The sequence below is a fragment of the Lepidothrix coronata genome, unplaced genomic scaffold (assembly GCF_001604755.1).
Source record: "Lepidothrix coronata isolate B3197 unplaced genomic scaffold, Lepidothrix_coronata-1.0 Scaffold57, whole genome shotgun sequence".
NCBI classification, from domain to species: domain Eukaryota; kingdom Metazoa; phylum Chordata; class Aves; order Passeriformes; family Pipridae; genus Lepidothrix; species Lepidothrix coronata.
The window spans coordinates 1,535,220-1,678,914 of record NW_016690237.1 but is presented as its reverse complement, the minus strand read 5'-3'; the positions used below and the strand labels follow the sequence as shown (position 1 = coordinate 1,678,914).

The 143,695-nt window shown below is 39.3% G+C and overlaps 6 protein-coding genes and 1 long non-coding RNA gene across 19 annotated transcripts in view; 3 read left to right on the top strand and 4 right to left on the bottom strand.

The window, feature by feature from the left end:
- Positions 1-8,241, bottom strand: part of LOC108498218 (DNA repair protein complementing XP-G cells-like) — a 14,676-nt gene extending 6,435 nt beyond the window's left edge. Inside the window, exons 1-11 of one of the 4 annotated variants that reach the window (XM_017816641.1) lie at positions 8,223-8,241; positions 7,615-7,715; positions 6,802-6,977; positions 6,176-6,291; positions 5,988-6,080; positions 5,175-5,235; positions 4,115-4,258; positions 3,056-3,263; positions 1,624-2,787; positions 1,083-1,312; positions 588-707 (exon numbers count right to left, since the gene is read on the bottom strand). In XM_017816641.1, the coding sequence (XP_017672130.1) occupies positions 588-707; positions 1,083-1,312; positions 1,624-2,787; positions 3,056-3,263; positions 4,115-4,258; positions 5,175-5,235; positions 5,988-6,080; positions 6,176-6,291; positions 6,802-6,977; positions 7,615-7,702 (2,400 nt within the window). In that variant the 5' untranslated portion in view covers positions 7,703-7,715; positions 8,223-8,241. Of the gene's footprint in view, positions 1-587; positions 708-1,082; positions 1,313-1,623; positions 2,788-3,055; positions 3,264-4,114; positions 4,259-5,174; positions 5,236-5,987; positions 6,081-6,175; positions 6,292-6,801; positions 6,978-7,614; positions 7,837-7,880; positions 7,987-8,222 lie in introns of those variants that run through there. The other 3 variants (XM_017816639.1, XM_017816640.1, XM_017816638.1) reach the window with 3 other exon arrangements.
- Positions 8,242-9,398: 1,157 nt separating this feature from the next.
- BIVM (basic, immunoglobulin-like variable motif containing) lies at positions 9,399-24,706 on the bottom strand. 4 transcript variants are annotated; one of them, XR_001875115.1, is made up of 12 exons: positions 24,632-24,706; positions 22,786-23,387; positions 21,218-21,344; positions 20,480-20,575; positions 20,284-20,388; positions 18,370-18,464; positions 16,954-17,086; positions 14,709-14,780; positions 13,764-13,847; positions 11,863-11,959; positions 11,259-11,416; positions 10,783-10,900 (listed from the first exon to the last, which is right to left on the bottom strand). XR_001875115.1 is itself a non-coding variant. In XM_017816642.1 (11 exons), exons 2-11 carry the CDS (start codon positions 23,273-23,275, stop codon positions 10,610-10,612), a joined length of 1,590 nt encoding a protein of 529 aa, XP_017672131.1. In that variant the 5' UTR covers positions 23,276-23,387; positions 24,632-24,706; the 3' UTR covers positions 9,399-10,609. The 4 variants fall into 4 exon arrangements, 3 of the variants coding, with proteins under 3 accessions (XP_017672131.1, XP_017672132.1, XP_017672134.1); XM_017816642.1 differs by lacking the exon at positions 11,259-11,416 and having other exon boundaries at positions 9,399-10,900; XM_017816645.1 differs by lacking the exon at positions 10,783-10,900 and having other exon boundaries at positions 10,907-11,416.
- A 316-nt stretch (positions 24,707-25,022) lies between these two features.
- KDELC1 (KDEL motif containing 1) lies at positions 25,023-39,438 on the top strand. Of its 2 annotated transcripts, XM_017816720.1 has the most exons (11): positions 25,023-25,208; positions 25,911-25,999; positions 31,102-31,307; positions 31,722-31,927; positions 32,655-32,732; positions 35,798-35,970; positions 36,887-37,124; positions 37,711-37,920; positions 38,276-38,365; positions 38,901-39,005; positions 39,225-39,438. In XM_017816720.1, exons 1-11 carry the CDS (start codon positions 25,161-25,163, stop codon positions 39,240-39,242), a joined length of 1,461 nt encoding a protein of 486 aa, XP_017672209.1. In that variant the 5' UTR covers positions 25,023-25,160; the 3' UTR covers positions 39,243-39,438. The 2 variants fall into 2 exon arrangements, with proteins under 2 accessions (XP_017672209.1, XP_017672210.1); XM_017816721.1 differs by lacking the exons at positions 25,023-25,208; positions 25,911-25,999 and adding an exon at positions 28,901-28,970 and having other exon boundaries at positions 31,136-31,307.
- Positions 39,439-40,485: 1,047 nt separating this feature from the next.
- On the bottom strand, positions 40,486-46,598 carry TEX30 (testis expressed 30). Its single transcript, XM_017816723.1, has 5 exons — positions 46,529-46,598; positions 45,188-45,418; positions 43,694-43,745; positions 42,031-42,248; positions 40,486-40,846 (listed from the first exon to the last, which is right to left on the bottom strand). Exons 1-5 carry the CDS (start codon positions 46,544-46,546, stop codon positions 40,673-40,675), a joined length of 693 nt encoding a protein of 230 aa, XP_017672212.1. The 5' UTR covers positions 46,547-46,598; the 3' UTR covers positions 40,486-40,672.
- Positions 46,599-61,491: 14,893 nt separating this feature from the next.
- LOC108498201 lies at positions 61,492-68,763 on the top strand. 2 transcript variants are annotated; one of them, XR_001875104.1, is made up of 4 exons: positions 61,492-61,605; positions 64,855-65,009; positions 65,769-65,946; positions 68,364-68,763. It is a non-coding gene; the product is annotated as an uncharacterized LOC108498201 (long non-coding RNA). The 2 variants fall into 2 exon arrangements; XR_001875105.1 differs by having other exon boundaries at positions 61,514-61,593.
- An 8,351-nt stretch (positions 68,764-77,114) lies between these two features.
- On the top strand, positions 77,115-85,215 carry METTL21C (methyltransferase like 21C). 3 transcript variants are annotated; one of them, XM_017816651.1, is made up of 5 exons: positions 77,115-77,190; positions 81,100-81,251; positions 82,541-82,683; positions 84,164-84,281; positions 84,799-85,215. In XM_017816651.1, exons 2-5 carry the CDS (start codon positions 81,110-81,112, stop codon positions 85,191-85,193), a joined length of 798 nt encoding a protein of 265 aa, XP_017672140.1. In that variant the 5' UTR covers positions 77,115-77,190; positions 81,100-81,109; the 3' UTR covers positions 85,194-85,215. The 3 variants fall into 3 exon arrangements, with proteins under 3 accessions (XP_017672140.1, XP_017672138.1, XP_017672139.1); XM_017816649.1 differs by lacking the exon at positions 77,115-77,190 and adding an exon at positions 77,255-77,425; XM_017816650.1 differs by lacking the exon at positions 77,115-77,190 and adding an exon at positions 77,404-77,425 and having other exon boundaries at positions 81,103-81,251.
- Positions 85,205-139,762, bottom strand: TPP2 (tripeptidyl peptidase 2). Of its 3 annotated transcripts, XM_017816646.1 has the most exons (31): positions 139,524-139,762; positions 133,112-133,240; positions 131,335-131,430; positions 130,809-130,913; positions 130,021-130,145; positions 129,145-129,308; positions 127,771-127,925; positions 126,689-126,765; positions 125,991-126,118; positions 123,995-124,094; positions 121,888-122,036; positions 121,645-121,760; positions 119,889-120,057; positions 117,826-117,983; positions 116,214-116,290; positions 115,249-115,355; positions 114,288-114,442; positions 113,093-113,209; positions 111,389-111,489; positions 109,299-109,395; positions 108,895-109,032; positions 106,836-107,080; positions 106,553-106,631; positions 104,610-104,648; positions 96,759-96,910; positions 96,564-96,660; positions 95,566-95,696; positions 94,110-94,250; positions 93,517-93,583; positions 87,078-87,197; positions 85,205-86,448 (listed from the first exon to the last, which is right to left on the bottom strand). In XM_017816646.1, the coding sequence occupies exons 1-31, from the start codon at positions 139,683-139,685 to the stop codon at positions 86,359-86,361; spliced, it is 3,786 nt and encodes a 1,261-aa protein (XP_017672135.1). In that variant the 5' UTR covers positions 139,686-139,762; the 3' UTR covers positions 85,205-86,358. The 3 variants fall into 3 exon arrangements, with proteins under 3 accessions (XP_017672135.1, XP_017672136.1, XP_017672137.1); XM_017816647.1 differs by lacking the exon at positions 104,610-104,648; XM_017816648.1 differs by lacking the exons at positions 93,517-93,583; positions 104,610-104,648 and having other exon boundaries at positions 94,043-94,250.
- Between the last annotated feature and the right edge of the window lie 3,933 nt (positions 139,763-143,695).

Genomic DNA, 143,695 nt, shown 5'->3' with positions numbered 1-143,695 from the left:
CCAAGCGCAGTTAAATCAAGGGGGAAATCACACTTATCTCAGGCAGATAGTTCCACATATGTCAAGCACTACTTGAGCACCCTATTAGCACAGAGTTTGAGAACCTGCTATCTTAATTACACAAGCATACTTAACTACTGTGTTTTCCACAGCAAGGAGAAAATTCCATGCATTACAGTTATGTGGGCTCCATGAAAGAAAGACGCAGGTTAAACGAAAAAAAAAAGAAAAATCATATTTTAAAAAAATTGGTCATCGCTTTCGCTAAGAAAATAGTTGAAAGCATCTGAGAAACATTCCTATCAAGCAGGAAACAGTGGGCAGATTAATCATTCTTTGGATAGTGTTTTGATATACATGTATTTTGATGCGTTTTTGCTTTTATGGAATACATTAGTTAACTTCAGTTAAATATCCAACACGGACTAGGTTTACAGACTTGTGCTATTTACACAATTCTGGATTATGTTCCCCACTCAGCTAGAGGAAGAAAGGAGACCTATAATTAACAAAAATTACTAACAGCTTTTGAGTAAATTACTGGGGTGGAGAAGTGAACCAAATCAAAATAACTGAGCAAATACTACCTGGCTTTCCAAGAACATCTGTCCTGTTACAGAAGCAGCAACACGCTCCTGCTGCTGTTTTTGAGACTGAAGCATATTCTGCTCAGTAGAAAGGTCCCTTTCTAATTCTTCTAGTTCTTCCTGAAAATATAAACCAAGACTTTCATTATTTCAACAATTCAGGTATACTTAGTTAAGTACAGCACTAAGTCTCTGGCTATAATTATTCTAGTAGTATACGATCCATTAATTCACACTCCGAAGTTGTTACAGCTTCTCTAATGCAGTACCAGGGATAGGTTGTCATCAGCGTGCTAAAACCTTAAAGTTTCCCTCTGATTTCAGGGAGATTATGATTAACTATCTTTAAACAAAAATCAGTTCCTGTACAATTAGACACATATATGAGAAAGCAATGAAACAATACAAAGCTGTCCAATAGTTTTCCTTAACAATTACTTGGAGACAAAGCACTCCATTAATAGCTCAAAACAAGTAACAAGGAGAATAAGTTACCAAACTGATGTCTTGCCACTCATCCACTGCATCTTTATTATCAGCTTCTCTTTCAACGTTCTGAGCATTTCCCAACTGCACTTCATCAGACTCCTTCAGCAGCTCCTGTGTGACATCAGGTCTGCCTGTCTCTACTTCTGAAAGCGCTGTTTCATCACCCAGTTTTTCATCATATTTAGTAGGAAACTCAGCCTCATTACTGATTTCAGTATCCACTTCAATAAAGCTTGCTATTAAGAGAAAACAGATAATTGAACATATGCAGATTTACATATAAGGATTGTGATCATTAATACACCAGTTAAATTCAGTGTACACAACAACATGCTTTCCTGACTTTTTGTATTTTATACTCAGGTTTCAATGATAAAATGTGACACCAAGGGGAAAAACATAGCTCAGATTTTCTTCCCACCTCCTGTATGTGTAGGGATAGGTGTATTTAAAGCATTTCGCACTGAGAGAAAAGGTTAACTTCAAATGACTACAAATATGCTAAGTTCCTATTTTTTATTTTTTTACACAATTAAAAAGCACATACCATCGGAATCACTGTCTTCAGACTGTGAAATCCCTTCTCTGTCCTCCTCAGGACCTCTTGCTTCTGGAAAAACTCTAATATGCTTCTGTACCTCAGATACATTCTCTTCTGTTTGTGAAATTACTTCATCTGTATTTTCAGAAATTTTCAAGTTTTTCTCATTTTTAGAAAGGTCTGTTGTTGCAGCATGAATCAAAGCCCCTGTACCAGTTTGTACAGAGGAACAACTTGGCTTCTGCACACACAAATTCAAATCCTTATCTTCCAAAGACTTTAAGTCCATTTTGGAACCATTTTCTTCTTTTTCTAAGTCTTCTTTGCCTTTCCTAGTATTTTCAATACAAGAATAATTTTCAGCTCTGGATATACTGATATCTTTGGGTGAAATATGATTTTTGGAACCATTTTCTTCTTTGTCTAAATCTTCTGTGTCTTTTCTAGTATTGTCAATAAATGAATAATTTTCCGCTCTGGGTATATTGGTATCCTTGGGTGCAATACAATTTTTTGAACCATTTTCTTCTTTGCTTACATCTTCTTTGTCTTTTTTAGTATTGTCAGTAGAAGAGTAATTTTCAGCTGTGGATATACCAGTGCCTTTGGGTGTAATATGATTTTCTTCCAGCTTCTGACTTTTCTGTTCAAATTCAGCACCATGCATAGTCACTTGGATGGACGAACAAATTGTAGCTGTAAGTATGTTTTTTCCCTCCTTAACTTCAGGAATCTGCTCTTCCTCATCTGAGCTACTAAGCAGAAAATCTTTCACTTCTGATCTTTCTGGCAGCACTCCATCGGTTCTAATATTAACAACTTCTTCCCTTTTATCCTCATCACTCAGAGCTTGCTGAATTGCCCGTAGTGTTCTTGGAGACACACTGCCTTCCTCTGTTACAAATTGGTCTACATTCAATTGTCCTGTATCCAGTTCTTCTTCTGAGCTGCTTTCTACCATAGCAGCCTGGATAGCAAGCAAAGTCCGAGGAGAGGGTGGTGCTGTCACCACATTATTATCTTTCTCTGTTTGCATCTTGTCAGATGCAACTGGCTTTGCATTAGCAGGAGAGTCGTTGATTTTATTCAATTTAGTCAATTCAAGCATTTTTGATGAGGGTCCTGCAGTAGTTTCCAAGTCTCTATTTATAGCTTCTTTTGCTTGAATACCTGAAAGTTTTTTGTTGATTGTTTTAGTAAAAACTGCTTTATAATAACATTCCATTTTACATAATGAACATCATTATATAAAGATTAATAAACCACTTTTCTACAGGTTTACAGATCACAGTTAATTATGTACAATAGTAATGCACATTTCATACAAAGTATTGGCTACACGCGCCCGTAAACAATATTCAGGGTTTTTTTAAAAAACTGCCAGCTGCAGAGTGTACACTCCAAACAAGAGGTTTTACAAAATTAAGACCTGACATACCCTTTATCAGAATATAGTGAGAAGTCTCTTCAGAGACCACCCTCCTTGATTCCACTTCTTTCACAAAACCACCTTCATTTTCATATTGTGTTTGGATTTCACCCGAGTGCTGTTGATTCATTTCTTTTTGCACATTCTCTATGCAACGATTGAGGTTGCTTTTTTTAAGCAAGCCCCTAAGCTGGTACTGGGAAAACTCATTGGAGTCCTCAAAACAAAACAAAACAAAATGAAACAAAACAAACAAGTCAATTGAAATAAAATGCCCCTTTTAAGCAAGTTCATTTCCCACACTCCGGAGAGTGTGGAAACTCTTTTAAGAGTTCCTTTAAACACGTAACATTTGTGTTTTACTGACTGCTGCACTCCCAAGCGACAGCAATACTATCCTGGTAACATGCAACAATTCTAAAAGGTACTAGTAGTTCTGACTGCTGGTTAAACATGAAATCTCAATTATGTGACCAACAAAACTTAGTTGGCTTGCAGAGGTCATTTCCATCTTAAAAAAGAAAGCAATTAAAACAGAATCCACACGTGGACCATTTTAAAATTATGATCCTTAGCTATCATTTGATCTGACATATACTGTACTTTCAAATCTAACTGCAGAAGCGGCACTATAGGATTCTCCATTTGTCTCTGAGCAGCTTCAGCAACACATCTGCCTAAGTTACAAAAGCCTTTTCCCAGCTGCCAGCTCCCCTAACAACCTCAGGGTTTGGAATCCTAGCTGTGTTCATTCTGCCTGGTTTATCCACACCACTACCTTGATTTTGCAATTGAAATCCTGGGCATAATGCTGATGAGGCATGAGACAGAGCATGCTTTTTCTCGTTCTTGCCAAACTGAATTAGCTCTGCTAATTTTAGTGGAAATCAAGAGATAAGGCTGTTAAGAGTCATTATCTCATTGGATTTTTTTCCCCCTCAATATAACATCTCTTATTAAGTAGTCCAGGGAGTAAAGCTTTCTAGATGTGATATGCTTACATAGTCCTCATCTGCATTAATGGCAATAGCTCCATTCTGTTGGCTTGAAAACTATTTTAAATATTACCTCTGGCATTGCTTCAAATAACGTTCTTCTTCGCTTTGTAAGTTCTTTAATATCAGTCAAGATCTCATGTTTTACTTCTGGAGGCAGCTTGTTGAAATCTTCTGATTCAATATCTACAGAATAAGGATTTTCACATAACTGTTCCTACAAAAATGGAAAATAACATAAAATATATATTTTATATTACAGCACAGCAAAAATAGTAAAATATTTAGAGTATCATTCCAAACAACAAGACCAAAAAAAAAAACCTTAAGAATTTTGTTGCTACTTCCTATATAGTAAAGAAAACAAGGGAAAGAAAAGGTAACTGCTACATAATAAAACAATGTAAAGTACATAATTATTGATGTACATTATACAGAAAAACTTGGTTTTATTCTTTTTACAAAAAGATATTTAGTATAAATCACAGAAGTAGGTTCTATAGCCTCAGCTAGTCTGATTTTATCTTTCTAAAGAGGTTCTCCTGAATGAGAACTACTTCAAAGATAAACAGTATTTTTAAGAGTTTTTTCTTTTTTTTTTCTATTGATGAAAGCAGAGATAATTTTATTACTCATTATGTCTTCTCCTTAGGTTATATATTTCTCTTCTCCTCTTCCTGTGAGCACAACAGAAGCAAATACAGAATTTATCTGTGAAACCTCAAGAAATTAAATGCTTCAGCATCAGTTCATATGTGGAGAAGCACGGGAATTTTGTTAAATGCTGTTTTTTATATGCATACACATGTGCATAAATGCATACATGTCACGTACATCATCAGAAAAACCAATTTTTTCTCAATATGTTCAGAGAAAGTACTAAAAAGAAAAAAAAGGATACCATAAAAAATTTCTCTTCCGTTGTATCCTAGTGGAGAAATTACATTTATATTTCCTCATTATCAGGAAGTCTTAGAGTACCAAAAATTAACTTGTTTGCTTGAGAAGCAATGCTATAGTAAGATTTATATCTCCAAACAATTGGGCTTTTTTAAGCTTTTTGTTTATCTTTTAAGCATAGCACATGAATGAGAAGACTGTTCACAGTAACAGGGCAATTAGGTTGCACTTACTTGCAACATCTTTTTTTGGCTCACTCTCATTTGCCATTCTTTTTCTTCCTCCTCCTCCGAGCTAAAAATCACAAAGAGAAAACAAAAGGTGTAGATATTTACCCAGGAAAATAAAGTTCCTATTTAAAGCAAAAGGACATTAGTCATCGCTTTGGTAGTAAGTACAAAAATACACACACACACATATATATACATATGCATACAAACACACATTATAAATACATACACAGGTCAAAAAGATCTGAGCAGAAAGCAAGAAGGCAGACTTATGTCAGCTAAAACTAGATTGAGACAACTGATGCTGCTTAAATCCTTATCTGATGGTCAGTGTTTAAAAGGACAGATATACATAGAGCAATCTAATGCATAGCTTCATGTTCTCAGTTTTGTTATTTGTCATATTTGACAGCACAAACAAAGCCTGCTTCTGCTGAACACGTCAGTGCTCTGAACAAGGGGACATAAAGCAGAGTCATATAGGCAGCAGTCACCCAAGTTTGAGCAATCAGTCCCATTTAGTTGTACAGATACGGTCACAGAGACTGAGGTAGACCTTTCATCCTTAAACATGAATCCAGTGTAGAAATTTAATCTGTGGGCTGAAAGCTTCTTCTGTTACTTTCGCATAAGTAACTAGAAGGGTTCTGTGTACAGTTATAAACAAACCCTCCAAAAAGAAACTGAAATAAAATATAAATTAAAAATATACTTCATATATTATAGAATCTCATAGATCAAAGGCCTTTCAGCAGCATCAAAAATGTGTTTAATGCTTTTATCCTAGTTTAAGCTATTTTTTTTAATTTTACCTACCTATTCTTCTCTTCATCTTCTAAAGCAGGCAATACATACATATCATCAATTTCTCCTCTTCGAACTTGTGTAATACTGGGCAAAACTTCATTGCTTAGGGAAAAGGAAAAAAAACCCACAGTGATTAACAGCTATGTAAGGAATTATCTGACATTTACAAATGAGGGAAAAATAATTTTTATTCTTGCCTTTTTCCCGCAAGAGCAGTTTTGATAACATGTCTCTTCAAAAGCGTTTTCAAGAGTTTCTCTGTAGTTTCCCTGGAATCACTGATGGCAACTTCCTTTCTTTGTCTTCGCTTAGCCTGTGAAAATAAGATTAACACCAACAAGATTTTGCCAGATGCTGAAGATGCACACCCAACGAATGACTGTTAAAATTCAGTGTGCTGAGCCTATGAGCTACTCCTAAATCATACTACACTACTGGGGTCACAGCCTTCAAATCTTCTAAATCTATATCTGTTTCCTCTGTGGGACTTGGGAACAGCTTTCAGCTTCTGGGTACAAATGCCACAAGAGTTCGTTCAGGTCCATTCTGGAGCACGATCCAGGCTTATGCCATCCTCTACTTCTCCACAACCTGGTTTCTATGGAAATCAAACCTGCCTCTATCAAAAGAGAGCTGCCGCATGCTCCAAGAGCTAACCCAGGTTGGGACTGCAGAGGACACCTGCACAGCAGTGGCTTCAAGCCCTCCATCCTCACAGATCAGAAGCATAGGCAGAACAGTAGGAAGAAAATTGAACATGGCTACTTAGTTTCAGCAGACGAAACCCTATTTTGCATTGCAATGACTCAGCAAAGGCACTTACCAAGGTTTGTCTCTTCAGAAGAGGCGCCTCTCCGTCAAAAACAAAGACAGGTCGAATTCGGAAAAACAGTAACTTGCAGAGCCGATGGAACAGAGTGAGGAGGTGAGCATTCCGTACGGAAACACCACCACGATCTCTGGCTCCCTTTATTGCTTGGTTCAACCAAATACTGATATCTTAAAGAACCGCTGAGAGGAAAAACTGTGCTCTCTTACACATATACTACATTAAGTTTCTATAAAGTGCACACATTTGACTGAGTGGCTTTTGCCCACTGCTTCAGGCTTGGCTTATGGAAACCAAAATTATCCAAATAGCTATGAACTTTGGAGAAGAATATTCTTGCCCTTATTGCCCTGCACAAAAAGTAGAGTGGAAGGAACTATGGAGCAAGTACCTCCCCAATTATTTTTACACATAAATGAAGGCTAATTTCCCTCCACATCTTTCCAGCATTTAACCAAGTATACAGGATAGGAAAGCTAATTCTTAAGTATTTAATTTTTTTTCATCTTACAGTCCTACAGAGAGCAGCACGTTTATTTATAAAGCACAAAATCCTAGAGTCCAACACTTTTGTAAGGAACCTATTCAGAAAAGCCTATTCTTCAAACGATAAAAACAGAAAGAGCTTACTATTCCACATATTATAAAGCATAAAATCCACCTACCAAAATGTTGTCAATTTAAAATTAATAACAACAATAATCATCATAATCACAACAAGAAAAGATGATCACTTATAAGTAAGGGAAATAGTTAAGATAATCTCCCTCACAGTTTTGGCTCCCCGGCTTTACTTTTAAAGGATACCCACAGCAAGTATTTTCCCTTCTAGCGTTTCTGGGCTTATGGTTCTCCCGGTGCATTCGAGCAGCTTCCAAAGTCCTTGAACTCCCATGGTCCCTTCTTACCTGTTTTGAGAGAAAATCTATGAGGCAAAAAGAAGGGATAACCCAAAGACGACACGGCCCACGTCTGCTTCATTAATGCGAACAGAAATAACGAGGCAGCCGCTCGGCCCGGGACCAGCTGGGGCAGGCGGGGGTCGTGGTGTTGGACCTGCGGAGGGAGCTCGCCTGCGGCGGGGCGGGGAGCGGAGCCTGGCGGGGGACCCGGAAGAGCCGGACAGGCCCAGCGGCCTCCCCAGCCAGCGAGCGCAGACACCGCCCCGGTACCGCCCCGGCACCGCCCCGGCACCGCCCCGGCGCTGCCCCACGGCCCGCCGGGAAGCGCCGTGCGCGGGGCGGAGCCGGCCCCCCTTCCCGGTGTGCGAGGAGCAGCTCACTCCCGCCCCTCACAGCGGGGCCGGGCGGCTCCCACCGGCCTTTCTCCGCCCGCCGGGAGCGCCAGCGTTCCTGAGAAGGGGGGACTCCCCGCCTGCCCGGAGGAGAGCCGAGTACCGAACACCAGAGACTCACAGAATCGATTAGGTTGGAAAAGACCTCCGAGATGATCGAGTCTAACCTATGAGCGAACACCACCGTGTCAACTAGACCATGGCACTACGTCCCGTCTTCCCTTAAACAGCGCCAGGGACGGTGACTCCACCGCCTCCCTGGGAAGTCTTCTAATAGCTAATCACCCTGTGAAGAAATTCTCCTTATGTCCAGCTTAAACCTTCCCTGTTGCAGCTCGAGACTATGTCCTCTTGTCTTGTCGCTGGTTGCCTGTGAAAAGAGACCGACGCCCATCCGGCTACAACCTCCTTTCACACAGTTGTAGAGTGATAAGGTCATCCCTGAGCCTCCTTTCCTCCAGGTTAAACAGCACCAGCTTCTTCAGCCGCTCTTTATACGGTTTGTGCTTCAGACCCTTCACCAGCTCCATTGCCCTTCTCTGGATGCAGAACGAAAAAAGTCTCATGCCGCTGAACAAAGTCTCACATCGCAGAATGAAAAAAAGTCCTCTATTTTTTTTCTTCCCGAACGAGATTTTCCGTGCCGCATGTGCTCTTCCCCACTCCGCTCCCACCGCAGCCACAGTGCCCCTCACTGGACACACCCACCCCTCGGTGAATCCCTAGGGAAAGCTTCCTGAAGCATAACCCCGAGAACGTGGACTTTCCTCCTGCCAATGCTGGACGAACCCCATATACGGAGTACTCCGGATGAAATGTGACAGTCTCCATGTCCAGAGCAAAATAACTCTAAAACCAGTTAAGCGTAGCAGCCGGCTACCATCAGAGGAGAGTCCCTGTTCCTCAGTGCAACTATTATTAAGCAAAACTTACGTTATATATACATATAACACTGCATATATGTCTTAAATCCCTTAAAGAACACAGTGCAAGTATTCTAGAGAAACCTAAGCCTTCAGCCCAAACTCAGCTTGCAAAAACAGCTCATCTGGAAAATAAATTTTCAAAACCTATGGGTTCTGTTCAGTCGTGAGGCTGTAGGCTTTGGGAAATTAAATATCAGAAGTTAAGTGACATTGGCTGCACAGAGCAGCCACTTTTTATAAGCAAAGAGATCCTACCTCCAGGATAACTTTGCTAAGCAGTATTTGCAACTCTGATCCATTGCTTACCTACTCTGCTGAAGACCTTTTCTAAATGTAGGGTCACCGTTCCCATGACAAATGAAAAGCAAACAAGATAGAAAACAAATTTTATTGAGTGAACAAAAGTCTAAAAGTCTCCCATTTTTGGTTAACAAAAGCAGCAACCTACAAAACCCCTGCATTCCATGACAAATCTTTTTATGTCAAAAAATTAATCCTTGAGCAGGTATGAACATTTGTACACAGAACATTGCAACTGTTGAGATGTGTTTGGGCAAACAACTAGATAAATTTCAAATCAGGGAAAACAAGAAAAGAAAAAATAGACTGCACGTGGACACCTGAAAAAGCTTGAATTGTTTGCTGGCTGAGAGGTATATCATCGGGGCTGTCAGCAGTTTTCAGCACTTGCACCCCCTTCATACAAAATAAAAAGAGCAGCAGAAAAAGGACAGAGATTTTAAGACTGAACAAGAAAAAGAAGTGCCAACAGAACATAGTGTTCAGCTAGCTCATTTGGCTAATGGTAAACGCAGCTTTTTAATACTGAATTTCACAAGCTCGTGTTAAGTGAGTCCGTGTTCTGAAGAGGCTCCAGGATAAGAATTCAGCCACTATACCCACAGAGCAAAAGCAACAGAGAAGTTCCATCCTCAAAAAGGCAATTCCTCACAGTCTAAAACAGGCAACTAGATAAGGGAAAAGAAAGTGAGACCTGCTTCTCAAGATATGATTATCTGACCGACAGAAGTCTAATGAGAACTAAATGGAGAATGTACATTCCCTTCGTAAATCCAAAAGGTTTTCTAACCCATGTGATTTTTTTTTCCTTTGCACTGGATATGGGCAGCCTTAATAAAATTAAGTGTTAAAAAGGAAGGCAATGATTACTTTTATCCTTACACCATTTGCAGAATAACCCTTTTTTATAAAGTCATACCACAGTTTTTCATGCTTTTGAACACTAAGTATTTTCAATGAAGTCTGTTTATTACATTGACTAATTTCAATCTGTTCTTTTGTTTTCACAAATCAGGACATAGTACAATTACTTCAAAAGAAATTATTGATTTTGCTGTCACATTTACTTTTGACTGCAAAAGTACAATAATCTGTGCTTATCTGTCACTTTACACATCAGATCTTGTCCACTGCAACCATATCATCAGATTTATTTAATAATTATGAGGCTGTATCTTATACCATAATTTCTATTCATATGTATTCTAGGATTAATAGAGTCCCTAATATGTTTTGATTAAAACTAACTTTGATATATCAACTCTATCATCTAAAGTTAATTTTAATCATTTTCATCATAATCATTATAACTCTGATACCCACTGTTCCTCCTCTCCCGAAGATTAGATTTCTTCCATGTAGATTCTTGATGAAAACTAGCACTGAAAGATCGACCCAGTCGTCCATGTTGTTTCTTAGAGATATTGTCTTCACTCTCAGATTTGGAAATTCCTTGTCCTTGTGTTTGGGATTGTTTATTCTGTCTAACATTTCCAAATGGAAAATTCCAAGGACCAAACCTTTGCCAGTTAAGTCTCTGAAAGGCAATGATGCAATGAAGATTTCCTCCAACCTAATCAAAGTAAAAAGGCTCTTTGTTAAATGCACATGGGTGCATTTCTAAAACACATTGATATTTGACATCAGCATCTTGGCAAGTAACACAATCATTTCAAAAAGAAAATACACAAAAAAAGGCAACAAGTACAAACCAGAAAAAAACCCAACAACAAACAAACAAAACCAAAAACCAACAAAAAAACCCCCCAACACAAAACCAGATACACAAACAAACAACTCGCATCAATCAGTTTTTAACTGTATCCCAGATTCAATTACTGCCTTCTTTCTCATCTTTTTAAGTTATCCATTTTATCTTTCATGGGCCAGTTTTGCTTATCTTCTGCTAGTCTTTTTTACTTTCTAGCTACCTTCTCAGAAATTATGTGTTCTGGTCCATTCTGATCTTGCTGACAGAGTCTTCCATAGGGTCTTCACGTTTGAAATTATCTCTTCAGTCTATTATTTCTCATAGACTTGCAATTGGCAAATCACAAATACATCTTCCACCCATGAGATACATCCCTATCTATAGGAAAGAAAGCCAAATGCATTGACACTGTCTGCACAAGGGATAGACATGCATTCTTTTATGCCTGATCCTACTCGATTTTGCCTCGTTTCCTACTTAGAGGAAGCTAGAAGGGTCATCCCCCAAAGGGTTTGTAATTTGACTGCAGAGTATTACTATACTTGCTGCAGCTACATTTTAAACCAGCACAGGTAAATATTGTGACCAAATACATTGTATACACACATATCCTGGTTCATCCTGGCATATGCCAAACTACTGCTGTTCTTGTCCTACAAATAAATATAAAAGATGCTGGTATGCAAGTACCCACGTCTTACTTTTTTCTTCAGCAACACTTCACAACAAACTTCTTTAGTGAAGTTATCTTACACTGCTGAAGTAGGAGTAAGTTTGCAAAAATCTACCATGAATTTCCTCCCATCTTAGTAAGTTTACCTTACCTTCTTTGTTTTTCGATGCTGCAATCCTCTCTCTAGGTGTCGAATATCTAGATATTCTGGATTTTGAGTGTTTAAATCAGTGACAATATCTGCCCACCTACAGAATAAAATTATTACTACTCAACTGACATTTAAGAAATCTCAGCAGGATTAAGACTCAGGTGTATGTGCATGCAAATACAGATCTGTAGCTTTAAATGGTCTTAGCAGTGATTTAAAGATAAATGAATGTGTAAAGATATAAAAGCCTCAATATCAGAGACATCAACATAGATATAAAAGCGTCACGTTTAATCAAAGCATTCACAGTGATTATTCCTGCTCTTGGAAAGCGCCTTCCAAAATGAGTGAGAGCACCATGAGTCATTAGTTACATTCCTTACGCTTACCAATTCATCAGTTTGTGACAAGAAGCAAAGTGTGGTTTAGGCAAGTAGAAACATTAGCTTTTCCTTTACTTAAACCCCTTTTACTCTTTTGTATTATTTTGTTTAAATCCTTGGTTTTTTCCACACATTAAATCTGCTCTTACCAGATAGCTCTTGTTGTAACTCACTCCTCCATTTTATTTAAATCTAAACTATCAGTTGAACGATTCTCCACTCACTCAGCTCTTCAAAGATTCGTAATTCCTTCTAGCACAACTGAAACAAATATCTACATATTCCAGACCTCTTTAAACCTACACATCACCTTTTCATTTCTACCAATGTCTAATTACCTGTTTAACGCCATCCTCCAAGTTCAGCAAATGCATTTATACCCCAACCTTTGCCTTCCTACCTTAAGCACAGAACTTTCTGCTAGCTCTCATTGGGAGTGTAGCAAAAGACAGAATGTCTCCACAATCAAAAGTAATATTACAAAGGTTTTTATTCTGGATTCAGAAACCTTTTCCTGTGCCATTTGTAGTTTATATACCACAGGACAAAGTTCTGTCATGGAAATCTATAACACGACATTTCTCAGCACAATAACCACATGCATAATGTGATTTTAATTTTGTTGCACTTAATCTCATTAGTCCAAAATGCCCAATTATTTGCAATTATTAACATAGTCACATCACTGAAAAAAACAAAAATAAAAGAAGTATTATCATTATAATTTGTTTTCACTGTTCTTCTCCTAATGTATCAAGAAAAATCACTCCATAATTAATGTGGGGGTAACAGAGATGCTATTTGCTAAAACTTGTATTTTGGCCATGGAACTAGTTTCTTGAAAAATACTACTATTTTGCACTGTTCCCCGATTTCAGAAATAATACTAAGCATAAGTTAAGCTGATAAACTGTACTGTCAATTTATCTTGACAAATATAACTAATCGATGAAATTTCTACAGAGCACCCTCTAGTTCTCCTAGTCTGTATGTCTAGTTTAGACACCAACTTTGTAGGAGCCAAACCTCATCATAAATGTACTGGTTTAATGCACAGATAAGCTAATAACACAACAGAGTACAGGCTGTAACTGCACCTGAGCTAGGAGACCTTGGTAGCAGCAGAATATCCTGTGCACAGCCCAGACACAGCCTGTGGATGTCCTCAGCTGCAGGGTAAACTCCTCCAAGGGACGTACAGCCTGTAACTGGCACCATCGCAGACAGGTGAGGTGTCTTTTCTTCCTGACTAACGTGAGATGTCACATTCAAACAAGTGAAATGGGCTTTGGCTTGCAGCAGCCCACAGGTGTCTTGACAGGTGATATAAACTGCAGAGCCAACCCTAACGTCAAAACACAAAGTTTCTCACTAAAGCACCACCTGTTTCTGTTTGATAGATATATCTATATGTATATTCATTCAAAAGAACTAAAAAGTCATTTGTTGACCCTGAGTGGAGAAGTACAAAGTGTTTTGAAAGAAAACATTGTTTTATATTCTTACCAAGTAACATACCTTTTGCAGTGTATTGTTGGATGCTTTCTGCTCGGCTCTCCAATTAAGATCCAATATTCTACTTCTTGCTGCAAGACACGACCTCTGTTCAACAGAAGATACAATCCTAGTAAGATTTATTGTGTATACTAAAAAGAAAAAGAGATATTCACATTCACATTCTGCTGTTCTTTTTAGGATTTTCTAATGTTTAAAATTGTTTCCTCAGCTCCTGCGCTACATATAGTTCGCAATTCCATACAGGGAACCTTTCGTTTCGCAAGGCCTGGAAGCAAGCCTTGTGAAAGCTACTGCATATTATTTGGGGAGAAGACAGATATTCATTAAAAATAGTGTTACTTGGATGAAAGGCAGTCTGGTATATGATCTAAATATAAATATAGAGGTAAAACAGAAATAAGAGCTGTGGAAAGCCACATGAATGTGGAACAAACATCCTCCTCCCTATTTGTGATTGTCTAACAGTCATGAAAGAGTCCTTTCCACCATTTTTAAACTATACCTCCACTGACAGTTGTTACTAACAGCTGTAGGGTAACCTCTAGAACACAACTGGTAACTTCAAATGCTTCCTCCTAAGCATCCAATACCACATATTAAAAATCCAAACCCTTCAACAGATCAATTTCAAGTTTGTGATCAACTTCCAAGAAACTCAAAGCCTGCAGTAACCTTATCAGGGAAAATTTGTGACAGGCACCAGGACAGACTGATGAGATACACAGGACAGTTCTGTGACTTCCTGTAGATAATTACCTCATGAAAAACTACTTCAGTTTCAATTGTGACAAAACCTGAGATTTTTCTGCCTAGGGTATTAGACAGCATATGGCCTTAATGCTTACAATAATCTGTTTACTTATAAAAAATTCCCTGTAAAAAACTAATGTATGCCATCATTGCACAGATGGGAAACCAAGACACAGGATAGATTAATAGACTTACCTAAAGTCACACTGGAAGTCTGTGGTTGAACTGGGAACCGAACCCAGGTCTCCCGAGTCCAAATCCAGCAACCTAAGATCATACAGGAAGTCTGTGGGTGACCTAAGAACTGTCTCTAAGCTCAGCCTAGCAGCCTATCTACTTAGCTCAGCCTAGCAACCTGTCTACCCACTGCTTTTGGAACTGAAAATATTTCTTAGCTTCATTTTTAAAGAAAAGCTTAAAACAGATAAACAAGAACTGCTCCAGAATCTATATAGTGCTCTGGAACTGAAACACTTTTTATTTTCCCAGTAAGATCAGAAAATACAAAGAAAACGGGATGCTCTTCTGGTCTGACCTCCAGCCTAAAGTAAGGCTATGAAAGCTCTTTGAACTTATTATTTCCCATTACATTGTTAGAAGATAACTCCTGTTAGGAAAAAAATGTAATACTGACTTAAAAATAACATCACTAGTGAATAAGCTTCCACACACTGGATCATATTACTTGGCAAACTGCATTTTTCATCTAGTAAACTTTTTTTTTTTTACTTTGTTTTTCTAGTGCAGATTCTTAGTAACTGATTGAGTAAGTAAGCCACTAATGTTTTGGTAAATTTAAGCAGACTGATGTATTGGATTTCTACTTGGGGCATATTTTCTACACACTTCTCACAAACATGGCACGTCAGTGAATGCAGTCGTAATAAAAAACTGTAGTCTTTTGTTCTTATACTAAAACCTTTCATTAACCTTATGGTGAGACTCACTGGGGACAAATTAGATTCATAAGATTATGCTTTATCACCTCAAAAGAATTACCATTTTGAACTCCAAAAGCAGAGCTATCATTCTCCATTCCTTGACATGACCCCACCTCTTAACAGCTAAAGTCAGACTGCTTAGCAAGCAAACAGCAAGACTGAGACTCACCTTATACTAGTGATCTATTCTTTTAATTGGTTAATATTCCCCTCTATTGGTATCTGCTAATTGTGTCAGGAATTGTCTTCCTATGCTCGATGATAATTCTAATAAATACTGACCAATGGTTGAACCTCGAGAAAGTCCAACAGAAACCTCCAGAACATACTGTGTTTGTAACTACTCTGAGAGAGGAAAAACAGTTTAATGTGATTCCGCGAATGAGGTAAAACAAACTACTCTCCACAGGAGAGTACATGGAGTACTCTACTACATAAAGCAGCAAGGTAGATGTCTTACAAAATATAAATAGTGTCAGCATTAATATTTTCAAACTTAAAATCTGTGGGTTTAATACAAGACTTCCCCTAAACTCAGTATGAGTATCAATGCTATTATCCTCTCTTAAAACCTAAATTTAATTGAAATCTCTATCAACCATTGCATTATATTATCCTGAGCAACACCGCCCTGAGAAATCTGAAATTATTCAGGTACCTGTAACTGTATTTTTATTCTAAAACAACTAGCATATTAAGCTTCTCCTGGTATTTTAGAAGTGCTCCAGCATTCCAAGCATTGCTTAAAAAAGCCAAACACACTGTGATAGTCCAAAGATCTCTTCTAGCTTCCCTTCCCCCACCCCCTGCCAATTCCCGGTAACAAATTATTCAGATATCTTTACTTTTCTATGCCTTACACTCCAGTAGTTGCAGTTTAACATCATTATTAGCCAACCCTGCAAAAAATGTATGCAACCACCATCCTACAATACCTACACATTCCCTGTTCTTGCTATATAAAAGTGTAAATTTTGTGTAAATTTTATCACATTGACCCCAGGATGGATTGATATCACTGTAGGCTTTTTGATTCTAGTTTATAAAGAAAAACTGCAACATACACACACTTCCGTTTTCCCCTCCAAAGTCTCTGGGAACAGACTGCCTCCATAATTAGCTGGCTTTTTATTGTTTTGCCTTAAAATAAAGCACCTGGCTTTTTTTCAGCCCATATGCTTTTATTTTTCAGACTAGTTACCTTCACTTGTCCTTCAAGTAAATAACTACCTTTTCTATATCTGGCTAAAATGTCCTTAAACAATTTCTAGGTACCACTCATAGTTTTCTGTTTTAAATTCTCTCAACCTAGTCTGTTTAGTTATGCTTAATTTTAAGTCAATCCTTTCAAATTACACTGTAGTGTTTTGCTAGCTCAGACATAAATGTCTTTTTGACATACAATGAAATGTTACTCAGGGAAGAAAAATGGTATCAACTTGCAGTAAATTTTCCTGCATGTTTCTTCACCTAAAATAAGCATAAACACAGTATCTTACCTATAGGCTTTACTAGCTTTTACTGGGGTTGCTTCAAATCCAATTGGGCAAAAATAATGGTTTTGGCAATGGTAGATGTAGGCCATTGATTCATCTTTCAGTCCACGTGTGAGCTTTGCAAGGGCTCCTGCAGCTACAAAGAAAGATCAGGTTACACGACAGGGTGTGTAACACCCTGTGCAACATATTCAGCAAAAAAAAAGACCTATTTGATAACAGAGAGTACTTATACTGCTTTTTTAAATGAGAGGACATGACCTGACAGGCATGCACAAAATACAGTTTTGATCTCAAACTTCTTGTTATTTTTGAGGAAATTAAGTACTATCTGCCACATAGTGTGTAATAAGAAAGTGTAATGTAAAGTATGCTTAGTTGCTTAGTACTTGGATAAAAATGGTATTAAAATTTATTGTTCTGGGGAAAAAAGAAAAAAAAAAGAACCAAAAGTATCTCTTAACTTTGGAAATACACACTGTAACACAATGCAGTCCTGCTGCCCCAAGTCACTGGTGGCACATATCAATGATACTACTGAAACCACTGAAAGCTTTCAAATGTTTTGGTATCCCTAGCTTCTTGGAGATTCCTAGTCTTAGAAACACATTTGGGCATACCCTGCTTTGTAATGTGACCACAACACTCAGTTTCAGGAAAAGACCAGAAGAGGCATTGAAACATGACAGAATTTTCAAATGGGATACCAAAAAAAAAAGTTATTTCTACTTTAATAATCTCCCCCAAAACTTTTCAGTGTGGTCTTATGCTTTTAAATAATGTTTTAATTAGAAGATAATTACCCAGACTATACCAAAAGCTAGTAAACTGGGTATGAAAGTAATTTTTTTTTTTTAGGTAGCACACTTAAAAGTAGACATAAAAATGCAGCTTCATAAGCTAATTGAGAATAAATACCTAACTTTTAGAGACAGATGTTAGCCAAAGTCATGACTTCATTAACTTAAAAACTGGGTTTTTCAAAAGTATAAAACATTTATTAAGAACTAATACTTTTGTGCTGGACATTCTGAATTTTTATACAATATAGATTTCTAAAAAGCTGAAACAAAAATGTGTTGTTCTCCCAGTGTATGACAACAAATAAAACTTCCCAAACACAGAACCAGAAATGCAGTGTTCTCCTGGATACTTTAAAATTTCAGTTCTGTGATAGCAGAATATATAGTGCAGAATGTATAGCACAGAATATATATTATCATAATAAAACTAAAAATGAAAATTTTAGCAAAATAGGAGAAAAAGTAAAAACAGAAAAATCAGGCTACTTGGAGCTTCTTGATATCTTATCTCAAACTGGAAGTACTACTTACAGACTTTGTCCTGTCACATGCTATACACTGCAGGATTTTTCAGTTTATATACTGTAAGATGAATGCTTTAGGATTAGCTACGTACCAGTTTCTCCAGCTGTCTTGTTCTTCCCATGAGGTTTATACAGAACATATGAGCATCCCTTGATATGGAAGTGATCATTTATTTGCCTAAACCATCTGAAACAATAAGCTTAAAGATTGTAGTAACTCAAGAGTGATTAAATGCAATTTTATTTTCTCCCGCTCTTCATGTCTTGACAGTTTAGGAAAAAAGGTTTTTGTGTGCTACTAAATACCTACCACACCAGTATATAGACAGTACCCAATACAAACAAAACTTAACATATCCTAGAGAGAGAAATAAATATGCAAAGACTTTTTCTTCACTGTGCTTTTCCAGACCTGACATAGATCTATAATAACCAAAGATCTGGATGTGAAATGTTGGTCCTATTGTATTCAGTCCAGACACCTTTAATTTTCAGTTGCTCAGCCTTTAGAAAGACACCAAATTCTGAAGTGCCAAACTTCAACCATGATTTGTAAGCTACACAAATGAAATCTAAGATACCAGAAGGAACCCTTCGAGAGAGAGACTGCACATCATTTTCGGTTTCTGTCACATAAGCTTCACAAAGCCTGAGTGCTACAGGAGTCCCATACTGCAACTCCTCCTAGGAGCAGTAGGTGAGGACAGGCCTGCAATTTTTCCATATTAGAAGATTCAAATTCACATGTCTGAAGATAACACCTCATTCATACAGCTATGTTGGGTGATGGGGTTGGCTCCCAGTCCTCCTGTTTCCCATTCTGCCAAGTACTTTAAAATTATTTGACCAGGCAGAAAAAAAAAAAAAAAAAAAAAAAAACTTCCCTGAAGTACACAGGATACTCACAGGGGAAATCAAGGAATTACAAGTTTAACTTTTGTCTGTATAGACTGTTGACTTAAAGAGACAGAGCATTTTATCAGCTTGGTCTGCAAGAGTCACTATAACCTGACATATTCCTGAAGAGATACAAATCCTGTATCTGTATCTGAGTCTCCTAAGGCAGATGAGAAAATTTTCATGACACTTTTCAATGATCTAGCCAGTATGCTGGCTGGAGAACAGACTGCTGACATATTTTCAAATTCAGCACCAACCTGCTGAGTCAAACACTATACATTGCCTTCAACACTATATAGTGCCAAAAAAAATTAACTAAATCAAATGCAACTCATGAAGTAAGCAAGAACACTGTAAATTTTTTTTTAATTTCACACCAAAGCCCTGTCAGATGTTCAACACTCAAGTATAATATGCTTCTTGGCTCTGTTTAATCCTAAAATTCCTTTAATATAAAACAAACAAAAAAAGGTATAAAGATTTTAGGTCTAACTTATAAATAACAGGAAACAGCAGAGCAGAAGTGATAAAAAATTTCAAAGCTGAAGTGTTCTGTGACTTCAGCCCCATGTTTCTATTTTGTGTTTTTTCCTCTTCCTCCTCCTGAATAGCTCCATTGCAGCAAAGCTGCAGCACTATCTCATTTTCAATTCTTAAATGATATTTTACATAAAACTACTAGTGTATCAATCGCCTTTTCAGGCTGTTTCAGTGATATTAGCAAGCATTTAACATGCCTTTTCAAAAACAGGAAAATGAGTATAAAGAAAAAACTTCCTAACCAGGAGACTGGACTCACTAGAGTATTATACAACCGCTAAACAAACTGAACGAAAAATCAAATAGAATTTCACATTCACCCGACCTGTGTAGCAACACCACACTATATAAAATGGCCAGTGCAAACCAGTCTTTGGAAAGTGTCTTTGGGCGCTGTCAGAGTACCCAGGTATGCTTCATTATTCTAAAGCTTAAGAGGACTAACTTGTGTTAGCCACTTTTTTTAAAATAAATGAACTGGTGTATTTTTAAAGGTTCTATCTCTTAGCTTTATGTTATTTTTGCATAAATTAACAATTTAGCTACATCAAAAGAACCAAACGTACCTCATTAGAGTTGTATTTCCAGTGAAGGGACCAAACCTAATCTCCTCAAATGGGGGCTGAAAGCCCAGTATATGCAAAGCTTCTTCTTGAGTGATGGGTGGCAAACTGAAAATGAAAAATAAGAAAAGAAGTAAATAAAGTAATCAGTAACATATTTTAGACACTCAAGAGGCAAAGCAGTCTATGTCTGACTTACCTTCCAGCTCCCAGTGTACTATATAAGAAATTCCAGCAAGACACTAACGATGAAATGCCACAAGAAGTCTTGTATTGAGGTCGGCTAACACAATACCTTAAACAAAAAAAACCCCAAACACATTAATAAGCATTCTTGATTTACTTATAGGACCACCCTGAACTACTTTTCTGTGTGCCACGTCACTGAAGTGTCATGTTATAGTGGATGTTTTTATGTCACCTGTATTAAAAAATACAAACAAAAAACCAAAATAACTGCATTCTTTGAAAAATAAATTGAGTAAATATGTTAACCAATTTCTTTCTCAGATGCTAGTACGCTATTTTATATTAGTCAGCCAAATTTCCAACAGCTCCACGGGAGTTCTGTACAAATGATCCCACAGGAAAAAACGGTAATGCACTAATAGTGTACAGTCTCTTCTAACATGTCAACTTGCAGTTAAATGCATCTCTACCAATTTACTAATGAATGTCATTCCAGATCGCAGATTCCCTAAGCTAAGCCTAATTTTCTATGTCACAGACAGACAGATTCATTAAACTAAGTGAATTTAGTGAACTATATTCATATGATAATAGGTTGTATAGACACTGTATGTATGCGTAGCATATCCCCATTTCTCCTAAAAAATTTATGAAGACGTTATTAAGAAGTTTTAAATCAGGTAACTAGCAACAGTGTTTAGTGATAAACTGTATGGGAATAATTCTAAACACAATTCAAAAATACTACCATCTCCGAAGGTCCAACACTTTTCTCTCCTTCACATCTTCAAGAGCTGAACGCTGAGGACACTCTCTGTATTGTTTGCTTTTTTTGTCCACAGACTTTTTCTTCATCCCTTGTTTCTTCATGTTGCCTACAAAACAGATTTCAGAAACAAATGAATGTCTAGTTTACCTTCCATAGCTTTCTTCTTAAATACTTCTACTAATAGCATACAGCTCAAATAGAGACACTGGTTGTGTTAGTAACTGCCAACTGGGACTTTAAGTGAAAGGAAAAAGCTCAAATATATAATCAAGATTCTCAACAGGTTTGTAAAGCTGCCATTAGCTCTGTAAACAACATGGTGTTTAGATCATGAACAGAATTAATGATGTCCTGCCCAACTGTTTAGAGAGATAAGTCAATCTGATTATTCTAATGCGTTAAATCAGCCATCCCAGAAATAGACTCTCACACCAACATGGACTTCCCATCTCCTAACATTAAATGCATGTGTAATATAATCAAATGCTTGTTTTTCACTGCCAGCCTTGTAACCAGCTTCTGATGAAAGCTTATATGCAAATTCAGTAAGAATAATATACACCAGAGGTCTCTTCCTTCTCGTAAGCCACGGAGACAGGGAAAAACAGAGAGTTGAGCCACATTGTACAGCAGAAATATTTTTGTCCCATTTTGAAGCCATCACATCCAGATAAAATATACCACATATATTAGAAATTATGACTGTCCTCTAAGACATTATAATTTACTTCTTACTTTTATTTAAGGACACTTCATGTATACATGAAAAGGCAATGGCAACTTGCCAAACATGTTTTTCAGTTTTGCTGAACAGGTTTCATACTAATGTAGAGAAAACAGCAGTATGGCTAGCTAGCCAAGCCATTAAGGAAAAAAAAATCCACAGCACACTCTAGATAAACAGAGGGATTGTAGGACAAAGAAAACCAACTGGGTATGCAAGTGTTTGGTTTGTAGTTGCAATCAGTGACTAGGCAGAGAAAGAACACAGGAGGTAGCAAAGGAGCCAGTTTTAAAGGATCCCTAACACTGTGTACATGTAGCAAATTGAAATAAATAAAATTCTGTTACAGAAACCTACTGTTTTCCTAGGCAACTGTCATGATTCCATTGTCATAAACAAACCACATCTTCAACTTCAAAATACATCTCTGAAGTATCTTGAAACATTTCTGCAAGTGACAAACCTGTACTTAACAGGCAAAAGTAATCATTGCACGATGCACTAGGTCCTACTAAAATTAAAAGAAAAAAAAAAAACACTCCAAAAACACAGTGGGGAAAAAAATACAAGAAACCACCCCAAAAAAATAAAAAAATACACAGTTAAGCAGAAGCCATCCTGTTTTAGAGCCACTTCCCCAGGCAACTACATCTGACTTTCACTCCTCCTATCTCACACTCTTCTTTTCCGATGAGCAGGTTCCTTGAAATGAAGTAGAGGCTCTTCTATAGCACTTCCTCAAGGGATACATGGCCAGCCCACTCCACAAACAAGCTGTAAACATAAAGCCTTTTCCTTTCACATCAAAACTCCACCACCTCACCTGCTTTGTTCTTCAGATTTGTGTTCACACCATTGAACTCCGATTTGTCTATTTCCCATGCCAGTGGAAGCTTTCCAAGACTGCCAGGCAGGCTTTCCAAGTCAGCATCTTCACTGTAGATTATCTCTGAAGCACCAGTTTGAACGCTGAGTAAGTTAGGTGTGTTATTTCCAACATTTAAGGCAGCACTGCCTGACAGGCAGGCACTAACTGAAGCACTTGGGCTTTTACAAATAGATGTTACTCTGTTTAAAAAAGCATAGTCTGAGCAGATGGTATAAAATTTCTCTCTTGTATGAGTCACAGGACATCCCCATGGATAATGCCCATCTCCCCTGGATACCAACGATGCAGTGGAGCTGTCTGACATGCAGTATGGCTTCACAGGATCATGAAGAGAAGCTTCTGGGGATTCTTTCCCAGCTCTGTTTTCAGTGTTTCCATTATTTCCAGAACCATTTTCCTTTTCATCTTCTGAAATGGTAGGCATTGAATGATACTAAAAGAGTATTGCGCAGCTAAGAATACTTTTTCTTTTTGTTTAACTACACCAGGGTTTTCATCATTGCCTCCATTGCCTCTGCAAGGTATTGACGAGGTACCTGAAAGAAAATGTGTGTCAATCAACATAAAATAGACACAAAGCTTATCTTTGAACTCATAGCCAATCAGACCTGAAATACCTTTCAAGATATACCACAACATACATGGTGTAGTTCCCCAAGCACCTCTAGAGCTCTACAAACGGCACTTTTTATTATTTGAGAGTTGCCAAAAGCATACACCATAGTGATACTATGATGAAGACATAACGAGTAATTACATTTATAAACGAGCATACAAATATGAAAAAAATAAATTAAAAAATTAAAAGCTTCCTACATTTACATAGTTGCGGTTGACTCTTCTATCCCTTACAGTAATAGTACACTGTTAATGCTGAGTGCAAAATAATTTATACAAATTAATATATCACAGAACAGCAACTTAAGATCACTTAATTCTGCCAAATCCTGCATACTTTTTCTGCAAGTGGAATGTAGGTGTACAGTTACCGTAACTATAACCTCCATTGATTGTAAATTGACAACACTTCCCTCAATCTGTTCCACTGCTTTCCTCCTATGGCTGTTAAGGATTCCCTTTATTTTTATGTGCCTCCTATCCCTCAAGACGTGAGAAAGAAAAGCAGGTGTTGTTTATGGTAGCTAAGAATTACCAAAAACAAATTTAGAAAAGCTGGCTGGCTTGCTCTAAACGATCACTTTTAAAGGCCAAGCCGACAGCGTGTGTGTTATCTGTCATCTCAGCAGCTTGCACGTCTACAGACACGCGCCGCAGATGGGAACCTGGCGCGAAGGAGGCAGAAATTCCGCTCCAGAGCCGCCTCCTGCGACACGGGCTTCGGGTCGCTGCCACGCACCCCAGCGGCGCACCGGGAGCGGCTCCGGCCGCCTGACCCCGGCAGGGCTCCGCTGGGCACTTCCCAGGGACACACTCCAGGGACACGTCCCAACCCCCGCCCGTGCCCAGCAGCGCCCGCCCTGAAGGCAGGCCCAAGACTCGCCCCTCGCCCGCCCGGGCCGCCCGCACAGCCCCGCCCGGGGCGGGGGGCACCGGCCCCGGGGAGGGGCGGGAGCGCTGGGGCGCTGCCAATCGGGGCCGCGGCTTCCCGCCCCGCCTCCCGCGCTGCAGCCCGCCGGCTCCGGAGCGCACAGCCGCAGGCTGGGGGAAGGGGGCCCGCGGGAGGGTGGATTCGCTCCCTTCCTGGGCGGCGGCGGGGGCGGCAGCAGGGCCGGCGGGCAAGGCGGCTGCGACCCCGCAGCCCGCTCCCGGCCCGTGTTACCTGCGCGGAGCGGGACCGGCCGTGCTCCCTCCCCGGCCGCGGCGGAGCGGGGACGCGGCGCGCCGGAAACAGACACGGCCGCGCGCTCACCTGCGCGCCCCCGCCGCCCCCCTCCTCCTCCGCGCCGCCGCCGCCGGCCCGCACCAACTCCCGCAACCGCGCGGGGTGGCGGGAGGAGCGGGGCTGCCCGGCGGCGGCGCCGCTCCCGCGGCGGGCCCTCACGGTGCCGCAGAGGCACCGGCCGCTCGCCGCCCGGCTGGGCCGTGACTGCGCCTCGGCGCTGTGAGAGGCGCCTCCTTGGCCGCCCCCCCCCCACCTATACGCCCTCATGGTCTCGCCCGCGGGGCAGGCGAGGGAGGGAGAGGAGGGGCAAGTCAGGGATGGCGGGAAGGGGGTCTGGCGTTGGTAGTAGGCACAAAGCGGGAAACACAAAGCCTGAGGGTGCTGGGCCTGTTCAGCCTCGGGAAGTGATGTCTGAGAGGGGATCTCATCAGTGTCTATAAGTATCTGAAGGGAGGGTGCCAGGAGGATGGATCCAGGCTTTTTTCGGTGGTGCCAAGCAATAGCTCAAGAGGCAGTGAGTGGGCAGAAACTGATGCACAGGAAGTTCTACCTTAATATGAAGAAGAACTTCTTTACTGTGCAAGTGACTGTGCACTGGAACAGATTGCTCAGAGAGGTTGTGGAGTCTCCCCTACTGGAGATACTCAAGAACCATCTGGATACAATCCTGTGCCATGTGCTCTGGGATGACCCTGCCTGAGCAGGGAGATTGGACCAGATAACCCACTGTCCTCCCTTCCAACCTGGCCCATTCTGTGATTCTGTGAAAAAGCAAAGTGGTGTTGGCTAATGAAACCCTGATGTAAACAGTTCATCGCCACTGCCACCCAGAGTGCTGCATGTGCTCAGCAAAGCCTCCCAGCTCTGGCCCCAACAGCCACTGGAACTGCTCCCTGGGCAGCTTGGGGTCACCCCATGCCCTCACTACATCCCTTTGGGATGTGGGTGCTCCAGGTACCTGCACCTGCTGGCACCTGCCTGCCCCAAATGGCCCAGGGGGTGTCTGGGACACCAGTCCCTGCTGCCCCAAGCTCTTACGTGAAAGTGGGATATTGTAAGTCAGGCTCAACACAAGTCTTGGCTCAGCTTTGGGGCCATGCTTCTAACTTGGCTACATCTTCCTGCTGAACATAGGAAAGGTGTAGGAGCATAATAGTGAGTGTTAGGTTCTCTCTGGGAACAGGGGACTGACATCTGGACCTTTTATTTGCACCAGGTTTCTCTTGGTTCCCCTGACAGTAGTAACAGTACATGTAACAAAAATGCTTCTGGAAAAGTGTATGAAGAAACAGAAGTCTATTTTAGGTAAGTGTCTAGAACTGCTGAAAATATTTTTCATCACATCCTTCACCCAGCATAATTTCAACATGAACAAACACAATGACACTGAAGATACAGCTGGAGCTGTTCTGGTACTGCCACTATTATTTAAAATTCGTTTATTTTTAAATATCTGAAATCATGATATTAATTGATTGATTTTATAACAAAGTAGTTACAAAATTTTAAATAAAAAAAGTTATATGGTGTACTGCTGAAGATTCACTGCCAGCGATCACAGCACAGTGCTCTCAGCCCACAGAGCCCCTACTCCCAGCAGTAGTTTATGTGAGAAGTGCTGCAGATAATGGGAAAAATAAGTGTCTTCTCGAATGCTAGAGTTATTTGATAGTTCTTAGTGGTTAGGCAGAGCAAAGTTGCAAAAGTCATCTAGAAAGAAGTTGTGGGTACAGCCAAGTTTGCCATCCCCTGTGTTAAGGAAACTTCCCTGTCTAACCACTCTGGCACTCTGGCAGTCAGACTCGCAGGACTGAGGCCCCTTCAGAGCTACACCCCCCACACTCATAGTCAGACCAGGTTTCCTCACAAGCTTGACCCCAGGTTTCCCATAGCGCAGTCTCAGACATCCAGATCCTTAAAATAATTTAATCTTGGTGCAATAACTAAATAAGAAAATAACAGCTCGTGCTGGTGTCTCCGAGGAGGGACCCTGAACAAAGAGACCCCTGGGCTTTTAGACGCTCACAGTCTAAGGAAGGGCAAGTCTGGGGGTCGTCGGCTCCTGCCCTGTCGCTGAGTGTCTGGTCCCCTGGATGGGCCATGGGTCCAGTGCCCTTTGTTAGGCAAAAGGTCAGCAGTTCACAGCCCCTTGCCTCTGGGCTTCTGGGTCTTCTGCACCCCCAGAGCTCAACCTGCAGCTGGCACTGCAGCTGCACACTGAGCTACCTGCACTGAATGTATTCTTTAACACCCTGGACACAAGTTTTCAGTATTTTACATGGCTTCATCCTGAGGCAACATGCCTATTGTAATGGAGAGCAGCCCTTATGCCTTTGCCAGCTGGAAGCCTGTTGAGCCTTAGTCGGCCAACAGCCTTTGATGTAATTAAATGATTCTCCCTCCAAAGCATTTTTATCTGAGCCAAATTATAGACATTAGGGTAGCAGCAACGTTGGCTTTGCCAGCCAGGACTAAAATTAGGTTGCATGATTTATCTTACAACTTGTTTGGGTGCTGACAAATAGTGTCAGATCTCTGCATGGATTCCCTGAGCTGCACTTATGTGGAGGAGAAAAGCTGGAGGAGAGAACATCAGGAGGGTGGAAGTGTGTCACCCTTGCTTCATCACTGCTGTGTTCTTTTTAACATGTCAGTGCCACCCTGCTAGAAAGAAGGATGTTCTGTGAATTCTATAGCTATCAAATTTCTTTTTAGATAAAAACATCTTTAAAGTTCTTTTCCACTAGAGGGGACTGGCTTCTCTGGTACAGCAAAATACAAGTTGAGTATGATTTCTGCCTGTATAACACATCAGCAGAGGTAAAGATGGGGAAAGAAGAGGTAAAGGGTCATGGATATAAAATAGGGCCTGTGTGAATTTTTAGGCTGGAAATTGCAAATCTTCTAACTGAATGTCCTGAAAAATCATGTCAATGGGAACATCATGGGGCAAAAACCATATTTTTAAAAGCTGGAGCTTGATAATTTTTAAGTCATTTCATAATGAGGTTGTTGGTTAGAAAAGACTGCATTCATTAAACCAGCTGATCATTTTTCAGCTTGCAATTTTCTCCAAGCAAGTGACTTTCGTGTGCTTTTCTCTAAACATACAGTATTTCAAAATGTAAAAAACAAAATCTCTTTGAAATTCATGACTCTTTGATGATGAGGTTCAATTTCCTGTATTGTTTGCCTTAACAAGAGAAATGCAAAAAGGAGCAAAATTGAAAGTATCTTTTGGGATTTGAGTTCTCCCATGAAGAAGCCTTAATTTTTGTAAGGCTTCTGCAGCTAAATGACAAAAGCATTTGTGTGAATACAACCTACCTGAAAGGAGATTGTAGCGAGGTAGATGTTGGTTTTTTCAAGTAGCAAGTGATGAGAGGAAATGGCTTCAGGTTGCACCAGGGAAAGGTTTAGACTGGATATTAGTAAAAATTTCTCCACGGAAAGGCTGGTGAAGCAGAGCAGGCTGCCAAAGTTAGTGGTTGAGTCACCACCCCTGAAGACATTTAAAAGGTGTGAAGGATGTGGTGCTCAGGGACAGGGTTTAGTAGTGGAGTTGGCAGTGCTGGGTTAGCGGTTGGACTCCATGTTCTCAGGGGTCTTTTGCAGCCTGAATGGTTGTGTTTGTAGTTAAGCACAGCACTGGCACTAGCGTTCTGCAACCTGAGGTTGGATTATTTGACAGACTAAAGCCCATGGAATCACCGAAGGTGCATGTTGGGCGATTGGCAGCAGACTGATGAGGTGCCCTTTCACCTCCGCTGCGGACAACCCTAGACCTGAGCTACTTGCTGCCACACATCACAGAACCACGGCATAGTGAGAGTTGGAAGGGGCCTCTGGAGATGATCTAGTCCAAGCCCCCTGCCAAGGCAGGGTCTCATAGTGCGGGTGACATAAGAACGTCCCCACGCGGGTTCCAGATGTCTCCAGTGAGGGCTCCCGCGGCGCCTCCCGCCCAGCCTGCGGCTCCAGCGGCACCGCCCCGCCTTCCCCCCCTGTCCCCGCCCCGTGAAGCCGCGCCGAGGGCAGGACTCCCCAGCGCCGCGGCGAGGGCAGGAGGCCGGTTCCGGCGGTGTTCCCCCGTCTGGGCAGCGCTGCCGATGCTGTGGCCTCTGTGCCTCGCCCTGGCAGCCGCGGCGGCGGCCGCGGGCGGGGCCGGGCAGCCGAGCGCCGAGCGCAGCGCGGTGTGGGGGCCCGGGCTGCGGGCCCAGGCGGCGCTCCCCGCACGGTACTTCTACGTGCAGGCCGTGGACGCCGAGGGGCAGAGGTGAGGGCGCGACGGCTTTCCAGGGACATTGTGGGCAGTCCGGAAGGCTTGGGGTTTTCTTGTGGAAAGGGCAGGCTGAAAGATCTCGACCTTACTTTTTTCTGTATATCACTTAGTGAAAACTAATTAATTTTTTCTATGATTATCACATAACTTCGCGATTTGCAGGGGATGAGATAAGAGGATGAAAATGTTCAGCAGCAAAACATACATGTTAGTCCAACCAAAAATTTATTATTTATTCTCCTTTGTCAAAACTTTAACAGTGACAAATACATTTAATTTATTATATTCAGGCATCCAGCTTGTTTCCATTGTTGGGAACATCAGTATTTCTCCTACATGTGTAGGCATGAGATCAGTAGAGTCATTTACTAATTGCTCCATAGTCCATTAGATAAAACTTCATAGGAATGAAATAAGACGAGGAGCAATGGCCATAAACTAAAACACAAGAATTTCCACCTCAGCGTGAGGAAGAACTTCTTTACATTGAGGGTGGCAGAGCACTGGAACAGGCTGCCCAGGGAGGTTGAGGAGTCTCCCTCTCTGGAGACATTCCAAACCCACCTGGACACATTCCTATGTCACCTGCTCTAGGTGACCCTGTCTTAGAAGGGGGGTTGGACTAGATGGTCTCCAGAGGCCCCTTCCAACCCTAAGTATTCTGTGATTTTGTGATTTTCAGAGGACAGTCATGGCTTCCCATTTCTAAAGGGAAGAAACTCTGATTGTACAGCCCAGGTAGGAGCTTGGAATGCTCCATCCAGTCATCCAGATTAGATGCACCATGGCTTGTGTCAGTCCAGAAGCTGCCAGTTCAGTTTATCATGGAAAGTAAATATTTCCTGCCTTTCGTTGAACTGCCAGCTCTCTGGTATGTCTGGACAAGTTAAGGTAACCAGGCTGTTGGGCTGTAGTCCAGCTACTTAGTAGTAACTTAGTCCAGCTAGTCCCACCACCTCTTTCTCTATTCGAGGGTCTCAGTAAATATTTTGGACTATGTTTAAAGAGATGAAAGAAAGGTGGAAGAAAGTTGGCAGATGCAGCATTTTGACTGCACCAGCTTTGTTCGTACCTCAATGATATGTGATAACTTCAGATGGTTTTTCAGATTACTGTATTTGGTTTTATGGAGATTTTTCTGTGTTTGGTATATGGTGAATTTTACCAAAATATTATAAGTACACACTGAATTACATGATCCCACTGTAATGTTTTTTCCCTACTGAGACAATGGAATTTTTAGTATTCTTTTTTTCCCCCTTGTATGAGCTACCATAATGATTAAGATGTTTAACTTTATTCTTTACTTCCTTAAATAATACCTGGAAAATAAAGTAATCTGAAAATATTTTGCGTCTGAATGTAAAATAACAGACTTCTTAAGCTGCTAAAGTGAAACTTGTTTTAGTATTTTTTTAATATAGAATCATGGAATGGTTTGGGTTAGAAGAGACTTCTAAAGATCACCTCATTCCAACCCCTATGCCATGGGCAGGGACACCTTCTATTAGACCAGGTGCCTCAAAGCTCTGTCCAGCTTGACCTTGAACACTTCTACTTATGGGGCATCCACAACTTCTCTGGGCAACCTATTTCTGTGTCTCATCACCCTCATTGTAAACAATTTCTTACTTATATCCAATCAAATCTACTCTTTTTCAGTTTAAAACCATTGCCCCTTGCTCTGTCCCTACAGGACAGGACACCAAGATATATCCGTTTATCTACATGCTCTCTACCTTCCCATCATTTTATATTTGAGCTACTACTAATCAAGAGCTGTGCTGGATTTTTAAAGCTGCTCTGTTCCCATATAGTCAAAGACCGTATTTCCAACACTGTTCAACCTATAGGGCACCAAGTGATTTTTAGAGGTGTGTTCATGACCGAGTGAAACCTTCTTGATGCCTTATGCTTCAACACCATGAGACATTTTAGGTAACCTAACAAAATTCTCTTTGGAAAAAATCACGCCTTGTTTGTGAGCATTAGGATGTACTCAAAGAGGCCTAGCATGGCTCAGTGAAGTTACTGGAAATCTGTTGGCTTGAGAAGGAATGGGTTGGACTAAGAAATCTGTTGTGTGTTGGCTTTTTTATTAAGCTCCCACTTACTCTCTGGGTAGGTTCACTTCGTCACCAGGTGAAAATGCATTCCAGGTGAAGATCACTGCTCCTGATGAACAGTTCACTCGGGTTGGTGTGCAAGTGTTAGACAGGAAAGATGGTTCCTTCCTCGTGAGATACAGGATGTACGCAAGCTACCAAAACCTGAAGATAGAAGTCAAAACTGGAGATAAACATGTTGCACAGTCTCCATATGTTTTAAAAGGTAAGAGGCAGCATTACACACAGATTTCCTATCACAGTTTTTTCTCACAAACTGTGTACCAGAATGTCTTCTTGGATAAGCATAGGATTCTTTGGGACCTCAGTACTTTTCCGAACTGTCAAATCCATTGGAATTATGGATTCATTATAAGTGTCCTACACATACTATTTAAAATAATAAAAAGAAGCAAATGCTGTGAAGCTGTTGCCTAGCAAATACATGGAGAGGGCTCACACAGAAGCTGATGTAGATTGACATGACTCCATTGAAATTAAAAAAAAAATTCAAACGTCCATTTGGAGAGTTGCTGACTGCTTGACCCTAAGCAATGAATGTTCAGTACCTGACCCTCTTTTGTGATCTCAACAAGTCAATATTATGATTTATTAAAAATAATAATTGTGTTCCTGATAGGACCTATTTACCATGAAAACTGTGACTGCCCTCAGGAGGACAGCAGTGCATGGCTGGAAGAGATGAACTGCCCTCAAACCATGCCACAGATTCAAAGAGACCTAGCAAATTTTCCCACTGTTGATCCAGATAAGATTGCAAAAGAAATTCCACAGAGGTTTGGACAAAGACAGAGTTTGTGTCACTACACCATCAGAGATAATGAGGTATGGAATGAGATAATCTGAAGTCCCTTTGGGAACTTGGTAGCAAATCATGCAACTGGACAGTTTGGCTGTTCCCAGTTGTAAAAGCTTCTTTGCTTGCTTCTCTGTCCTTGAATACTTTGCAGTTTGTATATGAGCTCAGCAATATCTGTCCTGCTTTTATAAGTGCTTCTTGTCCACATTGCAACTGAAGCAACTGCAACACAGCAAAGGCAAATTACTTTCCAGGCAATCAATATGAGTACTGGGCACACACCCAAGTCTCCTAAATGCTAATTCAGTTTCCTGTTCGCTGAGTAATATTGCTGTGAAGTATCACAATCATCTAATTTGGAGTGCATTAATACATTACATTGTGCATAGTTCTGAGGTAAGGAAATACCACTTTTAGTTCCACTGAGGATCAGAGCTACAATTCTTTTTAACAGAACTGTACTTCAGTAGAGTTTTAGAGGGAAATGAGTACAATGGAACACAACAGAAATAGGCAACCAGTTTCTGTTTCCATGAAACAGACCTGGAATATTTTAAAAAGCAGGCAAAGCTTGTAATTTTTTTTTGTCAGTTTTCTGTGATGAGATTTCTAAAGCTTCCCAGCTGATTCGTAAATCTGTACAGCCATACAATCTGTCTGATTAGTTGCTAAGCAATTAGAAGAGCTCTAAATTGTGGCAGCCATTCTCTGAAATGAAAACACCAGGCCAATAAAACTTTTGTTTATTTTCAGGTTTATATAAAGACATATGGGGAACATGTTGGCTTCAGAATTTTCATGGATGCCATACTGCTTTCTTTGACAAGAAAAGTGAGTATATCTGCACAGTCATTTATTCTGTATGCCTCAATTTATAGAAACCTGGGCTTAACAAATACACTGCTGCATTTTTGTTGCTGTATCTGTTAAAAAGCTCTTGTTCTTTCATTAATAATGGAAAGGTCAGATGGATTTTCTTTATTTGAAGCTGGCACGTTCTAGAATGCCATCTGATCAGAGTATCACAAAAGTTAATTGAATAGCAGGCTTTTATAGGTGAGTTGATAAATCTGGACAGGTTGTGTTGGGTTTTATTTTCTGTAGACAAAATAAATCATCCTGTAGCATTTAATACGAAATTTGCTAGTACATTTTACAAGATGACTTAAAAAAAGTAGGACATGTATATCATCCTCCATTAAATTCAGTTGAGGAGGAGTACCACAAGCCCAGCAGGTGGTGTGTGGGGAAACTCCCTTGATTGTACAAGCAAAAAGCACCATGAAGACTCTTTCCTAGGGAAACTTTGGAAAAAAAACCTGACGTACATGGTGACAGAATATAGCAGGGCTAAAGTTTCAGCACACACAAATATGTGATTTTTACATAAAATAAGTAGTAAGAGAAATATGAATATAGCCAAGTTAATATCTGGTTTTGACTACAGAAAGGCAAAGTGCCTGGCCTTTTAAAAAGGGGAGAAGGAAGAGAGAGGAACTACTAAAGTATGGAGCTGTTCACCTAAAAACCTTTCTTCAAAATTTAATAAAAATGAACACATTATAAGTAGCTGAAAGATAAGGTAATTGGTATGAAACAACATGGATTTATCATGAAATGTAAGTCATAGCACTATAATTTCTTTCTATAACAAGATAACAGTTTCCCTGTATGATGTCTTCATTTTAGGCTTTTGGGGTTAAGTCTCACAAGTTTCTCACGAACAACATAGAATTCCTTGCCTAGAAGAAACTAATGTAACCTGCTTGGAAAGCCTTACTTAAATAACTTTTGCCAGTGTTTCCAGAGATGTGAAAGGTGTCACAAACATACTTTTCAGAGATTTATCATAGATTCAGTCACCATTTAATAACTAGTTATATTTTGACTGAATAATGGACTAGAGAATATGCTTATTGAATTTTCAGATAGCAAAAACGAAAGAACCTGCAAGCACCTCATGGTACAGCATTATAACTTTAAATTTTCTTAACAAGTAAGAGACATTTTATGGAAAAATGGATAAAATAAAGTGCCAAGGGCAGGATACTACACAAAGGCTGGATAAGTGATATAGTTATGACAGCTATTTAAAAAGGAGGGAGTGGTAATTTTCTGCAGAAAAGCGTGAAGGTTTAAGGTGTCAGGAATGTAATGTGAGTCAACAGTGGCATGCTGTTGTGAAAACTAATCACATATTAACACAACACGTGAAAGAAATGTAAAATAACCATCCCCAGGATGAGTAATGGATCGGTTATGCTACTCTGTCTGCCTTTGGGTGTCATGCTTTAAGAAAGATTGCACAGGAAAATGGTAAGAATGACTAGACATACAAATGAAAAATCATTTAAGTGGGGATTATTTCATCTAACAGTTTCTAAGAGAAGATGCCAATGTAGCCTTTAATTATCTAAAAGGTTGTTCCACAGAAGATGGAAGTAAACTGTTCTTGGTGTCAGTAGTCAGTAGAAATAATGGAATTAAATTGCATCTATGGAACTTAGGCTGAACATTGAAAAATAATTGCTAACTCTGGAGACAGAAACTGTTTACAGATCTAGAAGACACGGTTTGTCTTCTCGGAAATTTCTATCAAGACATTGTCACCGAATGACAATACATCTTTTGGTCGGAGAAGAAGATATAACCTGTTGAATGATTCTGCCATTGAAGATAAAATACAATTTGTATGGGTTTGTGCCCATTATAACCATTAGATGGCACTGTGCTAATGAAGTTTAGTGCTGAGGATTAGAATGTGTAGCAACTCCCACGGAAGGTACACAATGAAACCTTTTCTGTTCGTCTGTGTACTGAAGGCAAAAAGTACTGCTTTGGGTATCTGCCTCTTCCTGTGTCGTCAGGTTAAAGAAGAATATCTTCCAACCATTTAGGGGAGTTTTTATATTTGCTAAATTATTAACTTCTTTTGCTTTGAAAGAGGCAACTGAGGGGGATGTAGTAGAGATTTATGTTTTTTTAAAAAAATTAAGAGAGTGAACTGAGATACAACCTGAGTTCTACACTGACATTATAGGTACCTTCAGGTTTCTGTAAAACACAGCCATATGTCATCTTTTGCCTTTTGCTCTCCAGACTGAACTGTCCTACTATTTTCAGATTTTCTTCACAAGGCAGCTGGTCCTTTCCTTAGAAAAGTGGAAAGCTGCCTTTCTTTGTACCTTTTCTTACTTCACTTGCAAATGCCCAAACCACATGCAATGCTTAAGATCGGGGTGCATCACAGTTTCATATAGCTGCAAAATTATGTCCTCTGTCCTGCTTCCTGGCCATCAACAGTATTTTGCTTGCTTTTTAGCTGTGATAGTGATTTCAGCAATGGTTCCATACTACAAAATATATTAAATAAGTGAGGATGTTATGCTTAATAATTAACCCCAGCTCTGACTAAATGTGGTCTTCCCATCATAGCTGTTCATTTCTGTTTCTTCTGTTGGATTTAGGCATCCTGCAGACACAAGGTGAATCAGTTCACTGATGTGACAGAAAACTAATTTACCACCCAACAGCGATATCCCATATAGTAACAAGGTGGTTCAGCTTATCTTGGAACTATACAATTGCTTACTAGGTCCCAGTGCTAGCCTGATACAAAGATTGTGTGGCCAATTCTGTAAAGAAACCAGCTTCTAAAAAGGGAGCACTTTTGTGACTTTGTACAAATCTTTTTCTAAAAAAATATTATCTTGTAGGCTTTACTTTGTGGTCTCAGTACTTCTAACATGTTTCTAAAGTCTAATGATGTATTACAGGTATATTAAGTATATTAGACAGCTAGTTATTTTTTCCTCATGCTTTCAAAATGCAAGATGGCAGCAGAAGAATACTGCTTTGTGTTAAATTGCACTTGTGCCTAATTTGCTTCTGTTTAGGTGAAAATGCCAGATGTAGAATTTTTTGTTAATTTGGGGGACTGGCCTCTGGAGAAAAAGAAGTCCCCACAGAACCTGCACCCCATCTTCTCGTGGTGTGGGTCCAGTGAGTCAAAAGATATCGTTATGCCAACATATGACTTAACAGACTCAGTTTTGGAGAGTATGGGACGGTAAGAAATTGCTTAAACTTTCCACAAAATTCACAGTGAATGATTTTCCATAGAGATAAGTGTATTAACTGTTTCCATTTATTCATTGAGACAATGGCACGCTGCAGGTAGGCAGTAACTGTGTAATCAATATGTTAACATTATAGTTCACTGTTTTATTTAAAAAACCAAAATCAATAGCAGTTAGAATGTTTCAAGGGTAGTTATTTGGTTTGTTTGCTTTGTTTCTCCCCACATGAACGTATTGATGACTAGCCACGTGTCTTTTTTTCCTGATTTTGTTAGAGTCCGTTTTTCTGTACCTTTAAAATCCCAACATAGCTAGAATTCTTGAACTAGGAGCTACCATCTCCCATGTTGATTACTGATCATAATTAGGCTTGGCAACTGTTCTGTTGTTGTCCTGAAATACTGCCGAGCCAGCTTCTAAGAGATCTCTGTAATCCATCTTGCAACTGTTTATCATTTCACTGCATTTAGTTCTGGTTCCTTTTTTTTGTTATCAAGACTTTCCCTAAATTTGCTACCTTCTGCCCTCCCAGTTTATGTGTTTTAATTTAGCAACGTTTTTAAGGAAGTGAAATATGCTGTATTAAGCAAGTTACTTTACCCTGCATCACTTTCACCTGTTTGGAAAACATATCCACTTTTACCTGCTTTTTTCCATGACAATTGCCAGGTGCTCTTTCCCCATGCCATGTTGTTGAACTGATGCTGTCATGCCACACGTCTGTGAACTTAACATTTGTTATCTGTTTTTATTGCTCTAAAATACTGATACAATACAGATCATGGTGTGCTCATGACTTACTTTCCTCCTTAGTATTCGCCTGTTGGTACTGTGAACTCTTTGAAGTAATGCACTTAAAAATATTTCCAGCAGGCTTCCCTATTAAATCACTTCTTTCTGCTCCAGAGTCAGTCTGGATATGATGTCAGTTCAAGCAAACACTGGCCCATCGTGGGAAGACAAGAATACCACAGCATTCTGGAGAGGACGTGACAGCCGCAAAGAGAGGCTTGAGCTTGTAAAACTCAGCAGAAAATATCCAGAGATCATAGATGCTGCTTTCACAAACTTTTTTTTCTTTAAACATGATGAAAGCCTCTATGGCCCTATTGTTAAGCACATTTCATTTTTTGATTTTTTTAAGGTAAGTCACTAACCATTTTTCATAGAACTAGGTTCTCGATGTTTCCCATTATCGAATAACTTAGTATGTATTATTGATAATAAAGTGGTTTTTAGTTTTTCAGGACAACACCAGTAACAAGCATGAATAGACATCCCTCCAGGGAGATTAACTGCTATGTAGCTCTTACACTGAAGATGATAATGTCTGATTTACGTCTAAAGGTTCTATAGAACCTTATGTAATCTATATAACTTCAAGTTCCTTTTTATTTCTTTTTCCTGATTCAGCGATCAGGACTACTAACATAACTAACATAGTGGGAAAATCGGTGGATGAAGTGGCACATCTACCCTCACATCAGAGGATGAGCGTCTAAGAATTCCCGGAGAACTTAACTGATGAAGAGGGCAGCTCTGTGTACCCTGCACTGTGATGAATTCCAAACTAAATAATAAAAGCTACTTAGACATTGATGCTTGCCTAGCCAATCCTACATGTCTCAATATCGGCAAGTCAGTAACACCAGTGCCCTCAGAATAATATAATCTAACCAAGCCACTGGGATCTTGTGTTTGTTAATAACGTATGGTCCTTTTCTTTCCAGTATAAATATCAAATTAATATTGATGGCACAGTGGCAGCATACAGATTGCCTTATCTACTAGCAGGAAACAGTGTGGTGCTAAAGCAAGACTCCATATACTATGAGCATTTTTATAATGAGCTGCAGCCGTGGAAACATTATATTCCATTTAAAAGTGACCTGAGCGATCTACTAGAAAAACTACAGTGGGCAAAAGAGCATGATGAAGAGGTAAATACACATTTAGAAGTGCTCAGTAATGTTTCTAGAAGAGAACAAAAATTGCATTTCTTTAAAACAAACAAAAAAATGTATTAGAAGAACTTAAAAATTATTTTTAACTCCGCAAATAAGAAAAACACTTGAAAAAGACATAATACTGTCCTTAATTTGAAATTGAACTTTGCAAAAAATGAAGAACATTTTCATAACAGTGCCTTAACATTTAAATTAAAAATGCTTATTTAAGTTATCCTAAACTCTCAACATCATACTTAACTCCATAACCAACACTGGCATCCTGAAATAAATATTAGTTTTGGGGAATAATAAAAAAACAAAACAAACCTTTTATTTTTTTTGACAGGCAAAAAATATTGCAAAATCTGGACAAGAATTTGCAAGAAACAATCTCATGGGAGACCACATTTTTTGTTACTACTTCAAACTTTTCCAGGTCAGTATATTTTTAATGGCTACTGGCACAAAAATAGAAATCACAAAGAAAGAATTCAGGGCAACGGAGCTGCTGGAAATTGGCCAGCCCAATACTTGAAGCCACAAAGCAAGCATCAGCAATTAAAATCTTAATTTGGTTTACAAACGTATTCAATTATATCCTGTGAAACCCCTTTAAGACTGTGGTGATGTGATGCTTTGAGAAGCAGTCAGATCCCATAAATCGTGATCTAATCTGCAAGAATATGTTGCCCACAATGATCAAAGAATTCCACATCAGATGCACACCCTGTGAACCACAGCTGAAAATATCTGTGCATTAGCACCAAGGTACCGAAACTCCAGTGAGGCACCCGAAGGGGCTCCCTTCTGCAGTTAAGTATCTGCTTACCCTGTGACACAGTGTGGAGTAACAGATTGTGTACCCCAGAGTTTTTACAGAATTACTCAGCTGAGTTGGTGCAGTATTTACAGCCAGACATACAATCTAACAACTTTATGAATTAACAATACCTTTTTTTTTTTTAAACTAGGAATATGCCAGCTTGCAAGTGAGCGAGCCAAAAATCAGAGATGGAATGGAGAAGGTGCCACAGCCTGATGATGACCTTTTCCCATGTACTTGCCACCGAAAAAAGGTACAGTACATGCAGAGTTAAACATGAAGTGCTAGGTGTCTTCAGTTCTTGTCAACCTCCCTGGGAGAGGCGCTGCTCAGTGCCCCTGGTATCAGTTAACAGGCCAAGCCATTAACACCTATCAAACTTAGAAATGTTTCTTGATGTATTTGCAGGACTAGACAGTGAAAAATTGAGCTTCCAGTTAACTGAAACACATTTCTTCTTTCTTGACTGCAGGCCAAAGATGAACTCTGACAGAAAGGAATTAATTAATTTTTTCAGTATTTGCCTACATTCAGACTGTCAGAAAGAAGAAAAATTTGAATTAATATGCCAGTGGATAATGTCAGTGGATATTATGAAGTTTACCATATAATGATCGACATAAGGAAGAAAACAAAGTACCTCCTATTTCCTTTTTATTATGTGGTAGTGGCAGAATCTTGGTTCAAACACATTTTTATAATTTTTTTTAATAAAAAACATGTTTGTATCAGTTATGTGTTCCTGTCTTGAGTTACCTTGGAGATCCAGATACTTTTTACTCATGCTTGTTATACTGAGTCTTTTCAGAAGTATGTTCTGCGTACATTTGCTCCCCACACACATATCTACCCAAAGGCTTCTTTTTCAGACCATAACCTTGATCCTTCTGAGAGAATCAGTATTCTCAAAGTTAGGGGTGTGGGGTTCATAATAAATCTTGTTAACCTGAAGGAAAAACACAATTCATATATTGCTGTTAGCTTTGGTTACACCAGCAGGTTACTCATAGCCCATAATGGGGAAGGCTGCAGCTGCCAGCACACAGGAAGTGTTTCATCTGCTGTGCAGTGTCAGAGCTCAGACAAGGACTTGAGTTCCCCTTGCTAATGGGCAGTGGGGTCCAGACCCTGGACTGCCTCTTTAGAGCCCTCCAGAGAAGTCTTGCGCAGCAAGTCACACTGGAAGCAGAACCGCTTCCTGCTCCAGGAGCTCCTCCATCCCTATAAACACAATTTGTTGTTCATCAGTATTTATTAGAGGGCCTCTGTGATCAGTCCTTTACACAAAGGACGTGTCTGGAGGAGACTGTTCAAAACTGTAACCCACGTTCTTTGATCCACTGGCCAGCTGTGCCTGCATTACCTCCTCCTCCCCACACAGTCCCACAGTCTGGCTCCGTGAGGTGGCGACACTGTAAACCATGAGACTCCTCTCAGCACCTGGGAGTGGAGGATGTGGGACCAAGGCAGGGCAGTACACCAGGCTCACCAGCCTCAGGGGATGTGCTGGTAGAATTCTACAAATCAGTAGGTTTTAATTGCAAGCAAGTACAGCATCAATGATGTACTCAGAAACTGAAGGTACCTAAAGATATGCTGTCCAAGTAGATTTTTTTCCAGTATATTACTTCAAATATTAGTCAAAAGCATTTACTTAGTGCTCTCATTCCTAAGTGTTGTATATGGTTAATTGCACAGAAACACAGAAAAAAATGCTGCCATGATACTAAATATTTTCTGTCCTTCAAGAAGTTCTTTATTGTTTTGCATATTTTTTTAATTCATACAAAGCTTTATTTGCATTTGCACTGAGACCTGTGAAAAGATCTGTTTTAAAAAATATGCCTCTCAAAAATAACAAACTCTTAATTTGCCATATTTAGGAAAAACTATATGAAGAAACTGCTTAAATACTGCAAATTATTTGTGCTCCAGTTCAACATTCTCTTTAAGCCATGAAAAAACTTGTGCGTTTATTTCTTCCATGACATCATCTGTTGTTCGTCCTTTGACTGCCATCCCATGGTTAGCTTTATCAATCCAATGGATTTTCTTGGGGGCTTTCATTTTGCTTGCCACACCTTCTAGCAATTGCTATGGAGAAAATAAGAATTAAAAAGTTAGAGAATCAGCTGCTACAAACTGTGCAACTCCTAGATGTCTCTCATTTTGCCTGTGTAATGCCTAATAGGCAGCTCTTAAAAACAAAATGGATTTGTGTGCAAATGAAAAACACCTTGATAGGAAAATGGGATGATTCTGTATTCAGGATATGAATGCTGTGCTCAGCAATGGGATCTGCTCAAAGGTCTGCCCTCACTCAAACACAGAATAGCAGCAAATTAAAACTTCAAAAACTGAAAAGGTCACAACCCTGTGCAGGCACCTTCCCCACAGTGACAAAGGAATCCACTTCTACTGTTAGAGGGTAGTGCTAGCAATAAAGATAGAACTTTCTAAGTCAGATTTGTCTATAGGGGCTGAATAGCAATATAATTTCTTAGGGAATTAATAATAATTCCTTAGGCTTTGATGCTGTTGCACTTTCTCAGCAACCAGATCTAAGAACCAGTTCAGAAACTCTTAAAGATTTCTGCATTAAGAGGGCACTCCAGGGATCTGCCGGTTGCTAGCCTGACTTATTTTGGTGACAACTCCTCTCAAATGCACTATGACTCCTTAGAAGCTGTCCAGGCATGGAAAATGCCAGTTGGACACACTCCCAAATTCAAGCTGACCTGTTCAAGAACAACAGATACTTGTTTGCAGGAAAATGAGGCAGAAAACCACTGTGTGCTCACCTCTGCACACCTGCTCTTCATCTCTACAAAAATATCACTCTCTGCTACAGAAACCTGATTTGTGAGCCAGAACTGCTTTGCTAGAAGAATTTGTCATGAAAACGTGACAAATATGAAATTGGTAGTGCAGTACAGCATATATGTTTTGTAACCTGAAATAGTTAAAACAAAATAGCAACTCACTCCTTCCACGGGCCACTTTTAATTTGTACAATAAAAACCACTTAAATCTGCGGTATTGCAGTGGCCCAAAGATGAGTTAGCTAAAGTGGAAGATCAAGCGTGATCCATAGGTTTTAAGCAGCAAAGGAAAGCACTACAAGGCTTCCTTATGTCCAGCAAAGTCCACCCAAGGTTTCCTTCAGAAGACCTATATTTAGAGAAGGCTGTAATCAGGTACACCATACAGATGTCACTCTGGCTCATTTTTACTCCTCCAGACTGCCTTTTCATGGCAGGATTTACAAGGGTACTCACTTTTTCACACATCTCATCTGCTGATCCTGAGACAAACAGCACTGGACAGCTGATAAATAATAAATCTTCATCCCGGAGCTTGGACTGAAGTTTTGGTCGATGCAATGGGTAAGATAAACATATGAGACCTCGAATGAAGTCATCATCATCATCATCATCATCATTCTGGCTAAGCTGACGTATCAGAGAGGCAGCAGCTCGTGAGCCCATGGAACGGCCTTTCTCCCATGTAGAAATAAAGGAAAAAGTATATCTGCTGTCACCTCATTCGCATTCTGCTTGAGTAAACCACTCCTAAAAACAATCCAACTGACTGTATATCAGTGTACCAGCAGTATGAAATGCTAGCGATGCTTTTATTCTTTTATTCCATGAAAAATATTAACCTTAATTTCAACCTTTTCTGCTAAAATAGTTGTCTAATTATATTATGATTTCATGTACCCATTTAAAAAAGAAGGGAAAAAGAAAAGATAAATGAAGAAGGATCCTTTGCAATACTGGAAGGATACAGCCCATCCTGGGGCAGGGGGAAGAGAGGGATAGGTCCTATGCTCTAGAGCCTTGAAATTTGGGATAGCCATTATATAATCTTATATAATTCTTTTCATGCAACCCCAATCTGGTCAAATTAAAACAAAGTTCTATGCACCTTATTCCCAAAACCAAACCAGCAAGTGTTTATGCACACCTCAAACTTCAACCTAAAAGTAAAAGTAGAAGGGGAAAAAAAAGATAAAGTGTGAACTTGTAGCACGAGGTCAGTCAGTAACAGCAGGGGAATATCAAAGCATCTCCTCAAAGACAAGGCATATGAGCTGACAATGCTCTGTAATTGAGTGTTACAAGTGGCTGATTCCAGTGGGATTAACTTGCATCAGCACAGATTTTGTTTCACTTAGTCAGAGAACATTTAGAATTTCCCATATCAAGTTATTCCTAATCACCCCATCTACTGCCCTTTTCACATAATACAGCTTTTTTTTTTTTTATCTGCCACTAGGTTTTAACTACCAAAACCTGTTTTGGGAAAACTCTTTTCCATTTACCAGTAACTAGAATTCTTCAAGACCTGCAGTTAAAAAGTACACATGGATTATCAAAAAACTCATGCCCTGTCACTTTTAAGTGATAAGTAAGTTTTCTCCCAAAGTACCTGGAAAATGCAATCTGTTGCTCTTTCCTTCCTCCTCTACAGCAAGATCTGTGGCATAGTGAGGAAGGTGAATAGATCTAGACAGCCATGCTCGAGAATCTGACAGAAGCAGCAGGCTGAATGTTCCCACTGGTGACCCGAGCAGCAGTGCTGCTCAAGCCAGCTGCACACATGCCCTGCACAGTCACCAGCTCCAGGGCTGGTCACATTCAGCTCCAGGGGAAGACCCCCAAATGCAGATCTGTAAGTGGGCTTGGCACCCATGTTCCCATGGCAGGCAGAGGGCTGCTGATCCACTAATGAAGGTTACAGAGCATTAAACTGTCAGCTCTCCCCAGCTAACCAACTACTGGGAGGTTATTCAGCTTGTTCGAACATCAGACTGAAACCTGTCATCCACATCTGTTTGTTCACTTCTCAACAAAGTGGGATAGACTTGGAATAGTTACAGACTGCTATTACTGGAGACAGTATAAGAGAGAAAAATATTGATAATAAAAACAATACCTGCAAGGAAGACACCATAAAGTTTATAATCATCAGAAAGTTTTAAGTATTCCTAAACAAATAAGATAAAGAGAAGCATTACAAGTCAGAATTATGACAGCTGGGAAGCTGGAGATTTCTTCTGTTTGCAGCTACTAAATACAAAATGGGAAGCTCTTTTAGCGCTTCAGATTAAACAAAAAACAGATACATACAAGTTGCTCTCTTGGTTTTTTCACACAAATGGTTTCATAACATTTTGTAGCAACGACATAAACATAATCGATTTCACATTAGCTCTCAGCAAGTCTAAAATATCAGGTGCCCTATCAAGTTACCAAAACATGAGTGATTACTGTGTATTAACTTAGTGTAGTAACAGAGGCCATGCACGCCCTTGGCCCATCAAAAGGAAAAATGTTACCAAAAATGCCCTTCATTCAGATCATGTATTTCCAATTACACGTTTGAGACACGATCATTTAAGTCTGACAGAAAAGATAAAATTCAGCAACAATTTTCAGTTTTTAGGAGACAACTAATCAGATGCTATCTTAGCAGAGGCCTTTAAATTACCTTTACACAGCAGCATATTAACATAAACTCACTAACAACATTGTGCTTCTTCCAAAAAGAATGTAGAACAGATCCACATTAAAGAGAGAAAAGTCTGACTTTAAGTTAATGTACATATAATCCCAATGACATACAAATTAGTTCCTTAAAAATTGGAATTTGTTCCCCTACAAAACTGCCTCATGCTCAAGGAAAAGTGCTTCCCATGCCCCACTTAAAGTCACAAAATAATCAGGAAAAAATTTCCGTTCCGTCCTACATGCTCCAGAAGAGGAGGATTATCTAAACTGATTCTATTGCAACAAAAGCTTCCTTATTTTAACAAAACTTAACTACATGAGAGCATCTTTAACAATGTACCAGCAGCAGAAGGAGATAAACATCTGCATATAAGAGGTTAAACTGATTTTGAAATCAAAGAGTACTTAGATATTAGGGTTCTCATACGCTAATTCCAATCTCTCTTGCTTCAAATCCTGCCATGACCCAGTCCCCTACTCTTTCCCAAAATCTGCTTCTCCAGCTTCCAAGCCTCAGAGACCCAGCACAACTCCCAGATCAACTTCTTTCTCTCAAAACTACTTTTAAAGCTGTTTCTCTTAATCCCCCACCCCTCACCAAGCCCTCCCAGAACACCTACCTCTTGCTTCCATCCCAAACACTTGAGTTTTTTTTCAAGCTGCAAATTTTCCAGGAAACACCCTTGCTTTTTCTCAAACTTTACTCCCTGAACTCCAACCCACATATCTGTGGTAGCTGTTCCTGCTATTGCCCACGTAAGAATTGTTTCTGCTGTTTCTGTATACAGATAGCTCCATTTCGCTAATCATTGGTTCTAATTTTCCTGCTGTTGCCTGACTAATGCCTGGCCGTAATTTCAGAAACCTGGAAGACAACACCAATAGATCTAAGCTTTGGCAGAATTTGGTCATTTCTTACCACAACTGTTTTGAAAGCCTTAGTCCTATAAGCAACATTAAGACCTTTACAAGTAAACCGCAGGCACAGAACTCCACGGGATGCCAGATAGGTTGCCAAAGACAGTAAGTGAGGGAAATTCATATCTCCTCCAGCTCCATGGGTAAGAATCACTCCATATGTTGATTTCTTCTCTGGGACAGAGAAGATAGCATCAAGATATTTGTTTCCAAAAGGTATTTTCACTTTAACCTAGAAATGAAACAAACCCCAATATTATTAAAAAAAAAGGAAGCGTGTTCCAAGTCCACACATTATGATGAACTAAAATCAGACAAGAAATAAACAAAAATTGCAAGCCTGCTTATATTTCTTCCATTTAAGAGTACTAAATGAGTAAGTTTACATTACTCAAAGATTCAAAGATTTTCCATACAAAAATGGGCAAGTCACTTTATGACTCAACACCTTATGTGCTGCATTAGAAAATGAAGCATCCCTAGCTTCAAAGCATAAATTGAAACGATTCTTACCTTCTCTATGTATCTATGTCTAGCTTTTTCAGAACCAACTAGCAGCCTAAACCACAAGAATATGCAATATTAAGACACAGCTCAGCAAACATCTCCAGACTGCACAGTGGGAACCACTCACTGAAAGAAGCGCAGCCTGCATATAGTCAAGGACTGAACTCTCCCCAGGGACAGGAGATAGCACAGGTGCAGACAATGTCAGCTGCAAGGGGGGCGCAGAAACCCCAGTCAGCACAGGAGGAGCAGAACCAAACTGCTCAGGACCAGCTGATGTTCTGCAGAATGAAAGGGAGCTGGACAGCAGAGCATACGTGTTCCTGCTGCAGCTTCTGAGAACAAAAAGGCAAACACCCCGGTGCTGGGACGAAACCCAACTTCATTCCACTGCCTCCCAAAGGCTCTCCCTGGCAGCGCTCCCACGGGGGAACTGCGCAGAGGGGCAGGAGGTTGGCGGCGGCCTGGCCGAGCTGCTGCTCCCATAGCCTCTGCCCGGCCGAAGTGGTGGGAGATGCCAGACAAGGGGATGGTAGTGGCGCCTGTACACAGAATGGGCAGAGCAAACACAGCTGCACTTCCCGACCCCCGGGCCGCTGCTCAGCGGGGACCAGCCCAGGCGGCCTCAGCTGCCCACCAGTCATGGATGCGCCTCTGCGGAGAAGGCAGAGGCGGTAGCACAACCACCCCGCCCCGCCTTCCCCATCTCTAGGGGCTCCTCAGAAGGGAAGGGCAGTTGCCGAGGCTGCAAGACCCCACGTATCCCAAGGGAACAAAGGCACGCGGACCCCGCCGGCAGCAGGGCCAGCCGATCAGATACGGCCGGCGGCCATACCTCGGCATGCCCGCTCATCCTGCCGGTGACGTCACGCAAGTGACAGTCCGCCGAGCCAGTCCCGCCCCGGAGGCCGGGCACTGCCTGGCGCTGATTGGTCCACGGCGGGCGAGACCCCGCCCTCCCCGAGGCGAGAGCGGGCAGTGGGGAGGCGTTGGGGCTGTTGGGGAGCTCTGAGGGTGGGTGGGTTGAGTCGCGTTAAGTAAACAAGAACTGACGATAAATAGCTTTTAGTCCCCTGTACATATCAAAAAACACAGAATGATGGATGGTCACTCAGAAGAAATAAACCCAGCTATGTGGGGATTGCTTGGAAAGTCATGTTCTCACTGACTTCAGGGAGTACAAATGTGATGCTTCTGATGAGTTACAGATCACAGAATCAGTTACGTTGGAAAAGACTCTGAAATCATCGAGTCCAGTCTTTGACCGAATACCACGTTGTCAACTAAACCACAGCATTAAGTGCCATGTCCAGTAGTTTCCTGAACACCCTCCAGGGGATGGTGTCTCCACCACTTCCCTGAGTAGTCCATTCCAACGTTTAACAACCCTCTCCGTGAAGAAATTCATCCTAATGTCCAGCCTAAACCTACCCTGGTGCAGCTTGAGGCCATATCCTCTTGTCCTGTCACTAGCTGCCTGGTAGAAGAGACCAACCCCCACCTGGCTACAACCTCCTTTCAGGTAGTTGTAGAGAGTGATGAGGTCTCCCCTGAGCCTCCTGCTCTCCAGGCTGAACAACCCCACTCCCTCAGCCACTCCTCATAGGACTTCACCAGCTTCATTTCCCTTCTCTGGGTACACTGCAGCACTGTAATGTCCTTCCTGAACTGAGGGGTCCGAAAATGAACACAAGATTCCAAATGCAGTCTCACTGGTGCTGAGTACAAATGGAAAGGTCAGATGTTCAGAGCAACATCAGGCAATTTTTTTGACAGTTGGTGGAACACTGGATCTCTTTGGCATCCACAAGCAGGAGAGATAGACTCCACGGCTGGTGCTCTAGGTACCAACACATATCTATGCCTTGGACTGTGCTTTATTGTACAATAAATAACATAGTGTGTTCAAAACACAGCCCTAAACTGATGAAGACAGCACCAATAATCTACAACAGTGCTTGCAGTATTTGTATATTGAGTATTTCTCGGAAAAAAAAAATTCCAAAATCTCCTATTGCAAGGTATTTAGTCAGAGATCATGTTTTCTTCCAGTATCAGTGTATAAAAACTCATATCAATTAAGGTGCCTTATGACTTAGCTGATTGAAGATGTCATCACCAAATAGAACTTTGTTTTTCATGTGTTCACCTGCTGGAAAATAAGCACTCTCTGACTTCTGCTCCAAACATCTCACTGATTGTCACTCCACCAGCTGGATATTGTCAAACACTGGAATCCAAATCCTGCAGCCTTCTGAGAAGTGAACCTGGCATGGCAGCTCAGGTCTAACCTGCTGTCTCAATGACCACCCCTGCTGCATGAGGACAACCAGCCTCACAGGCAAATTCCCAGTCCAGGCATTATTATCATAAGTGTGAAAGACAGAAGTGGAGAATCTGAAAAAAAAAATGGGGAGATATATTTGTCTGAATTTCTACCTTGCCTAAAAAATGTTAAGCTAAAGAAAGATGCAGATGCTTAAAGCTGAGTGAAAGGCAGCAGCACAGCCTGAATGAGTTGTATGCCTTTCATGAGGAGCTGCACCACAGATGGTGTTGAGACAGCAGCTCCTTCAGCCATAGCTCAAATTTGGGCAGTCCAGCAGACTAAGGGAAAGAAAATGCTTCAGAGCAATGCAAGATCAATTTATCTTGGATGAAGATGACACTATTCTGATTAATAGTTAACACCAATTAAACCTTTATAAATGAGATATTGGCAAAAAGGGACTGAGAAGACTTGTTGTCCCAAAGTAGTTACAACCTCAATCTAGAAAATAGGAATGCAAGAAGAAAGTTAAGAAAAACTTCGTATTCATTTTCTATTTTTTTTTTCATTGCTTTCTTTCCTATACTTAAGTGTTGCTTATGTGGTTTTCTGGGGATTTTATTTTTTAATTTTTCCTCCCACTTAAGTCCACCTGCTATATTTGTCCTGCTTTATTCACATACTGTTTTCAGAGCAGTCCTTGAGGAACATGTATCCCATTAAATCTACCCAAGTGTAACCTCTTCGCACTGGAAAACTGCTTTCTTATGCTTTCCTCATACAGCAAGCTGCTACCAGTTTCCTTTCTATGTTCTCTCTTCATTTTCTAAGACCAAAACTCCTTTCAATATTTAAAAGTCTTCTCTGAATAAGCACAGCCTTCAAGGTAGTCTAGCTAATACCTGGCAGAGTCCAGAACAATGCAAATGCCAGATTGGATGGGGCTCTGAGCAACCTCGTTTAGTGGAAGGTGTTCCTCCTCATGGCAGGAGGGTTGGAACTGGATGATCCTTAAAGTCCTTTCCAACTGAAACCATTCTGTGATTCTATGATGAAATGAATGTGTCAGGAAGAAGAGACTCTGTCATTTTTTTATCCTTTGATCCATGCGAATGGGGTTGGACTAGCCTATTTTTGCCACACTTCTCCTGCAGAAACTCTCCTTCTGGAAAAGGAAGTGGTGCCAAATATTGCTAATATGTCAAAGGCTAGGAACTTGAGTTATAAATACATACATTAGATTCCAACTCATGGGCATATTTTTTATGATGGATAAATTCTGGGTTTTATTAAGTTCTGCATATGTAATGAAATACCCTGATTTACATGCAAATGAATTGTTTTTCAATTTTGCAACATAAGGCAATCCTCATATCTAACTATTCAAAATTAGGTTTCTGTGGGTTTAGGGCGACATTTAAGTAGATTCTGGTTAATTTGCAATGTTCTGGTAACTCTTCTGAAATCCAGTTGTATTCACTTATAGGCATATTGAAAATCCTAATTCTTTTCTTTACACACTTATATATGAATTAAAAGTCTAAGTTCAAGCTCCCACCTTTGAAAAAAAAAAACAGATTATAAATATTTTTTAATTTCTTTATTAATATTTTTAATTAAACATCTAAGAAAATGTGGTTTCTTAGGTACATGGTATCAGTTCATAACTTTAATCTTACATCACCCCTGGAAATAGAAGTTTATTCTGAAAACAATATATAGTGCATAGTAACCTAAATTTGTCACCAAATATGAAAACTAGGAAAGGTATGTGATTTGTCATTTCTCAATGAGAATATATGTTGAGTGTTATAATAAGCTATACACTGCTGTAAGCACCTCTGACAGATTTGATATGCCAAAGACAGCTGGGTTTGAGGAAACAGTGGCTGTTTATCAAAGAACGACATTATCCCCAGTCTAAACCTGGGACCTGTTAACTTTCAGTAGCACATCAGACAATCCCTGTTCTTTTCCTCAGATTATAAATACTGTTTTCCATACCAGAGACTTAGGTTAACACAACTCATGCAATGGGAACAACAGAGATGACCCTTCGCACTAATCTTGTGTTGGAATAGATTTGTTTAGAAAAATGTTTAAAAGTAAATATAAGTGTAAAAGAATATATTGGGATTTTCTTTCTGTATTTCAGTGCAAAATAACTAACAGCTTAATGGCATGGGGATCAAAAACATTTTTTTCTTTTCTTAAACTCTTTAATAAAAGACCATCAAATTTTTTTGCTCGCTTTAGGCTGAAGACATACATATTTGTTTTAAAAGCTCAGCTCTCCCTCTAAATTACAAACTTGACTTTTGACCAAGAGCCTTCGTTTTTTCTCTTCCTGAGGATGTGGACATGCAGCAACACATGAACATGCTGTGTTCACAGGCATCAAAACCAACTTTACTAATTTTCTGAAAGTGATCAGCAAGCTATTATTTAATTGGCCAGTACAGTTTCCTATGTTTAAAAGTGGTGATATCCATAACACTGCCTAATTTTTAACTATCCTATCATACGTCTAGAGGGTCTGAAAAAGTTTAGAGATCCTCTGTGAAAGAGGAAGTGATGGGCAGGCAATAAGCAGAACCACTATAACATGCAGAAAAATACAGTATTTTAATGTGGCATATGTAAATCCTCATGTCTCCATGATGAGCTGGAAAACTTGGTCATTTGCATTGGATGACTTTCTTTAGCAAGGGTGAAGGAGCAAGCCAGATGCTCACATTCTCAAGGTACAGACATTGGCCACCAGTGAGATCAGAAACTGTCTTGGCTATAACTTTTTTCGGGACTTTGGGCTGGTCAGAAGGCAGAGTATTCAAACCAATCTGAAAACAGTTCTACTAGTGGTAATTCTGTAATACAGTCTGATAAAATGTATTTATTAAGTGATTTGTTCGTTCCCCATTGATAACCATGGGATTGTTTTATTATTATACCTGTTTTTATATATAAATATATTTTTTGATTATATTATTATATTTTTTCCCATGATCTCAGCTTATTGTGCCCACCTGTTATATATAGTTAGCCTATTCAAACTGTAATATATTAGTAACATGCTTACATAGTAATATAATGTAATATATATAATATATAAGAAATGTTATGTATTTGCTAGATAGTGATTTTTGTGAAACTATGCCATGTACAGAGAACTGGTGCCTTTTGTAGCATTATATTGGCCACAAACATCACATTGATCACATAACATGAGGTAGCAAATGTGCAGCAAATGTGCAAAGACTTCTCTCCCTTTGAACTGCGTAAGACCCTTTGGGAACATTTTTGGCTTTGTAATTGTCATTCTAAATGGAATTTCCTTACTTTAATTAAGGAAAATGTCATCATAACACATGCTTTTGGATGGCAAATTTGGATGCTATACATTTCTCAGAGTCTTTGTTAGGGATTTTGTATTCCTTCATTGTTCTTGATAAATGCAACCACTTTGTTTTCCAGTGGCAGGTGTTACAATCCATGCGTGTGCTGGGACTGCACAGAGCACTGCTGGCAGGAGATCGCTCTGGCTGTTCTGTTCCCTTGGCTTACAGTGAACTGACCTGGCCAGGAGCCAGTGGAACAAACCTTTCTACTCCCACTGCTGCGAGGAAAGAATTAATAGTTATGGCATGTTCGTACAATCTTTGAATGCTGAGCTCAATTCCATATATGTTTTCGCTCCAAAGTTTCACTCTGTTTTTATCTGTCTTTTTTTCAAAAGATTAGAATGGTAAGGGATGGTAAAGAACATTATTGATGCTGCTGGGATTACCTTTGTTGTGAACACTGCATTAAGATCTGAAACTCTTTAACATTTATCTCATAGTCAAAAATCTGATACCCTCTTGCAATCGTGTTATCAGTCATCCACGTAGGTTACTTATCTGGAGTTTATTGCTAGTTGTAATTATAAACACAGTGCTACAGCCCCTAAATATGGGCACTGTGTACATTTTGTGTCTTGTCACAAGCTTCTAGGCCATTTTCACTTCCATTAATAAATTGATCATTTTGAGATGCAGAAAGTGACATTACACTTCTCTTTGCCTTTAACTCACACAGAGATTCACAGAAATTAGAGAATTAATCCCTTCATTTATCCATAAGTTGTCAGAATGAGCAACTGAGGCTCTGCAGATGTCTGTTGCACCTTCCTCATTTGTCATTCCTCCAGGTTATTTCTTTCCTTCAGGCAGACAGAATCAAAGAACCACAGAATCACCTAGGGTGGAAAAGACCCCTGAGACCACTGAGTCCAACCTTTAACCGAACACCACCATGTCAATTAGACCATAACAGTAAGTGCCACATCCAGTCATTTCTTGAACAATTCCAGGGACTACCACCTCCCTAAGCAGCCCATTCCAATGCTTAACCACCCTTTCAGGGAAGAAATTCTTCCTGATGTCCAACCTGAACCTCCCCCATGGCACCTTGAGGCCATGTCCTCTTGTCCTGGCACTAATTGCCTGGGATCAGAGACTGCCCCCCCCCTTGCTACAGCCTCCTCTCAGGTGGTTGTGGAGAGCAATAACGTCTCTCTGAGCCTCCTCTCCTTCAGGCTAAACAACCCCAGCTCCCTCAGCCATTCCTCATAGGACTTATGATTTTTCTAAGCGCTATTCTCCAAAGCATTCCAACAATCCCTTTCAGCCTTACATTACCTGTACATTTAAGAAGTACATTATCCACTCTGTAGTCCAAGATATTTCTAAACATAGTGAGTTCAAGAAAAGAGTGCATGGAGCCGTCTTTGATTTATTCTTCTGTTCCAACAGAATATCCATCACAGTTGCATTACCGAGAAATGTTTTCTGGCTTTGCGTGTGTGCTGTTGGAAGTTTAATTTATGCTATGATTCTCTAGTCAAATAGAAAGAAGCAATAGCAAAGTTGAATGAAGTCAACATCTATTGCTGTTCACAAAATCTGCTACAGTGGGGTATGAGGAGAAATAATTTGATTTAACACAACTTATTAACTGTAAGTAGATTTTAGTGTACACAGATAGTATGTATTTGCTTAGTGCCTAGAAACTGAAGTTAAACTGAAAGGTCTAATTATTAGCTTCTTATTTTCCCCTTTTATCTTACACTTTGTCATGAATTTACATGTGTAACGGGATATAGTGTGCTACTGGCTGTATACTTTTCAATATAAACATCCATACTTACATACTTGCACACCCAAAGTGTTAGTGAGCAAGGAAATGAACCTATAAATGTCCGAAGACTGACAGATGTGGCTATGGGTGGCCCTAGACAGAATTTTTAAAAGTACTATTACTTCTCACAGCAGTCTTCTAGTCAGTGTGTTCATAGGACAGTTCATACAACATCTAACTGGGCTCAGTGAGTCTTAGGTGGAGGAATGCTTACGAGGCTATTGCCAGCTATTTTAAATCCTCCTGGTGTCATGAGAAGCTGCACTCAGTGCTCAGCCAAATAGTGAATTCATCTCAGTTCATGTGTTCCATGCATCAGTGCTGTCAGCAGCTAGCATCTTGCTACACTTGGTAATCACAGAAGCATAAAATGGCTTGGATTGGAAGGGACCTTAAAGATCATCTAGTTTCAAGTCCCCTGTCATGGGCAGGGACACCTTAACTAGACCAGGTTGCTCAAAGCCCCATCCAATCTGGCCTTGAACACTCCCAGGGATGGGGCAGCCACAGCTTCTCTGGGCAACCTGTTCCAGTGGCTCACCACTCTCACAGTGAAAAATTTCTTTAGAATATTCAATCTAAACCTATTCTCTTTCAATTTAAAGCCATTGCCCTTTGTCTTATCACTTTCTTTTTAAATCCAAGTAGGTGGACATTTTTAAGTCTTGCATTTAGTTCCATATCTAAAACCAATCTGAGCATATCTGGAGAGATGACATTTGTCTTAGACTCAGGTATCTTTGGCACAAATCTCTTTACAAGACCTGCTTTTCTGAACACAGAAGAAATTGACTGTTGAGAGACAATGTCCCATCTTACAGCTCTCCTGTGTTCCCAGCTGCGACAGTAGCTGAAAAATTACTCTTTACCCTTTTTTTGGGTCCTTGTATCCATGCTCCCTCAACTGAGCTGAAGCTCCTCATTTTCTGTATACAAGATTTTTTTCATCTCAGCTGCCTTACATTCACCCTCCTTTCTTTTCTGCAATCTCCCTCCCAAGGAAAGACCAGCCAGAAACAGCATTGTTTAGGAGCTTTCAAACCTGGTCAGGTGTATTCTCACCTCAGTTCTGACAAGTGTAAGAGTTTCTTCACACCTTCTGCAGCTTCCTGAAAACCGATGGTTAAGTATGGTTCCAGTGATCTCCAAGCCATCTGTTTGTGCTCTACTGTTTTGGTTGTAAAATTTACAAGAGAGATGCACAAAAACTGGAACATTAAATGGTGACCAAAGAACACTCTTTAAATAATGCTGAAAGACATGCTCTGACTATGCTGGTTTTTTCATGTGCTGTGGTCAGTCAGCCAGAACTCATCTGAAATTCATGGATCAAAGCTGTTATAAAATTGTATGGCAATGGGTCTTGCAGCCATTGCAAAGACTTTGATAGGCTGGAAGAGAAGATTCGGGAATGGTACAGGTAGTAGCACACACATTGTACATGGATTCATTAAAATTCAGATTTTAAAGAATGCTGAGGCTCGTAAGTACTTCTCTGATACACCATTAAATGTGCCCTAAACTAGTTCTTCTCTAAGCTTCTTGCTATGTTAAGTATGTCAGGTATCCTGACCTACACTTGAAGTTATGGGTTGCATGTCACAAAGTCTGCTTTCCTTTTTATAAGGGCACATTGATTGCGAAGTAGAAAATGTCCCACGGGATCCTGCAAGGGCAACAAATTACTGGAGTCCACATGACAGCTTTTAGCCCCAGGCGTGTTTGGCACTTCTCCTCAGCACTAGTAAATCAATAGATTATATGACATGAATAATTTCAAGAAGATGCAAGAAGAAAGATGAAGCACAGGATTTAATCCACCATGTGTACTTCAAAGATCCTGGAGCATTACATGACTTTTACTTATGTAGGACTGGTCATCCAACCTTTGAACTTTTGGATGTGCAGCCTTGTCTTGATCACCTGGATACTTCAATAAGCAAAACCCGATCATTTGCTTTGGAGACTGGATCTAAGATCACAGGTCTCTCATGTGTCTGTTCTGCAATTAATCTCATTAGCTGAAAAACAACTATGAGAAAAGTTCATTACACTTCAGCCTTCTGGGAAAACACCAAGGATAGTAACATTACACTCAGAAGTTGGAGGACTCGTTTCCATAGGGAATTCATAGGTCTTTGCCAATGGCAGCAAATCAGAAAGAGAATGTCTGAGTCATGACATCAGGCAACACCGTCTGTGGAGTCAAGAGGCAACTTGGTGATAAAGTCAGAAGGAGACAGGCTTTGGCAAACTGCATCATGCCTATGCCAGCTTATGCCAGTACACACGTCAAGGTTTTGGCCTTTTGCTTCATAGTGTGATAGCTAGGAACAGAGCTAATGAAAAGGGTGGTGAAAAGAGGACCTAGGGAAAGGTCGTCTGCAGGATGGAATTTATGGTGTTATATGTTTTGTGGTTTAATTGCTCCTTTCAGTCCTTCCAATTCTATATGCTCCAAAGGGAGCATTTGTTCCCTGTGGTTTTTAGTTTGATTTTGGTATTTTGGGTTGTTATTTGGTTTGGTTTTTTGTTTGTTTTCCCAAAGGAAATAACTACAGGGTTTCTGGCTAGTGAGTTTAGAATATTGACCCTTAAGAAAATGAACCATTTCCAGATTAAGGGAGATCTATAAGCCCTCAGTTTCAATCAAGATCAGGTTTAGCCCATCATGGTATGGTGGCCAAACTAGTCTTAGCACCCAGTGGTGGCAAACCACATTTATAAACTTGACCTTCTCTTGGATGCTCTGTTCACTTTGAGCTCTTGGCCTTGTCCAAATGCTGGGCTGAGATTATAGGCCCTCATGTGGTCAAGAATGAATTTGTATCTGCAAAAAAGGAAGTCAGATCAGTTGATCTGTGAGATAGGTCAGCTAATTTGTCCAAGAAGAGTCAGAAGAAACTAATGGTTTTGCATTGATTTTGCATCAAACTGTTAAAATTCTTGAAATCTTTCAATATATAGTAGTGGAATGCCTCAGAAGGAGATGCAGCAGAAATGTATCTCAGTAGATGCTTAGACATCACTGCAGTCAAATATCTTTTAAGTGATAAGACATTTTCCTAGGACCACAGAAATGAGAGAATTCAACTATGTCATCTAACCCTATCCCTGCCAAAACAATGTTGTATGACATTTGCTGTGGTAGCTTTTGGGAACTCTTAAGACCACATTATGGCACCGGTCCTTGTGTTTACAGTGACACAGTCCCTTACAGGGGAAGGAAGAGGTTGTGCCACTACAGGCACAGCAGGTAATCTTTTTAGTCCCTGCAGCTCTCTCGCTTCCTGTAACTTTATGTTGTGCTTATTGCAACCAATCAAATACAGCAGAAAAAATAGGCAAAACCCCCCATCTCTTCTCATGTTTATATTTATGCCATTTAATCTTTGGCCAAAAACTTAATGGGGTGCATTTTCAAATACCAGAACATGGGAATACCCACAAAACCATGCAGGTATGCTTATGCACTTTTTTTTTAAACTTGTATCAGAATTCTTACAAGTTTATGCATGTTAGGCCTGCGGGATGAAATAAACTTTCTTGTGGAAAGTGGAGCACAAACTCAGTATTTAGACCTTGTTAAAGCCCTAGTTTGAGAGGTTAAATAGTATTAAATGTTGCAGGAGCCTCATGCCACATCTCTGGAAGGGGAGTGGGTAGAGTTCATTCACTGTGAAGTAATACTTGTGTGAATAGTTAGAGGTAGGATGACCAGGAATCCATGCCTGGAAAACCTGTGATCTTGATGATTTCAGTGCCCTCTCTGGCATCCTGTGAAAAATCTCACATGACAGCTTTGAAGGCAGCTGGATCCCTTGCTGGTCAGCTGCTCCTACCAGAAAATTCTTCTCCAGATATTCTCTGGATGGCAGAAATCCCCATCAAAACACTCACCAGAAGGGAAAGAGCAGCGGTGCTGTGAAAACAGCCTGGGGAGTGTCCCCATATCAGATAAGTCCATCAAAACCACTGCTAGTTCAGCAACATCAAACTATTAAAATGTCACAGCATGGAGCTCAGCTTGAGCTGTTTTGTTCATTTCTAGGATAGGATTCGAAGCCTAAACTGCACTCCATGCTTCTGGGGGAAGATCGCCACCAGTGCTCTGGGGAGTGAGCTGGAAGGTGCATCCATGAAGTAGAAACATGTACTGAGTGACATCCTTTGGAGTTGATCAGTCAGGAAAACATGAATAAATAAGTCTTTGTGCAAGGGACACCACATTTATGAAAGGCATCTGGTGTGCAGCTTAGGCAAAAATGCCATGAAAGTGAGGGCAGCACCTCCCCGTGTGCCCCACAGGGTCTATAGGTAACTTTGGAAAATGCCTGCACTTGGGCAGGGCCATGCTGGCCGGTGACAGTGACCTCCTTGCTTCAAGTGTACAGATGCTGCAAGATCAATGTCTCCCAGGGAATGTGATTTTTTAGAGATGTTTCTCAAGCCATGCTTGAAATACCTGGTGTTAGTAGGCAGCCCATGAGGCAACTCTGTGAACAAGGTGTTGGCCAGCCAGGGAGTTCACCCTGCTGATACAAGACTATGCCTTAGGACATATTTAAGATAGAAGTGGCCTGGGCATAGCATAAAGCCCTTCTCAGTGCCCTCTTCCCTAATAGCTTGCAATGTTGAACTCTGCAGGAGCCTCCCACCCACCACGTCCCAAACAGTAATTTCAAGCTGTCTGGCCTAGGAGACTGGTAGGTTTTGAAATGATGCCAGGATATGATTAATAAATTTCCAGGTGCTTGCAGGAAGGGCAAGGAAAGCAGTGCTGGGAACAGCTGTGGAGGAGATTGCCAAAAGCGTGAGGTGACCTCCATCTTGTCTATGGTTGGGTGTCCCTCCAGACAGCAGAGAGATATTTGCAAAAACCCAACAGGATTGTACCCCACAGTTCCAATTCCCTATATGGATTCTCCTTTTCTGTGTAAGTGAGAACCGCTATCTTGTCCTCCTCAGCCCAAGTGCCATTACTGATCAGTCAGGAGAAGTGACAAACCTCCTGGCAGCAGGAGCTGAGGAGCTGAGGCCTCTAAGATGAGCTGTGGAGGAAGAGGTGATGGCTGGTTTCACCTTTGTTTCAGTCACTGGAGAAGAAAGACATTCTGCCCCCACTCTCCTGGGGACCAGACAGAGAGTTCACAGAGAGTCTATGAAGAGGGCTGAACTCCTGCTGCTGAGGTGAGTCTTCAAAGGTTCATCTTTTTTTCATTTTCTTCAACTGCCAGAAGTCACAAGCATGTGGTTCATGAGACAAGATGTCCATGTGCCACTGGAAGACTTTGCTCCTTCCCCTGTCAGTGCCTGCCCAGCGCTCCTACGCTCTCTCTTGTCTTCTTTCAATGACTTGGTTTACAATGCTCCCATAGAAAGTCTTGTTGCATTCAGAGAATTGAATGGGCAAAAAACTAGAGAAAATTATTCACTGTTTTGCCCCTGTTGGGTTAGTTTCCTGGCCACTTTTCTGCATCAGCTTCCTGTACGCTGACAGGAACAAGGGGGCAGTCTGAGCACCTTGGCCCTCAGGTGGCCCTTTGCAATCTCATTGCAGAGGGACAGCACAGCCTCTGTCACCCTTGGGGAGCATATCTCAAGGCAGAGCATCTCACAGTTCCTCCAGGGTGAGGGAAAGCACTACAGCTTGCCGAGGCAGGGGCACCCCAAACCTCTGTGAAGGAGTGAAGAGAGAAGTGCTCTCCACAGGCACCCATGGCAAATATTTTTTCATTGCTGCTTATTATGTAGAGTCAGGAAATGGACTGTTCGCAGGGTTTTTTTGACCATGAAGTCCTTCTCACTCAGCAGTAACCTAATCCCCACATAGGCAGGGGTCTCCTATATATTGATGTGCAGTCTGGTGCCATTCTTTGCATTAGCTTTTTTAACTTGCTCAACAGCTTGCCACGGACTCTGAAAACAGCAAGCATAAAAAGCCATGCCAATGGACATGTAGAATGAAGGAAATAAAAATGGAGCAAGGTAAATTTTTTTTCTGAAATTTAAGGAGGCATCAGATGTTGATCAAGATAACTTTAGTCTTTGATAGTGCTAGACAGTTTAATGTCCCCACTCATATATTAGCAAAACCTTTCTGTGTATAATGTCCTTTGTACTTGTAGTGACACACTGAAAGAAGCCCTCATTCTCAATTTAATGGAGACACATCTCACAGTGATTTTATATATTTCTTAGTTAACAAAAAAAAACACCTCTCTCCCAGGGACAAAGACCTCCCAGCTTATGGAAAGGCAGCATCAGTTTTTCCTTGGTTGCAGAGCTCATTTTTTTCCCTGTAATTGGATATTAACCTCTGACTGATATCAGAAGCAACACTCTGGCACTACCCCGGCAGGTTGATAGTTGAGGCTTCTGACTTCAGGTTTCAGTTTCCCAGGGAAGGACCATGCCGAGGTATTTCCTCTTTCCTCAGAGGTGTGGGGAGCAGGATCAGGAGTGTGCCTGGCTGTGTCAGGTGTCCCGCTTCAGTGTGTTTCCTGGTACCACAGGGACACAGCTGCACAGTTAAAAGATCCAGATAACTGGGTATGTTTGAAGTGAGATTTGTTCACCTGGGTTCAAAAGCTCACTACACAAGAATAGTTACTTGTGAAGAGTTGCACCCCATGACAGAAATAAACAATTCCAGGTTCTTTTAAAATAAGAAATAATCTTAAGTATGTAGAACCCTAAATGCATCTGCAGCTGCTTTCCAGGCCACATTTAACTGAACAGAACTACTTACCTCACATCCACATTAGATCCAAAAAAGTTCACTGCTTGGACCAAGCTCAAACACAAGCTCTTAGGCACATCCATAACTTGAACATGCTGCGTATTACTTAATGGGTAGGGCTATACGTGCCTGAGTGATGGGCCACGTGTGTGCCACTGTAAACTTTTTTGAATTAGAATTTGGAGTGCTGGCTTAGTGAAATAAAATAATTGAATTAGAAGGCCCATTTTGTTTAATGAACTTTATTCTAACAGGACTGTGTTTCCATTCCAGCACAGAGACGTCCCATGGCCCAGGAGGCTTTGAATCAGAGACATTACACTCTGTGTACATTAAAGTCTGTAATTCAAAGGATTAATCTCTTCCCTATTCTCCTTGCCTGTGTCTGAAGGAGGAGGTGAAATCTCTGTCCAGATGTGACATCTGCAACTGCATGGAATGAAAGGACACCTCGCTGTGGAAAGCTCACTATGCTGAGTGTTTTACAGGCAAACAGACATAAACTCTGCTCATGAAAACCCAGTGCTACTTGATTCAATAAGAAAAAGTCACTGACAGTAGAAAGGTGAGAATGAATAATGCAATTGCCTAGGTGCAAATTCAGCAGGCTTGTGAGGGCCAGAGACTCTGGTCTGCTGAGGCCATGTTACATTGTAGATGCAATAAGTAGTGCCCTTGGACACTTCTTAGATTTGTTTAAATTACATTTTGACAAGCTTTTGTTCATAGATTTTCATCAGGAAACTACAGGTCTCTTTCCATAGGGAATCAATAATCCTGGCACCTGGATTCTCAAGCCACCTAGCAGGGATGCCTGGGTGAGGTAGTGTGTGAGGTAGTGTGACTGGTCCAGCAGCCCAGTGAGGGCTGGGTGAGGTAGTGTGACTGGTCCAGCAGCCCAGCAGAAAAGGCAGCCTGAGTTACTCACTGTCCTCTTGAACTAGAAATGCTGTAATAGTCATGACAAATAACCATGTACCTGGTCAGAGGTCTAAATGCAGGTGTTTAAAGCAGGGAAAGGATAAGATTAGAAAAGCTCCTGTTTCTGTGAAAGGAGTCTTTGTTCATGAAATATTGTGCCAATGGACTTTTCTAGCCAAGAAGTAAGCGACCTGGAAACACAGCAGGATAAGAGGGAGAATGGGGAAAAAAATGGGTGAGAAAGGTGACTTCTCAGGATCTTGATTGCTGCTCATGTACAATGTAAATGTGCTGGATCTGGGTACTCCTGAACCTGGCTGGCAAAGGGGCTGCAGCACTCCTGCATAGGACAATCCCTCAAACCACCAGCTTCATTCCTGGTGTGTGAATACCCTGTTGAATTTATTTAAGTGAGTCAGCTGCGGGACTCTTGGCAGGGTGGGAGCCTCCATGCCAGCACAGGACACTGAATGGAAGTGAGAATGTGGCTCATCTTCCTTTTTTACTTCTGTTCCTCTTCCTAACACTACCCACCACAGAGTGCCACTGTTTCCTTGCCCTCACTTGGGTGCTAGTTGGTCACTGTGGTACATACAAACCTCCTCTAGGAGAAGAAGGCCCCCTCCTCCTGTGGAGAGAGGGTTACCAAGCTCAGTGATGTCACAGACACCAAGTGCCAGGGCCACCTAAAGGCTAGGAGCCAGCTGAGGAGGTAGGCACAGCAGTGGGAAACAAAACTTCCTGCTTGCGGTGGCAGGAGCACCAAGGGCCTCCACTTTTTGATATTGAGGTGGGTGAACAGGTGGGTGCTACTCTGCCAAGCTCCTCAAGTCCTGGCTTGTTGGTGGCCCCCTGCCTGGAAAAACCCTTGACCTGGTGGGAACTCTCAGGTGCCCATGCAGGCTCCCATGGAGGGCTGAGTAGGTCATATCAAGTGATTGGAAATTTGATGCTTGGCTCAAGAGGGTCTCATGGTTCATTGGAAACTAAGCTAATTAGGCCCTGAAGACAGCAGTTCAGAAATACCCTGTCTGGCTATGGGTGGCATGGCAGGAGACCAGGACCAGGAAAGCTCACCTCTCCCCTTCTGCACTTGGGCAGCTCCACACCTAGCACACACCATGAGGTGTGTATTAGCTGGCCCAACCCCAACCCTGCCTTATCTGCCAAGGGGTGATGAAGGAAAGATTTCCTAAATGCTTTTTCCCGAGTTATTTTGGTTCTGCCAAAAGGCCTGCTGCTTTGTGTTCATTTACAGAATCACACAGAATCAACCAGGTTGGAAAAGACCTCCAAGATCATCAAGTCCAACCCAACACCACCCTGTGAACTAGAGCATAGCACTGAGTGCCACATCCAGTCTCTTCTTAAATACCTCCAGGGACAGTGACTCCAACCACCTCCTGGGCAGCACATTCCAATGTTTGATCACTCTGTAAAGAATTTCTTTCTAATGTCTAACCTAAAGCTCCCTGGCACAGCTTAAGACTGTGCCCTCTTGTCCTACTGCTGGTTGCCTGGGAGAAGAGACCAACCCCCACCTGGCTACAACTTCCTTTCAGGTGGTTGTAGAGAGTGATGAGGTCTCCCCTGAGCCTCCTGCTCTCCAGGATAAACAGCCCCAGCTCCCTCAGCCTCTCTTCATAGGGCCTGTGCTCAAGTCCCTTCATCAGCCTCGTTGCCCTTCTTTGGACACTCTCCAGCACCTCAATATCCTTCCTAAATTGAGGAGCCCAAAACTGGACACAGTACTCCAGGTGTGGCCTCACCAGCGTTGAGTACAGGTCCTGGTCCTGTTGGCCACACTGTTCCTGATCCAGGCCAGGATGCCATTGGCCTTCTTGGCCACCTGGGCACACTGCTGGCTCATGTTCCACTTCCTGTCAATCCAAACTCCCAGGTCCCTTTCTTCCTGGCTGTTCTCCAGCCACTCTGTCCCCAGCCTGTAGCTCTGCATGGGGTTATTGTGGCCAAAGCGCAGGACCCGGCACTTGGCCTTGTTGAACCTCATCCCATTGGAATCAGCCCAACTCTCCAGCCTGTCCAGGTCCCTCTGAAGAGCCCTCCTGCCTTCCAGCAGATCAATACTTCCCCCCAACTTGGTGTAGTCTTCAAATTTGCTGATGGTGGACTCAATTCCCTCATCCAGATCATCAGTAAACATATTAAAAAGGACTGGGCCCAACACTGATCCCTGGGGGACACCACTAGTGACTGGCCGCCAACTGGATGCAGCACCGTTCACCACCACTCTCTGGGCCCGGCAAATGGCCCTGGCAACCCCCCTTGCTTGCCAGGTTGGCTGCCAAGAGTAGCCAAGCCCAGGCTACCAGGCTACTGTCATTTATTCCTCTGGATTATTACCTGAAGCAGGTCCACCCTGCACATACTGGGCATTGTTTGGGTTAAGCCCAGGTGCTCAGCCAAGCCAGCTCTGGCAGCAAGGGCAGAGTCTGAAGGGTCACAGCCTCTTCCTTCATGTCATCAGCAGGGACACAAAGTGAGACAGGCCCTGGTCTTTGCTTCAATTCTGTCCCACCTTTCAGCAATGCTTCAGAGCCCAAAGTATTTGAAAGGGGCGTTTCCAGAGACAGGGAACACCACGCATTTCAATGTTTCTGATAAATTGGTACACACAGTGGAAAAAATGAATACCACACTTGTATCTAGAGATCAAAGCAAGGAACCAGCACAGTAGTCTCTTATTACACAGTTGTCAGCCCAATGCTATAATTGGTATTATATATATAATATAAACCATTACACATATATATTTATTTTCCTCTTAACAGTAGTTTCTGATTTTTCCTTCTCTGGATGAGGCAGGCTGTTGCTCTTACTATCCTTGTGATTTCTAACTTGGCTTCTGCAATGAAATAAAAAACCAGTCCTCACTTTACAAACATGTGGTCATGTTTCTTAAATGAAACTGTGTGATGCACAGAGTACCAAGGCTGTAATTCAAGTTGCTCATCACAAACTGCCAAAGTCATTTTTCTTTCAGGATATTGCCTTTCACTGAATCTGAAGATTGACTTACAATTTGGTGGACCAAGCAGGATATTTGTTACTCTTAGGAAGAGTGATTAGCAAACACTGGCAAGGCATTCTCCTAAACAATATGACACTATTACTCACTGTTGAATTTAAATGAAAAGATAAATATTTCACACAGCAAGCTTAGCTGCACATGGCTTTTGCCTCTGTTGTTTATTACATATTTCTAAAGTAGCAGGTAATGATTTTGGTGTTTTGTGAGCTATAATTTAAAACCAATAAATCAAAGAGCTTTATTAAAGGATCTTCTTATCCTACTCAGAGCAGCATAGCCAGATGTTAAATTAGAAATGGAGAAGAAAACTTTTAAAACAGTTATGTTTTAAAGGTAAATTAAGTAGTATGTTTGCAGAAATCATTACCTTCCACTGAGGCTATACTTGCTTTGTCATTTAAAAAAAAAAAATTAAAAAATTAAAAGTGCTATACTTTTAAAGGGGTTTTACACTGCCTTGGCTACTTCCAGTTGACCCTGGTGGCTTTGGCTATTGCTGTCCTGGCCCTAGGTAGCAGCTGACTGGAAAGACCTGTGCTACAATGCTCAAAATAGTCATGCCTGCAGCAGTGCTATGTGTTTTGTCGCCAAGAACTAAAGCAATGAGTAACTAGTCTGAATTCTCCCATCAGTTGAGCAGCAGAGAAATGTTCTTCTAGTCAGACAACACACAAACAGGTGACATGGCTTTCTACAGAAGAAGAGTGGCATGTGCATGGAGAGTGCTCTTAGACAAATGTTCTTGCTTGTACAGGTGCACTACAACATGAGACCAGTTCGATAAGAGCCCTTAGAAGAGAGCCCTTAGCAAGCTGGTGTTCAAGAGGAGGGCTTAAAATGATGGAATAGCTTGAATGTGCATGGGGAAGCTGACAAGAGTTGGTGGAGGCAACCTTATCCTCATTAGCAACATCTTAAATCACTGAGTGAATGTCCTTTCTCATGTTTCCTGCAGTTGCTGCAGATAATTCTGAGTCTATAAAACTTTTTTGGATATAGCTCTGTTTGCAGGATCTCATTCCAGTTTTGAGGAGTAAGTACATTCTTGTCCGGTCTTCAGAGTGATGCAGTTTGGAAAAAACAACATACCAAAGCAGTTTTCTTCCATGTGGTCCTCCATCAGCATAGATGTGTGCACTATCTGTGCCCACCAAGTGAGTGACACACACATCTTTCAGTTTAGAAATATTTAGAAATGTTGTGGGGATGATAGTAGAGTATCTGTCTATGTATGCTATTTATTCTCTTTAAATGAGCATTTGCCCTTTAATCTTGCTAAGAAGCACAGTTTAATTCAGAGGACACTCCACTGTGAAACTTTTTGGCTCATAAGGGGTTGTAGCAACTTCTTGCCATGTAAGTCTCAGTCTAGCAAGGTACCATGGGATACGGTAAGGTGTCAAGAAATCCCACCTCATGCTCAAACATATTTGCAGTTGTCATTCAAAGATGTGTTTGCATATATTTTTCAGTTTAATCTGATTTGGTTTAATGGGATTTGGAGTGTCCCTAATGATTGTGCCACAGTTGTGTGATCCCCTGACTTGATGCTTCAACCAGAGGTTGCACAAAACCAAATCATGCAAACCTGCTTTCACCCTTGCACCCAGCACCTGCAATCCTCTGTTCATCACATATCTCAGTAAAATGAAGACTGCAACTCTTTGCTGATCTTGAAAAGCAGATTAGACAAATATCTGCCAGGAATGGTTCAGGTGTAGTTGCTCATACCTTGGGCTGGAAGAATGACTTTCTACAAGCAATTGCAATGCAATTTTCTGAGACCTCTAGGAAATTAACATGATGGTTAGACTATTAGAGGAGTGACAAGCACAGCTACTAGCTAGTAGCCAAAATTAAAACAAATCATATTAATTATTCAGATTTTTCTGCAGCCCTTAAACCTTTCTAAGTTTACCTAGGTATCACCTTCATCAAGAGAAGACGGGGGAAAGAGAACGTTTTCCTGTTGAGAAGAGAATCCTTTTCAACTTACTGATTGAGAGGACATGCTTTCCATCCTATTTTGTTTTTTATTTCTCCCAAGGATTGACACAGGCAGAAAAAAAGTCTAGATCACAAATGGCAATCGTAAGTCCCTTGGGCAGCTAAGTTCAAAATGTTTATGCTGTGAACTCCCACCCTAAGCTGCTGCTTGTCTCTGGCTAAATCTCCCCTGTAGCTCCATTTCCATGGTAAAATCTCCATCTCATTAGCTGTTGGCCATAGTTACAAATAAGTCAAATCCAAATGCTTTTGTCTGAGCACAAGGCCTGCTGGATTTCCCAAACAAACACTTTCCCATCTATTTCTCTTTGCAAGGCAAAGACCTAATTTTAAGTCTAACCCTTGCTTCACATCATACTTTGTTTCTGAATGCCTAGTTGAACACATCTGTGACATCTTTCTCTAGGTAATGGTATGCTCAAGCCTCTTTCACACCAGGGGTGCAGTTACAACAGGAGGGACTGTGAAAAACTGACTTAAAAATAACCATCAGCCTATAAGCTGCACTGCCATTTTGGGAAGCAAGAAAAGAGTGCAACAGAGACAGTTGCACCTATAAATCATCTAGTTGTGGATAAAAAGGGGCTTTCAGTGTCCCAAATCTTGTTATTTTTCCAGCAAAATAGGTTTATTTTGGAGAGTCAGGCTTATATCTTATCTTAAAATTTAGTATCTTGGGTCCTTCTTTAATCACAGAGGTCTGATTTATACAGTCAAAGAAGGCTGGGAGATGATTCATATGCCCTACCGGCACAGCTGGGCTTCCTTTAATGTCAGCTCTTCCTGCCATTTGATACTCCAGGACAGATGAGACATCTGCACAGGGCTTGCAGATATGATGTAAGACAAAGGAAGTCCATGCCCTTTTGGTGAAGCAACTGGATGCCAACCAGGATACTCCACCTAAAATAGCATTAGACACTTGCTTTTAGGCAACTGAATCCTGGTTTTAGAAAGATTAATTATTTCTAGGTTCATTGATTATACAGAATATATTTCCATGGACTTGAATGAATTCCCACATTCATGCCTGAATTTAGATGTTCTCACCTGGTATTGAATGTCCTCTCCCAGCAGGATTAAGTGGCCTAAATACGGCTGTCTAGTACAATCTCAGGTACCCCACCTGAACTCCAGCTGCTGCTGCAGGAGGCTGAGGGTCCCCCAGCAGTGTCATGTCTTCTCTGTCAGTCCCAAGCAATTATTCCAGACATGCTGAGGTGTCTCAGAGGGCTTTAGACATCTATACTGAAGCCATCTGTGCCTTGAAGAGGGCTGGGAGAATGCTGTCAGTATGGTCAGTACCAGGAGCACTCTGATGTTTCTGGAAGGGGAGAGCCAAAGTCTGCACTGATATTCACAAGACTTTTGTCACATATGCTGGCTGCAGTGGGTTCACCACTGGCTCACATGGGCAGCATTCATCCACTCCATGCTTATTTTGCATTACAGTCTGTTTTCCAGCTCAAAAAGCATATTGGAGACTGATGCTGAGATTTCCATTTTTTATCTGATCTGGTGGTCCTGTCAAAGTGATACGAGCTGTGCCCTCTGATACTAACAGCACTTTCAGAGATTCCCAGCACTTTCTTATTAGTTAGATCTGTGCTTTGTATTTTTTTCTACCAACCCAGTCCTCAAGAGAGATTTGTAAATTTTATTTCAATATTCAGTGGTTTGAAATTTGTTTTTTGGCATCAGCATAGACTTTGCAGAGCAGCACAATGTGCAGTGGAAGTTTGAGTAATTCAGATAAAATTCATTCTTGGAGTACATAGGCTTTACGCCTGACAGTCTTTTTTTTTGGGTGAGAACAAACTTTAGCCTTTGTGCACAGTAGGAAATGGTAGGGATAATACACACCAGGAGAAATCCTGACCTGTAGTGGAGCTGTGACAGGAGGGATTAAACTAAAGAAATTAATGGGGATCCACCCCAGGCTAAGGAGGAGAGAGTGAAGGTCTTGACAAATTTAATGCTCTACGGTGCCTTCTCTGACTTTGCAAGGAGATCCACTCGATCAATGTACAGAATTGTCTCTGTATGCTCCTGCTGGTGAGCACGTCTTTCCATTGTGAGACAGCAATTCACATAGTTCTGATCTCTTATTTTACCCCAGTGAGCAGCTGTAAGGATAATAAACTCCCTTCCAATAAACTGGTAATGCCACTTTGCTGTTTCATGCCAGGTGAGGAGCAGCAGGGATAAATGAAACCTCAGTGCCAAGGTAATGAAATGTTTCCATTGTCAGTTTGACACAAGCACGTGAGCGGTCAGAGCACGGTGCTAATAACATAACACCAAGGTTGCAGGTTCAATTCCCATATCAGCCATTCACCTAGGAGTTGGACTTGATGATCCTCGTGGGTCTCTTCCAACTCAGAATACTCTGTGATTCTGTGAACAAGAGAGCAAAGATGACACTCAAATTGAAAAGGGTTTGGGTAAACTTGTTATTTGAGAGTACATCACTGTGCGCTCACACCTGTGTGCCTTTACAGGGTCTGGTCAGCAAGGACTGAAAAAAAATGTCACAAGTGCCTTTGCAATAGATACCTCTGCAAGCACACAGCAGGAAGACCAATAGCTGGGAGAGAAGTACATCCATCACCAATGGGCAGGCACTCCACGCTGCTCACTGCCTCCCAAAACCTGCAGATGCAGCAGGGAGCTGTGGCTTCCATCAGCGGAGGAGCTTTACTTATGGGGACATGCAGGGTCCAGCACTGATCATGTTCAAATCCAAGTGATAACTCAGCGATGGCCCAAGCACCCACCTACAAACACTGCACTCTGCATGGGAACAACAGGAAACTGCGGTCAGAGGGAACAGCTGCCTTAACTCACACAGATGCTGGATATAGACACAGCAATTAATACTACAGAAATAATGTATTTAAAAGCCAGTGTGACACAGTTATGCAAGTTACAATGATCTCTTTTGCAAAAGGTTGAGTCATGCTAATTACAACAACAAATCTTGCTCATAGTAGACAGTGTCTCTTGTCTCTGCTTCTGTTTTTAATTTTTGCCTACAGCAAAGACAGACTTTGCTGAAGATTGGGCCAGCTGACCAACAAAGATGACTGAAGTCTCTGAAACATTAGAACAAGAGTGTGGGCTAAAGAAGACATTATTATAAACAAGTCTAATACTGCAAAACTCAGTTCATGGAGGTTTGGAACACCAAGTGTAATTGTCCAGGGTTGCTACTGTTGTAGCCTATGCTCTGTGGTACAATATGGCATACTTTTCACTTGAAGATTATTTCCTACAGAGGACAACTACTCTTCCTCTGAGCTTCTGTCTGTGCTGTAATGCTGCAAGTGTGGTCCTTAAAGAGCTTTTAAAAAAATTTTCTTTTTGATCAATTGGCTTGAATATGGAAGCCTGGAACTACGTCCTCGGAGGGGAGCAGGACACCAAAGTGTTTGTGGGGCCCATCACTGGCTTAGGAGGCTTGAAGTAACCCCTCATCTTTTTGGTGGTGCTGGCAGGGAATAGTTTTAACCTTGATGTAATAGCCATCCCAAAATATCTCTTCTGAATAGCCTTACAAAAGCTGCCAGGCAAATCTTTCATAGCTTTAAGTATTACTGGTACTTTCCAGATAACGTAATTCTGCTTTTTCTGGGCCATTCCTAAAATATTACAGACACGCTGCATGACTGCAGAGGCAGCAGCACAACAAAACATTTGCCAACTCTGACTTTCTCCCTGCCACTGAGTTCCTGGGCCTTCTTGCCTCTCACGTCCACAAAACACACTGATACAGTAGGTGAGGCTGTGGAAATGAGCTAAGACTCTGCTGTCCCTCTCATAGAATAAAAAAGCCAGATCTCTCCTTCAAACAGTTAGACTTTGGTTTATGTCTCCAAAAGGCAGCAAAGCCCAATTTGTGCTTCTGCAGACCAAGACCAGGAACTAATCTTGATGTCCTAAAGAAATCATGATGGGTACATTGCCAGTGGATCCCTTTTTAGTGAGCTAGGAAGGGCTTTATGACAACTTCTGACTAAAGTTGTTTGTTAAATATCCAGATTGCAATCCTTTTAAACTTCTATAGAGCCAAATCAGCATCCTATTCCTACTTAAGAGATGGACAGCACAGGTTTGCCTGTGAAGCAGGTGCACAGTAAGATCTGGACAGCAGTTGAAAAGATGTGATGATAGATGTTGGAGCTAAATAGATTCTTTAAAAATAAATATTACTAGTGACTCAGGATTAAATTCTGCAGTTCTCGCTTACACAAACCTGCTGAGCTTTCAGACTTATTGCCCTTTCACATCCAAACTCATTCTATAAATGGAAAAAAGGGGAGAAGAGAGAAAAGAAATCAGAAAAATAAAAAACCCTACAATGCTAAATATATAAGAGCCCTGCTACAGATAAACTTGCAAAAAATATGAAATATATATTTTTTGCGGTCCAAGGCAAAAAACCCCCACTGACTCCAATGACATAGAAATCTACCTTATGGTCAACATCTGACATTTCAGCTATGGTTTCAATGTCATCAAGAGTCTGTTGATTAATTCAGGCACAGAGCTACCTTGATTTGCATTAGATTTTTTGATTTGCACACACAATAGTTAAGGAAACAGACATTGTATTACCCTTTGTATCTGTACAGTTAAGCTTATACAAGCCTCGGTTTGTTAAAAACTATATAGTTTAGTGGTGGGCTTGGCAGTGCTGGGTTAACAGATGGATTCAATCTTCGAGGTCTTTTCCAACCTTAATGATTCTAGAATTCTAAGTCAATAGAGACTCTTCCATTTATTTTTTTTTAATAAGGTCAAGTTATTTATAATATTAGTCTGCAAAAATTGATTTCTGAATACTTAATTCCTCTTGCAAAACAAATTGATTCATTGTAATATTGCTTGAGCTACTCATTAGTCATTCATTTGAAATGACTTTAAATACATTTTTATCTTCCTTCTAGAAAAACACCACGTTTTTCACAACTGGAAGAGAAGCAAGGAGACTCTTCAGTGGGATACCACTAATCAGAACCTGCATTCTTGTTATTCAGCCATTTAATCATCCCTTGTCATGACAAAACTGCCTGCTTTCAGCAGCTTTACCTGAATAAGAACTTGAAGAGTTTATTGCTTGGCAAATATTATTACAATGGGGGATAACTAAATGTCCCACTTAAAAAAAACCCAAACCAAACCAAAACCAAACAATTCAACAAAAACAGAAAGGCAAGATGTTAAAAAAGCCCTGACATTATTAATGGTAGTAACTGTAGCCAAGCAAACGCTGTAGCACTGAGAGTGGTGTGCTCATTCTTGACACAGCCAGCTTAAGCTGGTCCCTCATTTGTGTATATAGTAACCAGCCCCAAACAGACCGAGTAAAGGGAGCCCCAGCTGTAAAACTTCCAGTTCAGTATATTAAGACCATCACACTCTTTGCTCTATAAAAAGCCACGTAGAATTAGGTCAAGATCTCTTTCCTTGCCACAAAGAAAAAATAGAAGGTGGCATTGAGTCCTTCTCTAAACAACCAGCTGAGAAATGGCACAGGGACCACAGGAGGTAAGACAACACTCCACGGCAGGGTAGAGAGGGATCCTCAGCGAAGAGCTAAAATTCTTCCCAAGCTTTGAGAGAGTTCAAATGAAAGTTCAGCTTTAGCGACTTCTGAGGGAGTAGCGGCTCCAAACAGATGGGATGAATAAGCAGATGAGAAAGAGGTAGCACCAAGGGAAAAACCTGTCCCTATTTAAAAAAGAGGAGAACTAGGATTAATGAGGAAACCCAAACTAAAACAATCCCTTGAAGGCAAACAGCTTCAGATTTTCAAAAACTAACTACAGAAGGCTTGAAGACACCCCCAAAACTCATTGCTGAGGGAAGCGGAAGTGTGTGACTTTATAATAAGACAGGAGTTAATCCGCTGCAAAAAAACAATCCATGGATTTTAGTTATATTGTCTCTGCTGTCAACAAAGGATCTGATTTGCCTGTGGCTTCATGCATTCAAATGCACTTTTCACATGCAGCAATACCAGATGTTGTGCCTCTATGTTCCACTTCTGACTTCCCTTTACAGTTGTACCTCTCTCGCCAATCTCCTCATGCAAATGCATGGCATCTAAATTACCTGTTTTCTTTTATCTAACAGGTCTTTGCTATGATAAGAGGCACATACAGAAGCTGGACAAAAACCTCAAGAAGGAAATTAGTAATTAAAAATAACCCCAATCTGTTAATTCTGGTATTAGAGTTTGTGCTTAAATAACATTCCAGGGCTCTTCGCTTAAAGACAAGTGAAGGAAGGTTCTGCTCAGACCACCCAAAGCCAAGTTTTGACTCACCTGTCCCCTTGCTTTTTAGCAAGACAGGAAGAGCTCTTGTTCAACAGGTCATGTAGATGGACACAGGAAGTACAGAACACATGTATTCTCACAGGAATAAGGCTCTTTAGCCTAATCCAGAACAGCCGAAATCACAGAGGATGGTTAGATGATGGAAATAAACACTCCTTTAGAGTCCCATTCCTCACCATCTTGGCTCTTGTGATGAACCCAGGTGCTGCAGCACTGTTGGGGTTTCCCCAACAGCTTTGCTACTGAGCAGCAGCACTTGCACTGCCAGAGAAGGAGAGAGCAGGCATTAAATGCACAATACGTGGCTAACAGCAGTCAGGAGCCACTGACAAGGTGGGCACAGCCTGGTGTCACTCTTCTTAGCGTAAAATCTTGGAGCGTTTCTTCATTCTTCCATGCCTCTGAACATGAAGATCTCCTATATAGCACCACAATTTTAAATAAATACTTAGAATCACAGAATGGTTTGGGTTCAAATGGACCCAAAGATCACCTAGTTCCAAACCCCCTGCCCTGGGCAGGGACGCCTTCCACTAGACCAGGTTGCTTAGGGCCCCATCCAGCCTGACCTTGAACACTTTCAGGGATGGGACGTCCACAGCTTCTCTAGACAACTTGTTCCAGAGTTATCTGCTTTGTTGCCTTCTTTGAGATGTGTGTCATCTGATTGTATGTGAAAATAAGGTTAGGCCTGATTAACTTAACATGAAACATTTAATCAATTAAAGAAAAAAAATAAAAAGGTTTCTGTAAAGCACTGGAATGGACTGCCCAGGGAAGTGGTTGAGTCACCATCCTTGAGTTACCTCAGCTAGGCGAGCAAAAGGAGGTCTCTACCAATAAGAAAGGATTTCTTATTTTAAAAACAATGAAAGCAGTCTGTGTGGTTTGAGGATCATATTCAGTGTTCAGTGTTATCCTTCGCCTTTGGCTGCCCTTGTTTAGGAGGGCCACCACAATTAACTTTGGGTATTAGTGACTTCAAGCTAAGGAGTCATTTCAGAGCCATAAGGAATAGGATAAGAAAATGCCAAACACCGAAGATCATAGAATGGCTTGTGTTGGAAGTGACCTTTAAAGGTCATCTAGTGCAATCCCCCCTGCAGTGAGCAGGGACATCTTTTACTGTATCAGGTTGATCAGAGGCCTGTCCAACCTGACCTTGAATGTTTCCAGGGATGGGAATCTGTTCGTCTCCAGCCTGTATTGACGCTGGGAGTTGCCCCAACCCAGGTGCAGCACCTTGGACTCGGTGTTGTTAGACCTCGTGAGATTCCCACAGGCCCACTTCTTGAGCTTGTCCAAATCCCTCTGGAGGGCATCCCATGCTTCAGGTGTGTCAACTGCACCACTTAGCTTGATGTCATCTGCAAATTTGCTGAGGGTTCACTTGATCCCTTTATCTATGTCATTGATGAAGATATTAAGTAACACTGATCCCAGTTTGGACCCCTGAGGGACACCACTTATCACCAATGTCCATTTGGACACTGAGCCCTTTACCATTCCTCTCTGGTTGTGACCATCCAACCAATTCCTAATCCACCAAACAGTCCACTCATCAAATCCATCTCTCTCCAGTTCAGAGAAAAGGATATTATGGGGGACCATGTCAAATGTTTTAAAGAAATTCAGATTAATGACATCCGTAGCCCTTCCCTTGTCCATTGATGTAGTTGCTCCATCACAGAAGGCCACCAGGTTGGTCAGGCAGGACTTGCCCTTGGTGAAGCCATGCTGGCTGTCCCAAATCACCTCCCTGTTCTCCACAGGCCTTATCATACCTTCTAGAAGGATCTGCTCTATGATCTTCTCAGGCACAGAGGTGAGGCTGACAGGTTAGTAGCTCCCAGGGTCCTTCTTCCTACCCTTTTTAAAGGTGGGTTCAATTTTTCACTTCTTCTAGTCACCTGGGACTTCACCTGACTTTTCAAATGTCATGGAGAGAGGCTTGGCAACTATAGCAGCCAATTCCCTCAAACTCTGGGATGGACCTCCTGGGGTCCCATAGACTTATGCACAATCAGGTTCCTCAGGTGGTCATGAACCTGATCTTTGCTAACAGTGGGAAGCACTTTTCTGCTTGTGAGCTCGATGCCTCCTATAGCTGGAGCAAAAAGGCTTCATCAGTAGGGTCGCCTTGATCAGGGGCCTGTCATAGACACTGACCAGGAAGTTTCCCTTAGTTGTTTGTACTTGAACAAACTGCACAGGTAATGTCAAGACAATGCCGTAGACATTTAGCTGGCTGCCAACTGCAGTTAAGAAGTCCCTGTGAGCTGGAGAATGCAAACCTGCTTTCCACATCCAGAAAAGTCCAGCAGATGCCTCCAGCAATAAGGATGAGGAGAATACACTCTAGAGCTGTGAGTTTGTCATTCTTCACCAGTCATTTGCCAGACCACCCACTTCAGCAAACTCTGTAGGATTCAGGACCCTGAATGTTTTAATCAAGGACTTGAGGCACACACTGAGCACATGAGACAATCTCTGAATTCCTAGAATGGAAAAAACAATGTTTCTTTTCCATTGTTTTTTGTTTCCTGGTTTGTTTGCTTTTTTCCTTATAAATGCAAAAATCTCTTTATGTTTTTGATTACAATGTGGTTTTGCAGAGGTATTTTTACATAGCTGTCTCTGGTGCCATTAAGATCTCTTTCCCAGGTGGTTAGAGGCTGTCTCTGTGTATTATGTTATACTTGTCAACACTGAATTTCATTTATCATATTATCACCTCTCGTAACATGTCAAGAGATCCTTTTGGAACTCTGCAGCTTATTTTTGTTTTCATGGTCTTGAATAATTCTACATTATTGTCATCACATTATTTTCTACATTTCCCATTAACTCTTAGGAACACACTCAGGAGCACAGCTGCTCCTGGGTCATTGTAAACCTGACCATTTATTGCCTTCTTGCCGTTAACAAATTATTAAAAAAAAAAGCAAAATGACTCCTTATCCCAGCAAAGCTCAATTCCTGTAAAGATCTTAAGTTAGTGACCTTTGAAAAGGTTGTGGAAATTCACATATGCTGTAAACTGGAGGACCCTGAACTACATGTTTGTAGATACCGTCAAAGAACATACAAAACCTTCTTCCTTTCCCATCCTATGCCTATTACTTATCAGCTAACACCAACACTGCCGTTCTTCTCAGTTTCCCTGACACAGATGTCAGACTCACTCGCTCCACTGTTCCCTAGATCCATCCAAAACCCCCTTAGATGTACACCTCACATTTGTATAATTCCCTGTGCTTTGATATCAAGCCTACTTTCAGATGCAGGCACCATGCTCTGGTTCAGAGCTGGTAACTTTACTGCAGAGCTCTGGGTAACTACCATCTGATACTGGTGCTCTGCTGCTATTAAATTCATTGACAAGTACATCTTTTAACTTTTCTGGTTTAACCCTGCCAAATCTGGCAGGTTTCTTGCTCCTGATGGGTTAAATGACCATAACATTTTCCTACCTCTCTCTCGCAATTTTTCTAACTGAATTTTTAACAATTTTACATCATTTTACATTGAACATGTTACCTTTAATAGCAGAGAAACTTTTAAATTTGTTTTAAATTTAAATCACTGCAATCTATAACCTAATAATATGAGTATCGTTTTACTCTGTCTGTACACTACCTACACTACCAATTAGGTTTCATATAAGCGGGCTTAACCGCCCCCAAACCTACCCAAGCTACACAATTCATACTAAAAATAAATACATTCTAAAAATATTTGAATTTTGCTTTACTTCATTGCATTTTTCAGCCTGTTGCATTTTGTCTTCCACCAATGGCAAAATTCCCATGAGTGCTTTGAGAAACAGAAAAGCCAATTGAATAATCCAGAGCTTTATGGAATTTGATGTTGAGTTAATAATTGAAAATCACTCTTTTGCACATAGAACTGAGGAGCTGTACCCTCCTCAGCCTTACTATTCATGGAAGTCAGGAGAAATTTTAATTCCATGGGGCTACCCCTCCAGACAACACACATTTTCAATGTTAAAGAAGTGCTTGAAGATAGAGTGTAGAACACTAAGTATTTATAGAAATTACATAGTAAATCTTTGTCAACTAACACTACATTTCAGAGCATTAGTGTCAATCCCTTTATCAGTTATAAACAAGAAATTAAGCCATGCCTGCATCAGTCATAAGCTGTAACACTGTCCATACAGTTGGCATCCTTTTTAAAAGAGATATAACACAGAGTAAGCCAGTTCCTCTGATTTAATTTAAAAAATAAACTGTTTATGTCCAGCATCAATCCCATTGCCAAAGCTTAGGACACAACTTTGACAGCAGCACCAGTCTGAGCTACATTCGCCCCTGGTGCCAAATACAATAAATATGACAGTAGGAACATGCTTTATGACTTTCAAAGTTGCTTTTAAATTTTTCTGTCTTCTAGTTAAATTTCTTTCCACAGAAACTTTTCCAAGAAGGAGAAAGGAGGGCAGAAGGGCAGCAAAGGAATAAATGCATATAAGCCTCTCAAATTCTTGAACCATGAAAGGAACACACATTTGATTTATCTCCAACATCCACCTGTTTTAAAAAAAAGCAACTGCAAGATTTTCTGATGAAATTGGTATTTTCAGGTTTGCACTCTCTCTTTCAGTGGATATAATATCTCCTATGATTATGACCTGCACTAAAGACAGTGGGAAAGTTGTTATTTCCTTAGGAATGTCAGTTCCCTATACCCTCTGTGACTCAGGACAGGGGAGGGTACCCAGAGCTTCCCCAGTCAGACACTCAGCAAGTAAGACTTGACCTTTTCCTGGCAGTAGGAGCTTCACAAACTTTTCTCTGCACTCGGGCTGCTGCCAAGTGGCCACACGCGTTATTTATGCTCTAGTTTGCCCACAGTAAGTTGCTTGCTTGGTTCAGTTCTGCTGACCTAAGGCAAACACAGGGCACACTCCATCTGCAAAAACAGAACAAGAGGTTGGAGGAAACTGAACCTTATTTCTGAAGGTTAGTATGCTTGGGACTTCAAAGTCTAAAAGAGTTTTCATTTTGTACTGCAAATATGGAAGAGTTTAGTGTAACATATTAAGTTCTTTGAGCGCTGCCTGGTAATGTTACTCTAAATAGCCTGCAATCCGACTGGCCAGAGAGGAGAGTTATTCTTTTCAGGTGCACGCCTGTATAAAAAACCTCTGGAGCATGCATCCACCCACAGGAAACTTCCCGTGCCCTGTCACATCAGGTACCCACACAGTTGCTCAGCTAACCTCATCTGGCATGCCTTTGTGTTCTCTGCTAACTAACAACAGAATTACCTTTGCCTGAATTCTTGTATTTCAGGTCAGCTCTGTTTGCCAACAGAATCCAGCTTTCCTAACCCTTTCTGTTTTGTGAGGATTGACTGTCACTGCTGGTTTTCAGTATTTGGGTCCATTTACCTTGTGGATTGAAATATCATATAAGTTTCTTATATTGATATTCCTAGCATTGGCATTTTCTTTATTTCCTAGCATTTATACTGGTTTTTTTTAAGGTATGATAACATGAGAAAATGGCATGAACCTTAAGAAACAGATGTTACTGTGTGGTAAGAGTCTATGGTTAAGCCCTGTCTTGCAAAGAACACACTGTAATTACATTTCCCATGTGAGCAAATGAAATTGGCTTTTGCCCAAATACTTCAGACTAAACCAGAGTACACTCTGCAACTGTGTGTAGAGGTGAGAGAAACACATTTCAGCAGAACTGTGTTTACATTACCACTCAATAATCTACTTTTTTTTTTTTTTGCCACATAGCTAGATTTGAAAAGCTCTTTCTGAGCAATGGATTTCAACAGTTTAAGAGGCACAAAGTTTATTATTATAGGGGATAAACTGTGTTACCTTAAGGTTTATCATCATCTTACAATTTGCCCTTAAATGTTTGATTACCTTGTTAATTCTATGTGGTATTGTCAAATAGATAAGATTTTATGAATTATTCTTTCTTCCTTAGGTTTTGAAGAAATCAAATGTGATTTTGTAAGTTTTGTTCACAACAGCTTAAGGCTATTACTGAAGTCAATGCTGGTCTTAAAACTCTGAAAGAATTTAGATGACTATTTCCCAACAGGATCAATTTGGAAAAAAACTGGCTGCTCACATTCAGAAAAAGCCAACACTTTCAAAGGGAACAGATTTTACTTGCAACATTATTAAATCAAAATTCTTTTAGAGATATATAGTTTTCAGTAAAATATGGAACAGAAAAATATCAAAACAGTAAGAAATATTTTTATAATTCTTGAAGCGCATCAACAACTTGACCATATAACATACAGAGGGTGTAAAAATGCAACCACCTATTTGCAAATAGCTTCTCAATACTCACCTGTAGTCTTCAGGTAGTTTGCCACTTAAAATGATAAAATAAAGCTGTGCATCAATAAGGCCAAGACACTAATATGCTTGAATTCTTGAATTTATATGACTAAAACTGTCCTGTAGTTTGCAGCTAAAAAAACAAGCCTTACTTTTAACTCCTATGAAATATATAACATAATAATTATGGCAATAGAATGTGTATATATACACACACACACACACACACACACACATACATATAAACTGCTTTCTGTTTAGCAAAAGCTACACCTATGATAAGATATTAATACAGCATCTTGAAGCCCCAGTGATAAACCAGAGCCCAGCGTGTTAGATGACATACAAATGCAGAGTGCCTAGTGTTTATCAACAAACTTGTATTTATTAAGCATGTTTTCAAACTGTTTTCTGGAATTCACCACTACCCACAGCTAACTGAAATTGTGGCCTGTTGCAGTGACTCGTTTAAGGAAGGAAAAGAGGGATCACTTTCTACTCAGACTGACAAATTACAATTTACTCATTAAACAAGCCCTTCTGGTTTTATACATGGAAAAGTACTGGACAAGATAAAGTTTCCTCCTGCTGTTTAATTTCGGGATTGGCTTTTTCATTTATATAGCACAAATTTCATGCTACAAGACCCTTACAAAAAAAACCCCACCAAAACAAAACAAAACCAAACCCTCATCCCAAACTCCCCGAATATGACAATGTAGTGCTCTGCATGTTTCAGCATGAAATGTTAAGAAGACTGGGTCTTTAACCAACTGTTTTCTGGCTTTAGCCATCACCAGTTCTGACAGATTCTTCTCGTTTCATTATGTACCTTCCCTATTGCCCAAGTCTTATTTTTCACAGAGATTTCCTAAAACATTATAACATGACCAGATTTTATTCTAGCTCAAGGTATGAAGGAGGCATTGCTGAAAACTAGAAGTCTACTTTTGATTACATGAGAAACCACTGTCGTTGGAAGGAGGCACAATGTCATGTGTGATCTGTGAACATGGATGAATTCACTCGTCAGGGAATGCCGTAACTGCAGCATTAACTGCAGCCTCTTAAATACTGTCATCACATCTGAAACCACACGCAAAAAGTGCACAGCCAGAACTTGTTACTAGCCAGATGGAGGGCCTCTGAAGAAAAGAAAATCAAAATCTGCAGAAATCAATTTACATCAAAGCACTCTTTTCTGAAACAGTACAAAATTGCTGTCAAGACTGAGCAAATGCAGTCAGAGGAATTAGAATCTAAATCCCATCCTTGTGAATAAACAGAGCAGTAATAAGGAATATATCAGGTATCAGTAAAACTGCAATAGTGTCAATATCATGTGCAAATAAACCACTCACACAAGTCAGCAGGTACTCTGCTCCTTAAAAAACTACCTGCAGGCATTGCTGAACTTTTTGGTCACTGCCAAACATTTACCCCTTCTGGTCAGGATATCCACAACAGCCTCCTGCAGTATGATGCAACCCAAATTATACAACGCTTAGTCTGCAGTGCCTGTGGCTGGAGAGAGCAAATATGCAGTCTCAAGAATGAGCAGAATGGATAAATGTTTTCATCATGGATAAAAACATAGCTCACTCCAGCTGTCAGGTTATGTGGGAAGGGTGAGCTTGTACAGCCTCTGGCCAGAGCAGGTTATGAACCATTTTTTTGCTCTTTACTGTGTGTGTATACCTTATCTATTTTTCTATCTATCTACACACACAGATATATGCTGGTGCTTCACTGAATAAAATCCTAGTCAAGCAAGAAGTGTCACTGACATATTACTCCCCAGGCAAATTTAGATCCAGTCCTATTCCTGCTTTTATTGACGTTAGTTGGTATCAATCAGTTCCTTTTTAGGCTGGGTGCTGCCCTGTACACTGAGGATGCATAATCATTCACAACACACACAATTCTCCAAAAAGCCCTATGGATTCAAACTGCTCACTGCAATGATTTCCTGACTGCTATCTGCATACTCTGCAGTTCACTACATTTCAGAGTAATTCATTAAGCTGTTCTGCAAGAAAAGGCAGGGAAGAGAAGGCAACTGGATGCTAAGAGACAAAATCAAGAGCACTGGCTGCAGCAAATGAAACAGTTTTATCTCAGGAATGCCAAGTCCCAAGTTTTTTGGAAAACAGTAAATTGCACAGATTAAAAGTCATAGATGTTAAAAGACAGTTATCTTTCTCAGTTATTGCTTCAATTGATAAAAGTAGCTCAATTTTCAGACTGATTAGTGGCATCAATTCAGTGACATAATGCTAAGATTCTGTATAAATGTTAAAATAAACGCAATAATAAATATGATAAATGTGATAAAATAAAAATTCTGACAGCATTACTGCATTATCAGAAAGTGGTCATAACACTCAGTGGAGTGGGAATATCACATGTCATCCTGTCCCTTCAAACCATCACTGAAAAAAAAACTCAAAAGGCCACCAAAGTCCACCCAAACTACTCATGTCTTCTTCCAGTCATGTCTCATACAAAGAGAGTGCCTGCAAGATTTTACATTAGTTTTCCCCTTCTGTTTCAGCTCTTCTGCTATGATCTCTGCACAGCAGCCAGCATTTCCCAACAAAATTCAAAGAGCAATGGACTGCCAATCTGAGGAAGAAGAAACCTGTGAAGAGCAGTGTGACTCTGAAAACTGCACTTGCAGCTCCAAGCATGCAGAATCTGACACAGGTTTAATCCCATTTAAATTCTGCAATTGCTATGGCATGCTAGCAATTCATATTTTGATTTTTGTCAGTCTTCAAACAGTAGATGTCACCATGTCACTTTGCCTTTTGACATCCAATTTTCCCATTTCTCCTTATGTTTGCATATATTATCAGGTCAAATCTACAAAAAAATTACTATCTCCATAATTCAGATGTATATTTAAAAAGGTCTCTGAATTTTACTTGGATATCTAAGAATTATTTGTCAATTACAATCAGAGATATGCATTAATTGGGCTAGCACTGTTGAAGCTGTGGTATTACAAATTTCAACAGGCTAAACTGCTCCAACAGCTACCAAGGATTCCTGGCAGGCAACAATTAAAATCCATGCTAGCCAGAGCAAAATTTTTCTTTGCAGTTAAGGTTAATTCTGGGCATATCCTGCTAACAGGCTTCCAGCAACAGTACAGTCATTCAGATCTGTGTCCTTGTTTTCAGTGAGATCAGATGGAACAGTTCAGCACAGCTCTTCTGAAAAGCCTCATCCATGAGCCTGCTTGCTATGATGAGACACGCTAGCACAGCCATAGTACTGACTTGCTGAACCACGCTGTATGTCAACACATACTTAAAGAGTATCTTACTACTCTCCTTCTGTGGAAGGATGCTTAAAAAACAACCACTAAAAAGAGTTAGGTTTTCTTCAATGAAAGAGGTAAATTCTAAACACTTCTTATTTAAAAAGACATTTGATGTTCTAGAGCTGTTGACCCCACAAATGAAATCTACAGCACAAACACCTACATACTATCTTCATACTCAATATGAACTATCTTACCACAAAATACAAGGTAACTTGGTCCTGAAAGTCTTCTAGCTGTAATTAGAACAACTTTATATTTGATTTAGTAAATTGCCCATGTGAACACTCAGAATGGCAGGAAATGACCATTGTTTCTTTCACTACCTGGTCAGCCAGAGTGTCTGCTTTTGGACAGCAGCTAGTCTTCACTGAAAGGGTGGTCAGGCATTGGAACAGGCTGCCCAGGGAAGCGATCAAATCACCATCCCCAGAAGTGTTTAAAAGATATGGCACTTGAGAACATGTTTTAGTGATGAACACAGAGGTGCTGGATTGGTTAAGGGTGAGATTCAACAATCTTCCAGATCTTTCCCAACCTTAATGATTCTGAAATTCAAGGCCAATGGCCTGACAGCTTTCTAGTCCATGTGCCCACACGCTATTTTTGCAAGACACTTTTTACCAAGTTGCATATAAAGACACCGATTTCAACTTTTCTCTCACAGGCTCACCAGTAACTCTCAAAATACTGCAGAACTGGGTTCCTAGAGTTTCGCACTACTTCGATAAAGAGCACTATACATATGTTGGCCACCGGATCATCATTCAGGAGTCCATAGAACACTTTGGAGCCGTGGTATGGCCGGGGGTAAGTGCATGACACGGCAGAAAGCTGACAGGACACAAGAGTAAACCATGACAGCAGCACACAAACATTAAGGAAGCTTTCTTAGATGATATTTCCGACAATGGAGGTTTCCCTACGCAGGACAAAGACCTTCAGCAGAAAGCTCTGCCTTAGGGTAATTTGCCAGTTCACACCAAAAGGACTATGGCATTTAAGCATTTGTAAATTGGATGCAGGCGTTCAAAAAAATTCAGAAAGGGAACTCAGGAAGAAGCATTCAGCTTCCTTCATGTTTCCAATCAGTCACTCCTAGGAGGTAAGCAATCAGCAGCACAAAAAGGAGGCTGAAAAAGAAAATTGTGAGAGATTAAATAAAGGAGGTTATAACAATTAAACATGCTTCCTTTAAAGAACAGGCTGGAACAGCTCCATCGCAGTATAGAAAACCACACTTGCAAACAGTTCTTCAATCTCTGCTTCTCCTGCTCTTAAAAACAGAATTTCACATGGACTGAGAAAACTGCCTTTGAGGGAAGAGAGGGTTAACGATAAAGACATGAAAATTAGGATTTCAAAATTTTCAGATCCACATTTATTTAAAAAGCTCACAAAAAAATGGCAGACAATTTCAAAACAATAGAAAGAAAGTGTATATGTGGGTGAAACAGTATCTTATTTTGACACGTCCGATCATCAATTCGCACATTAATCAGGTGTCAGAATGCAGATGGTACAACTATCCAAGAAAATGGAGAGGTTGCACAAATTGGACTAGTGATTTATTAGCTGTCAGCTTTCTCAGAGTAGGTAGACAGTGTTGCATTGTGAAAAGCACAAGAATTAAAACAGTAACACAACTCTAAAGAAGAGAAGCAAAAGGGGGAAGACAGTTTCTTTGGCATCAGTTTATGTTGTTTATAAACAGCCCCTTTATATTCTATTGATAAGATCTTTACAAAGGCCTGATAAACAATATTTCCATACAGTGCTGTTTCCTTTTTAAAGTTTATATGATTACCAAGACAAGTGTCAAGTTGGTAAATAAATTTTTAATATTTCCTTTGCTAAAAAAAATTGAAACAAAAACAGGTTTTCCAAAAATCTCTGCTGAAGTCTGAATTTACTTGATAATAGCGATAATAAAGCATAACATTTATGATCATAAACCAGAACGTTACTTTTTACATATTGTTAAATCTCGTTTGGTGTTCTGACTGTATGGTTTACATTTTACCACCGCCTATCTTGAGCTGTCAGAAGACTCACATAGAAATGTGTAGCAAATCCATATCCCATAAAAGTAAATTAAAAATAAACTGCTTTAATTTTTTTAATATAAAAAAACAGAACATCGCAATTCTTTCCATATTACATTTTTATGTTACACCCTTCAGTGTTTTTCATTGTACTAAAAAAACCAACACCTTTGCATAAAAACATCTAATGAATTTTTGTGCAACTTAGCTGTTACCCTCTTACGGATATGTGTTAACCATTTTAGGCACTGGCTTTATCTCAATATCTGGAATCAAATCAAGAACAATTCAACCTCAAAGACAAAAAAGTTTTGGAAATTGGTGCTGGAACAGGCTTGCTTTCCATTGTGGCCTGTATCTTAGGTTGGTAAATTTGTATTTTCTTTTAGATTTTCTGTGAAAGATGATTTAGTCCTGCCACTGTCACTTTAAGGAAATGAAACAACAACTGAAATAAACTTCGTCACTGGTTGTTTGGTTTTTTTTAATGAAAATTATTGTAAAAAACTCTTTTGTTAACTACCCTAGTTACTGGCAAGGGGGAGGCTGGAGAAGTTATGTAGATAAAGTTTTATATATGTTTAACTACTTATCTATGAATTCTGCCACGTTTCAAGTGAAAGGATGAGAGGAAATGGCCTTAAAGTTAGATGTTTATGTTTTTTACTGTAGAGTGGTTTAGGCATTGGAATAAGTTGCCCATGGAGGTGGTGTAGGCACCATCTCTGAAGTTTTCAAGAGGCATCTAGATGTGGGACTTGGGGAAATGGTTTAGGGGTGATTATGGCAGAGCTGGGTTCACAGTTGGACCAGATGATCTTGAAGGTCTCTTCCAACCTTGATGATTCTGTGAATTGAAACAAATTCATGTTTTCTTTAGGAGCTCATGTTACAGCTACCGATTTGCCTGAAGTTCTTGAAAATCTCTCATATAATATTTCAAGAAATACACAAAACATGAATATGCACAAACCTGAAGTGAGAAAACTGGTATGGGGAGAAGGCCTCAACGAAGATTTTCCTGTATCAACTTACCATTATGATTTCATACTGGCAACTGACGTTGTGTACCATCATGCAGCTCTGGATCCCCTGCTAGCAACAATGGTCTATTTTTGTAAGCCAGGAACAGTATTACTATGGGCCAATAAATTCAGATTTACTACAGACTACGAATTTTTGGAAAAACTTTCCAATATATTTAACACAACTATTCTAGCAGAATTTCCAGAATCCAGTGTCAAGTTGCTTAAAGCCACAGTAAGAGAAAATTAAAGAGAAAACTATCACTATTCTTGATTTAGTGGCAGGACCTCACAGTTTGGAATGCTTTGCAGGATTATGTTGCACCTTATGTGCATTTACATTTGTAAAGTCGCAGTTGTATTTAAGTTTTGCATTGCAAGTATTGAAAAAACTAGCAAGGCAAAGGATATGGCAATTTGTCTCTGGTTGATACATATGACCTGTTCAAACAGACCAATTTCCCTTCACTGAAGGAACAATTTTCATAGCAGTAGTCAGTAACAAGGCTTTAACAAAAAGCACTGATCTTCTGGGTTGCACTGAACTTTTGTTTGTAAGGTGTTTTCTTTCAGCAAGTTTTTTATGTACTAATCCAGAAACCAATACAATTTTTAGCTTCAGTATTTTTATTAATTATAAAAATCTTTTAAAGTATCAGAGTGCACATAGCGGTTTTTTGATCTTCAGCTTTGCACATTTATTCTGCTGTGGTTTATACTTTTAACATTAATAAACATATATGTATAGCTTTACAATATCCGATCAAGATGTAACTGTCTGGCACTTTTATACATGTATCAGTCTGTCCTTGATACTCAGCTTCACACAGATTTTTGAGTTTGTCTGAAATCACTCCAAAATGAAGATTTACAAGAGCACCTATGCATCAGCAATTCAAATACCATAACATTTTGAGAGGTTGAATTTTTCTTAAAAAAAATTAAATGTAAACTCTTGCAAACAATACACGTGTTCCATTATTTTTGTCTAATAAGTAAGAGTTTAGCCACTCTTGAAGTAGCTTTAAGGCCTTCGTACAACTGAAATTAAGATCAAACATGTTAAAATTCAGTTTATCGTAAAAAATACAGAACTTTTACAGGTTTGCAGTTAAAAGTAATAGTTCAGAACCTAACATGCATGCAGTAAGTCTTTCCAACCTGATTCCAAATCCTTGGTGTTGGCAGTTCTGGCACATCCATTGCCAGCAATGGGATGCACAATAAGGAAACTCCCTAATTATAGGAGTTAGGTTAACAGGTATTAACTGTACCCAGGTGCCTTTACTGATAAATACACACAATTTAATAATCAGCATTCAGTAATGAAAACATGCGTTCGAATAAAAAGTCAAACCTATCTTTTCCTATCCTGCCCCATATAAAATCATTTTAATTTTACAACTGTTGATTTTCTAGAATACGCAGTAATCAGGTGGATACATGACAGGAAGCCAATTCTCAGTGAAAGTTGCACAATGAGTCCATCCAAGCAACTTCATTAGCTGAAGAAAAAAAGCGGACATTAAAAAAAAGAGTCATTCTTTTTAACATCTAAATCTAAACAAACACTGCACAGATATCAACATCTTACTAAAAATGTCAGTTATAGAAAGATAACAGATTGGAGAACTAGTGATCTTTGAATTCCTTAGTCCTGAAAGGGGGAAACTTCTGCCCCCCCCATATGATCGACAGTCTTTTAACTCCATGCACAAAAATCTTGTCCCAGGAACTACCGTAATTTCCATTAATTCTCCACCTATATTCTACTAACAGTAATTATGATTAATAATACTAAAAAATAATAGTGGTTAAACAGCAACATAACAGGATTTTAAATATGCAGATATCTTTGGCTAAGCTGTCTACCTCCTTTATGCCCCAAAGGAAGTTCCAGAAAGTAAATCTGCTAAAATGACAGTTACTCACAAATGAGTTATTCTAGAAAAAGAAAGAAGAAATCACTATCAAAAATGGAGGGCAAGCTACCAAAGCCTGGATAAAGATAAAATGTTCCATTTAGTGGTTTCTAAAATGTAAAAAGTATCAAAATTTCCAAAAGACTTATATCTTGCTCTTAAAAGTTTACTCAGCATGAACATAGTCCATTACTTGACCAAATACTGCTTACCTGAATGCAGTTTTTCAAGTTGTCCTTTGTTGGCTTTTCTTCTGCAAGTTTTGTGGCAAACTTGAGACCTCTCCCGTACATTTTATTTACCAATGCATGCTTATAGGCAAAAGTCAAAACCTACAAAGCAAATTAAAAAAACCAAAACAAATTAAGTATATCTTACAAGGTTTGACAAGTAATAGCAAATTCTGTTCAGGCAGAAGAAGTGATTCAAAATAAAACATTTACAGAAGATAGCTTTTTCTTTGCAGTAAAACAGATGATTCACAGTAGTAGTTATAAACATGAACTTCCTAGAGACTATTTCTGACGAACATATTTGACTTCAGAACATCTTATGTAACACAGATGTCACTATTCTAATTTTTCATTTATCACATTTCTAGTTTCTTTGGATTTTCATTCTCTAGAGGCAACCGTATGGTACATTAAAAAAAAAAAATTTAAAAAAAATCAAGAACCAGGCAGGTATATCTTCAACCCACAGAAGCAAAGACCCAACTGAGAATTTTGATTCCTAGGTAGTCACTAACTTACTGCAGAAAAAAGTATGAATGTACATAGTGAATGATATATATACAGACACAGACAGAGAAATGCACATAATTATAAAAAAGCAATGAAGACAGGTAAGCATGAAGACAAGCCTCAGGTTTTAGGTGAGCTCCTCACTATTGGTAATTTCTTAAGAAGAGATCATAAAAGAAGCTTTCACTTGATAACACTAACTAAAGAGCCAGCTGGCAGTCCCTATCAATGCAGTAACTCACATAAGCAAACAAATGTGTCTCCTTGAGCGCTAATGTGAAATAAATCAGGTTCTTAACACCAAACACTGATGGCATTCAGGGTGCTGCAAGATAGTCAATACCATTTCACCAGCTACAGAGTTAAAAATTAGAGCAATCAAGACACTTATCTTTTATTCCCTTTGGAACACTCATAGCAAATAGGTATTTTTTACTTTTTACTGAAAAGTGAAGCAGTAAAGTTGGTGAATATGGTGGTATGTCTGTTGTTGGTAGTGTTTATGAAATCTTGTATTAGAGTTTGCCATTCACTTCCCCTCATTCATTACAATATTTGTCCTTCCCTCTGACTCCACAATAAAAGTTAAATTTTCCCACTTAAATTATCCCATTAAGAAAAACTAACAAAAACTCTTACAGGATGTTTGGAAATATGCTTTGCGTTACAGCATTAAAAAAAATAAATTAAATATATCTCAAGAATATAAACACTAAGGAACCAGAGACCTGAATCTTGCAAGGACTGAGGAACTTGTCTAATTTTAGCAGCCTGAACACTTTCATTTAGCGTTAATCACATGCACAAGTCTTTGCAGGATCAATATTTAAAGGACAGGTAAAAAAGAAATAACAAGCTCAATTATCAAGCAAGTAAAGGTGCAATTTTGAAGCTCCAAAATACTATGTCAAGTACTCAGAGTTCCTCATTCTTCTTCTTCTATCTTCAGGTACTTATTTTGCTGTGTTGAAGTATTCACTTAATCTGTTGTAGCTTAAAACACACACATATATGCAACAATGAGCATACAGCACCATTCACAGATACGATTTTCCAAATATTGCTATTGGAAAAACACTTTGCCATGCTGCATTCTCAATCCAATTATTCTGGATATTTTCCTAAAGCAAAACACATTAGCAAACATTTCTGAATAACCTCTCAGTGGATCCATTAGCATTTAGTTGGCTAAACTAAACTTAAAAAAAAAAAATTCCCTTCTGTAAAAGATGACAGAACCACAAAACAAAAAACAAACAAACAAAATAAAATCAAATGAAAAATGCATTGGAGCTCTCAGCAAATATAACATATCGGAGGCTAACCAGAAATAATGTCACTGCTCTATTAAGAAAGCTCTTACCTGACCCTCTAAGTTTTGAATGGTTATTGAACATCAGTGATAAAGGCAGGAGGAAAGCCACTTGACAGCATTTCTTTCGTAACAGGGCTTCCTAGAGTTTTTATGGCAAGAAAACAAAGCATTTTACGAAACACCCTTGCTCTGGCCAAATAAAAGTTTGGGTATTTCTAAATGAGAAAAAGGTTCTCTGCTGGACCAAAAGGTTGAAAACAATGCTCCAAGAGCTCTTGATAAAAGACAATTTCTGTTGTAGTGCTTGGAAAAAAACCCTCAATCAACCGTATACAAGTTCAGTAAAACTACTAAAAATTCATTAGCACTTTAGAAGTTAAGAACAATCCATGAATTGCTTTAAGATCGGAACTGGTTTACAGAGAAAGGTGTTAAGATATTTTACAACTTGTACACATGTTGGTCAAATTAAGCCTTATAATTATTGCAAGCTTTATAAGGTCACAGAAGTAAAGATTATGGTTCCTTGATGTGTGTAAACAAAATGTAACCTGGAATGCTATTAAGATATAAAACAAAAAATAGCTGCTATATGAATGTATAAAACCAGCAAAGAAACCAATTTGTAGTATCCAAAAGCAAATTTCTAGATGAAAGAAGAGGAATTAATTCAAAGTATATTAATATTATTTCATAATTGCAACAAATACAATTAGGGCTAGCTTTTATATCACAAGTGATACGGCCCAGAGATTGTACAAAGAGCGATAAGAAGGGTAGTAAGAAAAGGCAACACATACTTCTAGGATACTGAGGGGAGGAAAAAAAAAGATATCACTGTTAGATACTTTATTCCCCAAGCTAACAGCCTGGAATACTCCACGTGCTAGGAGTCAGACCCATGAAAATGGCTGAACATATGACTCCTAATTAGCTGCCTAACTTGCTATTGGCTATAAAGATGTTTAGGAGAGTAAAATGCTGAAACGATTTCTCCTAAAACATTTGTAGGGCTGAAATATTTAAAAACCTGAAAACACTCTTAGAAAAGTGTTTGAATCCAGCAACACTAAACTACCTAAAAAACCTGTTCTAGTGTCCTAATGTTGTTACCTATGAAAACGGATTTGTATAATCAATTACTTCATTATTTAAGCAGTTGATTAAAATATATCTACATGTACAAATCGTTAAAATACTAGATTAAACAATATAATATGTAGATAACATACTGCAACTACTTATTAAGAACACTGAGGTTATAATGTTTACAATTCCCAGCAAACAAGCTTTTTCAGGTAATGAACTATGGTAATTAAGTTCTATTGACTGCCTATCACAGATTAAAGTATTATTCATATAAAAAAATTGACTCATATTTTCAAGAGAGGGAAGGCAGTTAAGGGAATCAAGTATCCAGCAGCAAGTTTTTGGCAGTGACTGAATACAATCAGCTGGAAGAAACAGCTGCATCTAATGGTGAAGACAGTACTAGGAAAAATAATGCAGGCTAAAGATGTTTAAAGGACAAGATGGAAAAGTCTGCACCTTTTACTTGTTTTTAAATGTGACTTTAGGTTTGTCCCCAACAGCTAATAAAGGTTGAGGGGCATTAAATTATACAGATTGGTCATTCCCATTAACAAACATACAACATCCTACTACTCTCCTGTAGCAGCTTTAATTAAAACTGAGGATTTTGGCCTACAAAATTTAAAGCTATGTTCTAGGTAAAAGAAAAACTGCACAACTTATATTCCATTACTGAAGACCCTACAGTGCTGTCATAAACATGTCAGCATAAGCAATCAAATGCTGCATAAAGCTGTCTCAACTAGAGTTTACTTGAAATGCTTTTGTGTACACAGGGGACATAAATATTTTCTTTCATGTTTCATTTAAAATGAACCTTCAGAGAAGAGCTGAAAGTGTGAACAAATGCACTTACTATCAAAAGGAAATTTACTTCCCTACACATTTGCTACAATACAGGGAACAAGCACGACATTTCCATGAGAAACAGGCAATTCAAGGAAACCAACAAATGCCCTGTGGCCACATAGGTGCAACAGCTGCAGAGGAGAGATGAAACAAGTGACAGTACTTGGTTTACTAGAGGGTGAGCAGAAGCACACAGAAAAGTGATGACATTCCGGATTCATCTCTTTGTTTTCAAAAATTTACTTAGCCTTTTAATTACTGACATCTGGATGTAATTTGATTGGTAGAAAACTAAAAACACTTAAAGCAATGTTTCTATCTAAAGCTCTCTATATATACTTGAATGATCAGTGCAGTATTCAAAAGCCTTATTTCCATGCTTTCTCATCTAGGTGTTCCATCTTTCAAGTGCCATGTCCACATACAGAAGAGGTCCACATTTTAATTTACTACACACTGCTTTAGAATAAGCTGGTTGCTTCTTGAGGATTCTCACTGAAGGACATTCATACAAAGTCTGTCTCCTGTCTGACTTGACTACTCCACTCTACCCTTCCTTCTCTTTCATTTCTGTGCTGGTTTTGGCTGAGCTAATTTTCTTCATAGTAGCTGGTATGGGGCCCTGTTTTGGATTTGTGCTGGAAACAGGGCTGACAACACAGGGATGTTTTAGTCATTGCTGAGTAGCACTTGCACAGAGTCAAGGCCTCTCACCCCACCTCACCAGTGAGCAGGCTGGGGATGCACAAAGAGTTGAGAGGGAACACAACCAGGACAGCTGACCCCAACTGACCACAGGGATATCCCACACTGTATGGTGTCATGCTCAGCATATAAAGCTGGGAGAAGAAGGAGGAATAGGGGAGATTTGGAGTGATGGCATTTAATTTCCCAAGTCACAGTTACATATGAGGGAGCCTGGCTTTCCTGGAGATGTCTGAACACCTGCCTGCCCATGGGTAGTGGCAAACGAATTCCTTGTTTTGTTTCGCTTGTGTGCGTGGCTTTTGCTTTACCTGTTGAACTGTCGTTATCTCACCCTGAAAGTTCTCACTTTTACTCTTCCAGTTTTCTCCCTCATTCCACCGCAGGGGAATGAGCAAGTAGCTCTGTAGGTCTCCTGACCATCAATCAGTTTAGATTTCAAATTGAGTAGTAAAACCAAGAGGAAAAAGAAGACAAACGTACTACATAAACAGGATGGAAGTAATTTCCATACGAAATGCTACAGAAATGTAAACCAGTTTTGTTGGCTTTTCAGTACCAATTTAACAATACAGCAGCATAAATTTTCAGAGCAAAATCTGAATGTGCACTTAGGCAAATGTATACTTAAGCCACTCAAAGAGAAAGGTTAAAGTTCCTAATCTGTAGAACTCAAATCAGTTACTTATTCCCGACCCAGAGCATTCAGCTCAACAATACCTGGAATCACTACGTTTCTTGAAAAAAAAAGCCATTAACAAAGAGTGATAAACTCCTAACAGAATGTCTATATAGGCATTTTTCCCCTGAAATTCTATCAGCTTTAAAAAATAAAAACCAGAAGACAGAAGTAAGCCAGGAGTTACTATACTGGAACAAAGTACTGCATTTACAAACAGATAGCAAGAAAATCATGTACCAAGGAATATGATTAAAGCACAAAATCTGCTACCACAGAATATTATAATCAGTTAATGATTAGGAGAGGTATGATGAAAAGATGTATGGGTACAAGGGCATACACACTAAGCGAGAGTGAGCACCATCAAACTTCTTGTTCAGGCCTCCACCTAAAGCATAAGTTCTTACACGAAGTTTATTTACTGCCAAGGAAGTTAAATGTTTTGGGGCTTTTTTTTTCTCCACTTTCAAAGTTTTTATTTTTTAACTACTTGAAGTGCGTTTGTAATTTTACTCAATTATAAACAAATACATTGGTCACTTCATCTTCTACTAAAACAGTCACATGTGACAGCTACGTACAGCAACTACATAGCTCAACAGCCAAAAATAAAAAGTCATAACCTTTATAAATTAAAAGCTACATAACTAATCACCTACAATGACTTTTTTTTCCTTCTGGAATAACTGTCTTGAATGAAGCAGACAAAAAAAAATTCAAGTCTCAGGATCAGGAACCTTGAAATGTCAAGAAAGTCTGTGCTAATAAAAACATAAGTGTAATTATTTCCAAGGGATTCTTCCTTTACCTCTACAGATACTACTGACAGCAAAACACAAAACTTCTCTTGTCCATGGTGTGGAAGAGACTACAGCATGCAGGACTGAACAGAGTAGGGTTGCTGCACACTTCTGTGTGCACAGCTACAACAGTGCAGAGGTTAATCAAAAATATTCCCTGGAAAGTACAGAAAGAAGCAATTCAATAAAGCAAGTAGCTTTTTTATGTAAATCTGGTACTGTCCTATACCCTTCCCTTAACCTCTACATTCATATGCACAGAGATGGGCTTACCATGGATTTGACAGGCTTGGCAAAATCTCTGTGGAAAAAGGTCATTTAGGAAGCACAAGATATGGGGACAGCATGAAAAAGTACAAGGGAGGAATGTATGAGGCTGTGCACACAAAGGTGGTGCATAATTCCAGGAGAAACTATCAGAAAACCCAACATGCAAAAGAAAAAAAATCCGTTCTGGTCTCTTACCTTGCTGTCAAAAAGATCAGTCCATTTTGTTGTTTCCCAGAATGTCTCTGTCAAAACTTCTGAGCACCTNGTTATCTCCCATGCAGGAATGTCCTGGGAAAGGTGTCCTGAGGTGTTTCCCATTGGACCTTGTTAACCCCATCCTGTGATTGGGTGTTCCTGTAAGCCCCTTGGGACTTCTAATTGGTTACTCTGTGAATCCTCCTAAACCCTATAAATGTAACATCCCCAGCAATAAACTCTCTCTTGCCTCCTCTCCACGCTGGTGTGCTGTCTCTGTGCCTGCCATGGGGCCACGTGGGTGCTGGGGGAAGGGGAGGGCACCTCTCCCCTCCAGGCTCGGGGCCTGAAAAACCCTGTCGCTGGAGTTCCCTTTCCCTGTCCCCTCAAGACGTCAGAATGGTTCTTCAGATGGAGAAGGAACTAGAACTGGGCTCCCCCACGTCGTGGGTGGGGAAAGGGATCCAGAGAAACTATCAGAAAACCCACCATGCAAAAGAAAAAAAAATCCGTTCTGGTCTCTTACCTTGCTATCAAAAAGATCAGTCCATTTTGTTGTTTCCCAGAATGTCTCTGTCAAAACTTCTGAGCACCTCTCATGATCCTCATCTTTGCCCTCTGTATCACTGGAAGCAGCCCCTTCTTGGGCCTGCAGATGAAGCAGTTGGTCAGCCAGTGCACTTCCTTTTCGACAAAGTGCATCCACTAAAGTACTCTTCTGTTTTTCCATTTCACTAGAAAAAGAAAACAGCATGAAAAAATATTTAGAATTTTTGCAGATACCTCCTTAAGAACAGAATCAGTGCCAACTGAGTTTACAGTAGTTAGTATACACAAAATGAAAATAAGCACAAAGATAATTTTTAAACCAAGGGTAGTTACTATAACTTAAAATAATCGTAAAAAATTACCTTAAGACACTGTGCATTACAGAAACTCAATCATTCTTCTAAGTCTGAAATGCCTTTGACGTCTTAAGGCAAGGGCAACTCAGACTTCTAAAAGTAAGCCAGCATTTAGATACACAGCTTTATAGTTCCTGGCATTATCAACAGAGAGAGTTGAATCTACCACTAACATAAGCAGATACAATTCTGCTGACTTCAAAGGAATTGCATCCATTTAAAGCACCATTGAATCTGGTGTTTAATTTCAGATGTTAGATTCAACCGCATGACCTAATGGGTCAACTTACCAAGAAATGTTTAGAATGAAGTTTATTATGTCATGGCTTTGCTTTTACAACAGCAATTCTAAAATTACCCACAAATCTGAATTCAGGATAGCCAGAACAGATAGACTAGATTTACAACTGAAATACACTATTTTAATATTAATATTAATTAATATTAATCAACAAATATGCATCTCCCATGTCGAGGGCCTAATCTTCAAATCTGCTGCTCTGTTCATGACTAAAACAGCACCATACTACGTCCAGCAAAATCCACCACTTATTCTCTAGACTAGGATGTCACCTTCAAAACAGTGTCTTCTTGGAGATATATATATACACACTGGTAATTAAGAGGAACAATCTAAAACTAAAGAAAAACAATGAGTCTCAAAAATACTCTGAAGCAGAAGTATGGTCATCATGCTTATCACAAATAAAATCTTTTGCAAGCAGTTAGTTCTTTGGCTGATGTCAATTTTGTCTTCAAATACAGACCTGAATGGTTGTAAAAGATAAAGAAAAGGCATGTAGCATTCAAAACACACGCTTCTACTAATATTCTGCTGGTCCCTCTGATCTTAGATTGAGCTTGATACAAAAACTTAATACTCTATTTTTCTGATACAATAAAATCCTAAAAGCACCCTCGTTTATTTTATTGAGTAAATGAAAAATTGCAGGTTCCAGTGTTCCTGCATTCTGGAGATATAATAAGAAAACACAGTAATTGTACAGTCAAATTTGAAATTACCTATGCCCCAAAAAATACCACAAGTTATCAAAAGTTATAGTAATTCAATTTTTTATATGCAGAGACAAAGTACACAGATTACAAAAATAGGATGCAAGAAAATTATTTACTGGTTAGGTACTTTTTTATAGTAGTTGCATCAGGCCTGGGATCAGTCTTCATGGCAAAATATACTGCTAATGCTGTCTGATCAATATGAGAGATTACAGTATTTGCAGCTGCAACAATTTCATCTAGTCTTTTCATTCGTTCCTAAAGGAAGAATAAAAAAAGATGTTCAGCTCTATGAAATCACACCGCTTCACTGGATAACACACTGCATTAGGATAACTGCAAAGTTATGCAGAAGTAACACTAGATAATTAAACCTGTCGTTTTCTCCCCTTTCTCCAAAGTTTGCTTAAAGAAATCTGGAAAGTTTGCAAGATTTCCTGCATACGTAGTCCATTTTACTGAAAAGAAACTGTGAAAAATATGAGGTCGGTACATGGAAAATGAAGAGTTTATGGAAAAAAAATCACCTTTCAGTACAAATCAATACTCTTAAATAATGGTAGTAGTTATTCAATTCAGAAATAAATTTAAAATCAGAACCAAATGAAAAGAAAAATATTCAAGCTAGTGGCATATACACAAAGGTCTTTATCTTCAACATAAAAAAAACTCAGATGCAAACTTTTCTGTTCACAGTTCTCATTTTTGAGGACAGATTCTGGATTTAGCTGTGTCATTTCAGGGGATTACTGTCCTCAGTCGTCTAAGCAATTCTGCCAGAAGAAATTACCAATCCAGTAGAGGAACAGATTGGGATGTGTGTTTTTCTCAATAACCACCATTCAGAATAATATTGTTGTAGACTAAACCAGTAAGGAAATTTACAATTTGTTTAACCGAACAAGGAGTAACTGATAAGCAAACAGTATAGTTAAGCATACTTTCACCCTGCTGTGGGATTAAGTAAACCACCACCAGTTAAGGAGGCAGTTGTCACTCTAATTAGGAATTTCTGCTTTATAGTACTGAGTACAGTCACTTCAACTCCAACATATATGAAGAAAGACTCAGTTTTCAGGCTACATGGATGTATTGAGACATCAAGTTTAAGAAGTGTTAAATAACCTTTTCAGAATCCAGCTGATGAAGTCTTGCAACATATAATGGAAGATGATTAGGAAATGCTTCTTTCAACTCATTATACATGTCAGTGGTATCTAGCCTAGAAAAGAGGAGGATACATCATGAAAGTACAGATTCTAAATATTTTTTTGAATTTCAAGCTGCTTAAAGCTTGTGTAGCAAGGACAGCAGACATACTTAGTCATCCACTGTATTTTTAGATCTCTTAAAGCTTCAGCAAACTCTTCTTTTACGTCTTTTTCTTTTTCCTGTTCTTTTTCTTTCTCTTTGCTGCCATTTTTACTCTTTGATGGTGATGGTATCAGATGATAGTGAACAGTAAGGACATCCTGGAGGTGGGAAAAAAGACACATACTGAAAGGGATACAGTACATTTTTTTCTGATGCAATATAAAAGCCAAATCATAGCCAGCAACTACTCTGAGCTACACATACAACGAGTAAAGATTCTGAGAGCAAAGTTATTAGATATTAAGAATTCAGGAACTGCTTTAACTTTTTATTCTAAGCAATGCAAGGACATAAATATTAAGACAGCACACTAGGTGTAAGAAAAGAAAGCCTAAAATTTATGAAGTTTGACATTTTTGTATTCATATAATTTTAAAAGGTATTAGTTAGGGAATAAGAAACATAGAAGGGTTTTTGTTTATAAAAAAAGCAAATAACTTGGATAAAGGTAAAGGAAAAGAAGACAGTTAGAGATCCTATCCTATAAATCTGGAAATAAGCAAATTAATAAAGATGACTGATTTCTAAAAAATATCACAATAGGATAAACACGAAACATGTCACAGGATATACAAATTTATTCCACCCAAGATACTATTTCTTCCATGTGCCTACTGAATTAGCTGATGTATCTACAGTCAACTGCTACAGACTTTCCAGTTTCATCTGTACCTGTGCTCAAATTAGTCATCATAACAGCAAGTTTTTTTTTTAAACACTATATGTTTATACAAATATCACTATAGTCTGAGTTCATGCTATACTAGTCAACAATTACCATAAGAAAATCACCTACAGCTAACTCATCTTTGACCATGCTCTGAAGTCCTTTTCCCAAGGCAACTTACATATAAGTTTGCAAATAAGCTAGCGTTATATTTCAGTCACTCATTCTAAAATATTACAACTGCTGGAGGAGGCTGTTTTGTTCTTTTTTGGGTTTTGTGTTGCTTTAAAAAAGCTTTTCCCCAAACAGTGAGGGCACATGTCCCGTTATGTTACATATAAGATGTTTCATAGAAGATCATTAAAGTTTACATCCTCTAGATACCATTACTCTGTTGCAACATTGTGCCAAATATTGAGTTGCATGCTCAATCACTGTGGCAATTTAATTATTCTTACCAATTGTTCCACAATACATTTGTGGGAATGCTTCCCGTAAACCATGTCAGTGTTGTGGAATAAAATGAAACCTTGTGCACAAGATGGAGTTATTTAAGGTTACTTAAATAGCAGGTAAAAGGGTGGCTATTAGAAACTGCTATGCTGTCATGGGTTAAGATTGGCCCCCCCTGAGAGTCGGGGGCTCAGAGGTGATTGGGTGCCAGGGCAGTGTTCCCTGGAGAGCCAGTCACCACTTGTCTTGTTTGCTTCTGCTAAAAAATCATATATACACAGCACCAGAAGCTGGTGGCAGTTTCTGTTGGTGGCTGCTGCGTGTAGGTGTAGAAGGCCAGGGGGTGGCTGGGCTCCTTCTTCCCCCTCCAGGGGGAGGGAGGGGAGCCCTGCAGCCCCCCAGCTCTGCCTAGGCCAGAGTTAGAGACAGCATTGGAGTGAGTGTGTGTTTGTGAGGGACGCGACTCACAAACAACTGGTAAGTGAGAGAGAGAGAGAGAGAGAGGCAGGCCTTGCGGCTGGGCTCTCTTCTTCTTTCCCCCCCTTTGCAGCCAGGTTGCAGAAGGGGGCTGTTTTTCCCTCTCACTGTTTAGTGGGAGTGGTGCAAGGCTCAGCATTGAAGCAGAGCCAAGTGCATGGGCTGATAACGAAGCAGCTCGGTGCTAGGGAAAAGAATCCCAGGCGAAATTGGAGATGGGCCAGAGAGAGAGAGGCTCAGGAGTTGCCCTGCCGAAGTTTGACCAGGGGCAGCTGAAAACTGACTTGGAGGACGTGTATGTTGATAAGCTACACTATAGCAGCCTACAGAACCGAGGTATGAGACCAAGAGGGAGAGATCACACAGCAGAAATGACACAGGACCAAGGAGAAAGGACTCAAAGCTACCTTCTTGGACTTCATGAGGAAGGAAGGACTTCCACAAACAGCTAGAGCTTGGTGAGGGGGGAGCATTCGGGTCCCCGAACACTCCCACGAGAGAGAGACTGGTTACTTATCAGCCTGAAAAGGCTTTTCCTGGACTAAAGTTAAAAGGAGAAGCTTTGAAGGGACTGATAGAAGTGTAATAATATATATATATAGTTGCTTTTAGTTTGTACAGTATATTTATTTGTGTAAATAAATGTAAATACTTCCCCTTTCCCCTATAGAAGCCTCTGGCTTGAAAGTTTTCTCTTCGGTGTTAGGATAAATTGTGGGAAGGGGTGGGGTGGGGAAGCCTGGAAATTGGATTTTGGATTTCTAATGTGGCTCAAACTGCCACATTGCAATAATGAACTTGAACACTACACTTCTGAAACATTCAAGGACACTGATGCAGAAAAATTTTATTTGAACTGATAATTCGAACAGACCAGTAACTTGCTATGTGTTATCGAACACGGTACTGGTAACAGTGACATCAATATTCCCTTAAAACAATTTTTCGAGCTACTTAATATGTAATCATAGAACAACAACACTGACATCTAAATACCGTTTTTTTTTTAAAGTAGTTTAGACAACTAATCTACATTAAAGGAATTCCTTCACAGGAATCATATAAAGAAAAAAATAATATAATTACAGGATAAGAATATAATAACAGGAATATAAAGAATAATTCCTTCACAGGAACTATCCCGCACACATGCATTTCAAATATGAAGCGCATGACCAGTCAGTACAGCTAAATAAGACTCAGCAAGACCTAGGCCAGAGCACAATGAAAGAGGTCATGGAAGTAAGCACATGCAGGAAGGTACAGAGGTCAGAAACGTGGTAGGGGCTCACTAAGGTAATGAGAACAGTAGAAACCAACAATGTAGCAATGTAGTCCATTAAAACAAACTAACATTTTAAGATACCTAACAGGTTAAGCACAAAAATCTGAATGAGTTTACTATGTTTTCTAAAAGATGTCCTCTATTGAGACTAATATTTTCTTAAGAAGGAAACCAGCCATTCTCAGAAATATTCTTCCAATAGTTCAGGATTTCCCTCTTGAAAGTCCTTTTTGATCTTACTTGGCAACTATTTTTGGATTTACGTATCTAAATGATCTCTGCATTCTCAAGCCCTCTCTATATGAGAAGGCTCTACTATACTACTCTGGTTTAAGTTTCAAACCAAGCATAACTGGATTAACAAAAACCCACTTATGTGGAAAAACACTTTCACTTAGACAGACTAATTCTATGTAGCTAAACCATCAACGGTAAAATGTCATCTCCCCATTCTCTCAGCAAGATACTTTTGGTCATGAGATTCTGCAAGCATTACAAGCTATGACCACTGAAAGGAAATCAATGAGCTTCAGACACAGGCACCCTTCTATTAAAAGAGCTTACAGAATAAGAGGTACACTCTTCTACACAGACTTCAAACTTATTTCATGGGATAAATAAAGTTTAGGTGCTTATAATATTTAATTACACATAATTTAACTATAATAAGACCGTAAGATGGATTGAAAGCTTCTTTCTCTATTCTATCTGCAAACACTAGGATCATTTATAAAACCTGGCAACCCCCTAGATATCAGAAGATCTCAGAATGGCACTGTCATTGCCATCAGAGACATTCATCATTAGAAACTAAGGAGAAGAAAGGCAGTTCTTTACAATTCAGCACTTCAGCTTGTTTTCTTATTCAAACTTCCCTCTGAACAGAATTCCTAAAATAGTGTACTGATTTTACATACACCTATAAAAAGATACAGAACTGTAGACAGATAAAGATAGCAAGTGAGAATATTATCCATTGAAAAAAATACTTTAAATAATCTTTCAAATTAATGCAAAAGATGCTTTTTGTTTATCCTCTAAAAATTAGTGGAGTATTAAAAACTTTGGAAGTAGATAGGATATGCACTTTGGTCAGTGTACTCTGTGTAGTTTGATAAGCCTGAATTTACTTTGAACTAGAACTACAAACTGCATACATAAACAAGAACAATGCGCTCAAAACAAATCACCTCTCAAAAGAGCTTAATTAACTGTTAATTTTGCTTCAAGATTTTAATTTTTAAAGATTTTTGTCTAGTGATTCAATTTCTAGTACTTTATGTGGAAAACACATATGAACTACTGTTTTCTGTACTTCAAAGCACTCACAGCAAAACTAACTATAGGTAAACAGCTCCTTCAAGAAACACATCCCAGGTCTCATTTTTCATTTAATATGCATCTGCATATTAATGCAATTCTGCATACACACAATTGAATGCACATATGAAATTTGAGTCTGCTTTAAGATGCATACAATTTGTGCAGTGTTGCTTATTTTTATGATAATACTCTAATTTAATGGAAAATTAAGATTCTTGAAGTCATCAGCCAGGCTTACACAAAATTTTATTAGGCACATACTTCATCCTATTTTTGAAGGCCTCATGATTAAACAGGGATAGTGTCTTAACGCTTGAAGGAAGTCACCCTTCATGTTTGACTTCACAATGCTATTTATTAGTCTCCCATCTGTACTTATCAATACCTGCATAATGCGTTTCTTGCTTTAAATCAGAGGAAAGAATGGCAGAACAGGGAGAAAGATGTAGAAATTTTCTATCCCTTGGCTAGTTGTTACATATTGCTGTTCAAAAGCTGCATTATGTAAAACAACACAAAATTATTGTTACAGACCAGAAAAAGTCAATGACTTGTTTTTCATTCTAACTGGGTTCTGGACTAAACTTAGAGACAAGGGGAAAAAGTAACCAGATTGTAACTGCTTTATGATCAGTAATTGTAAAAACAAAGACACCTGCTTATTGCGTAGAGAGAACATACTGACATTTTTGTCCAAGATATAAAAGAATTCACTATCTTTGGAAAACTAGGCTGCTATTTCCTGGCTTAACCACAAACTGCTTTTATGCAATACAGAGAAGCTGTTCAAGTATGGGCTGGATGAGCAGCCAGGCAGATTGAAACCTGCTGAATGGCTGGGCCCAGAGCGTGGTGATCAGTGGCACACACCTGGAGGCCAGTACCTAGTTGTGTACCCCAGGGATCAGTATTGGATAGAATGCTGCTCAACATCTTCATTAATGACCTGAATGATGGGGCAGAGGTACTCCCAGCACATCTTCTGATGACATCAAACTGGGAAGACTGGGTGATAAACCAGAGGATCATGCTGCCATCCAGAGGGACCTTGACAGGCTGCAGAAATGGGCTTGCAGGAGTGTCATGAAGTTCAACAAGAAGAACTCAAATAGAATAAATCCAGGCACAGAACATGCTGTGGGGCAGCCAGCTGGAAAGCAGCTTGGCAGGAAAGGAGCTGGGGGTCCTGATGGACACCAGGTTGAACATGAGCCAGCAGTGCCATTGTGGTAAAGAGGGCTAATGGTATCCCTGGTTGCATTACACTTACTATCAGCAGGTTGAGGGTTGTGATCCTTCTCCTTTGCTCTGCAACAGTGAAGCCTCACCTGGGGTGCTATGTCCAGTCCTGGGCTCCCCAGTAAAAGAGACATGTGGATCTACTGGAGCAAGCCCAGTGAAGGTCCATGAAGATGTGAAAAAGATGCGAAACAGCTGTGACTGTTCAGCCTAAAGAAGGCATTTGGGGGGTGTGGAGCATTTGGGGATTGAACTCCTCTATCTGTGTAAATACCTACAGGGAGAGAGTAAAGACAAATCCAGACTGTCTTCAGTGGTGCATAGTGAGAAGACTGGAGGAAATGGCCATGAACAGAAACACGGGAGGTTGCCTCTGGACATCAGGAAACTCTTTTTCACAGTGAGGGTGACTAGGCAGGGCATAGGTTGCCTAGAGAGGTTGTGTAGTCTCCACCCTTCAAGATACTCAGAAGCCATCTGGGCATGGTCTTGGGAAACCAGCTTTAGGAGACCCTGCTCAAGCAGGAGGGTTAGACCAGATGACCTCCAGAGGTCACTTCCAGCCTCAGCGGTTCTATAATTCTGTGAAAACAGAAGTACTTTCAACCAACCAGAAATACTTGCTCTGGATCTCTCATAGTGTCATGCACATGTATGCAAGCTAACAAGTTCCATCCCTCCTCAACTAAAAAAAACCCAAAACCCAGAAACCCCAAAACAACAAGAAAATCCTTCCACAGACTAGTCATTGGTACCAAAACAAAAAACCCCCACACATAAAATAAAAATGGCACATATAAATTAACACTCCTAATCTTACAAGAGGGCCTGGACTTGTCTGTGAAAAATACGGAAAGTCTACACATACTTTTTTGATCAACTGTGTCACAAAAAAACCCCACAAAACCCCCAAGTTTTCTGTGCTGGAAAACATTTTACCTGCATGTAAACTTGGGACAGGGCAGGGTAAGTATTGAAACTTGTAAACTAGGAAGGCCTCGGAGTTGTATTCTCAGAAAAATGCATTAATTAATAGAGGTCTTACAGAACAATGCTGTGAAATGCATTGTGTTTTATTTATTTGCTGCTAGTACACTGATGAGTAATAGATTAAAGTAAAAAGAACAGCAGTTTTTATTTCGACTTCGAGTGGGTATACTGCTCAGTATATCTGAACACAAATCTCTGTTCTAAAAAAAAAAAAAAAGAAAAAAACCCCAGAACATGAAACCTCTAATCTGTTTAACAGGTTTTGTTATGCAAATTAAATTATGAGTAGAGTTTAACTCCCTTGTTAGAGATTCACTTCGTGAAGATTTTATACCCTACTCATCAGGAAGCCATGCATTCACTTACTAAAAGTGATCTGCATGATTTTCAGATATGAAAATAAAATTCAGCAATGTGCACTAAAATCCTTCCTTGTAAAGCCTAATCACATTCCCACACAGTTATTACACCAAAACCAGAGTAAGTTAGCAGGTTCAGTTATAAATTAACTGTTAACAAAATAGCAGAATGTGGCAACAGACTGAGTTATCCATGGTTCTCAGATCTTATTTCTAACAAGAAAAAACCCAGTAACTTTATAAAGGTAGTCTAACGGAGTATTTTTTGCATTCTTTTAATAAACTGTTTCACACTCTGACTTCTGGCAGACTATTGTATTACCTGATGTAAAAATACGAGAAAGCACAATATTAAACGCTGCTGTATTGAAAGTCACTCACCCCCTACCTAAAATATCTTATATGTACTCCAAAATTCTTTCTGTAAATTCTACTACCTGCTACACAACTGTATAAACTCCAGACTGTAACAAAATACATTCAATTTAAGTAGAAACATGAACTGAGAGACTTTTCCACCAAGTCCATCTCACCTAAGGAAAATATTGCTTCCTACAGTATATTTTTTATGACTGTAATGAAGCCAACTCTCAATTCAGTAGATTGGGTATAGAGTTAGGTATTCATTTACTCAATTCTATATCAATGGGTTAGGTTTGTATTCAATTCTCAATTTGCAGACAGAATAGGCAGAAACACTTGCCTCAGAAAATCTAGACCACAAACACTTAAGATTCCTGAATATTTAATAATGAGAAAAAATACAGGCCACTAATCACCACATGCATTTTACACCACTTATTGCAAAAGTATACACATGCTCACGTGCCTCTCAGTGTTTTGTCATTCTACCAGTAAACATACGTAAGGTGCTGAAATAAATAATTCAGGTCTAAGTAGGTAGATGAAGGAGACAAATTAAAAACCAAGACTGGTAGACAAATTCTTTAAGTCATATGCAAAAAGACTTAAGCATATCTTTTTCAAAAACTAACATTCAGTACCTTTTTAAATTTTCCTTGTCGTTTTGCTGCAGACTGCCCCTGGGAGTTAGAATAACATACTGTAAGAAAACATGCACACACCACACAGGATGGAGACACCTTCTCTGTACAATTATAGTCATACTTTCAACCTACAGATTGCCAACTTTTAGAGTCACATCTATGTTCAAACATGCTCTTAAAGCATGCTCTTTCATGTTTTCAAAATTAATAAAACAATGCATCATTGTGTATACAGTCCATTCCTCCTGTAAGATAAGCAAGTGTTGTTAACCACTTAGCTTCAATTATTAAATTACAGAAATTGAGCCTCAGAATTTTAGTTTTTAGATTGTTGACTGTTTACTGGCATTGTTGTATTTCATAATAAATATACAGAAATTAGATACATTTTCCCTTACCTTGCATCCACCTGCTGACTTAGAGACAACTTTGCTGCCTAGTCCTCCTTTTTTGTCTCCTGGTACATATTGAGATTCACTAAAGGCAGCAGAAAGTATCTGATGCTATTTGATACCATCCTTTTTCCAGTGAAACATGACCATAACAGTAATGCCTTAGACTATGACATGAGACATGCCTCAGCTAGAACTTCTCTCTGAGAAAGAAATTTTTCTCCATCACATGAAATTTGACAGGCAGTATTCTACCTATCTCCTGCTCCCTATCACAGAAACTACTGTACATAGCCACTTAGTCTGGTTTAAAAATAAAATGGGCAAGAATCACAACCAATAGTTCAAGGAAGTGCAAAATTCCAGTTAGGGAAACTATACTACACTAGTGTAATGAATTTACCACAGATTTCAGAAAAGCACACTTACAACCTCACAGGAATCACAAGGAAATAATTAAACTAGGCATTTTAGATTTCTAGTTACTGGGTTTTTCCTCACTGATATGTAAATTCTCCTGACAGACATTATCTCACCTGCAGTTATATGCAATCTGCCCCAAAAGTACTAGCTACAGCCAAATCAGACTGAATGAACTAAACTTTTATGCTAGACAAGATGTAAAGGTATATGCCCCCCTACTCACAGAAACCTATTTTGTATGAAAACATACTCTAATTTTATATATATTGTTCAGCCACATCTAGCGATATATAGACATTGATGAACTACCTTTTAAGCACTAACAATCACCAGGATTCACTAAAATTTAATCTCAGGTATGCCATCTGTTTAAAAATAGCTAGGGGAATCTTCCAAACACTGTACCACCAGATACACAGAAAATAGTTGTGCTTACTACAATCACTGTTGCACTAGAAAGTCATACAAGTTAAAAACCATTTTTTCACAGGATGTTGCATTATGAGCAAAAAGACCCTACAGCTGTTTTTCTAGCATCACACACAAAGATCTTATCTCTTGCTTTGAAGCATACAGTCATACTAGTGGTTGACAACATCAGTGTGTAGCAGGTAAGAACATCTATGTACTCGAGCCAGCAAAATTCCTACTACTTGGTAACATAGGTATTTAGAAAACACGTATTTTTGCTCAAAATTGTATGCATGCAAGGAAGAGTATAGGTACTTGTTACAGAACCAACATGCACAAAACACTACAGATGCATGTATTTTTCATTCAAAAATTACAGTAAGCTATGGAGTTATAAAAATCAATTTTAAAGGCTCCATGCCAACAAAAAAGCAGGTGCTCCTAGAAATAAAAAGGTTTCAGAGTGAAAGAACTAGAAGACACAATTTAGAAAATGCAACTAAATTTGAAATTAGAAGATGAAAATAAAATTAGAGCTACTTAGAAATTATGCTGACTTTATAATGAAACAACTGCTTCTAAAATGCATTATATATTATCAAACCTAACGCTCTTTAAAGTAATAAACCCATACAATACAGTACTTCCTGGCATGCCATTCACTTGCTACAAAAGTTTCAGAAAAAGAAACTGTCATCCATCTCATATACTCACAGCTTTCTTTCCAAGTTCTGTTTTAGATAGTGTAAGACTTCCTGCAAGATAACATCCTGGTCCTGCTCCTTTAGGTATTCTGTTCAAAGAAAGTAAGTTCAGTGTTAAAATCAGGTTAATTAAGGTTCCATGAAAACTACAATGAAGAAGCCAAATAGTGAAAGAGCAACACAAGAGGAATTACCAAGCCTGAATAGGTAGACACTATTCAAGTATCATTTTAGTTAGGTGCAGAGGCAGCTGTTTAGACGTAGATGGGAAAAACAGGACTTCAATAACTTACTTGTCATCAGGCAGAGATGTAACAAAGAATGGCTGACTGTGTTTTGGTGGTAATGTCAAACTGTTGGATTTCTTCTTCCCTAAGAGAGCAAGGCTATGGTTTTCATAAATATCTAAGCTCAAGGTACTAGACAACCTGTGAGAAACAATAAATGGAAGGTCTTTGATGCGATCCAGCTCACTGTTCTGTTCATGACGAATTTGTAACCGAATAGTGTAATCTCCTTTTTCCAGTTTCACAGAATACTGAAAGAAAGAAGTTCTCATAAATGTCTAGATTAAATATTTCACCATTCACAAAAAAACACAAACCCCAGAAATAAAACTGTCATGTTCTTCTTGATCCATATAGCTCTAGCCATTTAAATATATTAGATTGCTTGGTTTTGGAATCTCCTGAAAACAGAGTGCTTTCAAGACAGGATAGCAGCCAAAACATGTTTTGTACTGAGGGAAAAAAAATTAAGTTTTCAGACCACAAAACAGGCACAAATTAGAATTTCTGTTAAGCTTTCAGTTCAAAACCTCTGCAGGTTTGCCTTGATACACTTTCAGTGTACTATGTTTGGGTGCTCTGGGTTGAGATCACAGAACATTTCCTACCGTCTCAAATACCACCAATTTTCACACTGAGGGACCCAGTATTCCTGTGAGATCTATGGTTGCAGTTTTAAGAGCTGACAGACTTTTTGCCCTGAGCTTGTCACTCAGTTAAAAATATGCAGATAAATAATCTCCATTTATTAAAAAAAAAAAACCAACGAAGAAACAAACAAAAAAACCCAAACAAAACTACGAATCCTCTCCCTCCCCACATTAAATCACCCAAGAAAAAAACCTCCAGACTATCAAATTCTTAGTTTTGAAAACATTCTTTCATTTCAGTCAATCTAAAAGGGCAACAATGTGGATGTTTGGAGCAGCGGCATGCTAAGTTGCCTTTCTGCTGCTGCTGGAATAATACAAAAGGCAGCCCCAAGAGGAAAGGAACAGTAATTCAGAACTACCCTGCTCCCAGAATATCCCTCTCCTAGGTTAGGGAATCATGCTTCCTGTTGCTATTTCTTCCTGGATTAATTAATTTTGAGTTGCTTTAAAATTGTCCCGTGATGCACAATACCACAGAGTTACAGCATGGTGGTCCACCAGGTGAAAGTAACAAAGTACTTTTTCTAGAGTTCTAGATTTTATAGCATCTTAAAAGTGCAGGTTAAGGAATAGAAGTTTAACGTAATTTCTGAAAGTAATTTATAGACATTAAACCATGTCTTTTGAAACTGTCTTTGTACACTTCTGGGATGATCAATCTATCAAAATAAACATTTTATTGATGAAGTTCAACTGGATTTTAGATTAGTAAAAAAAAAAGTTTCAAAACCATAAAACCATGGAAAATGTTTACATCTTTTTTTTTTCCTTCTTTTTTTCCTTTTTTTTTTTTTAATTCCTGCCTACTTTCCCCATGATCCAGACATACAAACTGTTAAAGCAGTAAGATTTCCACAGAGGTTACAGTATCTACAAGTGTTGTGCAAAAATCTCCCTTTGAAAAATGGAAACAAGAAGAAAACCATGCTGAAGCATTAAAAGCTGTTTGGAGAAAGCACCAGCACAGAAAACCACAGCCTTCATGGATACAGAAACCTCTGATTTAACAGCAGAGAAGTAAAACTACAGAAAAATAATGGATTCTTTCCACCTTGCATAGAAAAGTTTACGGTATTGTCTTTGTAAAAACCCCAAACATAAAGACACAAAGACAAGATTTTGAATTCACTTCTTGAGAAGTGCCTGTCAAAATCATAAGTTAACAGCTTTTCCTGTTTCTCCTTCCTTAAAAGAGGAAAAAAAATCATGTTCTACTTAATGGACACAAACCTATCAATTTTTTAAAGACAAATACATCACCATTGACTGTGTCTTCTTGAGAACACATAAGAACATTATATCTATGCATCAGGAAATATTAAGAGCTAACAGCAGGGCTAGGTGGTGAAAAAGAATGAAAATTTTCACTGTCTGCAGAAAACAGAAGGTAAAATATATACATTACTCTGTACCTGGTGTGGATAGGCATCTCCTGAACCCATTTGTCTTTTGTTCTGGTCAAAAATAATCCACAGTTGACTATCAAATTCAGATTCATACAACAATTCACAAAGAAGTGGACAGCTTGGAGTTACTTCTCCACTCTTAGGCTATTAAAAGAAAGGTCAAGGCATTTAATCTTGTACAGAATAAAACAAGTACAATCCTTATACACATATTCTAAAAAATAACTGAACTGTGGCCCATTTCATGCAACAGCAGCTCTTTAAGTGGACCAAATCAGAATGTTGATGTAGAGTCCAGAGTGTGAATCTAGACCTCCTTTCTGACAGGAAGTTAGTTAAAATTAAGACCTATCTGGTTTTAGAAAACATGCTGTACTTATCACTGACTTTTAAAAAAACAGTTACCTTACCTGATGAAAATTATATGTCAAAATCATCTCATACAGTTGACGGTTATTTGGTAAAATATCTCTGGAACCCAAAGGTTTTATTTTTGCACTCACTGGTCTGCAGTTAAACAACAAAAAACAACAAAAGGTACTCTTAAGAAACATGTATCCTCTACCAAAATTTGTCTTAAGTAGAAGCATATTCTGAAGTACAACTGAATTCAGCAAATGCAATAACATCTCTTAAATATTGTAACTATCCAGGCAGCATATATTCCTCAGTTAAAATTAATGTCAGTTCAAAAACAAGGTTTAATGACATTACAGACACAGCCAAAAAAAAAGAAGCCAATATAGCAAGCGTGTCTAAAACTCAAAATAAAAGGTCATTTAAAAAAAAAAAAAAAGGAAAACCAGACTCAGGTTTAGGAAACAAAAAAAAAAATAAATCAGGTTACACTTCTAGTATCCATACTGAAATCAGCACTTGTATTCATAACAAAAAGATTAATGGTACGGAAATTAGGAGACAGAACAAACAGTTGATAATTCCTTGTTACAGAAGATTGTATCATAAGAGAATCTATAAGAGGCCTTGAGAAATCTGAGTAGTAATACAGAAGAATGTACACTACAGAGAGTGTATGTTAATTCAGAAACAGTTGGGAAAAGCCATTGCTCAGGGCAACGCAAACACTTTAGACATTAAGCATCAAAGAACATAAACTAAATAATAATGATATAGGAAAATCTGAGCTTCAGAAATAAAGAGTAGCAGAATCACGGTGGCCTGGCAAAATTTAAGTTTACACTTTATTCATTCAATCTGACAACCTTTAACTACATGATCAGAATTTTTCTCTAAGATTCTGCCAACTCTTTCACTGCCAAGAGCACAGACTAGTCACCCAGTAAGATGTGTATGCTGAGTCATTTAACCCAGGTTTCCTAGTCTGGCAGACACTAGATAGACTGCTGACAGAAGACTTAAGAACCAAGTAATACCACGCATGATACACCTCCCTAACGTTCACCCTACCTCCAAGCATTTGAAACAAGAGACAGAATGAAAAGCCATTCAGTATTTTTCTTCTCTGTGTTATGACTCTTTAGTTCATTCAAGAAACACTATTCCTGCCTTAATTTAAATGCATAAGTTTACTTCATAGTTTACTTAATTGCAGTTCATTTACTGTCAGACAAGCGCCTTAAAGACTACAAGGACTTAAGAGCATCTCCATTTTTCAAACCAAGAATGAGGCAAAGCTATATTAAGGGACTGTTTTATTTCCTCACTTAAGGCATATCAAATCGAGTATTTCTGAATATAACATTAGGTGACAAGTTCATTAAACAGTAAACTCTTAGTGACCTCAATTCCAGTTACAAGTATCCAAAACCTCCAGAGACCCCAGGTCTCCACTGACAGGCCCAAATAAAGGAAAACTTTGGACTGCTGAGCACTATGAAATGGTCTGTCCCACATCTTAAAAGCACCGCTTAAACCACATGGCATTTTTTTATCCTTCTGAAGTGACCAACTGTAATAATTGCTGCACTCTTTAGGAATTTTCCAACAAAGCTTTTCCTCCAAATCAGTATTGCTGTCAAACTGACAACAAGATAAAAACAGCTTTCCACAAAAAATTCTGCACTAGATCCTACAAAAACACTTCTAATCAAGCAAGAGAGAAGAGTCTTCCCATGTCAAAACTGGGCAGGATCTGAAGCAGCTGCTTAAAAAAAAAACATAAACCCAAGCTAACAAACAGTAGCACCAAATAACTCTACAATTTGTTTCTTTATGTATTAAAGTGCCTTTTAGATATTAAAAGGCATTTTACCTCTAAGTGTCTCCTTCAGAAGCAATGGAATATTTTTGTATTTTTTTTTTTTAAATTAGCTTAAGGAAACTAATTTGTATGGAAAGAAGTCACCATAAAGAAATCAAAAGAGGGAATGCTGAAAAATTAATTGATGCTTCCAAAGCTACTTTGAATTTGACAAGAATATTGTTGTAATTTTGAATTTCACTGTTAACGTGTTACTGTTTTAACCCTATGCACAATTAGTTTTCCCACTCTCCCAAAACAGCTCCCCAGAAACTCTACCTGAGCGTTTGAACCCAGCTTTTCAGATTTATGCATGGAGCAATATCTTCATATTTCAACAGGGACTGAACATCAAATCGTACGATGCCTTCTGAAGCATGCTATAAAAAGAGTATATAACAATTAGGCTTCTGTGCACTTATAATATCAGATGTGGACCACCTGATATAACACAAGCTGTAATTATTTACACTTTAACAAGAATACTGCATGATTTTGAAAGTATCACAGGTGCTTCTCTATTTTACAACAGCAGACATACCAGGACTTGCAAAACTTTAGCAAGTGGGGCTACAGTTTTATTTATATACTTACATACTTATATTATTATCAGTATATATATATGTAATATATAAATACTTTGCATAGAACTGACAAGTCATACTTTGAGCAAGGTTGGATTTTGTTTGCACATTCGGGATGATTTTTTTTCAATACGTAACTCAATATATACAAGTATTATTCATCTAGAATATTAAAGCAAGTATTTTATTGTGCTTCTTAGGATTATTATTACAGAAGAGCTTAACTCTGCAAAAGAGAAACAATACTACACAGACAGACCTAGTGATGGGCAAAATCATTTGAAAACTTTCTTTTTAGCAGTATCCCGTGACAAAGACTATACATGAGCACTATTAAAATTTATTTTATGAAAGTCACCAGTGCTCAAAAAGGAAGAGCAAAACTGTTCCTATTCTCTCATTTTTAACTCTCCATTATTTATTTGACGTAATCCTGCTGGGCTGGGGGCAGCTGCTGTGCACACCACCACCACCAGATCCTTCTTTTACTGTTCTACTGGTTGAAGACCCTGGGACCTTAGCACATTGCACCCACTCTTTTTCCCCCAGTTTATTCAGCTCTTAGAGCCTGACTACATCTAAATTTACCCATGGGACAACTATAATTTGCTCTGGCTTTCAGCTGAAAAAAAAGAGAGGAGCCAGGATAAATTGGCATGGTGCTGCTTCATGTATGTATTTCCCTATTAGCTCTCAAAGAGCTCTCTCCTGAGTGAGGCAGCGTCAAGCTAAGCCAGCTTGCATAGGACAGTAAAAATATAGGACCAAGACAGAGTACTGTAACTATTATGATACTAACATTTTAAGCAACTTTTCAAATCCTTTAGTGTCACAGAGCCTTAGTCATCAGGACACTGACCCATCTACTGTGCCTTCAACTGCCCTAAATGATGACCCTCAACCCAATCAGCTTGATGACTCTCAAGCTAATCTCAATAAAACACTGAACAGAAAATAAATTTTAATTAAATTTTATTCTGAATATGATATTGAGAGTATTGTCTTTTTAGCAATGTTCATCTTGATATTCAAGTTCAAGAACTGTGGGCCCAGTGAAATTTATTTACACAAACACTTGCTAGTGTAAGCATATTTACAATTTCAGCCTTTCAGTATGTTTTTTCTATTGGTGTTGAGTTTAGGGGTTTTGCTTGGGTTCTTTTCCTTTCTTTTCCCACTACTGATTAACAATGAAAAGGCAAAGAAAAAAAGCATAAATAATGGTAATGGGCATTTCTGTGGGATTGAACCATTTTGCAACTTTTAAGAGAGAACATGAACATCTCATGTATAAGATAATTTAACTCTTTCTAAGTACAGTCAAGAAGGAAAAATCTTTCTTTTTTGAGATACCATAGGATTTCAAAATAATTAAAAATAAACACTCTGGAAAACTTACCATGTTTAGCTGAGGAGCAGCGCAAAGTACACCATGGAAAGAAATTGTGTAATTAATGCTAACATCACTAAGGCTTGCCCACCACCGAGCAACACAAAATTCAATTGTTTTTCCAGCCTGGGTAAAAAAAAAAGCACAAAGTTGGACTCAAGCTCCCATCTTCCTCTTCTACTGATCCCAATCCCCAACCTCCTTCTCCCAAGACAACAAAAACATCAGAGTACAGCTCAAAAAAGACCTCTTATGTCCAGTTTACTCCAACTGTACAGATTTGTACAGTACCAAGTAAGACATACTTTGTTAAAAAACACAAGACAGCTCCAAAAAAACCAGGATGACTGATGAATGCATCAGAACAAAGGGTGTTGGGATATACCCTACACAGAATGGTAAAGCTTTTAAAGGTTACCTTTTCCTTTCTTAACCTTCAAACTAGGCAGACAGGTTAGGTCACAGATGAGTTTAACATATGTGCCCCAGAAAACACCTATTAGAAAAAGAGATCCCACTCGCTGCCTAAATAAGATGACATGAAGCTTGAGAGCTTTGGGTTGATTTTATTTTTGTCTGGTTGGTGGGGTTTTTTGTTTGTTTTGTTTTTTAATTAATATGATAAAATTCATAACGTGTCAGTGGGACCAATTTAGCTTATGGCCCCCCACCAGACATTTTCACACAGGTTAAGGGACTGAATAGCACAGAAATTATAACTACTCTTTGGCTTTAGAGCTATACAACTAAACTGAGCAAGGCAGGGGACAAATTTAGGAGGCTCTGAACTGTTAGCTCATTCCCAGGTTGTGTTCTGGACTCTTGAGCTAGCATTATCCAAGCTAAGCCTGCTCTACCAGCTATCACCTGGCTTAAACATCAAGATGTCCCAGACTACCACATTAACCACTAAAGGCAAAATATGCTGAACTACAGCTGAACTAAAGTCATAGTTCCTACTTGAAAGGGAAACAAACTGCTTTGTATAAACAAATAGAAACAAACTGAAGATATTAACATGTATTATATTACTAAATAGCTCAGAAAAACCCTAGAAAGCTATTAGACTGAAAATCAGATGCGCTAACTACTGTAACAAACACATGATTTCTTGGTTTGGGGGTTTTTCTTTGGAAAAAAAATCCAGAATAATGTTATAATGCATGGATACTTTATTTACCCCACACCACCCTAAGTAACTTACTAAGACAGGAAATGCTTCAGTCACTGATCCTTTTTCTGGTAAGGATGAAAATTTGTAGAACTCATGACTTCTATATGCCTTTTGTTTCACTAGCTGAACAGCATGAAGCACAAACTTGGCAGTCACATCAGCTGAACATGAACTCACTGTCACTTCTAGGTTATAGAAAAAGAAATTAGGTTTAGTTTCAAGACGCAAGAATTTCAGAAGGAAAGCAGAGATTCATCAGAGAAACACTACTTTTGCAAGTCATTTGTAATTTAAGAAGTTATGCAGCAGCCCAAGTGGCTCCATATGTGAAAAATGCTTATATATCAGTTATTTTCAAAGACCCTTTCAGATCAAGGCAAACTAGCTATGTGTAGAGAAAAATTAAAAGAAACATTATGTTTCACAAATGGTGAAAATTAATCAGATACTACAGAGTACAATCTGTACGGGACAGACTACTGAATTCCAAATTAAGAGTCTTATCATTAACTTCTGTTTAAATGAAAGATTTTTGAAAGGATTATTATTTAATAATTTTATGCAGGAATACGAGGAAAAAACCCCTTTTTTTTCTTTTTCCAAATTACAGGCTACTTGCCCCTTATGAAAATCACATTTTCTTCAGTTCAACATCTTTCAACACTGCATCCATACACCTTAAAAACTAGACAAACCTCAGACAGTAATACTTTTCCATAAACATGGGGCATTCCTCCAGGTACAGGAAATCATTTCAGATTGTTATTTGCTGGTTTCTTTAAGACTGAGAATCATGATCCTACTATACCAAAAAACATAGGATAATTCACAATCACTCCTTTAAGAGCTTAAAAATCAAATAAATATTTTACATATTCATGGGTTGAATCCTTCAGTATTGATTCAGGCAGAACTTAAAATTATTTAAAAATAACTTTGTCAAGTTTGACAGATGTGATTTTTTACTTAATTAAGGTGGTTATTTCCTCACCAGCCCATGTAGATCCCTGTGGAACATCAATGAAATGCCTTCGGATCTGACCAGGTTTAAAATGAACATCTGTATATGTCAGGTCATAGCTTGATGATTCATCTACTCTGTATGTCAAAAGGAAAACACAAATCGTAGTCAAACAAGCTGTGAAGCCAATATTTAAAGTATTTTTAAATGCAAAAACACTCTAAAAGTGTCTACAATAAGGATATTTAGTCCTCAGCACCAATTATTTTAATCCATAATAGTACAGAATCTGACAGCACAACGTATCCAAAAGATGTAAAACATCAGCTCCACCACACTAAGTAAACACCCTCCCCACCTCCCTGAAGTTACAGCACTTAAACGTAAGTATCAAAGAATCCTCATTTTCAGTGGATCTGCTCTTCCTGGTTGAGTGAATTGTCACTGAAGTGAGCTAAGGCATGAAAGAAGCAATATCTCTGTGAACGAGTCAGAGAATAGTTACTTCCCCTCCCCTCACTGCCTCATGGCAGATTGTTCACCAAACAGGTTTAATCAAATACTGCCCTTCCCTATCAACATCACTGAAGTCATGTTTAAAACAGTGATGGACACAATACTATTTGTAAACGCCCTGTATTAAAGTCATGACCGAAGTGTACGCCAATGTACAATGGCCAAATAAGGCCCTCTGCCTCTGTGTACTCTAGTCCACCAGGCAGAAATGAAAAGCCAACTCCAGTTGACCTACAAGTATGAGTACATTGATAGATACTTTGTAAAACAAGCCAGAAAGCATCTGTATTCTGATGGAGCAGGAAGCTGCTGCCGCTGTGGCTAAGCCCACCAGAACACACTGCCTTCTGGCTGTCAGGACCAAAACCATATGAAAATGTCACAGCTGCCTGTCTGCTGTAAGAATCTTTTCAGGTGTCTACTCCCTTAACAGAGTTAGTATTAAGTTCTAGAACTCCCAGAGTTCTGGGTTTACTGACCTTGTTGGTATAACAACAGTGATTGGAACTCTGAACAGAGGGCCTGCATTAGGCGTTGCTGTATCATATCCACACACCTAACAAAATAAATACAACTACTTAAAATCTTTGGTCAAAACTAAACTACAGAAGACAACATTCAATTTAAACTACTTGCAGAGTATTTTGAATCTTTGTAATAATCACTGAGAAAAAAAAAGCCATTTGACCACTGTCACCCTAGAAATAATAAAACACCAACAACCCCCGAGGAAAAAAAAATTAGTTTTCACACTAACTCATTTCAGTCTTTCCCCAAAAGTCTTCAAACTTTCAATGCACATTTGATAGTTCCTATATCAAAAGCTCAACCTAGTTTCAACTCAGAATTTGTCCCAAACAGACTTATTTTAGTTCAGATATTTTTATTGTTATATAAAAAATGTTTTTATCCTTGTCTTCCAGGATTATGTTAGAAAAAATATAATTTGATTTACCATGCTTTTCACAGCCAAGCTTTAAATACTATCTTTGAAAAATATGTTCAATCACAGAATCTCATAACGGTTAAGGTTGAAAGAGGCCTTAAAGATCTTTAAGTTCCAACTCCTCTGCCATGGGCAGGGACTCCTTCCACTAGATTGGGTTGCTCAAAGCCCCATCCAACCTGGTCTTGAACACTGCAAAGGATGGGCATCCAACAGCTTCTCTGGGCAACCTGTTCCAGCATCTCACCACTCTCACAGTAACTTTGCTAAAATGTTCTCAGTGGTACCATAGAAGACTTGCAACTCTAAACATCCTAAGCAAGCACTTTGAAAGAGAAAGCTGGTATCATCTTTATTATGATCAAGTACAATGCAATGAAAGCATTTCAATGTTAATATAAGGTTTGTGATAAGGATAGAGAGGGTTGAAAAATAATTGTTGTTGGTGGGTAACTTTTGCAGGAGTAAAAGAGGATGACTGGGAGAGTAAATGAGAAATTTAATGGCTTTGTTATTAAATTTGACAAAATTTGAATGTAGATGCTCAAAGTCAGCTACATCTTCTAGTACACAGCCATTACCACACACTTTCCTCCTTCGCCTTCCAAAATGGGATGTAGTAAAGGTAAGGAAACAAGAAAATATGTTACATCAGTGTAATCACACGAGCAACTTCTAAAGCCAAAGCAAAATCTTGGGTCCATTTAAGGCTGCATGGCAACATCACAAAAGCCAAGCCAGTCCTTAAACCACCACAGAAGAAATATTTAAGACCTCATAAAAGCACAAATCTCTATCCTCAATAACAGTATCTGTCAATTGAAACATAGTCAAAGGTTAAAATATATGCAGAGGAAAAAACTTAATCAATGGTTATTTATTTGGTTTATATTTTTTATATATTTTTATTTTTTAAACATAGATAATCAAAGTCCTACTGGCATGTGCTACACAACATTGTATAGCATAACCATGGTTGAACCCTGGCTTCAGCCTCTATAGTGAAATGGAGTGTGGCACTATCTTCTAGTCTATACAGCACACAGACTTGATTTCCTTAAAAATTACTTCTATAAAAAGTTGATAGAGACCACATGAAAAGGAAAGAGCACACAATCTCACTTAGAACACCAATATTTCCATACTTCTGTATAATGTACTCCTTCTCTGAGGCCACGTGGATCCACACGAATATTTATGTGTCGACACTGGTTCATGAGCTCTAAATGACTAGGACACTGGACCCACAGTGCATTTGAGGTTAAAGCTAAATGAAGCTGGAGAGATATTCTTTCAGTATTTTCTGTCAAGAAACAAATTTAAGAAACAAGTCAGTAACACAAATATGGGCACATAGCCTGCTATAAATGCAGCATTTACTATTAAAATGCACACGTCAATAAAATGTAATAGGAATCAATTCCTTAGGGCACTTGGACGTCAGATTCTGCACAAAGGGCAGTGTTCTATATTACTTCTTCTAACTTGAGAAAAACAGAATAGCAGCAGTATGCAGTAAAATAAAGTTTGTATCCAACTTTGAAAATCCTCCCCCCTACAACAGTCAAACCCAACAAAGTCAAAAGTAGGATGGTAAGCAAATGCTTCAGTTACCCACAACATAGTCTGGAAGTAGTTATAAACTTCCTTCTATAGATAAAGTGTTGCCTAATGCAGAGAAATACAATAAAAAGCAATCCCATTGATTCTGAAGGTTATGTTAATTACCAAATTACATTATTGAGCAACCTAAGCAAGAAGAAAAATCTTTTAAAAATTACTATGATAATCTAGTTTGACTTTGCAAACAGTCAGATTCTATAAATTAGCTTTTATGTCAAAAAAAGTGCTAAGCTTCCAGGAAAGTATCCAACCCAGTTGAAATGTTTTAGTTATTAAAAACCAACTTCCTGCTCCAAAGATAACACCTCCAAAAACTTTTTTCAGGTTTCCTGTTCCTAATTAAGCTTAGATTAATTTTCAAGACATTTCATCACATCTTTATTAGAGAAAAGAGCATTCTATTATGAGATGTAATTCCTTTATGGGTAGATGAAAAGCTCAAAGAGAGCTTCAACAGACAGAGTGAGCAATCAATGTCCCTTAACCACTTACTACAGTTTCTCAAACTCAGTCATGTTGAAGACACTAGACACAGCACAGAAATAACAACTGGACAGGTACTAGGGAAACAACAGCATGCTACAAGCTTCTCACCCCTTACAAATGCCTAATTGTTTTCAACTTGTTTGTTTCCTGCAGAAGAGTGTAGTGTATGATGACTTCATTTTTTTGTGTCACATGTTAAATTTAAAATGCACTGATTGCAATATAAGCTGTCAAATAACTAAGCTATTCTGAGTCAGTAACCCGTCCCAAATAATACCCTTTCTTCCCCTAAGCAAACTCACCCCCTTTGCCACATGCCAACCTTCTTGAGAATCTCCAGTTTTAGGAAAGGAATTAATCTCAGTAACAAGCTCTCACATGGCTCATTTTTCAAATACAATGTAATTCAGTCTCTCAGTGAGTTCCAATTTTTATTAAATAAAGTAAAGCAGGGCAAAATGGTTTACAGAAAAAAAAGATGTCAAATCTTATTTTGATCTGCATAAGTTACTTTTACTCTGTAAGTAAAACCTGTATCAATTGCTGTATTGCCCCTAGATATATTTATGATTATCAATTATTAGATATTGAATGGAAGTCTAGATTGTTAAACAAGATTTTTCTCAGGTTGTGGAAACTTAAAGTCCAAATCTAAAATTTATACTCTTTAAACAACTGAGAAACTAATTTCTGGGTAAGTGCTTTCATCTTTAGAACAGTAATCATCCCTTGTCAAGAGTTATCTACAATAAAGCCCCTATAGTTCTATAATTTCATGAAACATCAGGAATGTTTGACTTTTTTTTTTTATTTTTCCCTAGTCCCATAACTTCACTTTAAATTTCTACAGAGCAGAGATTCTTTCAGTGGGAGGAAGCATGAAGCAACAGACTCTCCCAAAACATTAAAGCACTGCAGTTATAAGTCTGAGGTTAGAATGGACAAGTTTTAGTTGTGTCTTCATTTACCATGAAATTTAGAGTTACAGTGACTCCTTTTACAGTACAGGTTCCTATCACTCCTCATTATCAGAACTTTTTGCTTCAAGATCACGTTTTTATGTCCCCACCCACCTTCACATACAAAAGTTCTTTCCTACCTGTATTCTCAGGAAAGACAGGTTCTATGCCAACCCCATGATCAGATGGTGCAGCTATCTGGGCCGGATCTCTGAGGTAGATTCCACGGTTGCTGCCAACAGTAACTGTAAAGCCGATGTTGCTTGTGAATGACGAATTCTGAATGAGGTAGTCATAGGCTTTATCAACCTGTTAGAAAGAACAAGTTATAAATTAACAAATTGCAACTTAATAGTAATTTATGCATATTCTCTTCAACATGAAGTGTTCAGCAAGCACAGCAACAGTGAAGTACCTCATGCTACCTGAGCCACATGTGCTTCCACAACACCAAATATAGAAAGTGAGGCAAGTTTTCCTGTCTGCAACAGCCACACAGAGCCCAGAAAGCCAAGAACATTTAAAATAAAAAGGCCAAGTCTCCTCTGCTACAAATCAATCAACAAATTCATAACACAAGTTTTCAGAGATGACCTCAAGGACAAAGTGGACTTCAAGGCCCAAACCTATGATACCAATTCAGGTGACTTTTTCACAGGTGAAGCAACACCAGTTAAACATTTAAAACTTTTATACAATAAAAAGTTGAGCAATTCAAAAGAGACAAGCAATATGGGATGCCCATGTAAGTTTTAAAAATTGGTATGAAATAAGAGAATCAGGTCATGAAATCCATCCCTAGGTCTAAGTAAATGAGTTGTCATAGTAGCCTTGCAGGACAAATTCAGCTTTTGTTTTAAGAAGACAACCATCTACCTTGCTTGCTATTTTACTGACTACAAAAATCTTACATTCTCTTCTACTTGGCAGCAAGGTACCTTCACCAGCAAAGATTAGGGTGCTCTCCTTTGAGACAAGCGTACGTACAATAGCCTTGTCTCACGGATCAGTTCTAACCACATTTTAACACATGCTTTAATCACAGGCTACTAAAACACAAAGTATAACTGGTGCATTCCATTTTTCTGCAGCAACGTTTTCTATTTGGTATGGCTACCACCACTGCTGCCTTTTGTGTCATTATAGATGTGCTTAGCGGACATTACCTACTACATTCTAGCATCTCCAGAACGTCAGTTTAGGACTGAGCAGTTAATATCTACCATCTTGAAGCACAAGAGAAAAATCTCAGTACTTCTTTTGACTAGGATGGGAGTGACTGTAGGCAAAAAAGAGCAGCAGCTCTGTAAGAATACAAGCTTATGCATACGGAGACACTAATTCAGTATGCCTTCATCATACAGAGGATCACATCAGATTGCCAAGTCATTTAAAAGTCCACAGGATACAATGAGCACTTCAGTGCAAGCCTGCAGCAAAGTCACTGCACAACTGCAGCTGTACTCCTATGTGAACCAGCATGGGCATTTATTTTCACTGCTCAGAACTTACAGTTCCAGCTTTTGTCTGAACAGAACAAGTTCAGTTCTCTCTGACAATACATAAAAACATTTTTGGACATTAGGACAGAATTTAGGCACACATTCAAATGTGGGTGATAAAAACCCACATTCCACTTTTATTTCCATGTACCTTTTTGATGAGCCTAAAAATGTGTCCAGTTAACACATTTATTCTACAGTAACTGCATGCTGAAACTGGAAGAATTTCTCATTTATTCTCCCCTCCCACTACATTCCCTTCCTCTTGCTCAAACAGATCTGAGAATCAAGTAGTGAGATCACCAAGCAAGATCACCAAGAAAGCAGCTTTTTTGTGGGTTAATTTTCCACTGACAGTTACTTATATTATCCTGGAGTTTTTGCTAGCAAATACCTGAATAATACCATGTCCTTGTGCAAACACTTCAATGTTTTCAGCTTTCACTGCAGTATTTTCTAAAGCTCTTCTGACAGAATGTACAGTGTAGTGAATACCATTAGCTTTGAGTCCTGAAATTAAAAATAAGGGTGTTATTGGACACAACAAAAAATTTGAAAGCTACACCATTTTTTAAGAGGAAAAATTATTTAATCTCTTTTAGATAACCCATCTAAGTTTAACATTGTAGAACATTACCTGACAACACTAATGCAATGCCTCCACATGCATTGGGAGAAGACATGGATGTGCCATTCATGAGTTGTGTTCCTCGCAGAGTCCAGTTTGGAACAGAAGCAATAGCACCTCCTGGGGCACTAATACTTACTCCAAGGGCTCCATCAGTGCTAGTGTTTAAAAAAAATTGGTTAAAAAACAAACTTTTTTTTTTTTTCTGCACAATTTATCTTGAAGTTATCAGTACACTTCAAAAAATTTTAGCTTTAGGGAACATTTGCAATCTATTACTTTATTAAATCCATTAACCCATTAAGCCAAGACAAAGCACGGCAACAAGTAACAGTTTAAAATGTCACATTAATCATCAGCTATGCCTGTTTTACAGTGAAAGGTTTCTAAATTTTCACCCCTTCAATACTCTTCGGTTTAGCCAGCAGACTATCTTCTGAGATTTGAATTAGAAAATGCACGTAAACAAACCTATTAAACACTTCAATACATAAAATAGTATTTTACACAGCCTATTAAATGGTTATTATTTTTAAAGAAAAATAGTAAAAGGCAGAGGAAGGCTAGAAAAGATCCAAACCCCAGATGTCTAATTTTCTATGTTGCCAGTTCACTACCAGGTCAAGTTCTGAATTACAACAAACAAACCTGAAACAAGGAGGGCAGGGGAAGAACAAAAAAAACCAAACAGAATGTCAAGAGCTGGATCAGGATTAGCTAGGCCTATCTTTCACAAGCATATTTAAGAACAGAGCAAGGATCTCTGGCACAGTTAAAGCATCATCTAGTTTTCAACTCTACGAGCCAGATATGCTCCATCTTTCTTGCTCCAGATAGACAAAAATTGCATCGCTTGAATAAGGATGGCACTGTGCCCGAGCTATTGGGTTCTGTAGAGAGGCAGGGTATTATAGGGCGTTTATATACCACACTGACAATCTCTTACATCTAAAATCTGTCTCAAATCAAGAGTACTCTAAGTACAATACTCTAATGTGATGTTTGGACATATTTTATCACAGACACATATAAACGTATAGAAGGTTCTGTACCAGAACACCTCTGGACACGCAGTGCACAGCACAGCTGCCTGAAAGCCTCTGCCGCTTACTCAGACAGACTGATCCCCTATACCAAGGCTGCTGTAGTAAAGCTTTAGGAACTCTCCAGTCAGCTGCATGTTGTACCCAACACAAGAGGAATCCTCCTTTGGGCCTTTCAGCTGACATATGCTCACTCTGACTACTTTACAATGCACAGTGACTAAGTACACAAAATGTAGGTTTTTTATATGTATGTGTGTGTGTATGAATATAAAAATTAATTACAAATCTTTCTCCCTTTCTCAGCTGAAGGCAGAGACCACATTTCTCTTTTCCCTATATGAAACATGACAACTCTTCATAGCAAGATTCTTGAAACAATATCCTCACCACTATGCAAACACCATGACAGCTACAGAACAATTCTAAAGTCTAAACACAGGTAAGAACTCAAACAGACATACACTCTTTTGGTTCTTCTTTTGTCTACCACATTAGTACCAAATGCTTATGAGACATGAAATAAAAACTGAAGTTTATATTGCCCCTAAATTTTCTTTTATAGTTCTTTGAGGTAATTTTCTATAGTGTGAGGTAGAAAAAAAAATTGCCTACTCACACCTCTGCCAGACTCAAACAAAATCCTTGAGTAAGTTGTGCAACAGTAGCAATGTCAGTGAAGCCAGAGGTAACACCACCGCAGTATTTCTTTTAATCTTCAGCACTGACAGAATAATTACTTTCACCACATTAACTTAATGACATAAATTCTATGAAAAAATCTCTCAAAAAACTAAATTAAAAAAACCCAAACAAATTTCCAAACATTCCATCGACTTTTATCATCTCTGAATAGGTCTGCACACAAATACACTTTCCTGAAAAATACAGGTTGTGCTGAAGCTGTTCAGTGGTATTCCTCCTCCCCCAGGAGTTCTAGAGCCCAATATTCAAAGGCCTTCCCAGAACAGCAGGTTATCTATGATCTTTCCACAGGAAAGAAATTTTTATTCTGGTATTAATGACCAATTTAGATTTCGAAAGCAATAATTTGTTCTAAGAGTATAACATACCTAGGCCCTCTGGATGACCAAGTATATTGATTTGCAGGCAGTTTTTCTCTTAAAGAGTATTCAGCAACCATCATGTCAGGTGATACATAGGCACCAACACCTGTAAAAAACATTCAAGTGTTTTAGATGTAATATGAACTTTTAATAAAAGCTAAAGTGGAATATTTCTGTGGTTTTAATTCATTATGAGAAGAATTCTTGTTTTTTAAAAAACAGAAACACACATTTTCCATCTCATTAAATCCAGGTATTTTTGCTAAACAAATGTAAAGCAGCATGCTATGAAGTAACAACACTGATGGGCACACCATGTAATATTAAAATATTACACAAATTTCCAAATTTCAATTTTATTCAGCTGGAATAGGATGTATTCACCTTCCACATTTCTTTCACAACAGATGCCTTTTACTCATTTCCACTCTCTCCCGCGCCCCTTTGGCTGCGTTTACACTGCTATGAACTATAACAACCATACTTCAAAGCAATCCATACCATGATTTGGTTCATGTTCATGTGGCTCACAGCTATACCACCTGGAGCCACATCCACACAACTCAAACTCAGTTATGAGACAGTCATTACTGTGTATCAGTTCAAAGTGCAGAGAGTACATAAATAACTACATCAAAGCCTGACAAAGTAGCATTTTTAGAACAGAATGCCAAGGATGCACATTACAACTATGCCATTTACCTATTCTAAAGCGCACACTCCACTTTGTTTACAGCACAAGCACTATCAGGATGGCAGAAAACTACAATGTCAAGCTGACAAATTTGGCAAGGCCCATGTCCATATCTGTGTAAACTAAGCCAACCTGCCAGCTGTATTTTGCTTTACCCTCAAAAACCAAAAAAAAAAAACCCCTATCTGATTCACTCCAGATGGAGGACAAGGACCAAGCTACTTGGCATGCAGAGTGAAAGATCATCCAGTCTCTAGAGTGATACAACAAGTAAGTTGAATTGACAGAGTAGATGCATTCTAAGAGCAAAGCCAATACAGACCTGAAAAGAGCTTGTTAGTTCTGGTTCCAACCCCCAGTCTCAGCAAGGAATTAATTGCAGATTAACTTTTAGAAAGTAATCAGCATTAGTTCTACTAGCTGCCCTGAAACAGCAGCTCTCCAGCTTTCATGACTTCATGCTAGTCTCCTTTCCATGCTAGTCTTCTTGAATGAGAATTCTGAGACTTAATAAGCATCTTGCGTAACGCAACAATGCGGCAACAGAGGATTTATATAAAAATTAAGACTAAGGAAGTTACCCCCAAATGCTAGACATTTTGCTAAGTCTTGTAAGTCAATCTTTCACTGAAATGTCAAAAACATGTTAGTCCATCAGAAAACCAACTTCTATGCCAGTAGTAGGCTTGCACAGAAGTAGCACTGCAGCTGGAAGATTCCTCCCCTCAAGGACTTGTCTAGGTCCTGACATGGGATTATTTTATATCCAAATTAAAAAAATTTGTTTCACTACAAATAAAATTAGACTATCTGATGAAGACAGATGATCCAAAACCACAGTTCTGACAATTCAGAATGCATTGCAAGACTCTCCAGAAGATTAACTGGAATCCAACTTAGAATCATATTTTTTACAAGTTGCATTAACCAGCAGCTATTGGTCTGAACAAAGTGGTGTGCTTAGACAAAAAACTAATTGAAAAACTAATTAAAAAACTAATCCTGAAATGTTCAAATAAGTAAAACCAAAGATTTCTTTTATACATTTGATACAAAGCCATATTGAATCAAGACCATTTGCCTCCTACCTCTCTTTTCTACATAGGGTCTTGCAAGAATTGTAAGGAGATAATCTAAATTTTTATCCCTAAGCATATAGCAAGTGCCTTCGTCAGAATTAATCTTGTAGCCCAGCAGCCTGAAAATTTTTTGGATTTAGTTCAGCAATCAAACATGTAACAAAAGTACAAAGTTTGAAAAGACAGAAGCTGAATATTGTAAAAATTTTTTTCAAAACAAATTGTGTACCTATCACACTCGATGTAGTTCCACCAGGACATCCTACTGTAGAGAGGCAAGGACCATTATTTCCTGCACTTGAAACATAGATCACGTTGTGTTTCCACACTGCTTCATTAATCACTTCACAAATTCTCCTGAAGTATGAGGAAAAAAAAAGTCATTTAACAATATTGCTTTAAAGCAACAATATTGCTTTCTTCCATAGGACAAAATTCCCATTTTTAGTAGAACTTCTGAGCAGTCACCAAACAAGGAATACGTAGCCTGCTTCCCACACCTGGCAGAGGTGGTTCCAGTACAGAAGTTGACCACAAAAATACCTCCTGGTTTTAAAAAGGAGTAACAGCTACAGCAATCTTAGGTCTTCAAAACATACCCCACAGATTATGTGGTGTTGCAGCTACAAAAATTCTTTATTAATCTAAAATATTATATATATATATATATATATATATATATATATATATATATATATAAATATAAAATTATATATTATATATTTGTTTGTATATTATAAATTAATAGCTTTTTGGATAGGTTTACCTAACTTTTAAAGACTGTTTAAAATGTAGACTGCAGAGTTTCTAACACATGAATCATGGGCCTGGACAATTCATTCTTAGTGACAGCTGGTTTACACAAAGCTCAACAAATATAATTCCGCTTCTGTGAAAGTGAAATACTTTAACTACAGTACTACTCACCCAGAATTTGGCCAGTGTGTTGCTTCTCCATAGCTATAGTTGACAAGATCACATTTGTATTTTATTGTTTCTATCATCTGATAAAATAAAAATAAAAGCAAAAATATATACCAGTCACACAATAAGTCACTTCTGGAATGACAAAAAACATCTGCTTGAACTGATCTGCTACATATCTAAGAAAGTGGGATAAATCTCTTTTCACTCTAGAAAATAATTTAGTTCAGTCAGTTATTTAAGTGCTATTTTCAAGTGCTATGAACAAAGAGAATTAAAACAAACCACTCCCTGAAGTGCCTTATTCTTGCCACATTCCAAGCTATAAATTAAGACATTACCCTAAGAGAAAACTGTAGACATCATCAGTATTGTCACTAATGTCTGTCCTCAATAACATAAAATTCTCCTTTTCCTGTGCATTTCAGCTGAACTCCAAAAAGTTGCAAAACATTATTGTACATCTTCATGTTGCTATATCAAAATGTACTATGGGCCAGAAACATAATTTTCTATTTTCAGATCCTTTTCTTGTGTAAAGTTTTTCCCCATCAACTCACCATATGGAAAAGGTCTTGGGCCTTTCATCATTAAAAGGAATGATAGTTTTCCTCACTTTTAATAAAAAAGTTCACATAAATTCAGCCACATAGGTAGATACTAGTCTCTATTCTAGATTTATTTGTCTTCTATAAATATCTAAGTAACTATAAAAAAATACACTCACAACACATAGAACTTAAAGCAAACGTGCAAGTAACTTCACTTGCGTGTCAAGCTTGACAGACACACTGCAAGTCTGTCAGTCTGAAAAAACTCTGTGCTCTATGCAACAGAAGTCTTGTTTTATATTAAAACATTAGTCTTAAAATATGCTTTAAAACACATTTTAGTTGTTTTCAGGTTTTTTTTAGGATTGAGTGGGTGGGTTGTTTTGTTGTTGTTTTTTTGTGTTTGGTTAGTTTTTTTGTTGTAAATACTGCATAACCATAAAAACATAGCCTATAAGCCTGCAGAAAGGTTCACCATATTCTACACTTTAATCACAGCGCTAAGATTAACAATTTATTTGGTGAAATACCCACAGCTCTTATTAGACCAGTGCCAGTTTCCATTGTACTCAGTCTCGTATCGCCAATCTTGATTGCAAGAATCTGAGCTCCAGGAGCCACACCATTTCTTTCTGGTTCTTCTGGAAAGTATCCAGCTGCAATACTAGCCACGTGTGTTCCATGTGCTCCTGCGCAAATGAAAAGTGTGTATGTTTAGTGAATTCCATTTCTATCAATTTAATATACTACAGCTCAACTAATTTTCACTTACTGAGCTATAACGATATAAATCCAATCAGTGGCCAGTCACCAGTGGTGTTCACCACGACTCAGTGAGGCCAGTCCAGTTTCATAATTTTATTGATGATCTGGACAAGGGGATCCAATGGCACCCTCAGTCAGCTTACAGCCAGCAACAAGCTGGGAGGGAGTGTTGATCTGCTGGAAGATAGGAAGGCTCTATAGAGGGATCTGGACAGGCTGGATCAACAGGCTGAGGCCAACTGAAGGAGGTTCAACAAAGCAAACAGCTTTTTGAGGAGACAAAGGAGGCAGCGGGCAGAGAGAAATGAAGTATAACTTAATCCCACTGACAAAAGTTACTTCAAAGGCTCAGTGCTTCCTACTCAAAGTTATGAATACTGTATCTGAAATGACTTGGATAGTGAGGATTAGGAAAAAAAATAGAACTGCACAGTAATACAAAAGGAATGTCTCAGAAAAATTACCAACCATTTAGAAACCAGAACTGCTTTTGTAGTTGTTTTGTAGTTGAGATAGTTTCATGAGGAATTAAGAGCATTTTTCAAATCAAATACATCCATATCACCCTAACCACTCAGGATGCTTCCAAAACATGCTTATTTAAAGAGTACACAACTATGGGTTCAGAGTAGTTGGAGCTACAACTATAGTAACCCCTGACATCACAAAAAAAAGTTTGTATGAACCTAAAGAAAGGTCAATACCCATTTTGTTCATGGATATCTTATTTAAATTCTTAAAATATACAAGCACAAAGTATAGCAACTAAAAATCAATCATCCCTCTATACTTAACAAACAAAACAAAAATGGTGTTTTGAAAGAAGGTTCTCTCTAGTTTAGGTCTTAAGATGCAGGAACATCTTAAGGAGTACCTAAGTATACACATTCTACGTATACATGCTTATGTAAGCAAATTTAACAATATTTCAGAGAAAAATGTAAGCAAGTTTGGTAATGAGCTGTCATCATAGGTTTAGTTCAGGAAATCTGAATATCAATCTTAAATGCCATAATAATGAATGCTGTATTAAGACAGTGGCCTCAAGCCATCACAAGTATCAGAATCAGGACCCAATATAAATTGCTGCTTATCACGACATCTAAGCAGCAGCAAAATATTCTTAAGTTTACTTTCATTTACCTCCACTTGTTACAATGGACAGGAGGTTTCCATCATCATATATATTCACAGAATAATTCAACATCTCAGATGTTCCAAAAGATCCATATTCCTGAGCCTCTTTGTAGGTTCTCAGCACTGTACAGTTAGTTAAGTCACCACTCTCACTTGTATCTATGCAGGCTCTGTTGACAAAAACAAATAAAAAGACAATTTTCCAGCTGCTGCAAGCTTTTTGTTATCTCCCCCCTCCAGCACAACATACTACAAAGACTTCAAGAAGTTTGGTTCTGTGTTTATGGTATCTTACTTCTTCAAATCACTATTTTAAAATCTGGTTGTTTACACTTAAGACTCAGAAATTACAAGATCTCTAAATAAACTGATTGCCAAATGCTACTAAATTCAAATAAATCCGCCTTTGAAAAGCAAGGATATGAAAATTCATCCAATTTCAGGGATAAAATTTTACTAAAGCTACCCGTTCAGGGCTGGTACACAAACATTTGAAGTCTTACTCACTGTTTCATATGATGCACATTATCAATCAAGAAGTGTGACATGTTACAGCCTGAAGTCTGTGCACAGACACCTGTTTTGTTTCAGGTGTTTTTTTTCCTATCCTCAATGGATACTCAAAGCCATTTTATTCTCCTTCAGAAAAAAATCCCACAAGCTTCCACTCATATCATGCTGTCTTCAGTTTTATTCTTCCCCATCTTCATTTGGGATCGGAATTTTGTCAAAAAACTCAATCGATACAGCAGGATTATTTTAAAGCAAAATATATTTAAAACCTCCATAAAAGGGGCAGATTTAAAAATTAACAAGAGTCTTCATTGCAAGCTGTTGTTTTATGTCTACAACAAGACATTTTAGACAAGTTTAGGCATTTACCTCCAGGTCTCACCATCATTCCACACTAAGCAATCATATACTGGGCCAGGATCACTGTATTTTTTCTCAAAAGAATTCAACAATTCCACTTGATTTTGAAGTTCTTCCTTTATTAGCTTATTTACCTAAGAAGGCAACCAAAATTCAGTTAGAGTATTTCTAAAATTATTACAAGATAGGTAATCCTAAATTCCTTTCTGATGCTATATATTTGTTCCATTGCTTCTTCAGGAATGTCAGACTAACCTAGGAGTCACAAACATCTAGAAGTTCAGTGGCCTTCAACAGTGCACTGTTTATTTTCAGCTAATTATGCAAAACTATTTCCAATTTCTGTAATTGTAACATTTAAAGCCATTATTTTTTTAAAGACTGTTAAGTGATAAAGTAGTAACCTGAGGCATTTCTGGTACTTCACTGAAATAGTACATAGTTTACAAATGAAAGAATATATTTAGAAGATTCCAACTTTGAACAAAGCAAAGATGGTGGCCCAAAAAATAGCACATTAAATTAAAAATAAAACTTACTAAAAGTATCCTACAAAGTTTTTGAAGTAATACCACTTTCATATTTGACAACAACTTTAGAAAGTTAACAGCACTAAGCAAATTAAACAATCATTCATATAAAAACTTTTTAAATTAATCAAAAGATACACTGGTAAGTTATCTACCAAAATAGTCACAAGTATCTTTCCTTTGCTCATCTAATGAAATATTTTAATCCTGTCAACTAGCAACAAATTGTTGCAAACAACAAGTTTATAAAGTTAGACTTCCGCAAACCTGTGAAGGAGAGCTAAAAGCGGCATCAAATTCTTCTTGTTTCCTACAAGCCTCTGCTAGAGCCAGTCTGTGAACAGGATCCCAGAGCTTTTCCTTGCGTTCTTTCTGTAAAATAAAACCAGGTTCCTCACTATATTGGCAAATACATGTCGAAGTATGAAATCTTCAAAAACAATTTGAAAATTCTGATTTGACATACAGTGGCTAAAAGTGTCCCATACAATATTATAAATAAACATAAATTGCCACACAGAAAAAAAAAAGAGTATCAGTAATTTCTAGACTTTTTGTCTCAGTGGAGCACTGTGAGGAAGACTACTGAGCCAATCGCTCTTGCTCTGAAAAAATCACAGAAGAAATTGATCGTATCAAAAATAAACAAAAATCAGTGAGAGAACAGCACTCAAGTGCTGCCTAGCAGCCTAAGTGTGTTAGCAAATCACATGCTGTGGTTTTCCAAAAACAAAACTGAGAAATAGAACAGTGAAATACAACTATACACCAAAAACAAAAGGTACCTCCTTACCTGAATCCTCTCCTTAAGAGCTTTAGGATAGATATCGTAGCCATTTTTTATGCCAATGTGATATTTGCCTGAAGGATTTACCCAGTTTGCTGGAATCTACAGAAAAGTATATTCAGAAATAAGTTAACAAACCATAAAAAAACCAAAAAATACCAAGAAAAAAACCAGTAAACAAACAAACAAAAACATAACTTAGCAGAACAGACTTGCAAATACTGCCAATTTAATTCCCTGTCTCCAGGACAGCAACTACCACACTGTTTCAACAACAGGACATGCCAATTTCAATCTAGTTCCAAAAGAATCAGTATCAGTTCCTGTGACACTGCCATTGAACATCTTTAAGTATCAGTTTCCCTGATACTCTACTTCTAAAACACAAAGCCCCAGCAGTGACCTTATTCACCAGAGATCTGGGGAAATAATAGTCCTATAAATGAAAAGACACACCCTTCTATGAAGGAGCATTATAGTTGGAAGTCATGACACACATCTGAATGTCTCATTTGACATCTTGCTGCAATTTAGATTCCGTATATTAGATCCATTAATCCTAGTAACAACAGCAAAAGAGCATCCTTACAGTCACCTTCTGTGCAAAATTAAGAAGAAAGTTGATAGTATGGAGAGATTCAAAGATGTGATGCCCCCATATCACCTCATCAATCCAACTAGGAAATCAACATGTCACATGTCACATGAACATGTCACAACATCAGCAGTTCTGTGCACCCAAGACCTCTACTAGATCTCATTGTGTCCTTTCTGAAAACCCTGCACCGTTTCTATTCTATGCATAGTGAGAATTCAGTGAGCCAACATGTAAGTTGTCACAGATTTTTCAGTCTCTAAAACTATTTACCATGAGCTTAGCACAATTCCTCTTGTAGTTTATGCAAATGTGGAAAATACTAGCACTTTTAAAGAATGTTAGCATGTCTTCTTCAGCCAGTTTCCAAAGCTATATCAGATACTGTTTTGAACAAATAATTAAACTATAATCAAGCACCCAACAAAACACTGTACACACCCCCATTTGGCTACAGAAAATATTAAAAAGAAAGACATATGAAAAGTAAAAGAAATACTAAGCAATCTGTATGAAGATGATGAAGTCCAGTATTAGCTTTGGATAAGATCTGGTTTGCTGATTTTGGTTGGGCTGGATTTGATTTCCTTCACAGTAGCTGGTATGAGGCTGTGTTTTGGATCTGTGCTGAACACAGTGTTAATAATACAGGGATGTTTCAGCTGTTGCTGAGCAGAGTCAAGGCTTTGTCTGTCTCACACCCCACCCCACCAATGAGCAGGCTGGCCATGCACAAGCTGCTGGGAGGGGACTCAGCCAGGATAGCTGACCCCAATTGACCAGAAGGGTATCTCACACTGCATGGTGTCATGTTCAGCATATAACCTGGGGAAATAAGGGGAGATGTTCAGAGTGATGGCATTTATATCCTCAAGTCAGCATTATCCATGATGGAGCCCATCTTTCCTGGGTATGGCTGTTTACCTGCCTGCCCATGAGAAGTGGTAAATGAATTCCTCCCAACCCATGGGTTTTCTCACTTTTACCCTTCTGATTCTCTTCCCCTCATACTGCTGGGGGGAGACTGAGCAAGAGGTTGTGTGGTGCTTGGTTGCCGGCTGGGCTTAAACCACAAAATCTGATTAAATGAAAGTTAAGTTCTGCAGAAACCAAAATAGGTCCTGTATTTGTCATTAAGCAATCAAGAAGATGATGTTCAATGGTGTTTCTGTACTACCAAACACTCACCTTTAAAGTTCTTCCAGAAAGACCAGTAATTTCTCCATCTTTAGGTTCTACAATGGTACATGTAGTTACATCACCACTGCCTGTTGTGTCAATTATATCAACTATCTTCGGTTTCCCATCAGTCGTGATCTGAAAATATGAGCACCAGAGAATTGAAAATGTAGTTGATTACCCTTGAGCACACAAACCAGGAAAGTTTTCATTTTTCTTATCAAAAATAGCAACTAACTTTCTTAGACACCAAACTTTAACTGAAGGACACAAAACCAACTTGAACTTGGTTATATTTTAAATGAACTAAGACCAACATGTTCATCTTTCTGGTTTATACAAACCCACTTATTTCTAATAAGGACTTAGAAGAGAAACAAGTAAAACCACTGTATCAACAAAGCACATGCAGCCTCACTTTAAAACCAAGCCTAAATTTGCAAAAACTACTATTTGTGGTCAAATTATTTGCTGTGTTGCTTCCATCCACCCATTATGGCCAAATTTTACAGTAATGAGTGCACAACTAACAAAATGAAAGATGAAGTACAAGCTCTCACAAGCTTGAGTCTCTTAATTGACCTTAAACCTAAAAGGAACACAAGTTACCATCATCTCCTTTTTCCTGTTTCAAGGATTCTGCTTCATTGTTAGTAGCTATGGCTATATACTCCTAATACTCATATAAGGAGTATTTTTACCAGAGCAAGAAGAAAAAGAGCTGACTACCCATGAGGAGTTTACGAACATATATTTAAAGCCTCCTCAAATTAGATCAAAACTAGCCCTGATGGACTTTACAGTAGTGGTGGGTAACTAAACAACATCAAAATAGAAACTACTAACCCTTCTAATGTCCCTTTCACCTAGAGAAACCTCCTACACAATTACCAATAGTATAGTTAAGATTTTTTTATTCATTTAACATTTAGCAAAAATACCCAAAGTTACTTTCTTGTAATAACATTCTTCATCTAGGAGATACTGTAGGAGTTTATTTAGCAAATAAACTATACCCATATACAGTAGCATTTGCCTGAAGGGCAATACGAATTCAGAGGGATGGAGCACCTCTCCTATGAGGACAGGCTGGGGTTGTTTAGCCTGGAGGAGAGAAGGCTCTGGAAAAATCTTATAGCAGCCTCCCAGTACTTAAAGAGGGTCTTAAAAAAATGGAGAGAAACTTGTTAGGAGGGCACAGACAGTGACAGGGCAAGGGGGAATGACTTTAAACTAAAGGAGGGTAGACTCAGACTAGATATAAGGAAGAAATTTTTTACTATGAGGGTGGTGAAATACTGGAACAGGTTGCCCAGAGAGGTGGTGGATGTGTCATACCTGGAAACATTCAAAGTCAGGTTGGACAGGGCTCTAAGCAACCTGATCTAGTTGAAGATGTCCCTGCTCATTGCAAGGGGGTTGGACTAGTTGGCCTTTCAAGGTCCTTTCCAACCCAAACCATTACATGATTGTATGAATTGATCATATGCACATATTTTTCTAGTCCTACATTAAAGACCGATTTTAAAAAAAAAAGAAGAAAAAAAAAAATCAATCATCTTCCCAACATCTCCTATACAATAACTACACTGAAAGTGAAAAAAAATTCTTATTCAGAAAAGCAGCCACATTTGCTGTTTTCTATCATTTAAATATTTGTTATTGTTGCCTTTATTCTCTATCAGTAATTTTTATGCTAGGCATAACATATATGACAGGTTGTTTTGTTCCAATCGTGCTCTGCAATTGTGGATTCAGCTGCTGGAAGTTAACAACATGTTCAAGCTGTTTCATAAAAGTCTCTCTGTTGCTGCCAAAATAACAAGGGTCAGGCTTTTATCACACCTCAACAAATAAGGACAATACTTCCATGGTCTCAAATTCTCATGGTTTAAAAGAAAACTCAAACCCCAAACAAAAGCCAAAACAAACTCCATATAACCCAATCCCCCCAAACTCAACAACAACCAAAAAACCCGAACCCAGAAAAATAACAAGCAATTCCACAATAAAAACAGGCTTAAACAACTAAAACCAAACAAACAAAAACAAAAAACCAAAACTAAATAAAAAATTCCAAACCCATAGCAACCATAAAAAGAATATCAATTTCATTTCCCAGAAACAAATATGGCTTTTGAAGAGTCTTGTTAAGGAAAAACTTCCACTATAGAAACCAACAGTGCTACTCTGTTCATAGAAATTCACGTTCACTTAAGAAAATCATTAAAGCATGTTAACCTGGTAAAACATCCACTGAACAACAGTTACACAGTAGTGAAAATTTACTTGGGGAACAGCGCGTAGGCACTAAACCAATACCATTTTCTAGCATTTGTAGTTAATGCCTTCAAATGTCAGTCTCAACTCACAGAAAAGTTAAGAGCTGCTCCAACAATAAAGGGACTGCAAGCCAAAACTGAGATTAGCAGCACTGGACATTTTTCAATATGCCTTTACTCAAAATGAACTATTCAGTGATCAAAGTACAAGAAGAATGAAAGGTAATTCAAGGTGACCTGTTTGAAGTAGGCAAGTTATACAGCAACAGGTGGCCAGAACATAGATTTATGGTTGAGTAGTTTTAGAAGCTGTTTTCTAGCCAGACAGACAACATGCAAGTCCTACACTACGTGGCTCTTTGCCTCGTAGCTGAGTCCCAGCAGGTCTGCACATGCACGTGAGTTTGTACAGTTAGAACCAACAAATTAAAGTCTTCCAGTCAGACACAAGAAACTCGAGAGTTTCACATGGTCCAAGGTTCAATTCCTAAAAGCAGCAATTCAGACAGGTTCATGGTCCTTTAGCGCAAGTAACTGATACGGCTGCTTCTGCTGACCCGAACTGCTGTTCGGCACACTGCCCGCCAGCAGTAATGCTACAGTCTAACTCAGAGTTCAGCTCGGTTTTGCTTTTCAAGTCTTGTAATTCTGAGGAAAAACGATAATAATACAAAAATAATCATGTAAGCTTGATCAATTCCCTTATGTGAACAGAAAAGTCCTGAACTAATGAACTGATTACGGATAGAAGGTACATTTTAGTACTTTATGGATTAAAATTAAAAAAATTAAGAACTGTTATACAATTAAAAATATTTTATATTGTATTTATAAAATCCCCCTCAAATCCTACCTTTATTATCATGGCTTGCCTATAGCCATTTGAAAAACAAATAATATTCTAGTACCTCAAAACTGAAAATTACTTTGTTGTTTATACATTTCTGCTTGAAGTTTGAAAAACCTACTTACATGTTAGCTCCAATTTTGCAAAACAAATAAATTGATAAATTGAGCACACTAAAAATAATCTATCTGCATAATCCTGGCAACTGATCAGTATAACAGAAATAGAGGAGCACCAGTATCTGTGACAATCCCAATTGAAAAGGGAAAGCCAGATGCACTGAGCATGTTTTTGCCAGCCCATACAATGTTACTGACTCCAACGGACAGCTACTGTAGCAACAAGAGATGAACAAATTTTTCAGCACTTGGGTCACGGGACAGCTGGTCATCGTTATTACAAATAAAATAATTTTCAAGCAACTCAGTGCTGAAAAGCAAGTAAAACCAAACTAGCTGCTACTGCTAAAAGGCTGTCATACAAAAGTAAAAGTTAACTGTAGTAAATAATAATTCCAGCAGGCAGTTCACAAAATAAATAAATTTGCAAGAAGCAGATGAATGACTTATCTATCATGAAACATAAGAATTCACAACAGGAACAGGGAACAGACAGGTTGGGGTTGAACAAAGACAATACATATACAACCACAACACTCCATTAAGTGCACCTTATCTGCCCACCTAAAATTTCATCAGTCATTGTGCCTTACTAAGGAATTACAAGTCATGACTTGGTAGACAGCAACAGGAAATGGATTCTACCAAGAAGGGCTGAAAGGGCAAAAACCAGCATTGAAGAATCAGACAAACTGAACTTAAGAGTTGGCATCAACAGGTGGAGCATAAAACAATAAAAGATGATGTGAAAGAAGTTCCCTAGAGGGCACTGATTACAAAAGGTTCATAAGGAAATGGAAAGTAAGTACAAGTTAGATTAACATTTTGTGTGGCAAAGCAAGCCAACCAATAGAAAAAAGAAGGTTTTTTAAGCCTGATAACTATTGTCTCTATAGCAGCAATTATACAGGGAAGAATATAAACGTTATGGTATTTCTCTGTTTAACTCTGTCCCCAAATCTTTTCATCCCTTGTAAAGGGGACAAACTCTGGTATCAGTGTTTACAAACCAAATCATAGAATCAACACAAAAAGGAAACCTACCCAGGAATGAAACACTAGGGAGCAGAAAAGAAATGAACTGTTTTGTTTTGACTAAAAACCCCACTATATTCAAAACAGGGTAGCTCATTTTGGTCTGTAATCATTATTGTCATTAACCTGAACTCAAAGTTGTAATACCCATAAACCTTGCTAAACATGTCTTCTCTTCCCTCTAAGCAACTGATTCAACTCTCACAGATTAACTCCATGCCAGGCCAAGAACCGACAGTAAGAAAAAGCAGCAGCAGAAAGGACAAGGGTGCAAAAAAAAAATAAAAAAATCCAAAAATTGTCCCAAGTTTAGAAGCTACTTCTTGCAGTACAGCTATGCTGTCTCACTGCCTGTGCCCAGGACACTGATGTATTGCATGGAGGCAAAATGTAAACTGCCCAATACTCAGAGAGTGAGGACATCCTCTTGCTGAATAAACACCTACAAAGCTATTCTACAGGCTGTGTGCAGGCTATATCTCCTTTGCAATTCCCTGTGCAATGAGCCTCCCCAGTCTGTAGTTCAGCAAGTGGCTTAAGCCAGGTATTAACTGGGAAGTGTGGACAGAGAATACCACTTTTTTACACATTTCTCTAACGCCCCTGCAAACTCACTCATTGCAACATGAATTCCAGCCCCCCTCCAAAGTTCCTGACAAATTTTTTACTTAACTACTTGAAATTTTATTCTGCATATAAAAGAAACAGGCTGAAGAAAACTGATATGGTCAGCACTGAGATCATGATGGTTCATAAGCATCCCTTATGAACTTTGGGTTACCTATCTCAGAACAAAGCTTCCCACTACTGTCCATAAACTCATGTTGTTGGTGTTTTTGTTGTTGGTGCTGTCTACTCCTCATTTATAACCTCTAAAAATTTAGGGTTTTTTGCTTTTACATGTGAAACTTCAGAACTATGCATGTCATCCAACTTACATTCACATTTTCCCAATTGTCTTTATTACTTTCTGCTCTGCCCATGGTACTATCTTGCTTGCTTTTTGGCTAACTTTCATTAAGCTTCCCAATTACTATTCCACTTACCCACAAGTTCTTGCCAAAAGTACCATCTTCATTTCAACTTAAATCCATCGAAGTTACAGCTGCTCAGTTCCTCCTTCCACCCTACCTGTCCTCTTCACTCATCCCTTTGCTTAACTGAATCCTATAAGGAGTCATTTCCGAACACGTAACTAATGATCTGCCAGGGTCAAGTCCCTGAATGAGGTCACTTAGGAGTTAAATCTGCACCACAGAAAGGGCAGAAACCAACACAATCTCTACTTAGTAAAAAAAATAAAGGATGTAATATCCAAATGAGTTGCATTCAACTCTGAATCTTTCTTCAAGGCCTCTTTTGCTACAACTCAGAGAAAACATGTTGACAAGAAATAAGAAACAGTAGTGACACAAAAGGCCACACGAAAACTTACACGATATAGAAATGTTAAGAGACAAGAGTTAAAAGAGAGGAGTGCTGAGAAATGCCCAAATTGAAGTCACACACAGAGAAATTTACAAAACCGAGATGGAGATAATAATGGTAATCGTTGTATGATCTGACATACAAAGCTGGCACACTCAAAAAAAGCTGGCAGAATCGAATCTGATACAAACTGTTATTGCAATACAACGCACGAAAAATACACTCTCAAAGATTGGTATGCAAAATGCCAGAAATGCATTTTTCATGTAAAAGCCCTTAAGCGGCCGTGTGTAGTCCCGAGTCACCCACTGCCGAAGTAGCGCTAACAACACAAAACCACAAAACGTTCCTTTATAACGAGCTCTGCGTGAGAGGCGGCAGCCGAGAAGATTTAAATGCCATAAAACGCCTGTGGACGGCTTAGGAGGATCCCCACAGCAGCACCCGGAGTGCCCGGTGCGGACCTCCCGGATCCGGCATCTCCCCGCCCTCCCGCTCCAGCTGCCGAGCGGGAACCAGGAACGAACACACTGGGACAAGTCCGCGGGACTGCAGTCCCTGGGACAGCCCCTCAGGGGCCTCCCCCGCTCTCGCCGCCGCCGCCGCCTCAGGCCCCCGCTCTCGCCCCCGTCCCCGCGGCAGGGCCGACCCGGCGGGGCCCGGGCGCTGCCCGAGGGCCGCGGCCGTGACACAGGGCCGCCCCGCGCTACCTGCATGCCCGGCGCCCCGGGGTCCACGCCGGTGTCCAGCACGGCCAGCAACACCCCCCGCCCGTCGAAGTCGGGGAAGCGGGCGAGGAAGGCCGCGGCGCCTGTCTCCTTCTTGGGCAGGAGCCCGTGGAACGGGAACGGCTCCTCCGCGGCGGCCGCCATGGCGCGAGACCGGGGCGCGGGGCCGGCGTGAGCGGGGAGGGGGGAGAGCCTAGGAGAGGCCACGGCGGGAACGCGCATGCGCGGGGTCGCCCTCGGGAACGCGCACCCTCTTGCGGCCTGCGGCGCGAGGAGCGCCGGGGCTGGAACCGACCAATAGGGCGCCGAGGCGGGCGGGGCCTGGTGGTGGGGGCAGCCAATCGGAGAAGGGACGCGCTCACGCGCTGGGCGCGGGGCGCTGCGGCGGCCACGTCGGGAGGCGGCGGGAGCCGGGGGCACCTTCGGGCGGCCCCGCCCGCGGGGAGGGAGGGCGGTCTCGCCTCAGCGCCGCGGTCCGGCCGCGGGCCCATCAGGGGACCGGCAGTGCTGCAGCGCGGGGGTGCGCGTGGTCCTCCGCATCGGCAACAGAATCACAGAATCGATTAGGTTGGAAAAGACCTGAGATCATCGAGTGCAACTCAGGACCGAACACCACCGTGTCAACTAGGCTGAGTGCCGCGTCCAGTCTTCCCTTTCACACCTCCAGGAACGGTGACTCCCCCACCTCCCTGGGCAGCCCATTCCAATATCTAATCACTTTCTGTGAAAAAATTGCTCCTAATGTCCAGCCTAAACCTCCTCTGGCACAGCTGGAGGCCGTGTCCTCTCATCTTGCCGCTGGCTGCCTGGGAAAAGAGGTGGACTCCCACTTGTTTATAACCTCCTTTCAGGTAGAGAGTGATAAGGTCACCTTCGAGCCTCCTTTACTCAATGAACCAATGTGCAAACATTTACTTAATGATTTTTTTCCTTTCTTTTTTCTTTTTTCTTCTGCTGATTCATTGTCTGTGATTAAAGCAGGACCTGCGGTGGCAGTGCCAGCAGGAGCACGATGTCTCCATTGCTGTGGATTGGCACAATCTCTATGATGTGTTGCACAGCAGTTGGGTACTTGGGCAACAGCTGAGCAAAGAGAAGAATAAACAAAACAAAAAACAAAACAAACAATGAAAAAGAAACCCAAAAAGGCAACCTAAGGAAAAAAAAACCCCAACCCAAACCGAAAAGGCTACTGTAGAGGGCTCCAAATAAAATTTTTAGTGAGCTGTTAAGGGAAAATCTCAACTTTGAACAGACGTTTTAAAGGTATTTTTCTAGCTTTCATACTCTCATGTAAATTTGCAAAAAAACCCTGAACTGTGGAGTATCTGAAACCAAATATACACAGAACTTCTTTGGAAAAGATAGCTTATTTGTAGTGTCAGACACGTGGCTCTTTAGCCATTTTAACTGGTAATGAGTGTAAAACTGGTTGGTTTCTAGGGTATCACTTTGCTTTCTTCAGGCTAGTTTCTATTCAGAGAGTCACCATGGGAGAAAAAGTTTCTGTTTGGCCGCATTAACATATTCACTGTAAAGCAAAGGGGATTTTGACTTTTGGGAATTTTTCTACCTCTGTAATTTTTTTGTTTGTTTCATGGGTCTCATTAATGTTTGTCAGACATTAATCTTCACTGGAATAGAGCTGGCATTTGTTCTTTCTTAGCAGTAGGGGGAGGGTTGCTAGCAAATAGTGGTACTTTATGTATTTTTCCCATTTTGTAAACCTCCTTCAGCCTTGTCTTCCAGCTCATCAATGGCTTTAGAGATCTACAGGATTTTTATGCAAATACTAAAATAAATCTGAAGAGCACTGCCATAAAAACACATATTATTAAAAAAAGCCAAAGCTTTACCGTATATACTTAGTGTATAATTAAATCTGCTTCCCACTTCGATTTTCAATCATAAGTCAAAATTTCACATTTTGATGTCTAAGTACCATGTGCTTGACTTTGTTAGAATATTGCTGGTGTCTGACAACCATATTCAGGCTCTTTTTTGTAATTACATAAAACCTTGACTGATCTTACCTCAGTGGAGAGAATTATTCTGACAGGGTGGTTATTCACTTGTTTAATAAGTAATTCACAGCCCATTTGACTTGAGTTTTCCTTTTGTGTATCATTGCGAGTGCATCTCAATGGGAGAGGCTTCTATTTCTGGCAGCACACTGAAATCAGTGGAAGTCTAATATATCCTATCCCTAGTAGACTTTGAGACACTAAACTACATCAAATTCTCAAAATGTTTAATATCCTATTCAATGAACATTTATTACATTGGAGACATTTATTACTAACCCTGACAATTTCTGCTCTGTTCTTTTGCCTTGGTCTCAGTTATACCACAAACAACTCATCTAATTACTGGGTACCTTAATTATACAGGTATGTATAACTCAGTGATGTGCACTGCTAAGTAGCAGGGCAGGTTCTACAGGAAAAATCAGGCTTTGTGGAAGGTGTGCCAAACACCTTTTAGCAGACGTTGAGCAATACCAGAGAAGGAAAATACCTGATTTCAGTGACAACCTTTAAAACATAACTGTCGTGTTAATTGTATGAATACAACTGCAGTGTTAGGACACAGGGTTAATGTTAAGGTTGTGCATCTTACTGGGCCTTTGCAGATCTGAGTGTACTGAGAATTTGGGAATTTTACATTTAATTCTGAGCTTCTCAGATTTCTTATGTTTAGTTTTCTAGGTTAACAGTTGGACTGACACTGCCAACTACTCCACTGAACCATGCCCCCAAGCACCACGTCTACATCTGTTTACATACCTCCAGGGATGCTGACTTAACCACTTCCACAGGCAGCCTGGGGACAGATTTTTAGAAGGACCTGCAGGAATTGGACTACTAAGGGTAGATTCAGACTAGGTATAAGCAGAATTTTGTTTTACAATGAGGGTAGTGAAACACTGTAACAAATTGCCCAGGGCGGTGGAGGATGCCACATCCCTGGAAACGTTGAAGGTCAGGTTGGACTAGCTCTGAGCAACCAAATATCGCTGAAGACGTCCATGCCCATTGCAAGGGGATTGAACTAGATGACCTTTTAAGATGTCTTTCAACCCAAACCATTCTATGATTCTATGAACATCTAAATGTTTTCACTTGGCTAGATTTCCATGGGCATATGATGCCCCACCCAGATTCAGCTCTGAATACTCCCCGAATGGATGTGTTTCTAGGTCTGAATCTGAGACCTGGCAAAGCTGCTCCAGTCTTGACAGCCCTGATTAGTTCTTCACATTGCTCATGTGTTAGGCCTGTCAGGTTGTGGAGATAGCCAACGACCACCATTGATTTCACCTCTAGCCTGATGCACTGCAGATAAGAAGGCTGAGGATACTTGCTGCATTTTCTGCCTGATGTTACACCCAGAAGTCAGATGCTGGGCTACAAATTTCTTTTCTGTCTGAGCATGCATCTTTTTGCAAACTAAAAGCTCTTGCTGCTGCAGGGTTCTCTCTGACAGGTCTTTTGTTTTGCATGGAAACATCCCAAAGTGAACCCGAAACAACACGACCTAATATCTTACTAGTGCAGGCATTGACATGGATGGAGAAATACTGGGGTTTTCATTCTTTCTCTAATTAAGGTTAAATTATTCTATACAACGTATCAATTGGGGTTGAGCATGAACTCTTTAAATTTCAGTTGTAAGCAATTACCTTAGTCACTATATTGCAGATTTCACCCACTCATGTCTTGTTTCAACCCTACCTCAGTTACAACATGTGGAGAGGAGGAATGAGCCTGTCAGTTATTCAGGGAGAGGAGGTGTTTGATCAAATTAGAGGCAGGTATTTCAGTGTTCTGAGTGAATTCATTAATTACCGAGGTGCTCAGTAGAGACACCTCCTTACTCCCCCTTTAGGAGAGAGGGTTAACTACAGTGTCTAACTTCTAGGACTTAATGGGGTTAGATGATCCTTGAATGAAGTGGAAGTCATGATGTACTTAATTCCTGCGATTGGCTTCTGTCTCCATTCCCTTCACAATGGGTCTTGTTATTCCCATGTAAGTGTAAAATAACACAAGTCCTCCAGAAGAAGCAGTTTCTCCCTACCTCCCAACCTGATCCTTGGCCATTCACTCTCGTTCTTCTGCTTTCCAATCACTTGTGTTGGTGTGGCTTCATGA

Coding starts and splice junctions, on each gene's coding strand:
- BIVM (XM_017816642.1), bottom strand. CDS start 23,275: ATGCCTACCATTTCAGAAGATGAAAAGGAAAATGGTTCTGGAAATAAT. Junction 18,465..20,283: donor GGAAATACAACTCTAATGAG/GTACGTTTGGTT, acceptor TTATTGTTTCAG/ATGGTTTAGGCAAATAAATG. Junction 17,087..18,369: donor CAAGACAGCTGGAGAAACTG/GTACGTAGCTAA, acceptor CTTTCTTTGTAG/CTGCAGGAGCCCTTGCAAAG.
- KDELC1 (XM_017816720.1), top strand. CDS start 25,161: ATGGATCCAGGCTTTTTTCGGTGGTGCCAAGCAATAGCTCAAGAGGCA. Junction 32,733..35,797: donor TGCTTTCTTTGACAAGAAAA/GTGAGTATATCT, acceptor GCTTCTGTTTAG/GTGAAAATGCCAGATGTAGA. Junction 35,971..36,886: donor GTTTTGGAGAGTATGGGACG/GTAAGAAATTGC, acceptor TTTCTGCTCCAG/AGTCAGTCTGGATATGATGT.
- TEX30 (XM_017816723.1), bottom strand. Junction 43,746..45,187: donor AGGCTTTCAAAACAGTTGTG/GTAAGAAATGAC, acceptor TTATTTGTTTAG/GAATACTTAAAACTTTCTGA. Junction 42,249..43,693: donor TTATGGTGTCTTCCTTGCAG/GTATTGTTTTTA, acceptor CATGGGAGAAAG/GCCGTTCCATGGGCTCACGA.
- METTL21C (XM_017816651.1), top strand. CDS start 81,110: ATGATCTCTGCACAGCAGCCAGCATTTCCCAACAAAATTCAAAGAGCA. Junction 81,252..82,540: donor GCATGCAGAATCTGACACAG/GTTTAATCCCAT, acceptor TTTCTCTCACAG/GCTCACCAGTAACTCTCAAA. Junction 82,684..84,163: donor GAGCCGTGGTATGGCCGGGG/GTAAGTGCATGA, acceptor TAACCATTTTAG/GCACTGGCTTTATCTCAATA.
- TPP2 (XM_017816646.1), bottom strand. CDS start 139,685: ATGGCGGCCGCCGCGGAGGAGCCGTTCCCGTTCCACGGGCTCCTGCCC. Junction 121,761..121,887: donor CATTGCATTAGTGTTGTCAG/GTAATGTTCTAC, acceptor TTTTAATTTCAG/GACTCAAAGCTAATGGTATT. Junction 116,291..117,825: donor AAGGAGTACATTATACAGAA/GTATGGAAATAT, acceptor TTATTTTGTTAG/GTGTGTGGATATGATACAGC.